General features: G+C 33.8%; 4 protein-coding genes across 8 annotated transcripts; 3 read left to right on the plus strand and 1 right to left on the minus strand.

Annotated features, from left to right (window-relative positions):
• The first annotated feature begins 5,376 nt into the window (after nt 1-5,376).
• On the plus strand, nt 5,377-8,799 carry LOC138130390 (cytochrome P450 6k1-like). Of its 2 annotated transcripts, none has more exons than XM_069046833.1 (5): nt 5,377-5,719; nt 6,449-7,316; nt 7,370-7,582; nt 7,638-7,886; nt 7,938-8,799. In XM_069046833.1, the coding sequence occupies exons 2-5, from the start codon at nt 6,449-6,451 to the stop codon at nt 8,099-8,101; spliced, it is 1,494 nt and encodes a 497-aa protein (XP_068902934.1). In that variant the 5' UTR covers nt 5,377-5,719; the 3' UTR covers nt 8,102-8,799. The 2 variants fall into 2 exon arrangements, with proteins under 2 accessions (XP_068902934.1, XP_068902933.1); XM_069046832.1 differs by having other exon boundaries at nt 5,643-5,719; nt 7,635-7,886; nt 7,938-8,781.
• Nucleotides 8,800-10,122: 1,323 nt separating this feature from the next.
• On the plus strand, nt 10,123-12,094 carry LOC138130294 (cytochrome P450 6j1-like). The gene is made up of 5 exons (XM_069046732.1): nt 10,123-10,266; nt 10,331-11,186; nt 11,238-11,450; nt 11,500-11,751; nt 11,808-12,094. Exons 2-5 carry the CDS (start codon nt 10,331-10,333, stop codon nt 11,969-11,971), a joined length of 1,485 nt encoding a protein of 494 aa, XP_068902833.1. The 5' UTR covers nt 10,123-10,266; the 3' UTR covers nt 11,972-12,094.
• Pde9 (phosphodiesterase 9) lies at nt 12,024-107,287 on the minus strand. Of its 4 annotated transcripts, none has more exons than XM_069046727.1 (10): nt 106,985-107,286; nt 51,881-51,910; nt 37,746-37,937; nt 22,214-22,537; nt 16,522-16,636; nt 16,232-16,469; nt 15,577-15,963; nt 15,270-15,521; nt 14,990-15,213; nt 12,024-14,729 (listed from the first exon to the last, which is right to left on the minus strand). In XM_069046727.1, the coding sequence occupies exons 3-10, from the start codon at nt 37,840-37,842 to the stop codon at nt 13,430-13,432; spliced, it is 2,937 nt and encodes a 978-aa protein (XP_068902828.1). In that variant the 5' UTR covers nt 37,843-37,937; nt 51,881-51,910; nt 106,985-107,286; the 3' UTR covers nt 12,024-13,429. The 4 variants fall into 4 exon arrangements, with proteins under 4 accessions (XP_068902828.1, XP_068902829.1, XP_068902831.1 ...); XM_069046728.1 differs by lacking the exon at nt 106,985-107,286 and adding an exon at nt 52,435-52,550; XM_069046730.1 differs by lacking the exon at nt 22,214-22,537 and having other exon boundaries at nt 106,985-107,287.
• On the plus strand, nt 95,533-100,761 carry LOC138130263 (uncharacterized). Its single transcript, XM_069046693.1, has one exon. It carries the CDS (start codon nt 95,533-95,535, stop codon nt 100,759-100,761), a length of 5,229 nt encoding a protein of 1,742 aa, XP_068902794.1.
• Nucleotides 107,288-112,273: the final 4,986 nt, after the last annotated feature.

The raw sequence follows: 112,273 nt of genomic DNA on the forward strand, positions 1-112,273 counted from the left end.
ACAAAACAACAAATATAGAACTGAAGAATTTACCAAGTGATAAAGTTTAAAGTTCCAACACATTTTCATAAAATTTTATTAGGTACATTCTTTGGTTTAATTCAAACTATAATTCCGCAATATTATAAAATACTAGTGATCCTTCAACTTGCAAAAAAGTGTATAATAAACCATTATAAACGTAAATATGGAACACCTAAAAGTTTGACGAAAATTCAAACATTAATTACCTATTTTTATGCTGCTGTATTTACGGTAGTAGAAAAACTACTAAGTAGCTTACTTATTGTTGATTTCCAGTTAATCAATTCAAAACAAACACAATAGAAGGTTACAGAATAGTAACTGATGCTGGAGTAATAGAGAACTTTGATTTTTTCACAAATGTTTTCTGAGCTATGGTGCTAAAAGGATTTATTTACAAGTCACTAATTTTGGGAGGTGCTATAATTTCGAAAGAGATCGAACATCAGAAGTGATAAACCTAATCTTACTCAATTTCTCTCAACCTGTAGTTGTTTTACAGAAAAATACGTAAGTACCATTTACATGTTTTGTAAGAATTAAAAGAAATTATTAGGTATCTCATTACACATTAGTCGAAGGAAGTGAAACAAAACTTGTATTTTTATTTATTGTGTTATTGTTTAATAAAGTATATGTAGTATGTTTTTAATAATTATTCATTTCTTAGGAAGTTTTGCATATTGAATAAAGATATGTACTTATACAAATGTTTCTAACATCTAGTTGGCGTAGAGGCGCACCTAAATAAAGCGCACAGTCACCTACGATGTTAGAAACATTTATAATAACCCTGTACTTACTATAGTTATAGTAAACTATAAAATCAAATTAATATAAATTATCCAGCTGGGGTATATTTGGTTGCCTAAGGTTTATTTATCCCCCTTGGGGGTGATTCGCGAAACTTTGCAAATTTGCAAATCGTTAAAGAAACGGCAAATAAAATGCTTCAACAATGTAGGTTGTCATGGTTTTGAATTTGCAACGCCTTATCGAGCCTTACCGAGTTTCATGAATGACCCCCTAAGTTAATTAGTTTTCTTACAAATCTCTAGAATAAAAATGTTCTTCTACAATGAAAATAATGAGTACCGATGAGTGAGAGATCAGAAAACAACAAATCTAGAACTTGTTTTACTGAAGAATTTACTGAGTGATAAAGTTTAAAGAATAAGAAAATTTTCATGGAATTTTGTTACATTCTATAATTCCGCAATATTTTTTGAGAAGTAGATTTTCAAAGGCTTCAATGAAAAATTATAATTAATAGTTAAATATCTAGTTTTAAATAAAAACAAATAAAAGAAATGGTTGCTAACAGTGACAATGTTCATTTACTTCACATAATATTTTGTTTGCATGTTGAAAAGGAGCGGTTATTAGCGAAAATATGTGAATCTGGGGATGAGCAATATTTTTAAAAGTGAATTAAAATAAAAAGATTTTACTTTTTAAAGTGCACCTTTACCCTTGTCGGCGACAAATAATTCAAACGAAACAAACAAAATTCTTTTAGCATTTGTTTAAATTACTTTTGAACTGTTTGGTTAGAGATTGTTGCAAAGACATGTCGGTAAATGAGGAGAAGATTCATTTTATTTGCATAACTATGAAATTAAACTAAGCACGCCAAAAATTTACTAATTTCCGCACAATTTGTGAATTAAAAAGATATTAACTGCAATACTCAATGTACCAATCAAAAAATATAGATTTATTGTTCGCAAATCCCCTACTATAGACGGAAAATTAGTCAAAATCTAATAAAGTGAGCAAGTTTTCTAATAAATGTTAGTGCAGAAAAAATTGTCCTCTACGAAATTTATATGTCAAAATGTAGCACAGTACCTTTAGATGAACAATCCAGCGTCGTAGACACAAAATCTTGTTAAAATTTCCCAAAATTGGCACGTTTTCTAAGAGCGATAAGTGAGACGATCATGTCAAATTAACTGTGAGCGACAAACTGAACTAATCACCTGCACTCAATGTAACCATCGCATAAGTTTTATTGTTGTACTCTTGATGTAATTAACAAATAATAGAACCGACACTTTTTCTAGATTTTCTTTTTCTCCTACAACTCGTTTATCTTTAATAAAAAAAAATAATATATTTTACGTTTCTTTAACTTTTTTGTTCAATGTTCTTTAAATTGTGTGACATTAATCATTAAGTGAATTAAAATAAAAAGATTTTACTTTTTAAAGTGCACCTTTACCCTTGTCGGCGATAAATAATTCAAAGGAAACAAACAAAATTCTTTTAGTATTTGTTTAAATTACTTTTTAACTGTTTGGTTTCATTAGAGTTTGTTGCAAAGACTTGTAGGTAAATGAGGAGAAGATTTATTTTATTTCCATAACTATGAAATTAAACTAAGCACGGCAAAAATTTACTAATTTCCACAGAATTTGTGAAATAAAAAGATATTAACTGCAGTACTCAATGTACCAATCAAAAAATATAGATATATTGTTCGCAAATCCCCTGCTCTAAACGGAAATTTCGTGAAAATCTAATACAATGAGCAAGTTTTCTAATAAATGTTAGTGCAGAAAAAATTATCCTCTACGAAATTTATATGTCGAAATGTAGCACAGTACCTTTAGATTAACAATCCAGCGTCGCAGACACAACACTTTGTTAAAATTTCCCGAAATTAGCACGTTTCCTAAGACACATGATGTCAAGTCAACTGTGAGCGAGAAACTACTAACCACCTGCACACAATATAAGTTTTTTTGTTGTACTCATCGACGTAATTAATAAGTAATATAACTGAAACTTTTTCTAGATTTTCTTTTTCTACCTGCCTCGTTTATCTTAAATAAAAAGAGATATATAAATATATATTTTACGTTGCTTTAATGTTTTTGTTCAATGTTCTTCAAATTGTGTGAATTATATACTCGTACGGGTGCAATATTTGCAAACGACATAATTTAAAATTTAAGACGCTAGATGCTAAAACCTGTTCACTTTGTATTGAACGTCAGTGGTGCAAATGACTGACCTGTTACTATGACAACTCGAATGAAAGTTAATGCCAAGTGTGTGCGATTTGCACCACTGACGGTCAATACAAAGTGAACAGGTATTATGTGGGGTTTTGACCTTCATTCCTAAAAAAATATTTTGACAAAACACAAAATATAATTTTCAAACTCACAGAATTACATGTTGCGGTTGAAATGGTTTGGTATCTTCTTCAATTCTAATGATACAATTATAGAATAATTTCAGATGCAAGATAAATTTGATTTTGTTGATCAAATGAATATTTCAGATTCACCGAACGATGCGTTAAATGTTAATTTATAATTTCCAGACAAATTTACTCAGAAAATGTGCCAATCTTGCCTTTAATGTTATAGCGATTTTAGGTTTTTCATTTCATATTGTGAGTTTAGTAGATGAGTTATCTTTATCTAACAAAAGGTTCATTTTAGTATAAAGCAATTCGTTTACAAAAAAAGTGATCACTAAGAGTGAATGATCTGAAATGATAGAAGTGTTTATTATACACACGAAAAACGATACTTATTTATAAACATTTTAGGCATGTTTTACGCATCGAACTAAGAGAAAAAAAATGTCGAGAACATCAAACAGCAAAAACAACATTTCGAACATAAATAAAAACGTGAAAGAAGAGAATGGAAAATGCTAATGATCACCTGAAATTGTACTACCCAACACTGCCACTAATTAAGAAGATGAGAGATTTCACTGTTCTAACAAATTCAGTCTTATTTATTAATTTCTTATAACAGATCAGTTTTCTCTTTAATTGTCTTAAAAGATATTGTGACATTTGCATTGAAATTCGACATTTTTGAATACTTTGCCCATTATTTATTCAAATCAGATATTTGGCGACAAATTCAGTAAAATTCTTACTCAAAAATTTGTGAATTTGGTATAATTCTTGTTCTCATAATTTGGTCCAATATGACGAATCCGTTTCTCTCTCAGCATAATTTAAACTAAAAAGTTGCCTATATTTTTAGTTATTTTCTCGAAAATAAAACTTAAAATATAAAATTGTGTCTTCAACAAATATGCATCTGTTAAAAGGTCATTGTATGGCTTGTTTGATGTAAATTTATGTTACTAGTGTTACTAGTTTCAAAAATTCAATTTTTTACATTAATAATAAAATAATTAAAAAGACAAAATATAGTAATAGGCAACCAGTTATTACTGTGGTAATTGAAAATCTTGTGGTACCAGAGGTAAATCGCAGCATATGAGGAAAAAGATTGTCACTCCTCTTTATTAAAATTTGCATTATTTCCAGCATTTCCAAATGGTAATTTTATGTCCGTTTTACCTCAAATAACGTACAGCAACATGGCTTTGATTTTTCTCTCTCATTTCCATGGATACAACAAAAATGTAATAATATGCATATATGCCGTTCACGATTATTTTAAACACGCAGGAGGCCGCGATATTTTTTTGTTAGATTGGCGTCAGGTCCTGTCATATGACGTTTCGTTTTTAAATATTCGCATTGTTGTCAATTCCGTCATTAATTTAGTCAATAAGAATTTACCCAGAACTGCCCTACAAATATGTATAGTTGACTCAAGTTGCAAAAAACCACTTGTCATTTGCAACAGCGTTTTTTCAATATTTTTAAACCAAATAAAGGCACAAAAAGGCCAGAAAATCATAGTTTGGATTGAATATTTTCCATATAAGTACAGTTTTAAAGTAATTTCAAATGACTAATGCCATAAAAACGCTGTTGCAAATGCAAAATGGTTTTTTGCAACTTGAGCCAACTTTATGTTTCATTTCAATTACAATTTTACGATTATTGTTCCTAATGCGTTCAATTATTTAAAAAATGTAACAACTTGGGAGCAGTGTTCGGTTGAATTATAACCTAAAATAGATTTATTAAGACAAATCACAATACTGCCAACTAAAATGTCAGATTTTCATAGATAGTCCGAATTTGAAATAATCGTGAATGGTTTATACCTATTATTGGGATACCTAGAATGTTTTTAAATGTTGCCACATTTAGTGTAACGAATAGGTCCATATCTTCTACAAAAAAGAAGATTGATTTTTTTTTACATTTTTACCTGATATTTTAATGACCCTACTTAACAACGTAGGTACTACTAAGCTGCTCCGCGAATTTTGGGGCATCCAGTATAAACAGTTATTTTACTTTATATTTTATTTACTGATGTAAAACCTCTGAGAACGATCTCACTTCTCATTCGCTGCTCTACCTTTTATACATTTTATGCAGGACATTCCCTTCACTTACATTCATTTTTTATGGTAAGTGAGATCTCATTTACTTAATTACTAATGTTAGGGCTGCTTGATTAAGGTCGTAACAACAGTAAATGTGCGCAGAAACATGGTCCTTTACAAAATTTACTGGTTGTGGTCTAATTTCTTTTTCTTTGGATTTTGACTTAAATTTTCCTGAAGATATACCTACAATTTTGTGCCAATGTATGCATTTGCAACTAAAAATGCGTCTTAAGTAATGTACAAAATACTCCATTTTCCATATTTGCATAAATCCTTACACTGAAAAAAACTTGATAGTGCATACTTGACATAGTTTTGCGTAATTTAAAGTTAACTTAAATTCATTGCGTTTATATTTCGCCGATCAAATCCAGTGCGTGTGTGCTTCGACAAAAACACAATTAAGGTAAGATTTTTTATGAAACATAATAAAAAGTCACACTGTAGTGATTGTATTATACAGGGTTATTCACGAGAGGGGTATTTCTGAATTTCTTTTTTTACCGCAACCCATTATACACATTGCAACAATATCTTGATTTCAAATTTTGAAAATAATGATAATGAATAACTGAATCTACGATGGCTCTAAGTCTTGTCTCTTTGATGTTAAAGCAAAAAATCTTTGTCAATTCGAAAAATTTGTTTTAAAATAACGACGAAAAGACTGACATGCTTCTCATTTATGGAGAGTGTGGAAAGAATTATGTCGCCGCTGCGGACGTTTACAAGCCGATTCGTTAATTTTTTTGTTGAATTTTGATTAAATACAGGTCATCTGCCAATCTGATATTTCTGACAAACCTATCCAATTTACTTTGATTTCTAAGAAATAACACATTTGATTTAGTAGTTACTGCCATTGGTATTGTTGGTTGCGGCAAAATAAAAATTCAGAAGTATCCCTGTCGTGAATAACCCTGTATGTATTTTGAAAAACTTTTGCAAAAGTAAAATATTTCGATCATATATTATGTAGTTTCGTTCACATTTTTTTTTCAATATTAAAAAGTACTTACGATAGTGCTTGCCGATAGTAAATTTACTTTTTAACATATTTGTAATTTTTTCTATTTCTTTAACGATCATATGAAATTAAATGATAATATTGTTTACAGATCTTTTTTTGTTCTAGATGGACATTCCTTATTATTTTTTACAAATGGGGATTTGTCTTTTAATAATGATTTTTATTTTTTTGTACATATATTTTACCAGAAATTTTAATCATTGGAAGAACAAAAATGTTTCATATATTAAACCGTTTCCATTTTTGGGTAGCATTTATAATGGTATTTTAATGCGTCACTGCATGGGGGAAATATTCAGTGACATATATTTCAAGACAGTGAGACCATTTATAGGATTTTTCGTTTTGGACAAACCTTGCTTGTTGTTAAGAAATCCACAAATAATCAAGAGGATTTTGATAAATGATTTTCAATATTTTTATGACAGAAATATTCTCAACAACAAAAGAGATGATCCCATCGCAACACATGTTCTGTTTATTCTGAAAAATCCCGAATGGAAAGAGGTTCGATCAAAAATTACCCCAATTTTCACTTCTTCTAAAATCAAAGTCATGTCTAAGTTAATGGAAAATGTTGCTGAAGAAATGGTGCATTATTTAAACAAAAAAATTCAACATAATGCAATAATTGAAATTAAAGATATTTGTCTAAAATTTATTGTAGATGTAATTAGTACAACAGCATTTGGTGTAAATGCCTATTCCTTTAAAAATGAAAATTCCGAGTTTAATACGATCGCCAAAACATTGCTTGATTGGGACAATATTTTAAATTCATTTCGAATAAGATGTTATATCTTGACACCTAAAATTGCGAAATTATTTAAAATGTGCTTTCTGAATCCGTACTGTACACGAGTTTTGAAAAAGCGATTTTTGGAGATTATGGACAGCAGAACTATTTCAAAGATTAACAGAAATGATTTAATCGATATTCTTTTGCGAATGAAAGAAAATAAACAATTTACAGGTAAGTTAGTAAACTTAAGTAACACCATGAACATGTTAACTTTTATATTGTAGACGAGGACGCGGTGGTTGCTCAAGCTGTAACATTTTTTGTTGCTGGTTCCGAAACAACTAGTTCAACAATGGGTTTCGCCTTATATGAAATAGCTCATCATCCAGATATTCAGCGCAGATTAAGAACTGAAATTGGTAACGCTGCTCAACAACATGAGGGCATTAATTTTGATTCTGTTAGAGAAATGCCATATTTGGATATGTGTGTCAAAGGTTAATATTTGGACTTTCGTTTCTTTATTATACTTACCAACTGTCATTCTAGAAGTGTTAAGAAAATATCCCGTTATCCCTTTTTTGGAAAGAAAATGTAATAACAATTACAAAATACCAGAAACTGATGTGGTTATTGAGAGAGGAACACCAGTCTTTATATCAGTCTTAGGGTTACATTATGATCCACAATATTTTCCTAATCCAGAAGTATTTGATCCGGAACGATTCTCGAAAAACAATGAGGATCAAATAGAAAAGTTTGTTTATTTGCCATTTGGAGATGGACCACGTAATTGTATAGGTATGTTTTTCAAAAAAATTTTGACACCATTTTATAATCGTTTTTACTTAGGTGCAAGATTTGGTATCGTAAGTGCAAAGTTAGGATTAGCTTATATTATAAGTAATTTTATTGTGGACATCTGCGAGGATACTCAAGATAAAATCAAGTTTAATCCTAACGGTTTAGTGCTTTCTTCTATTAAAGGAATCAGTTTGAAATTAAGAAAAATATAAATATTTTATACTTCTTGGACTACACATTAAAATGTTGTTTTGTTAGATAATTCGGTTAAGACAGTTAAATAGATATATTGTGCAGCCACATTAACAAAGTTTAGAAAGTAATAAGAATCTGTAAATAGTCATTTCATATATCAACAAAAATTATAAAATAAAATTTTACCTTAGGTACAGTTGTATTATTCAACAGTTCAGAATGCGCGGAAATGTTCTTTATTATAAGTTATAAGGGTATTTGAAATTTATTAGTTATTACTTATTAGGTACTTATTATGAATCGAAAAGGGGTACATTATTTATTGGTAAGTATTTGTATGCAGTATCAAGGAAACAACTTTAATACCTTGAAGTCTGTCACTGTGAAAAAATATAACAAGTACTAAAACCCAATAGTGTAATATATGGATGTATCTAGGCTAATTAGTAATTACATATGGAAAATATCTAAAAGTAATTGTAGGTAATAAATAAAACATACGAGCAAACTTGTTACATATTACCAAGTTAAAATAAAAAATAATTCGAAAGTTATACATAATAATCTGATAACCAACTAGTACAATTAATTACAAGGGAGCTTCCTGTGCAAACGTTTAGCAGCATTTACATCAGATGAAACACCAGGAAATAGTTCATTAATAATTCCGTGTTGTTTTGGTTTCATAGTAAATTCGTTCTATTCAATATAATAATAATCATCATAAAATATAAAAGTGCGGCCTGTGTACGAATTAAAAATTGTTTGATTTTTTTTCAATTTCAAATAAAAAAAAAACAACTTTAGAATAATTTCCCTTTGTACAGAATGTTACATTTTTATAATTTATACTGCCAGAACATTCATATTTTATATTTAAGTATAAAAGTACATATTTCCAAAATTCTTATACCTATGTACCTACTTACTGTTAATTAAAATTCGTCAAAGACCTGTACATTTTTTTTGTATTAATTTATTTTGTAATTGCGATAACCTGCATGAATAATAAACTTAAATTTACAATGACATGCATAATTAAAGAAAGAACTTTAATCTCATAATGAAACTGCTAAATAATGGTCACTCTTGTTTTTTCCGATTACAACATGAAAATCATGATGCGACGGCAGTAAAACTGTGGACCCGTCTTTTCATACTAATAAATAATCTTGTTTTATACAGTATACAGGGTTATTATAAATTATTGTCCCATCGCAGTTAGCGTTGAAAACCACACAACATGAGACAGACTAGTACCAGAGAATACACTAGTACACAGATTTCCGGCGGTAAAAGCTACCGCCAGTATCGCCACCTATCGGCAATGTTAGTCTAACTACATACAACTACGCCACCAACGCCAACTCCGATGGGACAATCATTTATAGTAACCTTGTATGTGCAATAACTGGAACTGATAAAGGCAATAAAAAATAATAACAACAAAAAACATCAATTAAAAGTGTGTCAGTAAATGCATTAGGATTGATACACTTTTAGCGTAATATACAGGGTGTTTCTGAAATACGTGTGTTAATTTTAACCAGTGGAAGAACGCGCCAAATCATGGAACTTTTCTCTGTAACATTTTTACGAAAAAGCAATACAAATTTATTTAAAATTTGGAATAAATTAACCATCAAAGTATATACCCGCCTATGGGTAAGGGCGAAAATTTTCTGTTGTCATAGAAACAGAGCTTTGTTAAAAAGTTCCATTGTTATAGAAAAAAAAATCAAAATTTAGATTCTCATGGTTACAAAAAATAGAAACTAGTTAAGCACACAAAACGACTCGTTTGGTAAAAATTGTGCGGCAAAAAAATCTTGGAATACTTTTACGAATTTTACAAAATGTTATAGAGAAAAGTTTCATAAATTGGCGAGTTCTTTCACTGGTTAAAATTAACACACGTATTTCAGAAACACCCTGTATTTTAAGACTTTTTATAATGATCGAGATTCTTATTATTCATACGTATCTTCATCCATTATTGTCCTTGTAATAAATATTGATTTACAGGACTTTGATGACTTAACATCAAATGAGGTCAAAGAGTATCTGCTGGTATAATTATATAATACTGCAATAACTGCAACTAAAGATTTAAATTTGATTTTAATACCTAAATTCCAAGTTGAAGGTGGCATTATTTTATATTTCGTAATATCAAGTCAAGGTAAGAAAAGAATTCATTATTTAATTATTATTTGTGTAATTGTCTGCATGCAACATTTTTCCAGATGTGGGGGTTTTCGTTTCTAATATTACTTGTGTTTACGTTTATAGTTATCTATATATACTTTATTAGACACTTCAACCATTGGAAAAACAAAGGCGTTCCATACGTCAAACCTTTACCCTTTTTCGGCAACATTTTTAATGGAATTTTAATGCGCCACTGTATGGGAGAAATTTTCAGTGATATTTACAGCAAGACGATGAACCCCTTTGTTGGATTTTTCATTTTGGATAAACCTTGTTTGTTAATACGAGATCCGAAAATTATCAAAAGAATATTGATAAATGACTTTCAATATTTTTACGACCGAAACATTTTAAACAACAAACGAGACGATCCCATCGCCACACATGTTTTATTTGTCTTAAAAAATCCAGAGTGGACAGAAATCAGGTCAAAAATAACACCGGTGTTCACCTCGTCTAAAATAAAAACTATGTCTAAATTAATGGAAGAAGTTGCTCAGGAAATGGTGAATTATCTACACAAATATACTGAAATACACCCTACCGTGGAAATGAAAGACGTTTGCGTAAAATTTACTGTAGATGTGATTGGTTCGACAATATTTGGAGTGACTGCAGACTCATTCGCAAAACAAAATTCCAAATTCAATGAAATTGCTAAAAAACTATTTGACTGGGACGACATAGTAAACTCGTTTCGTTTTAGATGTTATTTCTTAGCTCCCACGATTGTAAAACTATTTAGAATGAAATTACTTAACCCCTACTGTACAACTTTTTTGAAAAAGTCGGTTTTGGAAATTATGGACAACAGGATTGCTTCAAAAAGCAGTAGAAGCGATTTGATCGACATTCTGGTGCAAATGAAAAGTAACGACAAGCAGTTCATGGGTTCGTAAGTAAATTACATCGACACTTTACTCCTAAACTTTATAATTTAAGACGACGACATGCTTGTTGCTCAAGCTATAATGTTCTTCGCAGCTGGTTTCGAAACTACGAGCTCGACTATGGGATTTGCACTTTATGAATTAGCCCACAACAGGGCGATTCAAAACAAACTAAGATATGAAATTAATCAAGTTTTTGAAAAACATGGAGGCATCAATTTTGAGTCAATTAAAGAAATGGAGTACTTAGATATGTGTGTCAAAGGTCAATGACTATTATTTTATTGTTTTATGCTAACATAATGAGATTTTAGAAATACTAAGAAAATATCCCGTGCTCCCCTTTTTGGAAAGAAAAGCTAACATCAATTATAACATTCCAGAAACTGACGTAGTGATCGATAAGGACACTCCAGTTTTTGTACCTACCTTAGCTTTACAACATGATCCACAGTATTTTCCCAATCCAGAAGTATTTGATCCTGAACGATTTTCTAAAGCTAACATCGATCAAGTTGAAACTTTTGCTTACTTGCCCTTTGGAGAAGGACGACGTAATTGCATCGGTACGTCTTTTTGATATTGTGCAAAATGGATACAATTTTATACTTTCTCTGGATAGGGGCAAGATTTGGAAAACTGAACACAAAGCTCGGATTGGCTTATATTATCAAACATTTTGTTCTTAGTGCGTCGCATTTAACAGAGAACAAAATTAAATTTAATCCAAAAGCTGTTGTTCTTTCGTCTGTCGAAGGCATAAGATTAAACTTAACTAGGGTATAGAATATTAGGGACGTTTGTTATTTTGTTTATTGGTGAAATGACAAGCCAGACACTTACTGTAGACATTTAATCAATATCTTTTATTTTACATTGGCATATGGACATATTATAATCTAAGTAAAATATTTTAGTGTTATTTTCTAAATATATCACTTATTTATCTAGTAATAGGAAGAATATAGATTTTTCTCTTTAGAAGATAAAAAGGATTTTACAGGCTTCAGTGGTCCTCATATTTTAGAAGGAAAGAGAATTCACGGAAAGAAACTGCGAAATAAAATGATAAATAACCACAGAATTAACAATCTCCTGATCACAACATTTTGTCGCAATATTGAAAATAAAATTTCAATTTTTAGCACCAGATTGTCACTATGTCGTTTCCATTTTACAGTTCACGTTAAACTAGGATGAGGTAAAGATTACGCAACTGGCACTAAATTTTGAATTTTTGTTTAAAATAAAACTCAACAACTATCGTATTTGATACGAAAATACCGTGAGATCATTTAAATTTATAATTAAAGTTGGCTATGACTTTAAAATTAGATTGGCAACACCATTGACATCTTGATTTGGTTTGTCAAAGTGGCGCTTCAAAATTCAATACAGAATATGAAACTGCGAGTTAACAGTTGTACCAAACACCTGACTTAGATACAACTGTTAACTCGCAGTTTCATAATTTGAATTTTAAAGCGTCATTTTGATAATTTAAATCAAGGTGTCAGCGGTGTTGCCAATATAATTTTAAAGGCACAGACTCCTTTAATTATAAATTTAAATGATCTCACGGTATTATTCTACTGCTGTCCCTAATTCTAATAAATGCACACATAAAAAATAATATTGAACTAAATATCATTTTTATTAGACTAGAATCACATTGATAGAAATTTATAAATATCCTTTACAAACAATATCTTATAAAAAATTGTTACAAAAACTGTTTTATTATAAAACATAATTATTCGCTATTGTAATCAATAAATAATCGATAACATAATCAACTGGGAAAAATTTGACTTAATGAGAATATATAACGTATAATATCGAAGTTATTATCCAATAAAAAATATTGTGCTCATTTTTGATAGCTTCATTTGTACCTTGGTTTGATATTACAAGTTTTAGTTACAGTCACGTAAAAATAATAGTTTCTCTGTCCTCGTACCGACTGTAGGTAGTTACAGAAAGTATTGAGTGGAACACCACAGATTAGCATTTGATAATTCTATGAAAGGGATGAGATATGTTCGCAAACACGACGCACTAAACGGGTACACAATTATACTAAATTTCTGCCAGAAACAATATTTACAACGGAAAATAAATACAAATAAATAAACAAAACGAAAACATCTCCTACACATTATTCCTTACATTTGGTTTATATTTACAACAGCGACAGAAAATGTACCTAGCAAAACTCTCCCTCTCTGGAGGATTAATTTCTTGTCATATTAGACTACTCTCCCTTCCCTTCTCCACTAACAATTTTTCCTCTCTTTTCGCCTCCCCCAAGCCGCTTGCCGGAACCTCCACCTTGAACTCTTTCATGCTGACAATTTCCAATTTTTCGAAAGTAGTCTTGGGACTCGCGCAATTGCTCTGCAACTGTGAGGTAGACGGTAAGGATTGATTGTCGGTGTCACTGGTCGCCGCCGCCAGTTTATCCACGGCGGCGTCTGATGCCCAGCCCTCCAGCTTGTCTTTGTCTTTGCCCAGCACCAAAAATTTCCACGCCTTCTTATTTTTGGTCTTCGGAAGAGTACTCGCCTTGCGCTCGCCCACCTCCTCCAGACTTCGACAACACGGAGATTCTAACTTCTTATTACTTTTGCTCTTGTGAGGAAACGGATTGCGGGTGCTATTGTTGTTTTTCGAATGCTTCACTTTCGAGTCTTTGTCTACCGATAGGCCGAATCTATCCGTGAACTGGCGAAAACGTGAAAAAATCGATCGACTGTTCTTCGTCTCGCACGAAGGACTCTCACTCGCTTGCACTTTTTTTATTTCGTCTTTTTCCAAAGCAATACTGTTAATGTTATCACTGGTATTGTTCACACGCGACATATTTTGAATGCTGTTCTTCCTGTTGTTAACCGTTATCATCTTCTCTCCCGAGTCATCGTCCTGCGTCGAGGACTTGACGTTGTTCATCTTTAGTTTCTCCGCATTTGTAAAAGGTTTATTGTCAGAACACTTTAGAATACTTTTTTTCTCTTCAAGATTGGAAGGAATTTTAACTAAATGCTCCGAGTTGCGCTTGTTCAAATTCAAAGTTTCTTTGGAAATTACGCATTCGCCCTCCTTGCTCATCTTCTCCTCTTCGCCGTCCGACTGATCGCCGAACCCCTCAGTGAACCGCCTTTTCATCGTCAAAGCGTACTCGTCCAAGAACTCCGGAGTGTCAAATGATAATTTCTTGTTCCCCACCATGCAATGCTGATCGAAACTGAATCCCGCCGAGCGCAGTTTGCCCTTCTGGATCATCTTAGCAAGATCGGAACTGTTAAAATGTTGAACCCTCTCGCGGCTACCCTTTCTGGAACCGGGGTAGCTCTTGCGTCCGGTTCCGACCGTGCTCTCGGTGGATATTTTGAATTTTAGGGCCTTCTCAGACACTTCAACTTCGGTTGCTGTTTCAGAGTCGCCACTCTCTGGATCTTCGACGACGTCCTCCAAGCTTTGCTCCTCTCCGATAATGTTGCCGCTGCCGAAGCTCTGTTCCGTGTCCTCGTCCGTCGATCTGGACCTGCACATCAAGAACTACATCATCTATCATCTCCATTATTTGACAAAATGGTGTTCGAAAAGCTACACAATCTCAAATGTCACGAGAAGAAATAGAGTGCTCCTGATTCGTAAATTGAATGTTACAAATTTGCGTTAAAATTAAGTTGCAAATTGCGTTTCAATAAAAATGTACCGATTGTAAGGGAATAAGGGGGACATGTTTTTGCACATTCCAGGGCAAAGGATCAGATTTGCGGATTTGGGGGAAAGTTCCCTTACCGGGATCTATTTTGTTGGAAACTGAGGCTCTTCTTGAGCTTAACACTGGCATTGGAAAGCGATTTGGGAACAGTGGCGGTGCTGTCAGGGCTTTGGGTGGATGGTGTGTGCTGCTCCGTCAGTTCGGATACTATACTCTTCCTGTGAAGTCTCTCCTCTCTCGTGGCTTCATTTAATCTCCTATAATATTCTAACGCTTCCCTAACCGGCTGAACAATGAGATCCTGAAACAATCCAACTTTAAAATTGAACTAAAAATGGAACCGTTGTAAAAGCTAACTTGCAACTCTGTAAGTAATTCTCCCAACGCTTCGAACAAAGGGAGAAGGACGAAGCCGATAAATGAACACTGAGACGAGGGTTTTGTTATTTTCTCTCTGTCCATGAATGGGGTGACAGGTAACCCTTCGAGTTTCTCCGCGTCGCTTTGTTTGAAGAATTCTTGGAGGAGCTTATCGAGCCAAGGTTCCGCCACGTCCATCGGTCGCGCTTCGTTCGATATATCAGACACTTTGATAAGAACCATGCAAAGCTGGAACACATTTCGTTGTGAAAGCTTCCGAGACGAGCCACTAAAATTGACTTACTAAATTAACGTGAGCTTTGTCATTGTAATCGAAATTTGGCGTGATCTCCCTGAAGTTGGTGAGGATTTCGTTATGGCGCGCCATATCTGTCGCCAGAATGCTCCTGATGATGCCCTCGCGGACCGTCTTGTAATCCTCGCTCTTGAAAGACTTGAAAATGTTGCAGTCTTCGTTTTCGAGTATTCTGAAAGCTATGCTACAATGGTGGTTTTCCAGCGGCGAGATGTCGTTATAACGGATCGCTAATTCTGTCTTGGCGTTGATCTGGTAAATATTATTGTAACCGGGATGGTCTAAGTCGTGACAGATGCAAGACGTTAGCAAAATCAAGATTTCCAAATCGCCTATCTTGGATTGCAAATCGACGCTCCACGATATGGCGTACATCTGAAACGTGTTTTGCTTTATTATTTAGTCCGACGTTTGTACAAAAACGAGCTTTATTGTCTCTTCAACGTGTTCAATTTGCATGGTCGAGAGATTTGCCAGACGGGGACGGAATTGTCGTGTTTTCAAATGAATTGAGATATAATGGATTTAACGTCACGTGTTGTCTCGGAAATGACCGAGCACCGCGGGATTTAATGAAGGAAAAGGTTTTATCGTGGCGGAACGAATTTAATGAAAAACATACAGACGAGCCACGGTAACTCACCATTTGTGCGACGCAGAAGCAGTGCCTGAAATTGTGAAAGGGCACCTCGTTATAATTCTTGTAGACTTCGTACAGGAAATTTCTAAGCGTATTTATGTCTATAGCAAACTTCGAACAGAGATCATAATCGAGATACATTTGTTGCAGGAGAAGGAGCAGCTCCTCGTCGTCCCAAGATCGGGCGTCGAATATCGGAGTCCTCAGATCCCTTCGCACTGATTCTATTACTTGACCATCACTGCAATTAGCAATGTAGAAACGCGAACTGAAACATTGACCGATATACTCACCAGATTTTCCAGAAGTTCTCTTTCACCCTCTTTTTCACCGAATCGCTCTTCCTGCGGTACTGCAATCGTCGACATTCTTCGCTGGAAATCGGCTCCGGAAGCTGCTTGTAGAATCCTACAGAGAATATTTTTAAATGAAACAAACATACGGATGTGTTGAATAAAAGCAATTTTAAGAGAACGGGAAATCTTTATTTTGTTTAGACCTTTGGCCTAAGTCGAAAAGAAATAATTATAAAGTAAGCAAAAAGGACGAGCTGAGGCAAGAAAATAAATTAATGGTCTAACTGCTACGTTTCCTCTGTAAAATAAAGCCGCTTTTTCCTCGTCTGCTTTAGAATTAAATTGACGGCTTACGGTTGTATAATGTTGTCTCGGCAATATTTCGGAACGCATCCAACTTTTAATGAAGAATGCTGTACAGTATTACAACTATTTATCCAGCAAAACGCTTCTCTAAACTGTTGTTAAAAGTAATAAAAATGTTGCAGAAGTTGAGATGGTGTTAGGGATGTCTTGAGACATCCTAAATATTGGACGGTTTTACACAATCTGAAGGATAAAAAGCCTAACATTGGTCTTTGTTCATTCACACCGTGTTAAACAGTTTCAGCTGCTTGTTCGACACTTGAGAAAATATATTTTCTCAAATTTATTGTTTGAATATAACCAAAATATTATGTATAATTAAAGATTCAAAGTTCTTTTTAATCAATCAAGTTGAAGCATGTGGGTGGCAATTTATGAATGAAAAACAAATTACATTTCACATGCACAGTGAAAATATTTGTACAATAAACTTTTACAAGAGTAATCTAGTGAAAGTAAAATAATAATAACAAAATAACAAAAATCGTAGTGTACAATTAATGAAAGTGATTAATTAATTGATTAATACCTAAGACCAGAGAAATATTATAATATTAATGTTCACAAAGTTAGTTTTTAAAATTTTGACATTTAACTTAAGCACACACAACATTTTTGGTTTACAATACAAAAATTCCCGATAATAATGCAGAATCTGGAAAAGTGCCCCGAATGCTTGCAGCGTTTCCACGTTGAATAGCAAGGGAAATCCTCTTGAAAAGGAATTTCTTTGATTTTGAGTCACCTGATTCCGCAATAAGTCGCTCTCCGATGACATTAATGAAATCGATGGCTTCTTTGCACCAAGGGCCTAAGGTTTCAAAGGTTAAACCTTTAAATATGTAATTTGACGAAATTATTTTAGGTATTTTATTCCTTAGGAATAAGACGCTGGTCGAATCTGATTATCACTAACGAATTTAACTCCGCCAAGCATATTGAATTATGTATAGGTATAGTAATCCATCTAATAAATATCGGGTGTTTTTTTAATTTCATCTCGTAGTAGGCGTTGAAGAGTCGATTGTGAACGCAACACTCGTGTAAAACGTAAGATTTAAACAGCTGATCCGTGATCCGTAACCTGAATAGTGCGTTCACAATCGACTCTTCAACGCCTACTATGAGGTGAAATTTAAAAAAACACCCGATAAGTTAAATGTTCCATGTATTCATCACAAGTTAAACCCAATTCAAAGTTAGGTAACTGTAATTTGAACAATTGTTCTATAGTTGAACCAATATTCCTTCGTATCCATGCATTCCATGCACTATTAACTTCTACAAACTGAACAATTACATGGTCTGCTGTTTTCTTGGAGCCAGTTATTACACTTTCTCTCCCACAATAAATTGAATCGCGATGAAGTAAAGAATTTTCCTGTTGAATTGTCTATAAACAACACAAAAGGTACCTTTTTCGGTAATTGTTCACTTTAACTACTTCTGGAATTTTCGCGTTTTTTCTGGCTAGACAGCCTCAGGACGTCCTCCTACATCGTTTCCCACCAGTCAAACCTTGTGCAAATGAAAATTTTCCTTACCCTTTAGTTATACTAAGACTTGGCGCGACCTTGAAACAATAAGAGAGAAAAAAAAAGGCATTTGCACAAGGTTTGAATGGTGGGACACGATCTAGGAGGACGCCCTGAGGCTGTCTAGCCAGAAAAAACGCAAAAATTCCAGAAGTAGTTAAAGTGAACAATTACCCCTTTTTCAACGAATATTGTACCGCTGAGCATTATTTCCTCAATATATCGGGAGTGATTGTGTGAAGGGTAACTGCCAACTTTTCCGAGTTTATTTTGTTATCCAAAATTGAATGAAGATAAAAATAAATAAGAAATACAAAATTTACCAATTTTCTTTATAACATGATAAAGTGGCTCTTTAAGCGTTATACTTGAACATACATATATGTGTTTTTAAAGAATGGACTTTTAGTTTTCCTTAGTTTTAGACACACTTCGATGTAATAGATTCATTTTAGTGGAATTTTTCAATAATTTGCAACATTATACATCGTCAAGATAATTGCAAATACCTACCTCGACTATAATAATAACAACATGATCAAAGCATTAAATCCCGCAAAAATGTATCTGCCTACTGAATTCTGCAACGTGTGCTCAGTCTCTGTGTTAGCTTAAGGCAAGTAAGAAACACGTTAGTAACGGCTTACAAAGTGTTTATTTGAAATTAGAGCACAATTTTTATCTTGATTTGTTTGTTTCTTTATTGATTGTTAAAATGTAACAGAACACTAATTGTAACTAAAATAAATAATAATATGTACACCTGCAAAGTGCAAAGGTTTTTTTTTGCATTTCTTATATAATTTTAAAAGTATCTAAATAATAAAGCAATACATTTGCAAAATTCGTCAAAAAAATATGGATTTTCGCAAAGTAATTCTCTCACAATTTAGCTGATTATTCAACGTCATAATAAACAAACCAATGACATTCATCATTTTTCCAATAAACGTCAATCAAAGTCTAATAAAACTGAAACACATAATATCGCAGTGTTTTTATTCGATACGGAATGAATTTAACGAATTCAACTCGTAATAAATAAATAAATATCTTGTGATATAAACCTTGAAAATCGTACGCTTATAATAAAGATTCAATAGAAAGCTTACATTTGATACAACATACAAAAAAACTTCCGGAAATTTTTCACCATTTCGAAAGGCAAATTTTCGTGCATACATACCACACGTGCATGCGAATTAATTTCCATAAATTTTTTCTCGCTTTTCACTAGTGCTTACGAATATTTCCACGACAAAACATTTTCGGAAATAATAATTCATATAGTCCAGAAATTATAACTGGAAATCGTACCCTGCATTAAATATTGAGCAGAAAGTTTGCATTTGGTAGAATTGTCACGCCAACAGCAATAATTTCCGGAAATTATTGTCCACTTAAAAGATTAAGTAGAAATTATTTTTATGCACGCCATTACCCAAAATATTTTCAATTACGAGTACCATGAAAACTAGAACACTGCACGTTCGTTATTTAACATAAACATATCTCTTCTAGTAATTACTTATGCTGGCGTGTGATTATCTATCGAAGCTCCTAGGTGCACGTGAATTAGTTTCCGTAAATTTTCACTCGCTTTTCACTCGCGCTTTTGTTGATATTCGGAAATACGGCAATTGTATTTTATTCGTGCTTATTTACAGAACAATATAAAACAATTCCTAGCTTAGAATTTTTGTCGTAAATACTTCTACACAGGGAGATTATAATTTAGAACCCTTCAGTTAAATGAAAAAGTAATTTTTATAACAATTTAAATTTTGTAATTAAATTATGTACTTTTTAAAATTTGCCTACGAAGTTCTGAAAATAACTAGCTGATTATTCAAATTCGAATTTTAACCTTATATCCTATACTTACAATTTTCACCTAATCCGATAACGTAAAATTGTTTTCTTTTCAAGTTTTCACGTAAAAACAAAGCATCTAAATTCACAGGGGAGAAGATATATTGATTTTTGTGTACCGTCTTGTTCACCTTTGGAAATAGGACCTGTGTCATGATTTATCATATGTCATCATTAATGTAAAAATGGCTCCTCCTATCCCAGTGTTAGGAAATCAGTTGGGGATTTACAGGATTTTCGAAAATTGTCAGATACGTTGATGCAATTCTCTCAATTCCGTTCGGCTTATATTATAAACAGTTTTCTTTGAAACAACACTACAAAATAATACATACAAACATTGTTTTTGATTTTCAGACAACCAAAATTCTATTATTTTATGTTTAATATTAATCCATACTTCGGTAATTGTTCACTTTAACTACTTCTGGAATTTTCGCGTTTTTTCTGGCTAGACAGCCTCAGGACGTCCTCCTACATCGTTTCCCACCAGTCAAACCTTGTGCAAATGAAAATTTTCCTTACCCTTTAGTTATACTAAGACTTGGCACGACCTTGACGCGACCTTGAAACACAACAAGAGAGAAAAAAAAAAGGCATTTGCACAAGGTTTGAATGGTGGGACACGATCTAGGAGGACGCCCCGAGGCTGTTTATCCAGAAAAAAACGCGAAAATTCCAGAAGTAGTTAAAGTGAACAATTACCCATATTTCATTCATAGTCTATGAGTTTTTGAAGATCTAATAGGCGCCAATGAGTCAATACAATTTAACAAAATCTACTAGAATTAAAAAATTTAGAATACATATGTACAGATTTTGTGCAGATAAGTTCAACTGTACGTAGAAGTTTAATATTACGTAAATATTTCTTTGAAAAATCTTCACATGCAAAACATAATAAATGAACTTTACTAGATTGCTCGGTTGAAGTTATAAATGTAAGTTGGCAGATCAAGTTGCATTTAAATGAAATTGGGAAGAAAACAAACTCTGCTAGTATCAACACTATTAGGGTAGTTGCGCGTGAAACCCCGTGAAGAATTTAACGCCGACTTTTACTCTTATATGAAATTCTTCCGGAACGGATCTCGACGCAGCGATGATAATCCATCGCCAGACAAATATTTGTTTTTTGGATCGACATCAGATCGTCGCCGGTATTCAAAGTACCCGATGAAATTATAGACTCGGGGACTTTTTATACCGTGAAATGCGTCAAATCGTCTCTATAAATACGTAAGTCAATATTTACACGACCGGTTGAGCGGAGTCGCCTGAATTATGGGAATGTTTAAAAGGAGTTGCGGAACAGGACCGGGCATAGGTATATTTATTTCTAGGTCCTCAGCGTCTCGCACTACAAATGCAAGTGTAATTGTAACGATCAGCTCGAAAGCGCCCCAAAATCTTGTAACATTTGTGTTTACTTCGGCTGTCGTTCCGAGCCGATCCATAAATTTCTTGAAAATTAAATTTACTTAAAAACCGAGCAAACATCTGACCCTCAGGTACTTTACTGAACAAATGTTTATGGAGTTCTTGCACCAAATTACCGGAAGGTGACGGATCAGCTACACCTCGAGCCGGATCTGTGTTTGTTCCTTTGGGTGTGTTATTTCCAAGTTGTTTCCAATGTTGTTAAATTAATAGCGACATTTGGGGATCAAAGGGAGCGAGATTAATTAGAGCTACACCCCAGGCGAGAATACGCGACGGATGCCTTCGTCCTCTTTTTTAATCCCGACGAAAAAGGAGTTGGACGTGGCGCCACTGAAACTCCCTTCCGATAAGAGTAACCTTGCACGCTTATAAAACTAGCAACTGGCGCTTTTCTCTTAATTCTTAACCATGACCGCGGCATTTCCAAGTTTTCTAAATTTATAAGCTTAATAAATTATGTAAAACGTCTTTACCGAGCCAGCTCAGACTCTCCGTGGTTTCCAGCTTTTCCCGGAATTCCTCCACTTGTCTCTGAAGTTCTTCCACAGCAGGTGGCAGGGGCAGTTCTGATCTTAGTTGTCTCTCTATAGCGGATACGCGCGCTTCTAGAGCTTTCAGGCTGTTTCCTGTCGATTCCTGGAGCATAGCGAACCCGTTGGCGGCCACCACTTGCAGAGAATACCTGCTGTCTGGAGTATTCGATGGTAGATCACCGCTGATGTTCAACAATTGTCCTGCAGTGTTGTACAGTTTCAGAATGTCCCGAGGACCAGCCTCGGAGGCAGATCTGAACAAATCTGGAGACAAATAAAAACTCATTTGTTTCGGTCCATTCACATTAAACGTTAAAAAGCTCTTAACAGACAAAAAAAAACAATCCCAGATTGACGCTCGCTCAAATGATAAACAATCGCTCCAACCGACAACATAATCTCCACAAAACTTTTTATTTCCTCTCCTACCAAAAGTACTCTAAATGTACAAAAATGAAAAGTGAAAACCTAACAAAAATGAAAGCGCCAATTATTTAGTCATGATCATTGTCCATAGCCAAGGTCATCAAAGTCAGTCCTATTGGTACAACAGACTTAAATTTGCAGGATTTTCAATTATAAGTTTGGTTTTGCGATTAAATATTCTTTTGAGTTTAAAACCGAAAAAGAAACTGTAAGACGTGCTTTGAAAAAAAATCACTCTCCGAGGGCTTATTAGCAATGGCGGTTAGATTTTGACTCCTTTCCATTTTAATTTCGAATTCGATTTTAAAGTGGAATCTTGTTTTTGTTTAAAGCTCGACTATATCTCCAGTTTAATTTCAGGCTGAACTTAATGTTCTCGCGAAGTTAAATAACCTGAAGCTGAATAACTTCATCTTGTATTTGGAGATGAATTGAATTTAAATTTTAGTTCCAATTGCGAATAACAATAAACAAACATACGGTGTTTGAACAAAACAACGCTAATACCTTCGTAGGATTAAATTCCACCAATTAGGGATAAAAAATTGGTGAGTGAAGGTAACATTTCGTTTAAGATTACTAATTGTAGTATAACAGCAAAAAAATGTAAATGGATGAACTGCAGACATTAAAGTTTAGTGCCCGGAGTGTGTTTTGCATGGTGAGTTAAAGCATAAAAGTTACAAAGGATGCAGGAGTTATAAATATCCTTTGACAGGATGCCTCATATTTATTGCGTTTTCTTTTTAGATACGGACGGTCCTTACTGAGCGCCCATAAACGTCTTTATTATTTCATTGGAGTTGAATCCAATAAAAAAGATGGGTTTAACAAGATTTCGAGAAAATTTATTTGGTCTCAGGACAGGCCGTTATGAATTATTCTCGGAGTCACATTAATTTTTATAGCGAAAAATGTACGACAAAAAAACAAGATAAAAACCTTCATAATATTCGATAGGTTTTCCGATGCCAACGAGAATCTTTTATATAGACTTTAATATTTAATCACGACGAAAAGACCAAAAATGCCTGAGGTAATCTGCAACATGAAAGAACTCTATAGTTACCACAAGCCAAACAAAGAGTAGTGACAGCAAGGAATCGTTGTATCTTTGTTCAAGACAGAATTCGTCGAGGTTTTAAACGATGATTAAGAATTATGTTGTTGTGTTCGCATGAAAAGTAATTTGTTGCGACAAGCAAAAAATATAAAAGGACGACTCCTCGCTCGCATAAAACATAGCTTTGATTGAATTTGAAGGAGGCAAGAGCTACCTTTGATTTTGCTTCTTCAGAACTCAATAAAATCCACCTCCGTGTTTATTTAAAATGTATATTAGGTTACGGCCCGAAAGAAAAGATATCTGCTCTTGTATCGATAACCATCCAATTTAAATAATTGAACGCTGTTTATTGAGTTATAACTTTTGTTTATTTGGGGAATGCAACCAAATATCTATTCGGACGAGGTTGTCATAAATATTTAGTTTTGAAGTTGTTCAAATAATGGCACCAAGTGTCCAGATCACTAAAAATATCTAGCAAAGTTCCTACAGTTTTCCAAATGGAAATAGTTCGAGAAAGTGTGCAGGTTTGGAAACTTTAAAACTTTGTATTCACAAACTATGCATGTCAAGGAAAATCAAATAGCAAATTGTGAACTCGTTCTGCACTTTTGACTTTTGCATTATTCAGTAATCCGAAAGAAGCAAAAATATTTCTTCGTAATTCTGTCTGGTGTAAGTCTGTGTCTACAGAGTTCGGTATGTATTCATGTTTTAGCTTGTTTTGTATCCCTACATACGGCTACATTTACCGTCCATTGTCTTCATTGTATTTAAGCAAGATGTAGTGAGTGTTTCGAGTCCGCAGACGTAGGATGGAAATTAAACTCCAGTGTTAAACCGGAAAAAGAAGAGCAGGAGGTAATTTAAAATTTGAATTCTGCAGAGCATAATCAGAATTTGTAGAGAAAAGCGTTGAAACAAGGCAGCCGAGTTGAACCGTGTAAATTCCCTTATGAGCGTAAATGAGATGTGAATGCAAAGTGTTTGGAGAGGGTGTGCATGGGTCTTAAATGATTTATACCGAAACTTAGGCTGATGATTTTAGTTGTGATACTCTAAGTGCCGATAAATTAGGAAGACAGAGGCGGAATTTGGATGCCACCAAACGGCAATTCCAAGGTAAAACCATCAAAACGTTCGCAATGGATTAAGCAAGGAGACGTCCCTTAACAATTGGGGCATTATTTAGAGATGGGATTAAGTGGCGGCTTACCCTCGCTTTTATCGCCCGTTGACAACATAACTGTTCCGGTCAATCGATACGTCGAGGAAAGTTCGACGGTCAACCGGATAATTAAGGGACGAAAGTCCCCCGAGCGGCATAATAACCCCAGAAGACATTACATACGCACCCCCATTGTGCTAGGTGTGTGTAATATAGACGGGGTCTAATTAAATAGCCAACTTTATGTCAGGATGATGATGGTGCGATAATACGTCGCTAACTGGATTAACACTAACGCTGGCAGCATCAACATCCATCCTGGGCTTTATACACGACGACAGCCATTAACTTTTTATTAACCGCTTTATTGAGTTTCGTTATTATTCGTCAAAAGTTTGATTCGAAACTTAGTGCGCCTTTCAACGCGCTTTAGTGGGAATTATTCGGGAAGTTTTGGGTTTAGTTCGGTCTAATTGAAGCGAAAGAGACCAGAACAAGATGTAGATAACAGAAACTGTCAATTCCAATAACGAGCCCATTTTTTACGTTTCTCCTCTTTGTCTGCACACCAAACGTTATTCAAAATGCGCGCTCCAATTTTATCTTAACAACGGGGTTTTTTATTATTGGACGGATGAGACAGCAAAATCGAAATGTTTTCATAATCGATACAAAACTCTTCACTTGGTCTTTGTAACCAGCCAATGACATTCCTCGGTTGTGGACAAATAGAGGGCACGTCGCATCAATCTCAGACTTTTTATGACGTACCAACATAAAAGCCCCGCAGGAGATATGCCTTATTACTGAATTTCTTTTATAAAAACTGAAAAAAATATATCTCTCCACCAAAACACATTCTTTAAACGTGTAATCTGTTTAACACATTTTCCATAATCGCCTGATCTCTTATTTACCCCTAGATACTTTCGTACGTGTTGCTATAATGCTATAATATGTCTCTATACGTATATCTGAAACATTTTATTCTCTTTACTCATTAAAACTATTAATTTTTCGAAAATAATGCAATAATAAGGAAACATCTTAATTTAAGTGGGTTGAAGTGATAGACTATTGCGGAAAACGACTACCCAGAATCTCATTGAATATTTATAGTGTATTTTAGAAGACGCCTGAGGAACACTAAAGGTTATGCTTCTTTAAGTTAATCTAAATAAAATAACGTAAAAAATTCTAAAAAATCTTTGGCGATCTGTGTCCAGTGAACAAATCGGATTACAGTTTTAAAAATTTCTGAAAGATAATTCAGAAATTTCGTGCAGAATCTGTCGCCGCTATGGCGCCCTCGAGGCTGCAGCGGTCAGAAATTTTGGGGTCTTGTAGCGTTGTAGCGGGTAGGTAAGGGATTTGCGCTGCCGACAAGAATTATCGGGTCATTAGGAATTTATTGCCTTTCCTAAAATATTAAATTAAAGATTTCTTGATAAGAAGACAGATTTCTTGCGACAAATGATTAAAACCCTCTCTTATCTGGTGGGGTGCAGGAGTAAATTTTACTATAAATAAGCCCATTTCAAAGTAAAAACGGAAAAAACAGGATTCTCTACGTAATCTAATTGCACATTTTAAAAACTATCATATAAATAGATTACAATTTGTAAATGCCGCATTTACAGTTGTAAATATTTTAAATAAAATTGTTTCTTCTCTCATCAGTGTATTTATTGCCAATTCCAAGCAAAATAATTATAATCTAATCCGGCTACCACCAGTCGAGTACCTACCGCGGTAATCCCCGATAACCTTGGGAGGAACTCGTCTGTTGATAAGGGTTATGCAGGTAAAGAAGTGACCGCCGGGAGGAGCTCGGATACGCCCGCCCTCCATTGCAAAGGTTAATAGGAAAGTGCTTTTATTGTTTTTTAAATGTTTACCTGGTAAAACTATTAATTATACGTGCTCCTGGGAAAGGTAGATTGCATGAAATCAATTAAAACAGTGATTACACTCTTTCAGTGAAAATAATGTGAGTTGGCTTTCAATCTAAGTGTATTAACGATTGTTTCTTTGTGTTTAGGAGCCATTATCAAATTTTTATCATTTTCGGTAAAACATCCGCCGTCAGGCTTTGTTGCAAACTTTGACACCCACGTGATAAAAAGATCGTAATACAATAGAAAGAGCTTTTTAGAATAGAAAATATGCAGTTGTTCAATACATTATTATTCGGAACGGAACAAACTCGGCAATTTTGGAAAGTTTCATAATAAAGTTTAGATACACACAACTGGAGGTTATTTATGACGACGTCATTGTAAAATAACTGTTACGGTCTATAGTGAAAAGCAAACACTTCAGGGGATTTACGATCATAAATTGTTCGGAACGTATAATTCTTCATGCGTCGACTGTTTTAATAAAGCGTTGTCAAGTGCAAGATTGCTCCCGGATATCACATTTTAATCATTTTCAAATAAAATTAATAGACCGTGCTCTGATATCTTCATAAAGCCTTGTTGGGCTTACGAATATGATCTAAAAACTTTCCACTGAAAGGCGAATATGCTCACCATGACGCTGCTGAAACGACACTACCGTTGATATATAATGCCTTTTGAGGGAAAATTACATATTCCAAATTACATTATAATGGAGCATCGTGATAATGGTGTCGTACGGCATACTGCTATATTTCTTGTAGGAATATAGGTCAAAATGCATCTATATAATGTTAGTATCTTGTTTACATAATAAACCAACGAGAATACATTTTATAAGAAGCGAAGTAATCAAACCAAAAATGTTTTCACTTATCGTAAAACATCAATACTCTATCAGAAAAATGAAATTACTAAAAGGGGAACGATTAAACCAAACGAAAGATATTTATGTGAAAAGTTGAGATTTAGTAGAATTGGTTTGATGGGTGGAACAGGATTGCTTGTTACGGACATTAAGCTATTATAACAGTTACCACAAAATAATGAAAATAAACACTTTTGTGGTTCTGACAATTTTTGAAAATATGTAGATATGTTCGAATATGTATTTTATAATAATTGCCGTACTATTAAGAAGTTGGAATTATAATTATAATTTTATTTTTCGTATTTTTAACAGATGTGAATTAATTCTTTTATTAGTAGATGTGCAAATTCTAGCAAATTGAATTTGAACATTGGAAAAATAAACCTATCTATTTGTTAGGAGCGGGCTTATGAAATGGAATATTCAGAACTTCCTGAATTCGGAGGTCTGAACGCAATACATAATATCTTCTCAAAAATTTAACACTAAATTTTTGACCATTTTGATCTAACGAGCGTTTAAAAAATGTGTAATCAAGTTGGCTATGGTTTTCCCTACCATTTTCAGACAGACCCAGATGATTTAATTCTACATAACCTTACTTTCTTCATCATTTTAATGTAAATGAAACTATCATGTAAGTAACTCACATCATAAACTGTTTGTTGAATAAATAAATGATGTTCACCTCTATGGTTTTACAGCTGACGAAGTTACCCAATGTATTAACAGAAACAAAAGCCCACATATTTCTCTAAACGCTCTTTACATTTTCAGGATTGTAAAAATTACAACATTTCCAACTGTACCAAGAAAGCTTTGAGGATGTTTCATCGTCATACAAAACTACATTTTATTAACAATGTTGTTTAATTTGTTATGTTGCTTGTTTGATTTATTGGCGGTAATGAAGAGTTTTAATAGAAAGCTTCCGTTTTATACGATTGTCATGGGAACAACAAAAAATTCTGCAAATTTTTGACGTTTATAAAAAAATATTTTCGTGCGTTCGTGTAAAAACATTATATCATTATTCTTAACATGAAAACTCGAACATTGCAAGTTTGACATTTAAAATAAATAGATCTCCTCAAGTAATTACGTAGCGTTGGCGTGCGATTACTTCGTCGAATCTCCTACGTGCATGCGAATTAGTTTCCGTACATTTTTCCTCGCTTTTCATTAATTTATTTCTTGTTGTTCGGAAATAAAGCACTCATGTCTAACTCGTGCTTATTTCCAGAACAACAAAAGCATTCGTGAACTCGGAAGCATTTCCGAAGTAATTCATGCATTAAGGAGATTATAACCAATTTAACAATTAAAAAATGTATCATTTGCGGAAACTACATATGGTTTGATAGCCATAATCGTATTTCGATAAAACCCCAGCTGCTGTCATTGTATGTGTGTATAAAATAATCTCATCAAATACCATTCGAGCTTTGAATTATTTATGGTTAATTTAGTCAAACTTTCCGAACGGGGAGTAATTTCGTGCAAATTTGTTAAATTGTCCAATTTAATAGCCCTTTCATCGCTGTATACAAGTTATCGTAAATGAATCTATTAATTCAAAGCTCTGATGCTATTACTACAGATAAGCTTGTTGTCTATTTAAAAATTATATAGGTGTATTTATCACTCTTTTATTTTTTATATACATATTACAAAGAAATAAAATTATCTGTTACATATTTTTAGTATTGATTAACTTGATTATATATTTGTTCTTTTTTGTTATTACATAAGATAACATGGCATCACGTGGCAGCATATTATCCTTAAAACTTTGCTGATCATAAAAAGCTGTTCAAAGAAAGAGAAGAAAAATGTTCACGTCGTGTACAACAGGCACAGGACATTATCGGTTATCTTTATCCTGGTAAAAATATGGAAATAGAATTTAAGTTTTGTAATATATTTTGCGGTAAGAAACTTCTGCTGAATAGGACTGGCATACATAAACCATTGAGAATTTTCCAAGACCCAGAAAGAGCGTCTATAAAAACAAGTTTGCACACTAGAGGTGTCATTTAGTCGACGTGACCACGTAAGTGCGGCTTAATGGCTTTGGGTGGAAAGTTTGGAGACATCCCAACAGCATCACCATGCGGACCTAAGCGAGAGGATATCACTAGTTCTGCTACGTGGTGAAAAACTGACAGTAAAAAAGTCTGGATTCCCATAATAACCAGCCTAAACGGAGGCATCGTCAGATTGTATCCGGAGAAAACTTGGAGCCTCCCTCCGGGAGGTACGCCGACAATAAGCCTGCGAGGGCGTGAAGGTTCCGATCAGCTCCCAACAAATCAGCAACAATGCTCTCTTGAACACTCAAAGCGATACATTTCATCTCAGCCCATTTTCTCATCATTTATCTGAAAAGATCACATCTGAAAGTTGTACAATACGATCACCTCGGGCCTCGACTGGCTTTGCGCGATGCGGCATCGGAAAAGTAAGATCGGAAATGGGAGGAAAATAAAGTGGGAAAAAAGTAAGAGGCAGATGAGACGGGACAGAATGGCACTCGAGCGAAAAATCCTTCGGGACTCCGAATCGATATTTGTATGTCTAAGGCAGTGTGTGCGATGCCGACGCACTACGACGCCTCCAAAACTGCACTGGACCGAAAACAGAATCAATTGTTCCGTTTGTTTGCCCTGTCCTTGAATCCAGGACGTGTGTCGTTCTGGGACTGACGTACTTACGGCGTGTTACACAATAATTGATTCGAGAAACCCGAGCTTCCGCAAAAATTTTACCACCGACAAAAATTTTGCTCGAATCCGATACCTCCATCCGGACTTCAGCACGATCCAAACAGGATCTCTGATGTCCAGCGAGCTGCGTGGTATTTTTGGAGAACTCTTCTGAAGCTCGCAAACGCGTAATTGCACTTTGGGAGCCGTTCTAACGCAACTTCGTTAAATATTATTAAATTCGTAACGTGAAGGTTTAAAAATTTACAGGATTATGTCAAGTGCTCTCGTCGAGAACGACCGAACGATGATATTGATTGCCAAAGCTAATTAAACAGAGTAATAATTTCTGGAAACTTATTAAGATACTATTATTAATTTTAACAGGAGCAGACAAAGGATTAAGATTGTTTCCACCTTGAACAATTTCTCCACCCTCACTACACCCTAACAATGTTGTCTAAATCCTTAAAATTCGAAGCTGTGAAAACATTTTCATGTTTGGTGGCTATATGCAAATAGGACCTGGAAAAAGGCTTAGTATCTACGTTTTCTTTTCATCACTTCGTATTCCTCAAATTAATGTGGATAACTAAATGAATATTCAAAGGATCTCATTATTCAGTTCCCTTTAACATTATGATTCGGTTAGCGCATTAAACGTTTTTGTCATTTAAGTTATTGGTTTTCGTTATAAGTTGATAAAATTTCTTTTATTTATGAAGGCAATACCTAAATTGGGGCTTTCTAAATTTTTTTCCAACAGTTACCCCTCGCTTTAAGATGCTTTATTGAATAATTTGCGCTTTGGCGTTTTTATTAAACCAATCATAAAAAGTTTCACCACAGAAAGCGGCACTTTAAAATTCGTTTTAATTATACCATTAATCTCTTTATAGGCATTTTGTGAAGGTACAATATAAAACATAACAAATATTTACAATATTTTGCACGCTTTCTTTATGAGGGTTTAAGTTTAAATAAAAAGATCGTTCACTTAGAAAAATATCCGTAAACAACATAAGTAAGCTGTGTTGTTTACTGTCACAAACAAGTTTACAACTCGTCGTTCATATGACAGTTTAAAATAAGAAGTCATCATGTGCATTTCAGGAAGTCAACATGTCACACAATAATAAAATGTTGGAATGTAACTAGCCACTACACGTCCGTCAGAGATACTGTCACATCCTGTTGGTTCATAAATAATTTTTGCACTTTACTTCTGGAAGTGATCAGCAATATTGATTTTAGTTTATTTATTTCACCATTAGGGCGTGTTTTCGACGTAGGTTTTAAATAAATCAATACATTTAATAGCAAGTATAAATTATAAATTGATAGTACGTCAAAGTATCATATTATGTTGTAAAAAAGAACAGTATTCTCAACTTTTCCATTACAATTTAACATTATTTAGCAACTTCGCTCGAGGGTGGTAAGCGAAAGAAAAAAACCTGTTTTACCTAAGCACGTTACAGTTTCTTCCTATTTCTTTATTTTTGTTTGTATTCTTTTAATCAATGAAACAGCTGAAGAAAGCATTAATATCATGCTTTAATTACCTGCATTTCAGGTTTCTTTATGTCAGAATGTACAACATACATTTACGTTTTCAATGTAATGTGGTTTTAACTGGGAATGTCAATAAATAAATTATGATGGTAGGATTGGTAGGTTGAGATATACACGCACTTACCAACATGCCTTTGTACGTCGTATCTCTCTAACAAAGGCGGTTAAAGAGCAAGACTACTGACATCAATTTCAGCAACCGAAGATGTGGGTTCTAATTAATATGACTTCCACGTTAACAGCTCCAACGAAATATTTAATTTAACCTGAGTGTCAATATTACAATCGAGATATATCTCTTTGTTCCTTGAGACAGAAAAACGAAAACAGGGAGAAAATCAATATAGCAAGAACAACCTACTAATTTTTAAATAATTGTAAAAGTATTTTAAGGCAATACAGTGTGATGAAAAGTAAGTAATACGGGTGGGCAAAAGAATATACATACATATTTAAGGGCAAGTTAAATAAAACCGAACAGAACCTCCATGACAAATATTAATACCTGACCTGACCTGACCTGACGACCTGAATACTAATTAAGATTAAGTCAAGTGAGGTGGAAGTTTTTTAATTTAGAAATGTCAAATAAGTTATTACAACGATCAGAAATACATAATGAGGCATGTTTTATTATTATTGTCAACCAGATGTAAAGTGATCATAATAGAATCTTAAACTATTAATCTTATAAGTAGAAGTGTAAATTGAGAAACATTAGTCTGTTATTGAGACGTGTACTTCTTTAGTTTAGCAAATAACAATGTTGTTATGTAGCAAATAATTAGTGCCTGAGCTAGAAAATCGACGTTATTTCCATTGTACCTTCGGATGATAGCTTATACTCTGGTACAAGTAACGGTGGTTGTTGTAATTAATCACTCTCAAGTGAAGTTAGCTAATGAAATAATCCGATTACCGACAGAATTCCTGGTGATGTGTGATGATTAATTAATTGCTAATTTTGAAAGTGAGGGAAAAAGATCAAATTACGTCGGCACACAAAAGATTTGCAACGGTTAAATTCTTAATCAAATTTAATACTAAACCACTCGAAAATTTTCTCTGACACAAAACGCTTTTATTACGTAATAAAAGATGCAAAATAAAATGAGACGAAAATTTCCAGATTCCCTAATAAAATGTCTGTTCTTAATTAAAATTAAATATTAAAATAATCAACAAGAAGTGTTCCTCACAAAATTGAGAGCTATCCCAACGAAAATTTAATGAAACAACCAACGATTAGTGAAGGTGTGAGGATTTGTAACGTGGCGAAAACATAAACTAGCGATGTGAAACCGATAAATGAAAATGTGTATAAACTCGGCCGCGATAAATAAAGTGTTAAAAACTTTGTACCGAGTGCTTGGGGTTTTGTTTTCCGGGACTCCACGGTCCGGTTGAGCTTCGCCTTCATTAATTTCCAGCAGGCGTGTTTACACATATAGCTTGTCACGTTTATGTTGCAAAACCTGAAAGCTTTTTGCTTTCGAGCTGGCGCGGTTAATCACACGAAATTACCAATGACGTTTCATTCTTATCCCTCTGATCCTTGCTTTAGCGTATATATGTATACGACCGACACATTGTCAAACAGCTTTTGTGCTTTGTCGTGACGGTCGAATGAACGCTTTCACCGAGATTCTTGCTCTGTCTCGGCCATGTGCGAGCCTCCAAAGTATTTGGACGAGATTTCGAGCAAGCCTTCGGTCTCGTCCCATTGTGCCCGGCCACGAGAGATTTAATCCGTCATTTTACACCGGATTAAATTACGACAAGCCGCTCTTTAGCTCTATTGAATGCTTTCGACATTTTACCTTTACTTTTCCGGGATATCATCAAAATCTCGCAGGGGTTTCGATTTGCCAAGAAGCAATATAATTAAAATCACAACTTGGCTCTTCGAGAACAAGCGTGGGTGTCAGTAAATGAGGCGGTAATTACAAATTCATTAGAATTTATGCCAAGACGTTGTACAGAAAGCTTACAAGTTTACAACATAAAATACACGAGTAACACAAATTAAAGCGGAAATGCTGAAACTGTTCAATGGTTCATACAGGGAAATTTTCCAAGACGAGAATGGTGACGTAAGGTAATACTCAAAAAGAAGAAGAAATCGGGAAATTAAAAGGAATTTTTACCGTACTTGTAAAAAAAGAAATAAACAAATAAACTTATGTTTAATTAACTTAGCAACCAACAATACACCTGTAACACCGAAAGTGTTTCATATCTACTTTTTTTAATGTAGCTTCTTCGGTGGTGCCGTAAGAGATAGAAAAAAACTTCATATTGGAAGATGGGAAAATATTAGGGTAAATCTGATAACTTTCCAAAAATTCAAAGTGCTTTCGCTGAACAGAATGAGGTGCAATAAAACCTTCATCACTTGTGATTCCTGCAGTTCCGCTAAGCTCCCCCTAGTCCAACTTTTCCTTGGTAATTGGCGAAATAAGATAGCGGTCATCCTCCATAAACCGTCATTTCTGATATTGGACCGCTGATGTTTGACATACATTCACCCTTAGAGTCGAATATACGGATATTACTGTCGAAAAGTTTTGAAATATTGTCTAGTCTAGAGAAACTCCATCAAAACCCATCCTTGTCTGAAGTTCCGTTAGTTCAGGGGTGTCTTCGGTATCAAGCTAATCCGTAAATGGGTGTTGCTTTGACGAGTTCAAAGTTTAGGGTTAAAAAGCGAACAAGAGATCGTGGCTGAAACAATACAGCGCTTTCTCGACCTCCTCCAGACACGTCGAACTTCCATTTCCGGTGTGATATTTTCTAGGAGCATGGGTCAAGGCTGACACACAACGTAATAACCCTATTTTTAGGAACTTTATTCCAGGCTACGTAGTAGATAGATAATGACATTGGGAGACATTGTAATCCTTCATCAGGAAGAAAATTGGAGCTATATTCGATATGACTTGGGTTCACTTTTGAATCTCAGGATCAATTTAATTTGCCTACTGATTAAGCATTAATAAAACTTAATTTAAGGTTTTTTTTCGAATGAACGGTTTATGTATCTTATTACGTTGCTTTTGTTTGAATAAAGAACTAAATTTAACTTAATTCAAAACAGAAAAATTAGTGCGATTTTATACAGAGATATGAACAAAACAAAAACAGCTTTCTTTCGTAATTTAAACAAACTGACGCTGATATATACTGCTTACACTTTAATAAATTAAATGCGTCGTTAAACACAAATTGTAGACATTAACTAGTACTAGTATTCCTGCTGAATGCCTAAAAGTTATAATGTATGGTATCATCTGTTCAATTAAACTGAAGATAATCGGAGAACCCCTGATGTTATTGATAGTAGGCGTATAATTTCTCCCTTGTTAAAAATTTTAATTAGACCTTTTCGCCTTTTAAATTAATTCCACCGTTACTCCATTTTTGATATAATATAAACGAAATATAGATCTGGTAAATTGTAAATATAAAACTTTTTATACTAATGTGTAGTATGTAGTAAAGTTACAGAACAAAATTTGAAAACGTTATCATTAAATTCTTAACAGAGGACTGAAAAGGAAAGGAAAAATCCTTTCGAGATTGAGAGCACCTAATGTTGTTTGTGAGGAGTATTTCTCTTTGTATCCCACCATGAAAAGGCGAAAATCTAATAATCTTTTTATGGAGGGACTCCCTTGAAGACTAATTTAATTAATAAAATCCCATGGAAGTTGCGAAAAATTGTTGTCAGATTCGAACAATTTTTTACAAGCATATAGGAATTTTGCTGTGAAGAACATAAAAATGAGTGTAATATTTTGAGTAATATTTTATTTATTGTGTATTGTAGGTACTTACAATAATTCTAAAATAGAATTGTGGGATATAATATATATTAATATTTATGTTGTGTATCTGTAAATATGGAATAATACTAGTTTACCCCCTGGACATGTCATGTCATTATCTGAATACACATACCTTCCTCCATTTGAAATAGGCAAACTACAGCTATCTATAAAATACAAAGCAATGCTAATACGGTTTAAGCAAAATACGAAATAATGGTGTCGCGTCAATTAAAACAAAGCTTAAGCAAGCTTTATCACGTTCCGTCGAATGAATATGAATAAGCTCGTCAAGTGTTTCGAGATTTTGTTGTAGTTTGGTATAATTCGATCGGAATTAGATCGTCACACTTTGCTAACCCTTCAAGCTTGAAAATTTGTTGACACGGTAAAAGCTCGAGATTATCGAATAAATTATCCTGTTAAATTCAGCGGAATTTCGACGGGATAATTTTCGAGGGAAAATCACCCAATAAAAAACGTAATATATCCAGTTATTAATTTCGAATGTGGTAAATTTTTCTTTTTCAGGGAGTCAGGTTGCCTAAGGCCACCAATCATATACGGTCTCACTTCATAATGGAACGTCACACGATGCCCACAGTGACTTTGAGTGATGTCAGTCAGCTTCAGTTTCTGGTTTTATCGTGAAAAAGGAGCAGATGGAATATTTTTATAATTACTACATCGATTGAAAAAATTATGTGTGAAAGAAATGTTTTTACAGAATCACAAATGTCGTGCTTGTTAGCTAATTCAGTTGAAAAATGTACATATTACATAGTTTACCAAGAATTCGTGCGATTAATAAGAAAAATTTACTATACGTCAATTGTCACTGCTTGTTTAAAAATTAAAAATATGACTGGATAAATGTTATCACGTGACCTCTCTAGTATACGTCAAATTTGACATTTAACATGCAAGAATGAAGTTTGTGTTGAATATATCGAGTGTTCATTTAAATGTATTCTGAAAGTTGGCGTTAAAGAGTCGATTGTGAACGCAAAATTATTTTAATTGTTAGACAAGTATTTGTGAAGATTGGATAATAACTGTTTCAGTCATAGGACCAACAGATAAAAAATAAGAAAGATTTTTTATTAAAAACTCTTTTTTCACGCTTCTAATTCGCTGCAGAATTTTTGAATTAGTGATTACATTTGACATATTATCTAAATTATTATTAAATGATAATATGTGTATGCAAAAATACAGTTAGCTTGGAAAAAATTGTTAAGGAATCAACCATAACTAAGAATAATATTTAAAGAAAGATTTGGATGTAGCAACTTTAACCACAATAGAAGCAACAACATTGAAGGCATTATACTCGTAGTTAAAATTAGACCAGCATCGACAAGATATAGTCCAAACAAGAGACGAAGGTACAGGATATTAGTTTTCTCTCATTTAGAACCTTGTTCAAGCACCGAGTCCCTTTGCTGCAAATAAAATCAATACTGCTGATTAAGGGAGCGCAATTACCACTTTTATGGCAAAAAATTACACTAAAGTCCGTATCCACACGAGAATGATGCGATAATTTTCCAGGAGAACATCGCAAAAACATCATTTTATTACCCGCACCATCGCTTTGCTCCAATTTTCATTCATCACAGTCGCCGTTTATGAACATATTTTAACGAAATTACAGAATATAAAAAACCGAAGGGAAGAAGATTAAAAACTGCAAGCTACAGAGGAATCGAAGCGATCCTTTCCCGTCCCCTACGAATAAATTACCACCGCCCTCCTATCATCAGGAAAACCCTGTAAAAGCCACATCCAATCTGGTAAACACGGAGCGTTTGAAAGAGCACTTCTTTGTAAATTACACACGTATTAATAATAACATAGCTGAAATTGCTCGTCCCCGAGGGGTTCAAACTTTCTAATTATAATTGTGAAGGTGGAAATGGGTTTTTGTTACCTTTAATCTGTTCCGCGGGCGAGTCGGAGCGGAAAAGCGCTGCCTCGTGGCGCTGCCCCACGCTGAAATACACCTGCACCGTCGTGGGGAGGTCCATGAGCGACTCGGCCACCGGCTCATCGCTTAAGCGGCACCGACGTCGCTCTCCTCCAGCTCCTACTCAGGCATGCGGGGGCCCTCGGCACGACGTATCTGCAACAAATTGCTCTGCGTTAAATTTCGCCCGTTTTTGGGTAGGATATCGCCGAGAAGCCGCCTCCCGAGGGTTATTCTCCTAATCAATAAGGTGAGATTTTTTCTGATGGAGTTTGCTTTAATGGAAGTCGGAAACGAGACTCTCACGAAGGAAGATAAAACAAAGATCGACTAGTGATAAATTAATCGAAATGAACGGAAACATCTTTGTCAGTACGCTGTCGACACTACGCTAATATTTTCGAAGGATTCACTTTATTTCTGTTCTACAACGTGGACGTGGAATTTGGAAAAACAATTTTACATACACATCTTGGTTCGGCTCAATTACATATGATAAAATGTGAAATAATAATGATTATTACATACTTTTTTTAAATCAATACTTTGCGAAAAACTTTTTGTAAGAAAACTTCTTGGTAAGAAAGTTGTACGTCGCTCTACAACAGAATTCAAATTAAAAAAATCTTAGTTCACTAAACAACCGTCCTTTCACACTAGCAAATTCAGCAAAATAGATACAAAACTAAACGAAAAGAAAACATGTTAGATAAATGAAAAGATACAAATAGAGAAATAAAATTTCGGTGAACCAGATATGTGGTGTTTATCGAAGTTGTACAATATTCAGGTTTCGTAGAATTTAAAAAATTATTAGTTATCTGCCAACTGGCCAGGGATGAAATCCCTTAAATATTACATTTCCATAAACAAACTGGTAGTAATGCCCTCCCAAGTGACATTATTTAATAGATATGTGTTTGTTTAGATGTAAAATTTAAATTGCGTAATCTAGTATATTCAGACTTGGTACGTTTAACCCCCAAGAGAAACAGAACGCTCACAGCATTATTGTGTACCTGACTAAAATATATAGCTTTCTTAAAATTTTATTTCAATTTAATTTAAATGCCTGATTAAAATGTTTTCAATAATGTTTAATGTGAACCCTTCGCGTTAAAGTATCTTAAGTTCAACCAATCTTAGCGCAAAATATTCAATTCTAGTTTTCTTTTAATATGAAAATCAGTTTTCTTTTAATGAGACCCATAAAAATGATAACGTTTTGTAGGCCTGTTAAAAGAAAATAATAATAAAATTTAATGGCATTAAAAAGATTCAGATTAACCATGAATATAAGATTTTAGGGTGATTATGGCAAGGATACTTTGTTGAGGGTACATAGGATATATGTACGTATGTACATATAAGCTGCACGTGCAATAAAATAAAAATACAGAGACTATATTAACATACATAGTTGTTACAAATTATGCAATAGTATCATTGGAATAAAAATACAAAAAAAAAATGAAAGTGTTCAAATAACAGTATATTATATGTAGTATGTATTATAATATACTATCTACGGAGAGAAATACATGATTTTTCCTGTGACATAATATGCAGCCAGGGGGCGAAGACCGAGGGCTACAAAACGTCAAGGTAAAAATAGCATTCTTTGTTCAAACTGAAAAGTGTATTGATTATACACTGTGCTCTATTTGCTAATATTTTATTCAACGAGCGTGCAATGATGAGTAATAAATAACCATTACACGTGAGCAGAATACGATACTTTTTTACGACGTAACAATGTTCTCTATCAAAATTCATTTATTACTTCTTTTTAATAAAATGTACTCCAGAATTATAACATTTAAAAGTAATGATAACATATGAATGTTGATCTGTGTCATAGTATCTTTATGATGTATGCCATGATTTGCATGCAAATGTAATTTTGCAATTGGTCACCATTTGTGCGGTAACGGTTCATTATTCATGGCAGTATAATTACATATAATGATAGTTAGCGAATTTATAAAGAGTGCATTATTGTATCTTGTATCTACAATATGATGATTGATGAACATAAAAAGAATTAACGGATGGCTAAGGAAAACAAAAATTCTGAAAATACGTGACGTAGCTTCAATCATACCAAAAGCGACGATGAAGAGGTCTTTTACCATAACTCCAACAAACGAGGTTCGAATGGTAAACCTAGTCCCTATTTTTTCTTCCTCTTTCGAAAATAGGTTTCTGTTATGAACATTTTATGTACTTATGTAATTTCGTTTTTATGGTGGCCCCTTATCTTCTTTTTTTTGTGGCTCATATTGATTTTTTAATATAGATATGTGTGGGTTGTAACATATAAAGAAAGTAAACAATTGTAATATTCACACAGGGAGGGTTGAGATAGAACCTTTTCGTGGTTATTTTAGGAAACCATAATCTGCTTTTTTAATTTGCGGTTGTGTATTTTACACAAATTAAAAGTAAATTTGAATCGCCGATATTTAACAGGTAAAGAATATTTCTTTGCATAAAGTAAAAGTGGTAGTCCATAATTCACCCTTGCAAAACTTTATTTTTATTGAAAAACGAGATGTGCGACTGTCTAAATTGTCCTAAACGACTTTCGGATTACTGCAGTAGAAATTCGAAAACATAATTTTGTGTTTAATTTACGTTCTTCAATTTCGCTGTTTTAATAAACGAAATCGAAAGTTCTACATTATTCAAAATAATTACACTAAAATGTTATCGTCATTAACATCATGTTAATTATGATTATGTAATTATACAATGGGTTAAATTAATATATAATACATTGTGTTTACATTCAACATAAGTACCCAAATGAGGTTAACTATGATAACGTGATTATTAAGTTCAATAGACAATTAAATAATTTTAATTGAATTCAAAGCTTCACACGACAGGGAAATAAATAAATTATACATTTTCTTTCAGGTACCTGCATCCTGTAGATAAGTTGAATCTTGGTGATCAGTACTTAAAAATTCCATTTTCAACACTAGTGTCCTTAATGCGATTGAATAGTGCAGTTTTGACAGTCACCATCGTTTTCCCTGATGCTTCGTTTTTTTGTTTACCTAGACCACATAAATAACATTGTTTTTCCCATTTATATCGTTCCTCGATGTGTAAAACTAACGGAAGTTTTGTGCTTGAGCCATGAGCTTTTAACGTTGGTTTTGCAAGTGTCAGTTCCTATTTTTCTTTCGAACTGTAGCAGCAGTTCAGAGCACGGTCATCATCCCCCACAATTCAAATATCAGGGTGACAACACTGTACTCTGACATGGCGCTCTGGCAGCACATAACACAACACACTATTGAAAATTATTTTTTTTTAACTAATTACGGACGTTGTGACGATTAAACTAAAAATGAAGATAATGACAATTTTTCCATCACGGGTGGTAAAAGTTCAGTGGGGTGGACTATGAAAAACTACGTCTCTAAGTGGTGTTAATATAGCAGAGAAGCGATGCGGGAGCCACATGGAAAACAAAAATATACATAAAGAAAAAGATAATGAGAAAAAATCCGAACTGAAACCCAAAGTTCTGGCGAGCTTTATCGAAACTTGTGGGCTTGTGAAGTTTGAAGAAATAATTTTTAACGATTGAACCTTCCTACAAATCATCTCAAACTTCTATGGCTCGAAGGGCGTCATTTCGAACATTTAATTTAAAGGTTAGTGCCCTTGATCAAATGTGGTGCGTAACTTCAATGTCACTCTCACTTAACTACGAATTAAAAATTGGTTTTTGTTTGAGTATCTAAGTTTTTATCTTCTTTCACTTTTAATGTACGCACGGAGACATTGGGGGTACTAGAATTTAGGATCAAACTAATTAATATTTTATCTGGGTTTAGAGAGATTTTTCGAAAAAATGGTAAATGGTAATTTGTTTTGATGAGCTCTATCACTGTTAAAATTTTCTGAACGCATTTCAATAACTTGCTGTAGAAATAATTGATTTAATCTTCACAACTGATGCATCGAGCACTGCAATTCGTATACGCTGGTTCGAAAATGCAGAATAAACCCCCTTCATTTCGGAATCCGTGCCCAACAAATTAAATCTGAAACCGGTAATAAATTTAAAATTAAGATATTCCCCGTGGTCAGCAATTTATCAGGTAAGAAAACTTTCTTTGAAGCCAGTGGTCTGGGAATCAGCTGGTTGGGATCAGATTTATTGAAGGTAGAAGTCTCTGGGGTACTAGTTTCTGAGTGCAAGGGGATATCAATTGTCATAAAACTGTTCTTTATGTACTTGAAAAACACCGGGGATATATTAAATTTTTAACGAAGCAAAATTTTCAAATTACTATTCGACGAAAATGAAAGCTGCCATTCGAAATTAATCCTCTTATTCCCAGTCCACGCAGATGGCTATTTAATGAATTAGCAATTTCAACAAATAATTCTGTGGTATTACCACAAATTTATCAGTACCCAGAATATTATTGGGTATTACAGGAGCTTTAATACCACAATAAAATCATTACCGCTATATCATCGCTGCTGCAATACTTTATGGTGGCTATTGCTTTTGTTATTAATTAAAGCTACTATTTAACAGCTGGTGAAAGCACCAAATATACATAAATATATAAATTAATGATTTCTAAACAAATTTAACTGAAAGCAAATTATTTTAAATATGTTTCATGTTAATCCTGAGGTTGTCCGCGATAATGTGGTTGTTACAAACGGTTTCATTCCCTGAGATTGATAGCGTAAGAGGAGATTACAAAGTCGTGATGGGTCGGAGTTTACCACGAATTTAATAAATTCACCCGGTTAGAAGACAATCTTCATCGAAAGCACACAAAAACAGGCTTTTCCAGAATAAAATTAATAATTACAAATATCTAATTTTTGTGGCTATTCCATTCACCTGTCATTTGTTAAAAATGGATCAATAAAAAACAATTTTACACATTTGTTACCATGGTTTCAAAAAAATTGGACCGAATATTCCCACTCGTGGAAATTGTATCGGTAATACCACTAGCGATAATTTTTAACAAATGAATGCAGCCTTGAGAATTGCTTCCAAATGGACTCACGTGGTTTTTTTTGTGTTGTTGGAAACATTTTCTTCGATTTCTGCGTTAATTTCTTCTTCCGATTTGCTGCCAAATTGCCAAAGTTGGTTCATGGAATAGTCCTCCGAATACAACTCGTAGTCCAAATTATGTAGACTATTTTTCAAACTGGTTTCACTCATTCAATTGTGCTTGCGAATCTCACTCGTGCTGACACACTCGTGGATTCATTTCCAAGCACAATTGATAATTCGTGACCAGTTTGAAAAATAGTCGACATAATTTGGACTACTCGTGGTATTATAAATGATGAAAAGATACAAATTATCCATCATTAATTTATAGCTATTGTTACTCTCCCCAAATTAATTACCTTTTTGATTTAGTTATGCACACATTATTTGTGGAACGAACTTAATTTTAATTTTTTCTGTTATTCTTTACCTAACAAATCTTTGAAAACATATACACCAAGATGTGAACAATCCCTGTTTAAAGCTTAATGGCATAACCAAGAACCAACTAACTTGTAAACTGTATGTACTAACAATGGGAATAATACATGAAACAACCCTTATAATTCTAGATTAGCATTAATTAGAACAATAGACTGCAATATGCTTAATTCATTATTAACGGTCACATATTATATGATATTCTTGAGATGAAATCGCAACTTGAAACTAGGTATCTGTATTCATCTTGTTATACTTAACCAAACGTATTCTTTAGTTCTAAAATGAACAATTTTTGCTTGAAGACGATAATTCACACCACTATTTGTTCGCTAAGTAAATATGACATTATTTAGAGTTTAACAGCCGATGAGCTACATCATACGTTACCGGAAACAAAAGTAGGCACCACAATTTTTCGAAAACTCCTAACGAAATTAATATGAGCGTTCAAAAAATTTCTATTTGTTTAAAATCATATACTATCGCGAGCAATAAATTTTGGTCGTCAATGTCATTTCAAAATTTGGTTAGATTGTCACAGATTTAAAAAATCTCCCTGCCTAATTATGCCCATGTCAACAAAGTGTCAAAAAAATTAGAAAAAAATGACAATTAATGCCATACAACATAATGATTATGGTTATGGTATTTACGACTGTTTTACAATGGAGTATTTTAGATTGCGTCAAAGAATGACCTTGACGACTTTACTTTGATTATCATTTTAATGTATCTACATTGAATTGTTAATTTAAATGAAAAATCATGCCGCACTAAAAATGGGAGAAAAACTAGAAATTATTTTTAATTGTTCACTCAATAAATGACTTTTGACATATACTTACGCCATAATTATGTTGGCGGAACAAAAGCAAACACCAGACACTTGCCCGCATTTTTTTGTTTTTGTTTTGAACCCACGTTATTCATTCTTTCGTAGTTGCAACCTGACAACCGTAAACTTCAGTAAAACTCAAATTTATTTTATCAATCCTTTCATTCTCATTAATAATCTCAAAGTTATCTGTTTACTGAAATATAGTGCTCAAAAAGTTGTTGTCAATTACATTATGTTATCAGCTGCAGTTTTGAAACATGTCACTGAGGTAAGTGTCGGTTGCAGATGTACGGTGTGTTTACCGCCTAAATGGAATCAGTAATGCGTCAGTCGATCAGAACTTGCAAAATATAGAAAGCAGGTGGCAGAGGCGCCGGAGACACCCCCATACGCAAGCGCTGCATATTTATTAGGAATATATATGCAGAGCATACCAATTACGGCCCTGTATTGCCAACGTAATTCCCCTATAAACAGCTTTCAGCCGCAAAAATCGACTTCTCTTTATAAACATTTTCCCGGAATTTATAACGACGATGGCGGAATAGAACGAAAAGGAACCCATTACAGTACCTGCATCTAATTTGAGTCATTTGTCGGTCTCTTACGCGATGTTTTTTCTGGAAATCTTCAGCGTGTGGAAGGACAGAAAAGGATACTTTATACAATCTCTCCCTTCACAGGAAGCTTCGAATAAATGTGATTTATGCCCCAGAAAATTTACATATGGGCTCAACACGATATTTTTCAAAGCGGATCAAATTCGCTTTTTACCACCTTGGCGATTTATGGCGGTCACAAGCAGCGTCACGTTTCGAGATGAACGTCTTAATTAAACGTTTTTAAAATGTCTTCCATACTTCACAGCGAGTCTATTTATATCACGGCATATTTTTGCATTCTGTTCAGATAATTTGCCCTAAAACATGAAGACACTTTATTCCCTGCTCCGCTCTATACAACTCTTCCTTTGAACGTTTACAAATTTCGCTAACGAATCACTTTACACAGGTATTCGCTTTGAAAGCCAGAAAAAGGCAGTCTGAATGGTGTGTCGCAATCAGACAACTTAAGAGGCAACCAATGTAAGGGGTGGCATAATTAATTTTGGGGAGACTGAGCATTATTAGAAACACACCGAAATCGATGCTTACAATAAATTATAACTATCGCACTACCACTACCCGGGTTCCAATTTAGCGTTGATTCGAATTCCGTCCAAAATTGCTTGAAAACCCCTTCAACGGCACCTACAATCATTTCGATGCTACAGCCGAAATAGAATATTTAAGGTCGGAATCCCCTTTAAAGAACATATTTTGTACCACACGGAACGGCATCAAAGAGAGTTAAAAATTCAGAAGGAATTTTTCTGCGGAATTTAGAGATAGCTCTGATGCTATTGCATTCTTCCACTTACCGAGAACGCTTCGAAGTGATCTAGCAATCAGCAAAAGACTCTCTCCCTTTGTGCAGAAACAATAGGCAGCAGTATGATTGCGAGAATGAGGTTATGATTTATTAAAACACTCTGGTATTTCCACAACGTAGGTATGCCAAATCTGCAATATACCAAGACAAACGGAATAAATTGCTGAAATTTCGAACAAATTTTATCGTTTTTGCAAGAATTTATGAATATCGTTTTGAATTTTATACCTCCCTAGTCATCATTAATTTACCCGCCACTATATCGATCCATCAAATTTATCCTTGCGATTTCGTTTGGATTTATGAATTTTCACACCCCTGGGATCGCACCGTTTTATTTTGTTTGCGGCTATCGCACCGACGTACCCCAATTCGTGACACCTTAAATAAAGAACTCCTTCAATGAATTTTTTTCCCGTTTCCATATAATGTTTTCGCCTCAAGGTAATGAGTTAGAATTTCGTTAATTTTATAATTCCACAGGATCTGTTGACACTGAATGTTATATTTTTGTTGATGTGTGAAATGTCAATATAAAAATATAAAACGAGCCAAAAATAAACGCCTTGCTAATAATGGAAACCGCCATTATTTCAATTCACTAAAATGGTGTACTTGCACTTAATTTGTACGATATCGCGTGAAACGGAAACATATTTCCGACTTAAAGTTAATAATTAATTGAAGAAAATAGTAGGTACATATTATTTTAATACCGGGTGTTATGGAAGTAAAATTTTATAAATGTTTTTCACATTTTATCATGGTTGCTCATTTGTACGAGTACATACTTTTCGTTCTCACTTCAAAACTTGAAATAAATATAACACGAGTGAACATTTTATTATTTCTAATTATGTATTTGCTTAAATTGTAAAATTATCTTAATTAGGAGATTTACAATCGTTGTAGAAAAAGATGTAAGTGAGTTGTTACAAAATTATAAGAGGGCGTTGGGTCACAGAATATATAAAAATTTATTGAACAGTTTGTCACTCCTGAACGGACTAATAAAGAAGTGTTTTTAATTTATTTTGGGCCCTATTGGGTAATTTAGATGTTAATTTTCTCAAGGCGCTCTTGGTGCTCGCGGCAATTAATAGTATAGGAAATGGCCTAAATTAAGTCTCATTTATTCTAAACGCGATACTTTTAAAAGGTAAAGCGCCATTACTGAAGTACACAATTCGACGCAGATGCCAAAACGCTGACACAAATAAATTCACAATTAATTTTAACTTTTCTCTAAGAGTTAAACATTTCCAACCAACAAACACGAACTACCTATGAAATCGATTTTTGTCAGCATCGATGTTCCAGATTTTAAACAACCCCCGTCAAACCTCCTTTTCATTAAAGCGTCAAGAAATTTAATGCAATCACTAACAGGGCTGAAGTGGAAATAATGCCGGAGTAACACCTAATACACCATTAAGCTAACTCCGCAACAAAATGCCTTAGGCCATTATATAAATATTCATCAAACATAAGCAATCAACATGACAATAATGAATCCGAAAACTTTCCCAAAGATTTTCTTGAAGTTTTTTCCAAACACTCAAGTTGCGGACCCAACTTAATTCGAGCGAAATTTCGAGGTCAATTGCTTAAGTAAAATGAGAAAATTTAATCCTGGGACACAAGAATTTCAGACTGATCCGAAACTTTCTTTCTACTAGACTGAAATATTTATCCCACTTAATCTCTTGAATGCGGCGACTAAGAAAATTGGAATAACGATGGTAATACGGCGGAATGTAAAAAAAGGGACTAACAAACTGCTACATGTTCGAGCTTAATAAAGTGGGTGGAAATTATTGCCTCGTCTAAAAACTCCTGAAATGTTTGTGTAATGAACATACCATTGTCCCTAGAAATGTGTACTACCGAAAGCGCATCTGTAATAATAAAAGCAAAAATTAAATTCTCTATTTGTTGCTAACATTGATCGAGTGCATTATACATTAATGCGCCGTTTAGAGATGCGCTGTGCAAAGTAGAGTAAATGTGTTGTGCATAAATTAGTATCTGGTTCAATTAACTTGTTGTGTTACAATGAAATATGTACATAGCGATGCCAGAGGAGAGTATTTTGTAATTCATGCAAAATCTCTCTCCGCATTAGACGTCGCAGTTCTCATCAACAAAGCATAATAATGCGTAACACGACACTCAAGAACTCAAGTAAAAACTTGCAAATTAAAAAAAAAGTTCCCATGTGAGACACGCAAGTAATAGGGGCCATGTTATTTGAACACAACTAGGTGTCACACGATTTGAATATTTAATTAATAGTGTTCATTAGGTTTTCTAGAGTTGTATTGTAGGTAGATATATGCTAGAAAAAGTAACAGATTGAAATTAAAACTATTTGTTTTTGAGTAAATGTTATGGTATGGGGAATAAGATATAAATACATACATACATAAAAAAATATACATCTGCTCATATGTATAATATATAAAAAAACGTTAATTTTGACATTATTTTTTTTACATTTTCCTTGTCCCTTGTCACGGGCTGTTTGAAAGCAATAATAAAATGTTTGTTAAAAAGGGGCATAACCCCACCTGTAGTCAAACCTGATATGGCAGTGAGAAACCCTCACAATGTCTCTAAGTCTGTAAGATAGTATAATACTTTATTAATTTCCTTTCAATAATACACATACACAAACAATTTTTGTATCGTATTCTGGTGATGACAGTTTTGCTGCCGAAACGTGCGTCAGCGTTAATTTAATAATAAAGTGTGTTTGGTATGAGGAAATTAATAAAGTTTTATAATTGTAAACACCAAGTGGTTCATTAAACTTCATCTGGAGTATGGTGTTATCGGCAAATGCGAAATCTGTTACTCGAAATCTGCAAAATGCCGTCTACCTCAAACAATCTGCAGAAGAAAAATATAATTAAAATTTGAAATTCACAAAATAATACTCAGCCTACGTCTTAGTAGTAAATTATATTTTTTTAATTTGACGTAGCCAATTTAAGGGGTTTTCAGTAAGTAAATATATGATTGCTGGAATTTAGCAAGGGGACATTCTTCCACAATGTGTTGGATAGTTTCTTTTTCTGCACCACATTCACAAGAGGGGTTTTCACGAATGTTCCAGTGAAACAGCATATTATTGCATTTGCCATGGCCGGTTCTACAACGATTTCATTTGCACCATATTTTCCTGGGTAGGTCAAATCCCGGAACTTTTTTTGTAGGATCCTCAATTAAATTTTTATTGAAAATATCTATGTCTTGCCAGAGTGCTTTTCAATAATCGCAAATGGAGAATGATTGCATGAGAAATTCTTCTTTCCAAAGTGGTTTACGTAATTTTAATCTATAGGGTGGTAAATTTGCCATGTCTTGTGCGAACAATTCAACAACATGACACAACTTCGTCAACTTTGATAAGAATGTGACCTCTTAAACCTAAATCCTAAATTAAAACAAAATAGGAATACATGACGGGGGGATTTTTTGCATATGGTAGGTCTAGAATCTAAGGAGGATAACTTCATCATTTTGTCCCCAATTATTATTTAATTAAGTCACATACCATGTATGATAATTTTTTTGATAGAGACTAATGTCGTCTTTTCGAAGTTGAGACATACTTTGTTCAAAATTTTATTCGGATATTTTATACATGTGCACATACTCGTACATCGAATAAAATTCGTTATTTGAGAGACATACGGGGTTTGACAGCGATAATATTTAATAATACCCCTTCTGTTCAACCAATCACATGCCAACTGCGTTCAAATAACCATAGCAACATATAAACAAAGGCCAGATTTCTGAAATAATATTGATTATATTGGACTTGTATTGGAGGGTCTGTCTGTTGTATGAAATAATCTAATCAAATACCATTCAAGATTTTAATTATTAACCATTAGTTCACTCAAATATTCTGTATAGCAATTCAAATTATATAATAAAAATCCTCCAGCACTGTAATTTTAGTAGTTATTTTTACTACGTCCAATTTTTCACTCTTCTCGTCGTTATGCAACACTTGTTGCATATATCGAAAATTAATCGATAAACTCAAACCCTTATGACACCGCTACAGAATAAATTGTCGTATACCAATTTAAAGTAACTTTGATAGTCTTCAGGCGAAACTCTTGCAAGAAAGCAACGTTCATTTTCCCATTTAAAGTTTCGATTTTTTTTTCTTTTATCTTTTATCACTTTACCATAAATTTGATTTGATTTTTCTTATTTAAATTGTTTTTAATATTCCTTTGTGGCATACCACAGGAACCTTTTTAAGCATATCTATACGTATATGGCCGCTCCTAGAGGGCCCAGACATCACGAGGCACCAAAGTCTTTAAAGCCTGAAGCGCGGCTTCAAGGTTATTATGCGACACTTCTTGAGCAAAAATAATGTGTTCTTACCAATAAAATATCGTACAAAATGTACGCTCCAAGATTACAACCCTGACATACAATACTTTTAGCTCGCCCCATGATTAAACAAAACCCTTTTGTTTGAATAATCTATTACCTTGTTGTCAGTAGACTATTAATTGCTACGTTACAAATAGCCTTCGATTTTAGGAAATATGGAACGCTTGTTGCTATTCCTTGTTAACGAAAATTGGAACTGTAGTTGTCGACAACACCGCACAGAATTATTAACACATAGTTGTGTTCATTTCCGTGTTAATTAATATAACTAATTAATTTAGTTTACAGCGAGAATCCTCGCAGACCAATGACTAGACAACATTCGAAGATTCTATAATTCTTCTGTGAAATAAATTCTGTATGTTAACCGTAATTGCTTGGCGGTTATTGATTACGATACTGTTGCCCATAGTTTGACGGACGTGGAGTTCAATTAGATTTCGCTAAGAAAGAAATTAGTGAAGACATTAATCATTTGTGACAATAATTGCTACTTCTAGGCTTTTAAGAATTGATTGCTTAATCCGGAGGGGTTATGGTCTCCATCAGACCGTTTCTAGGAGTCTGTTTTTTAATAAATGAAGAGATCACTCCTCCAGTCCTAAAAGTAGCCTGGAAGTGGCCATCCAAGACGTGTCCTTTATTTTTAACGCGTAGAATGTAAGATACCTTTGGGAAATTGGGATGCATGTCCGCCATTTCCTTTTCCGCCTCCTTGTCCTTATCTCACAACTCGACCCGCAAAATGGCTGGAAACATGCCGACTGTGTATTTACTTTGTTGTGTTTTGCAATTTAGTAGGTTAAGACACGCTCGGGACACCATACTTATGAGCCGGTGTTTATGTGCTTTTCCGGCGGAACAACCAACTACCGAACCATAAATTCCTGTCAAATGGGAAAAGAGCTTCGGTTCCTTCATTTCGAATGCATTTTTAATTGTCTGTGCGAGTCCTGCGACCCCTTTCTTCTCCCGTTCCCGATTGCAAGTTCCCTCCGGACGTTCTCGGTAGAAGGACGAGATTGGCGTTTTTAGATTAAACGAGAATTATCCTCCGGGATCCATACGTCAAAAGGCCACAAAAATAAGCCGATCGTTGTGCGACTAAATTACAAGACTTGGACGCAACATTGATACAAACTTATTGCCAAAGGGAGGATTACACGTCACGGGAATGTTTGTAATTATTACCAAATCCGTCAAATATGGATTCCTCGATTCAATTACGTGGAACGGGTATTGATTAAGACTAAACATGTATAAGCTTTGGACCCTTTCAACTCAATTATCGCGATGTGATTTCGGGATTATTTAACGGTTTAATAAGGAGTTGAATCGGGGAAACAAAATCGAAAACATCGTCATAGTAACTCGAGTCGAAACGTTAAATCCTCATTAAGGGGCGCATAAATAAATTTTGTTATATAAAGGACAATAAACCACACATAACATAACATTTTCAATAACAACCTCCATGGCGGCGATATTCTCTTTTACTGCTGGACAAATAACATGTAATGAAACGACTTTTGTGGCGTTATTGTTATATAGGACATAAACCGCATAAATGTTACCATTATGATCTCGGTACTAAATTACATTCATCATGTTTCGACAAAATTGTCTCGATCATGGTCGTATGGTTTATCAATAATTCGCCAGTCTGAGACTCACCCCATTGCCTCTAATTATTATCGCGCCAAAGTGTTGGGGATAATCCTTGAGGATTACCCAGAAAAATTAAGGCGAGATTAATGAGAGTCCTATGAATATTGTAATTGGAAACACGAGGTAGCCTGTTTGCTTTTCATTACCACACCGAAATACTTACATACGTAACTTTTTTGCATTATGAATATGCAAGCGGATCAGATAAGACTATCACACTTTTTACACAACAGATGCACTTACCTGTTCATCGTTGGCATCCTAAACTTCGATCTGAAACCAAAAATCCACGATCAGATTTATAATCACAAAATTATCTGTTATCGATTATAATGATATCGCTCCAGCTTTTTAACGCTATTCTAGAGAATTGGAGCTCGCTTTAGATAATGGCGATTTTGCCATCAAACCTAACGACAGTCTTATAAAATCTGGAGCACCGCTTTCCTGAAGATTGCAGTTTATGCCAATATAAAAGAGTGTCATATATTGTTCCGTTTATGCCACGTAAAAGGGTATGTCTAACCTTGAGTTTGCTTAAAGTGCAGAGTAATAATTCATCTCAAAAAATAACATAAAATAACATTATATTAAATAGTTATCTTATTTATATTTGTCAAGTGGCAAAATAAATAATTGCATATTTGATACAACGATAAAAGTTTACATGACTTTGAAATGAAAAAGTCCTTTGGACCTATTGTGCATATTGCAATTTAATTCTTTGCTCGCAAGATTTGCAATTTGAAAAGCAAAAATTAAACTGAAAAGTCCCGTAGTGCCTAATTTTACCGTACCTTTCTGATAAATTAATTATTAACGAGACAAACTGCACGACTACTTATTTAACTGCAAGTGTAATTGTCAGTAACTACACAAAACATTAGTCGTTGGTATCGTAAAAAGCAGCTGACTACTTCAGTTTTATCAGATAAAACTTTAAACATTCACTTATCAATTTATTGCAACATGTCATTATATTCAATTAAAATCAAAAATTAAATTCTTCATAAAAAAATAAAATTATCCGGCGTTTTTGAAATTAGCAAACAAAAAAAATAAAAGCCTTTTCGTTTTAGAAATTGAATTAACGAAAATATCTAAATATCCTGCACGCTACTGAGTTTAATGCTTAAAAGTAATCCTGGTTGTTAGCTTGATAAGTAATTTTGACGTCAATTGTCACTTTATGGTCGCTAATTAATTACACTTTTTTACCAGTGGGGTGAAAAGTGGGTGCGTTAATTTCCCCTTATCAATTTTGATAATTGAAAAAGGGTTTGCTCGACTTCTTAGGATGAGCTCACATTTTTTTACATGTATATCGGCAATACAGCGACTGACTTTTTTGAACACGGTTAATGTGTTGTGTTTTGAGTTGCCAAAGATTGCTTTACATTTTCGCAACAGTTTTGACATAATTTAACTTTCTTTTGGTACCTTTTGTGTTTCTAAATTCGTTTTGCTACCAAAAATCGGTCTTATACGGGGTCATTATAAATGATTGTCTCATCGCAGTAGGTGTTGGTGACGTAGTTGAATGTGCCGCAAGCTTTATAACATGAGTGAGACGAGCATCGCCGATAGGTAGCACTGCTGGCGGTAGTGTAAATTTGTCTACTAGTTTATCTAACGTTGCGAAGCTAGCGGCACATCCCAAATTTGTGTGGGTTTTCAACGCTAACTGCGATGGGACAATCATTTATAATGATCCTGTATTAGACTACACTTTTGATTGTGATTGAACCAAACTTGCCTGGGTGTTTTTTCAATTCGAACAAAATTTTTATTTGTGCCAAAATGAGGCTCACCGAAGTTATTGGCCAATGAATGTACGAAGCTCTACCATATTTTCACTTAGTTATGTAGCAGACCAACGAAACGAACCCTTGGTAGAAAGAACTGATAACTACAAAATACAGGTGTTCGAAGAACAAGATAAAGAATCAACGAACAACGATCTTCTAGATTTATCCTTCTTCAAGTACGAAGCTTGGTGAATTTTATGACGATCATTTGATTAGCACACAGACTACATCTATCCACCTCGCTCATCTGATTTGACACCACTACATTTTTTCTTATTCGGACTTTAACAAGCACTATCCTTAAACAAAGAATACACACAATTGGCGACTTACAGCTGAAAATTACGTAAAAGTAAGAATGTACAGAGGTGGAAGGTCAACAAATCAATGATTGCAAATTTTACAAAAAAATTGTATTAGTGTAAATTGTTATAAATAAATCAATCCTTTTAGTAGTTGCATGAAGTTTGAAATGAAAAATTGAATTGCAATCGTTTTTACTTTTTAAATAAATTAACGTTATGGTTACATAAAGGGGGTGTTTTTTTTTAAATCTGACGTCGAAGTTGGCGTTGGAGAATCGATTTACACCACCCGTGGAAAAACGTAAGATTTCAACAGCTGATCCGAGATCCGTAACCCGTTATAGTGCATTCACAATCGACTCTTCAATGCCAACTTCGAATTAAAAAACGCACCAGTTACTTTATAAGTAATTAAGTTGCTCCCTTGGATTTGTCTGAATTATTTCGCCAGATGCGAAATTAAATAATCATCAGGTATAATATTAACCCAAGTCTGATAAAAACGTAATTTTAATATCGCATTTCACCAATTCCGTTTTTCGCTTCTGCACCAAAATATAATACCTACACAGTCATATATCCTTTTTAATTTCAGTCGGAGATGTGTTCGTGTTCTCATCAAAATTGAAAAATCTTTCAGCAGTCCTTTTACAACCTTTCAAATGAATTTTGATTATTCAACATTTAATTAAAAGTTTTCAAAACAGTGAGTAAATCATAATGTCGGAAATAATGTATTTGTCTAATTAAAAAAAAACTGTGTGTTTAGTAAATGTTGAGGATTTTTTATACATTTTATTAAATAAATTCATTTTCACAAGTAATGTAATGTAGGTAGGAGTAGGAGATCCAGTCAATTCTATTGTGGATAATCATTCTCATCATCTGGGTTAACCATCAGTTAGTTTCCTAGTACATATAGTGTTCAGATAAATTTGTCCACGTTCGTTTCGAAGTTAGCTGTTCAGCCGACGTTAATTTTCCACAAGTATGCTCAAACATTTCCTTCGGGTTTTTATCAGATTTATATTGTGCCACTGTTTAGAAAAGTCACTAGAATGTTTCGGATCATTGTCTCCTAATTACACAATTTTCTCAAGCAAATTTTCGATATTCCTGAAGGTGTGTCAGACCTTTATACACAAATTACTCATTTTTACACTGTCGATTAAGAATCCTGGTAAACATTACAATTTTTACTCCTACGGGTGAAACAACCACACACATGCATTTGATCTGTATGTCCGTTCATACTCGTATAACGTGCTAAAATCAAGCTTCATGAGTAAACATTACGTTGAACCATTCGCCGTCGTGCTTGCTGTCTTCTTTCTTTGTTACTGTCATTTTGTGACTGATAACTGGATGACTCCTTTAAAACTACTTCTATTGGTTTTTATGGTTTTATGTTAATTTGGCTTAATCTTAACATAATTTAAAGGTGGACAACTAAATAATTTGCAGTCTTCTCTTTCGCAATTTGTCCTGTTTTAAAAATTATTAGCCAGTACTTTTTTACCAAGTTCGATACGTAAGAAGCGGCATATTTAATGTATCCCCATGGACATTGCAGATCCATATTGGTAATAAATCAAGAAAACTGTTTCATGACGTTTATAGTATTTCTTACTCATCCTATGTTATGTTTTCCTGCTAATTTTCAAGAGAGCAATCTTTGAACCTTTTGACGGTAACTTCCTAACACCTGCTCACATGGATGGATCAACACGGTTTCACTGAACAAATTATAAATACTGACATCCATGTAGATGCTTCAATAAGTATAAAAATAAATCATTTATTCATACATCACATCACATTCATATATCATTAAGCGATACATCATCTAGAATAGTCTAGATGTATCGCTTGCTTTTAGTGATTGGCGTTTATGTTTATTAGTTAGTTAATCAATTAATTTTATACAAAGACAAGTACGAATTGGTATTGAAGGCTCTACATTGACGATACTATATTTTCGGATGTGCACCGTGTTAAGTCTGAGGACGGAAGGTGAAGATTTAACGTTTCTCTTTTCTGCTTCGCTTCTGACACGTTCGGTCACCGTGTTTTTTTCTCTTTCTGAACAAGCTGGTCATACAAGTGAAACATCGAATTTTATCTTCCATTCCACAGTTCACGCTCAAAAATATAGTATCGTTTACAAGACAAATGGTTACAACTGGAGCAAGATTACAGACAAGTTTATTAAGTAAATTTTCTCTTTCTGTGACATCTTAATTCCTGTGGCTCCGGAAAATTATAAATAGGTATTGCTATTGTAACCTACAGTTTCAAATTAATTGCTTTAATTTAAAAAAACAATCAAAAACAGGGCTACGTTAAAACGAACAAAACAGTTGCTGCATAATTAAATTCAGCTGCACAAATGTAGAAAATAAAACAACATTTGCCGCGTATTGATTAATTCAACAAATAAAATACGTTTACGAAAACACAAGTTTAACTTAACTGCGACATAATCAGTGTTTGTTAAAGTTGTTGAAATGCGATGCCACTTCAGCGAAACCCTTTTGTCTAATACCGAACTCAAGAATCTTCCAGAATCAAATCATCAATCAATGTTCGGTGGAAATAATTGAACAAATTGAAGCATTCTTCCACTTTTGTACATTATAACATCTAAAAGTCATTTAAAATGTTTTAAATTGTCAGTTATGTTGATTATGCTCTGCTTACGCTTTCTCTCATTAACCAGTTAAATATTTATGTTAAGCTGGAAAAGGGATATTAGGAGTAACACATTTTTTTAAATATTTTCGTATATTTAGTATTGTTAGAAGAAAATTAAAATAAAGTCATTATTTTAAAGTGTTAATTTTGCCCTATTTCCCTGAAATTATTCACCGCTACATTTTTGGGGTCTATCATGAAATATGCAAATAAAACCCAAATGTTTTACTGTACCGCCTGCTCGTGCAAATCAGGTGCTAAGTAATACTAAACGTTCTCCGTGAAAATGTTATAATTTTGCTTCATGAATTCCCGCTGGGTCAAATTACGTTGAAAACAATGCAAACATCGGTAAGAATTTAATTTGTAATTAAATCGACATTTCGAATTATGGCTCACTGTGGTCATAAATCTAAAATAGATAAATTGAATTATAGACTAAACAGTGTGGAATTTTCAGCTATAACAAGTGGAATGATTACCATCAACGAAATCTACGAGTGAAACGGAGCTGCAAATTTCTGCGACTCCGTAGAAACTGTTGAATGTGTTTCTCCGGTTTGACGAGACATATCACCGATTACTAATCATATCAGGAATTTATGATTGATAAAATATAAGAAATGAGCAACATTTAAATCCATAAATAGATACTGCATTTTTTGGTGCTCCCTTACTGATTGCTTCCTTATATCATCGACATCGACACATGAATTATATTCTCAGTCAACTAACTTCGGGGAGGTAGTAATAAAATTTTTGCACATTCTACGTTTCGTTTCCAAAATTTATCCAAAAGCTTTGGAAATTGGATGGAATTAGATAACTGGAAAAGGCATCCGCTGTGATTTGTCAGATGGCATTATTGGAAATAAAATACATACTCGTATGTGACGTGAATGGAAGTAATTGATGTTTTAAAATGAAAATATGGATAGCAAATCGAGAACGAAAGGCGATTAATTCTATCGGATGAGGGAAAATTGCGTACCGCGGTTATTGCTTTTAATATGTTATTGTCGAGTAAATTTTCTGCTTAAACAGAAAATCGTGTTAAAAACATGACAACTGTAGAGCTAAATTAATACAGTGATAGTAAATTTGTTAGAATACAAGGTAGTACAAATAGTCACATATTATATCCCAAGTGCAAAATTTTTTATCGGAAATTTTTTTGCTAACGAACGAGAAAACATCCATAAATGAGGTCAGAAGACCAATTATTAGCAAATAAGAGCACGAGATGAAGTCGAGGGCTTTTGTTTGATAAAAATTGGTCTTCTGACCGAATAATTTATGGATGTTTGAGTTCATTAGCAAAAAAATTTCCGATATTAAAATTTTGCACGAGGGGTATACGGCTGATTATTTCCTGAATAGAATGAAACCAAACGCATTATTTTCAATCCTTTTTATTCAAAATATGTAATAATAAAAAAAAATCAGGTACCAACATTTTTTATCAGATTATTGCACATGTGCATTTTAGAGAAATTTTATGGAGTTATTTTTTGTTTTCTTGTTTTGATTGGTCAATATTTGTCACGCAATTGGTTGCTAAACACATGAAGGAAAAAATAATCACTGTTAATTAAACGTATAAAATTTCAGATCATGGAAATTCGAGTCAGCTGGCAGTTTTTCTCGATGTTCAATTCAAACTCAAAATAATGAAAGCATTTTAAATTTTTTTTCCGTAATGAATGTTTGTTTCTGGAAAAAACAAATCTGTCTCTGAAGCCGCATCGTTATTTCAAAAATAACAGACTTGTTTGTCGAGATGTTTGATTTTAATTTGCCATTACAGCATCATACGTTTTACCTTCATAATAATCCGGCTTTTATCAAATCTGTATAAGCATATTCGAATAAAACTCCACAGAGCAAACATCAAATCCTGCGGAGAGAACACGAATTGAATAATTTTCCTCCCGATGTGGCAGTGACGTGTCTAGGATGAAATTTAAATTGCGATCTTATCTGGGAACATTAATAAAATTCCGATTTGAAACGTCGCCGATGAATAACAAGAACTTTTTGCTTGGCAGAATTGTGTTATCGAAGCCTACAAAAGTTATCGATTTGGTGATATTAGTTAGCTTTATTGGGTTTCTCAATCTTATTTCAAAAAAGTAAGGGGGAAACTCGATTTTAAGATAGAAATTGTATTTCCAGAGATTTTTTACCGTTCCAGTTATTCTACTGTATTATCTTTGTCGAGCTTTCCTGCATTGCTCGGTTTCATTTAATTTAATGGCTGCTTTTAGCGAAATACCAAAATACGCTCGTCGCGATTTTTCAAAATGGGTATTCGGATAGGTGTACATTTCGCTCGTTCGTGTCGATCACTCGCTTCAAAACAAACCGGTCCGGTCTTATCGAATATTCATTCAATAAACGCGGAATTTTCGCAGATTTGCAATTCATTCGTACCGGGAAATGTCGCAATATGAGTTTTAAATTTAATAGCTGCTACCTACAACTTCCATAATTAAACCGGTCCGAAACTTTGGGCAAAGCGTGAGCAGGGCGAAATTAGCTCCAAAGGGATGATCATTTCACGGCCTATTAACACATCCACGTTCTTCAGGATATGTGTGAACGCGTAAATCATCGTCCTTGCAGGTCTAGGATCCAATTAGGTGCACGGTTTAATTTTAATGTCCCGGAATCCGGAGAAAATGCAGGCTTGCCGCGATTCCAAACATTTACCACTGCGTCAAGCTTGCGAAATTTCCTTCCGCATTCACGTCACCAATCCACATTTTAATTAGGTCGTGTCATAGCAGTCCGTTATTTCGCCGATTTGTTTAATTCAACCACCCCTAATGCACTCGACGTGGATTTACAGCCTCCTGCAGCCGGATTGACGCAAATGGAAAATCCGATTCCAGCCCAAATACGGCCCAAATCGACCTGAAAAATGTACGTGCCAAGTCCATTTATCACTTGGGCGGCGTAATTTTTTAACAGGTAAACAACGAAAATTTGGGGGTGGCGGCTGGTTGGAGAGCTCTCATTGGCACGTCGTCTATATGTCTATTTTAAGAACGGGGTAAAATTGGTTAAAGTGGAATTTATGGGGGCGCAAAGTCTCGCAGTCGATACCAATTTCAGTTATAGTGATCGTTGTAAGGCAGCCACTGGATGCCGACTTGTAGACAAATATAAAGACAAACGACCGCAGGGGAACGTTCAAGGATTCAAAGTAACGTAATCATGATATAAGGAACTGAGTCACGTCGCGGTATCACTTTAAAAAGAAAGGACATCGGAATCTCTCCACTCTCGTTAAAGGAATTTATGCTGAGGACTCTTGGACTTTAACACCCCTAATCTCACACACCGACCCGTTAAAGTCGAGGGTGCAAAAATTTTACCCTCACGAAAATTAACTTTTCACCTTTACAGTCGCGGAATAACTTTTAAGCGTCGTTCGCTGTTGCCAAAAGAAAATTTGCCACCCGGCTCGCTCATTGTGATATAAAATTCTACCTCTTACGTCAGCGAATATCTGAAGTTCTAAAATTTCACTTTATAATTGCCACTTTTAGGGGTGAAACTGTATTATTACAAAGAGTGGTAAAAGACTTATAAATAAATATTGAAATAATCAATTCATTTCTTTGTTAATACAAAAAATGGCACTAGATCTTCTTACTCGAAAGTTGTGAAAGGCTAATAACATCAATATAGCGCAACATTTCTTTGAAGTATTGACTAGAATCATTCATCGATTGAATTTAATTTGAAAGGTCTTTCATAAATTGAGGACAAATATCAAAAGACACAGTGATTCATAAAGTTTTCTCCAAAGCTTTTAAAAAATATTGCAGCTTTCTAAAGAGAATCAACTAGAATCAACTGTCAATTCAATATATATATAATATAATATAGCTATATTTGAAGTAACTATGCCAAAGTGCTTTGTCCTTTGAAAAATAAATTGTTTGTTTCTGGACACAATCATTTTCTTCATTACTACTTCATTGTTCACAAAATGAATACCACACTGGTGTTGGGAATAAAGAGTAGTTATGAGGTGTTAGATCTGCAGAACAGGGGGTTGCTCACAGGTCTGAAAGCGACATCGTGGGTAGCAGCCACGAAAATGCAGCTCTTGTGAACCGAAGCGTTGCCCTAAAGGCACAACATCCTTTCAATTTTCCACTTTTTTTTTCGTTGACAACTTTTAGTTTAGAGCAATACACTTACACGACAGATAATTATTCAAAAGGACTCCATTAGAAACCTGTTGCCATAACTTCCATAACTTCTGCTACTGAGATGGTTACGAGAAATTTTCGATGAGGAGGTAAATTCCCAGATCTTCACTCCTTACATTGACGTTTTGACTCTGGATTAAAGTGATGAACCCAAGTTTCGTCCAGGGTAATAAATCTAATAAGACTCTATTAAATCTGACTAGGAGTCAGTTATCTGATGAGCTTCTGATTGTATTTATGAACCAGTTCATTTTCAATACCAATTCACCAGTGACTTTTTGAGCATGACTATTAAACAAAATTGTATTTAGCTACCTACAAAACTACAACTCTCTCTCATTCTTCTCATTTTGAAAATTTTCTAGTGTTAAATCAGAACTATTTAATTTTTTTAATCAATCATTAAAAACTTTAAGTTCAAATATCTCAAAAACTTTCCATTGTAAGCTATCACTTTTTCTGCACAAACGTTCTGAGAACGATAACCTCTTTCGTAACCCGTCATTAAAAACATACAATGTCATTTAAAACGTAAGGGTGAGTGGGGACGGCCGCCGCCGGGAGCAAAGTAATAATATTAAAACTATACTAAATTACGTTTCCCTATGTGCCGCCAAACATCCTAAAACTCTCAAGACCCCGAAACTAAATTCATTCGAACTTTTCACGCGAACACCCAATACAGTGGAAATATTGAAAAATTCACTTTGAAGAATGTGCAATTTATAATATCTGAGTTTCTTAATCATTTCGAACAGACAGTGGCCACTTGCTCTTTAAAATTTCAAGATTTATACTGATTTATAAATCAATACGTAATGTCAAACTAATGCGTTACATACTAGTGTGATAAAGTTGAGATAAAGATAATTAAAAAATTTAATTAAAATAAATGTTCGTATTTTTGACGTGATTTGGCTAATATCGAGGTTGCAGTACCCACATTCGTACTATTTCTCATTTACTAATTATTTCTTACGATAATAAGTAATAACTGATAGTAGATAATGTTGGACGATATTTGTATCGTAACTTCATATTACGATACTCTATGGGTTATCCAATTTGGCCTACGGCCTCGTTGTGCAATGTTCCCACCTCCTATCAAAATATTGTACGTTACGAACTCATATCGTAAATAACTACGAATTGCCTAATTGCGTTCCTTTTCTTTGCTATTTTTTTTTTGTTTTACGAATAGAAACAGTTTAGTAATTATTTTGTAGTTATTTTGTTCCAAATTAAATCAGATAATATGGTTAATAAAATCTGGAACAAACTTGATAATATCCTTTACTACCAATATTCAATTCAGTTTCAGTTCAAATATGAGCTTTAGCAAACAAGATTAAAAAGAAAACAATTAAATATCGATTACATTGTTAGCAAATAAGCAAAATTATCTTCGTAATAATTCAATATTGTGAAAACAAGACAAGTATTGAATTTTATTTTTTTAAAATACTGGATTTCCAGTAAAATTATTCTTTCTACAAACTCCTTTGTGCGTTATTTTTTGCATCTTCATTTCATTTCAACAAATACCCCCATATAGAGTTTTGTCATTTGACCAAAAATAGGACTTCGTGGGAGGTAAGATCCGCCACAGCCAATCTGCGGTTTTCTGCATAAATTTCGACAGTGGCTTAAAATAGCGAATTTGGGAGAAAAGAATAAAGCAAAAGATCCCCGCAGCTGACTTGATTGCGAGTTTGCAGGTGACAGCTCGTTAGGTTAAAACAAATTGAAAGAGATTTTTATAAAATTAGTTTCGTGTTTATCCAAATAAAACAGACCAAAACAACACGAATAATTTCCACATCTTCATAATTAAAGAAAGAACAGTCTTTTTTGTCGAGGAATATTCTTCTTGGGGTTCCGCAGGAAAATCGGGATCGATAGAGAACGTTGCAAGAATACAAACGGCCTGAAATCAGTCCTCTAGATGAAAAATGTGGCGAACGAGAAACGGTAACTTTGACATGTTGTAACGAACGGAAATACACTGTAATACTGAATTTCGAACCTCGTAAAGTTATAAAGGTCTCGTCGTGCCATATGAATATTAAACATCTATCCCAGAGAATCCATTGATGGTGACACGAGACATTTCCTCCGAAAATTTTTCTTTTATTTATTGATCTTGCGTGTAGGTCTCGGTTGAATTATTCACAAAACGCTCCGCATCAAAACTCCAGGTGGGTTTTGCAAATGTGCAATCGATGGGAATTAACGAATTTAGCGAAGACTCGTCCCGAGCGAGTCATTTAAACTTTAATATATCACCAAAATGTCGATTAATAATGAATGACGAGTCTTAAACTGAAAGTATCTGGTGAAAAATTCACCCGATCGTTCATACAAAATTCATAGCGAAGAGCAAACAACCACCGGTACACGTTAGATAATATTCTCCCGGCGCATCCACCATTAGTGGATGCACCGGACGAAGGGTTCGCTGCTTCAAACAACAACTGTGAATCGAATCTAATATTCCAGATCGATCATACTATCTATATTATTAATCGGATTTTAATTTTTAACCCTGAAACAAAACACGCTTTTCCACCTGATCCATTTTTAATTTCTTGTCCTTTCACTTCTTCCAAAGTGAATTCCAAGCGTGTTCAAAAGAATTCGGTATTTAGCAAAGTCAAAGACGAGCCAGGGTGGTTAATATTTGACTAATGCCATCAGTAACTACCGCAAGCGTATTTTAGAATTCTCTCAATTTTTGAAGGACAATTTCTAAATAGATAGAAATTTTAATTTGGCATAAGCTGCACTACAAATATCGGCATTCATATTTAGAATCAATCAATCAAATGACCTTGACTATTAAAATTCAATGACATATTATTTTTTCATTTTGACATACTCGTGTGAAATACTCAACAATTATTTAGATCAAAGAAGCCTTTGGAATTTGGAACGTGTGACGAAATCTAGACAATCAGATAGTCTGGATGCACGGAAGTATTTTGGTTGCATATACCTACCTCTTTCAATTACTGTAGGAGTTACTAATAAGTGACAAATAGATAAGCAAGGAGATATTGTAAATACAAAAAAACTAAAACACGTTTTATCTTTCATTTTCCAATACATATTTGTAATATGTCAATTTATTATTATTGTTTATCTATTAATATCCAATTCATGTTGTATATTAATTGGTTTTTAATAAATTGCTGTGCAATATTATTAGTGTTTATTTATTGTTGCAACACTGTAGAAGTTAAAAAAGAGCCTCTAAAACAAAGTTCCGCATAAAATGTATTTAAACATTTAAATGTTTACCCACTATTAAACAGTTAATGCGATAGGATGCTGGATACAATATTGCACACTGAAAACACTCACCCAGTGCACGTGCAATAATCTCCCGGCGCATCCACCATTAGTAAAAGCACCATTCCCAAGGCTTACTGGTTTATTTAAATAACATCTGTTGATTCAAGCCAAATCAAATATTCTAAATCGAACATGGCACACTGTTAATCAGATTTTAATTTTTAACCCTACAACAAAACGCACCTTCCAACTGATCCATCTTTCATTATTTTCAACGTGTCTTCAAAAGTGTTAAATTAGCTTCGGTATTTAGCAAAATCAAAGAGGAGCCAGGACGGTTAATATTTAAGTAATTCCATTAGCAACTACCCTAAACTTGTTATAGTTTTAAAACGAATTAATTGGATCCCGGCTGAGGTTTCTAAGTTTCCACAACTCAAAATTGACGCAAATTGAGGTTTGATATTGTAGGAAAATTGCGTTAAAGCAGTCGGCGGTTATTATTAGACTCAAACTAAACTCTAAAGTCACGTGTTTTTTTTATTTCAGATAAGTGGATTTTCGTTACATTAGCTGGATGTTAAGTGGAGACGCTCCTTAAGAGCAACATCTGATTTAATGGAGTGCTCGCTGATAAGGAAGTGTCCATTATCATCATGATTGCTCGGCTAGACTTACTTATTCAGACAATTCCACGTTACGAATGAGCGATCGTTTTAATGAGGGCATTCTGGTGTATTATTTTAATGAATGGACTGGGCCAAAAAAGCAGAATTTTTCCCGTAAGAAAGCAATTATTTTTAATTAATCAAAGGAAAAATTTGAGCCCGACGAACCAATGTTTCCTCTTAGCAATAAGATCAAACTGAAGAAAGTGCACGCATCGACTGCGGCAATAAAGATTTTACTTTGCATTCCTCTACTGACGTTTAATTTGCTGCGTACCTATCATTAAAACTGTACAATAATTCGAAGAGCAACAGCATAATAACAGTTTGTAATTGCAGCACGCATTCGTTCCACGTTCGCTGCCTATTAAGCACTAACCTTACTAAAAATGCACTGCATTCGTGAATACCAAACAGGATCCTCGCGGAACGTAAACATATCTCGTTATTATTAAATATCGATTGGCGATCCACAGGTGAATACTTCTGAGGAACGATCCCCTCAAAATAAAAAATAATCGACTGATTAAAACAATAGTTGCGTGTCTGGGCTCGACTACAAACCTCAACTAGACAATCACGCAACATTTTATTGACTCGGTTTACTTTGCAATTAATTCCAACCCTAATTTCCATTAAACGCAATTATTGGAAGTTTCTGGTGATACGGATTAAGGTAAGGGAGATGTCGGAAAATTTCCGGCCTCTTGCAAGACAGATCCGAGGAAAAATTTATCACGCAGGGGAAAGCGTTAGGAGGCATAACGGTGTAAAGTAGGATTTTAAACAAATTGTAAATGGCCGCATTATTTATAGATGAAAATCGTATTGATTAAAATTACAAAAAGGGGACCCATGGTTACGCGGAAGTTCCCTAGGTTCCATGTCGGGCAGGTATATTGATTACCAAAAACATACATCCGTTTAGCATTCATTAATGCGTTGTCAGATATGTTAAAACATGCGATCAAATTAATTTCACTTTCCAAGCGAAATAAAAATTATTAAAAGCACATTCCGCTATCAAAATATGTATATGCTACAGTTTTAATACTAATTGACTTGCAAATATTATATACGTATTTATTTAACCATTTTGAATTTATAATAATATTGCTATTGTTACTGTTGCACAATTCTGTATTCGAATGTATAGAACGTAAAAACAAAAATTACAGTACATTATCCACTGCATGACCTTCACAAAAAGGTACAACTTAACGTATACTTTAAGAGTCAACTACGCATTCGTAATTTTAATTCTTAAAATTACACGTTGATTCATTAAAAAATCTTCTCTTCGTAATCATGTATGTTTAAAATTGTATAAAAGAAGTTAGTTAACATTAAGCATTCCCCTTTTTTACATTGAAGTTATTTAATTTAGCACAACAACAAGTAACATTTACATTTGTTATAAAACCATCATTTACTAGTAAAATTGTAACCGTTTCATACAGTTGCGTTCCTGACGCTTTTCAACTTTATTTTTTGGAATGGAGGGGCAGATCAAACGACTTTAAAACTCTTCTTCATTACTAAAGAAACTAAGTAGTTTACTTTTTATGTAAAAGTGAGACCGTTTCAACTTGACAAATGAAATTTAAAAAAGTTTAAAACGAGGTACCATTCAATCTATCTTGGTAATAATAAAGTTGATAGGCGTGGCGATGTTACTCGAAAAAGTTCATTTGTTTCTTGACAAAAGTTTTGTTTGCATAATAATTGAAAATACAGTCTTAAAATTTTGAAAGACTGAATTTTATGTTCTTTACCCATCGCACAACGCTACTGAAGTAAAAGACGCCATCAACAATAAATGATATAACGTTATTTTACTTTAATTACTTCGAGAATTAATAGAGGTTTCGATTTTCACTCTATAAATTAAATAATGTGGTAACGAAAATTTTATTTTTGTACATTTTATGTCGAATCAATATCTAATTATTTTCAACGACTCTTTTACAACTAAATGTGTAGTGAAGTTTTCTACAAGGTAACAATAACAAAAACAAAAAAAATGAAGCGATATTTACTAGAATTTCAAAATAATTAAGTAACCAATTTTAATCAAATTAACTATTCAAAATGTCAGTCCAATTTTTTAAAATAAATTAAAGTGAAATCTCTCAAAAAGTTTTCTTTATTATAACCAATCACTTTTTTACAGAGATGAACGAAGAAAGTTACCCTCTTTCATAATCCGCCATTAAAACATTAATTTGTATGGGCAATTCATAATCCTTGTCCTCCCATAGGAGAAATTTTATGTTTGCCTCTCTCACACCTGTTTCATTTGAAGTAATGATAAAAATAGTTTCGGTTTTTGTACCGATTTTATAAAACCCGGCTTCTTTTATTTGAATACGAGGGGTGATGTGTATTGGATATATTTAAAGACTTGCCCAAAAGTCGCAAGCTCTTGGGCTTTTGTCCATAACATATAAAAGTAGATAACATTGCAATAAATAACCTCCTAGGAGATGACTATCTAATTTTTTACTAAGAAAGAAAGTCTGCAGAAGCGAAGAACTGTTACATAAAAATTTAAATACATATAAAAATATATTTATTAATGGCAGAAATGTTAAAAATCTTTATTGATTACCTATCCATTAATAACAAAAATAATAACAAAACATGTTTTGAAAAATATGTTTTAAAAATAAACCCACCCCCTCAGTAACTGGATTACATTAATGAAAATACCTATCTCAATATTGCAGTATGTACTCCGAATAAAATTGAAATGATTCATCGAATTAAAGATTTCATTCTATTTCCTTATTTTGCTATGCAGAATTAAATTAATAAAACCAATATTTTATTGCAGAAGAATTAACGATAACTGAACCTAAAAGTGAAAACGGACATTAAAAATCTTGTCTTTCAATAGAAAACAAAAGGAAACGTTCCGAATTATCGAACAATGGCAGCTTCTGACGACGAAATGAACGCAGTTTTAATTCCAATTTTCTAGATTCCCGCGTAATAACAATGAATTGCGCTAGTGCTTCATAAAAAATAATGTACCTGCACAGTAAAAAATCTCTCTGCTATTGTCGCTTCCCCTTGAGCGTACAAAACGCTTTACCACGATTGGAATGTACTCGTATTATTGCAACGATATAAAATTCTGTATGACGATGATCCTGAATGCAAAGTTTTCCATTTTTACAATTGAGACTCTGTAATTTATACGACGTAAAATCAATGCGAACAATAGATGTAAAAATCCCCGAGCTCCTGTTCAATTGTCACGATAGGGGAATTCATGGCTGGTTTTTACGCAACCACCCTTTAGTGCGATTCATTGACTCCCAATCTGGCCTCGATTCTCAATCAATTTAACAGCAGTCTATATTTTTTAAATCGACTTACCACAAAAACAACCCCCAAACACGAGGCAACTTGCAAAACAGGAGGATTATGTAATGATCGTCTACAACTTCTTATTTCACCATGACCTGTAAATGTAATTTACTTCTGAATATCTTATAATTTATTAAGCACATCTTTGATCTACTCTCCTGTCAGAAAGATGGTTATGACGAGAAACGAGAAATTACAAAGTACATGGCTTTATTACAATTTTGATATTCTAAATTATGCTGAACGTGAAATTAATCTCACACAGACTCGATGCTGATTAACAGTGTGTTTACAAAGCAGTCTTTAATTTAGTGCAACGGATGCACCGGACGCCTTTCGGCGGTCTCGCGAATTTCTGTTCCAGACGGCACGATTTTAATTTTGCACTTGATCGCCTCGGGGGTAATTAAATTAACAATGGTGTAATTTTTATCGATACAATTTCCAATTTGCTGCTTCGATACCCAATTAAAGCGCTAATTAGATGTTTTATTAAGTATTAAAAACAAATTTGCGATGGAACACCAGCACAATTGGTGATACCCAAATAACACTTAAAATATTTAGATTAATTTCACTCGCTCCGCTTCGCCCCAATGATAACTTAACTCGATGCAACGCCGGATAATTCAATAAGATCTAATTGTATTTTCGCTGATCAAATCAAGTATCAATCATTCAATTTGTTGTGTCTTGTTTACGGGATGATTCCCTAACGGAAACATAAAACGTGGTTTTTCCTTTTTTATTCATTTTCTCGCCTTAACGTTTTCAACGCGACAATGACTTGACGATTTTTCTGCCCGTTTATTAAACCCCTGACAAAAAAAAAATATTTTCAGATTTTTTATATTAATTGAAATTTAAAAATATGTACGAGTACTTAGTTAAATGAGGGAGTGAATCAAAATTATAAATTCTTACACATGCACATGGAAATGTCGTAGGCTAATATATACCGAGTGTTTGCGTAAAAGTGCGAATGACTAGCCCAGGTGTTTTTAGCAAATGGAGCAATTCGTTCATGACTTTGTTGTTTTCACCACTGGTGAAACAAACTCTGAAATATGTTTTGCAACAAAAAAAATCTTTACGCTTTAAGGGAGTAATCATTAATGTCTCCTAAACGATAAGATTATTCTAGACGCATAATAAAAAGAAATACTGCTTCACCATGTGGAGTATTACTTTGTGTTTATTTTAGCTATCCTGTAGATCGATTTATTCTAAAAGATAATACTGCTAAGTAAGTATTAAGTAAGTGCAACACCCAGTAGATGTAAGGGTGTTTTAATTCATTTTAATTGAATCACATCTTCACGATGGTAACACGGAATCAAAAGGCATCGTCCCGAGAGAGAAAATTGTCCCTTTCGATGGAAAGACATGTAACCGGTATTGTGGCCATTACGGTTTGTGCTGCCATTTGTTACGTTAGCAGATCAGTCAGATCACCTCTGATCTTTATTCAAAACAGTATGACCGCAGTCGGCTAAGTTAATGAAATTCTGGAAACCGTTGCTGTCCCTGTGTTCGTAGAATTAATGACGCTGTTTTTTCAACAGGATAGCGCGCATCCACACATTGCCTGTGTCATTATTTCAGCTCTGCAAAAAAGTTAAAAAAAGTTCATTATTTTGCTTTCTTGATGTTATAAAAATGTTAAATCTGACAAGTAACATATTGTCATAATCCTTTACGAGTAAGGGTTTTAAAAAAAAGTCCATATGGTTCTATTTAAAAAATTATGATACTATCATTACTATCATAGTCGTTTCTTCATCCCCAGCCTAGATAATTATTGTTCCCTATCACTATTAATTCTCAGTCAAAGATAGCTGACACAATATCAAAAGAAGAAAGAAGATACGAGTATGTTTTTAAATGATTAAAATTCTCACGGATTTGAAAGAACCTATGACCACTGTCACCATTGATTATAATATTTCTCTAGCAGATGCATAGAAATTGTTTTCAAGAAAAACACGTCAATTGTGGTTTAAGGAACCCCATCATTCGCATTGGATTCCCAACCTAGCCCCAAAGAACTATCACCTGTTATCGAAATAAATGGAATTGGTTGAAAAATTCATAGAAAAAGAAAACTATCCATGTTTAGTTTTTTAGAAAATCAACGTTAGTTCAAATTATTGAAATTTATTTATAAATAAACGTTTTAACAATAACAATAAAATTTCTATTGTTAAACTGAATATTCACCTGCTTATTAATTACTTAATAAAATTAAGATGTGTTAATTAAGATATGGTGATAAAATGTTAATAATCTTTTCATCCATATATGCATATACTCGTATCAATACGTTTTTTTTTTTTTTGGATATCTATTTATTAAACTAGGCAAAAATTAATAGGGAATTCCACAATTTTTCTTGGAGAGGAAAATAATTGTCCCAATCCTCCTACGTATTCTTAAACACTAGATATATTTTAAACGTTACAGGTACTTGAAACATTACTTTTAATGTGTATATAATTTATATTTTTAACACATTTCGTTACAAATTTTAAACTGTACAATTCAAAAATGGAAAAATTCCCTATTCATTTTTGCATAGTTTATTATTATGGTTTATGGTATTTGGATAGCACATGCTAATAAAGTATTAGGTAATTGTTCACTTTAACTACTTCTGGAATTTTCGCGTTTTTTCTGGCTAGACAGCCTCAGGACGTCCTCCTACATCGTTTCCCACCAGTCAAACCTTGTGCAAATGAAAATTTTCCTTACCCTTTAGTTATACTAAGACTTGGCGCGACCTTGACGTGACCTTGAAACACAACAAGAGAGAAAAAAAAGGCATTTGCACAAGGTTTGAATGGTGCGACACGATCTAGGAGGACGCCCTGAGGGTGTCTAGCTAGAAAAAGCGCGAAAATTCCAGAAGTAGTTAAAGTGAACAATTAGTCAATTACCAAGTATTATATAAAGTATTATATATATATATTAAGAATTAGGATCTTCTCACCTCACGTGATCAAAATGAGCTAAATATCGGAGTTGGAGCTTAATATTTCGAAGCTGATATATACGGTAAGTGAATTTTTAAAGTTATCCTTCAGAAGTTCCATACTTAAGTGTATACTACTTCATACATTTATGTCATTTGATACCTCAACAATATTAATTTTGTGAATGAATTATAGGTACTGAATTAGAAATAAGTTTTCTTAATTTTTAATAATATTATTCTCACGAGTATTGAACGTTCACTTACATATTTTGAGGTAAATAGTATTTCATTTTCACCTTAATTAAAAGGTGTTTTAAGTTTGAAAGCATTTAAAAGTGGATTTCACCGTATTCACGCTTTTGCTTTATTTTTAACACTCCAGAAGATGAATAAAATAAATTCACGCTGGACGGAAAATAACATGCAATGTTTAAAAGAACTTACTATCCGCTTTGTTCGTTTTCCGTCATTTCCTTAAAAAGCGAAGAAAACTATTCGCCTGTTCTCGTTTGGAGCGATTCGCTCCTGTAAACCGGAGCCACGCTTAATTCCTTGTAGCGCCATTTCCAGTTTATGCCAAAAATGTAAATATTTAGTTTCGAAAATGTGAGATTTTTCTTAAGTAACACCGTGACGCCGTTGGGAATAAAATATGAAGCTTCCCTAGTTATATAAAATTCTTCGAGCATCCTGTTTCACATTCTCAACGTTCTCTATTCCTTCCTGCATTAAAGTTCCATTATTTCTCACGCTTTGGTAAGTAACACGTATCCCAGGCATTAGCGCTTTCAAAATAATTCGCTGGCTTTGGATTATTAAAAAATAAATTTGGGAAATCAAACCCGTACAGCTTTCGATAAATCACGCTGATAACAAAAGCTCAGATGTTTTCATTCCAATTTAAATTTTGTTTAGATACAATTTCCCGGGGAAAATGAAAATGTTGTTTTATTTGTTCAGTAGTTGTATTCGATAAAAATAGAAACAAGTCGGAATTTTCCTGAGCAGCTTGGAATCTCTGTGTAGGTTTCATTTGAAGACCAGACAGCGGAGTTTTTTCCTTAATAATAACCAACTCGACTGATAAAGATAAAAACTCGAGCGTCCTAAAGGCGACAAGCGTCGGTCGGAATTCTTAATTCAATGTCGAGATGTCGGAATTGAGTTGTTTTGAATTGTTCATCATCAGATAAGTGCGATTTCCATTCGATCCCTCAAGGTGCATGTCATAAAGACGACCTTCAATTACTGACCGACGGCTAGAACAGACGCGTCGAAATTCAGCGTCACACTGCTTGACGTCAAAGGCGTCTCCCTGGATACCGAACAGTTCCTAGTTTACCATCGCACCGGAGTAATCCGGACTTTAATTCTTTTAACTTCTGTCAACACTGGATTTTTCAGGATTCACCCTCTTTGTTTTTGTTTTCCGAAGTAATTCTAATTTTCAGCGGTACGAATTCAGGTGTGATAAATACACTGTGACACCGAACAAGGATCAAGACCTGGATCTAGACCTACTTTCCGTGATAAAGACAATACACAGTTCTTCAGATAATAAGTAAATAAAAAACAGGCCGGAATACGTTGACATTTTAATTTTTTTTTCTGATAATATTTTTGTATACGTACAATATGGCTACCACTTTCGGTTGTGAAAAAATTAAATTAAGTGTAATAAAAGCACCGCAATAAACAATAGTAAGTTAAAAAAAATCGCAAATGAAACAATTAGTTATCATTATCAACCTATATTTTTTCCACATCAATGTTGAAACAAAAATTTAACATGTCTAAATATAAATATTCTCAGATATAGCACGAAATCAAACATTTACTGTGACAGATTTTTTATAAATAAACTCATTCATTGAAGCTCTGTATTATTGACCACGGAAAGCTCTCTAAGCTATGATGTTCATTCTAAAGTAAAGAAAATTATTCTTACATTTTGGGAAGATAAAATAAAAACATTAGTTACATTGTCAGATAAAGCTGACAAGTAGCAATTTTTCAAATTATATCCTGCATCAATTTTTTATTCCGCTTTTCCAATTTCCCCAACAAAAACACTTTTGTTTAGAAAAACTAATAGATGGAAAAATTATTTTGCCATGAATTCGTGAATCCATCAAACTCATGGATTCCACAGGCGGAACCCATTTGTTGAAGAGCATTAATTATAAGAATTACTATAGACAATAATAGTTTCAACATTCAATTATAAAAGAAAATTTAGAAAAGCAATTTTATTTAAGAATTAAATCTATTTTAAAATCAAAATTAAACGGTAATAATTTAATTAAAGCAGTTAATACATATGCTGTTCCATTACTGACCTATTCTTTCGGTGTTATAAAATGGTCCAAAACTAATTTACAGAACATAAACATTAAAACTAGAGTTCTTTTTACCAAATTTAGTAAACACCATCCTAAATCTGCTATTGAAAGATTTAATTTACCACGCGAAAACGGTGGTAGGGGTTTTTCAAATCTAGAAATACTGCTAAAAAATCAAATTGCTTCACTAAAAAATTATTTCCTCAATAGAGCTCGTGATAACACCTTTTTCAATGCTTTGGTTTCAGCCGATAAAGGCTACACACCTTTAAATTTAAGTGATAATATAATTTCAGACATTGTTAAGCCAAATATACCTGACACAATAGCAAATATAAAACAGAAGTCTTTACATGGGAGATACTTTAAAGAACTGGAACAACCAGAAGTTAATATTCAGGCATCTCATGCATGGCTTAAGAAATCAAATATTCACCCAGAGACGGAGGGTTTTATATTTGCAATACAAGATCGTGTTATAAATACAAGAAATTATAAAAAACACATATGCGGTTTACAATCGATAATTGATAAATGTAGGATTTGCGGAACTGAAGGGGAAACAATTGAACACATTATTTCTTCTTGCACCGTTTTGGCTCAAAGCGAATATAAAAAACGACACGATATATTCGCTAAAATTATACACATGAATTTAGCTGTTAAATTCAATTTATTAAAGAATACACAACCACATTATAGTTATACACCAGAAAGTTGTTTGGAAAATGACAGTTACAAGTTATATTTTGATAGAACAATTTTAACTGACATTCATATTAAGCATAACAGACCAGACATTATTATTTTAAATAAACAACAAAAGCAAGCATATCTTTTAGATATAGCTGTTCCAAATTCACATAATATAACACAGACATATAACACAAAAATTAATAAATATTTAGAGCTGTCCGTTGCTATGAGAAATCTTTGGTGTTTAGAAAAAATTTCGATTTTACCACTTGTAATTTCAGCAACGGGAATAGTACCGCAATCTCTTTTTAAAAATTTAAAAATTCTGGATTTAGATAACACATTGGTAGTTGAAATTCAAAAAGGTATATTATTATACTCATGTCATATGGTGAGGAAGTTCCTTAACATTGACACAGAACATAATACACAACAAAGTCAAAATGCGGAGGCAAGACGCCGGTAATTATGTTGATAAGCACTGCACTATTACTTGATAGTAATATCCGTAATAGTGTATGTACTCCGGCAAAATTGCCGTGCCGCCGGGTGGAGGTGGGATAGTTGTGAATAATAAAAAAGTGAAACCTATAATAATAAAAAGTCAAAATGCGGAGGCGAGACGCCGGTAATTATGTTGATAAGCACTGCACTATTACTTGATAGTATTATCCGTAATAGTGTATGTACTCCGGCAAAATTGCCGTGCCGCCGGGTGGAGGTGGGATAGGAGAATAACTAAAATTTAGAAAAATGTTTCCACTCAGTTTCATAGATGAACCTTTAACCCGGCTAAAAGTGATATGATAAATAACAAAACGTGACCAGTTGAGATGTACTAGGGTGGTTCATTATTTAACATTCAACATTAATCGATAAATAGAAATCTACTTATCCATAAGTAGAGTGCAGATCTCTGGCATTTTGCTTATTTGTCTGTAATGTATTTAGCTACTTTTGAGGCACATTTTATTTTGCTTTTTTTGCTTAAAATGCTCTTTTTATCCATAAAAGATAATTTTAGCTTTGTTTGCTTAATTGGGCGCTTTAATGCTTTTTATTTGCTTTTTTTACGAGATTTTCAAATTTTTATCACAACACTGGCGACAGTGCCTAGGGTTGAGCTTTACTGGTTTGGCGATAGTTGGCGTTGGTGACTCCTGAGAATCTGGAGCAATACTTAGTAGTAAACTGTTTCCATCAAGTAGAATCGATGCCCTCAGAAAACATGGCCTCTGGTTTTTAAATATTTTTTTATTTTATTATATTTTTTCTTAGGGCGTTTTTGTTTTGTTCCTATATTTTATTTAGATAGTTATTTGGATTATTAAAAACTCTATTGCAATAATAATGTTACGTTCCTTTTTAGACCTCTGATGATAACTATTTATACTAATAAGTTAGTATGTAATAATAATTGCACCACAAGCAAGGATTATGTTTGAATTTTTGTTTTACATATAAATTCTTTTTTAAAGTGTGTTTTGTAGATAGTTGTATGATGGCTGTTTCGTTTTAGGAAATAATAATTTTCAATATGGAAGGGTGTTTTATTATGTTTACATGTTTTTTTTTCCTGCTTTTTTGCCTCTAATTGGTGCTTTTTGCCTCTTTTTGGTACTTTTTTGCTTATTTTTAATGCTTATTATAGGCGCTTTTTTTGAAAATTAAATGCTTTTTTTATCCGCGCTGTATCCATAAGTGATTATTTATGGACAGTAACATATGTGAAATTTGATTGGTACTTCTTATATCTGTCAATGTTATTTCTCATTTTATTTTTTTTCTAAAAATGAATAAAATCAAGATGTGATTGTATGCAGTAATAATAATACGTAATGATAATACTTAATAACACTTTATTAAAGGAGATAAAAATTTCTTACATAATTTAAAAATTAAGAAAACAAAATTAAAAATTAATAACAATGTTTTCCTATGCTTTTAAAATTCTATTCACATGTAAGTATGTATATTTAGTACGTAATATGAAGACAATATTACGTACGAACATTCTAATATAATATAAATCTTACAAATACACGTAATTAGGAATCTTAAACTTAAAAATTCACCGCCATGTTTAATTTCGCAGCTCAACATTTTATCGGCTTTGGTTAAAATTTCATCAATATAACAGAGGAGAATTAATTCCTCATCAAAACGCGGATGCCAGAAAACCACTCAAAATATTATAATTCCACATTCATGACTGAATAGTTATAAAAAATACAATGTTGTTTTTCCTTTAGGTATATTAATTTAAAGACCATAGGTCATTTCGTAAACCCACCCGCAAAAATTGTCATTCTGCAGTAGATCAGTCTCATCTTGTACAGAATTAGTTCTAAATATTGAGGCAAATGTTGCCATCATCAACCAGGAGCTTCTTGAAAGATTTGTTACGATGGTTAGTTAGGTTCTTCACTTTCACTGCCAAAATATGGAGATCCACCTCAGCCAAAGAAGTTGTAACAGTTTTTTGGGATTTCGACGGAGTGTATTACGCTAAATTAATTTCCAAAGTAGATCTTGCAATCAAGAAAAAATAAGGAAAAGGGAAGTGAAGTGTGCTGCTCCGTCAGGACTACGCTTCGGCTAACGAGAATTGCATTTCCATAGCTTGTATCCACCACAACGGCGATTTCAAAACATTGGGGTAACTTCCTATTCACCAGATTCAAAATCTAACGAAAATTGAAAGTGGTTTCGTGGTATTTGTATTTCTGACGATAAAGCAAGGATGATGGAGGTAAATCAGTGATTCAAAGGACAAGGAAGTTTTTTCTAAGTGCTGTACAACACACCGGCGTCTTTGCATCAAATGAATTAGTATCATCAGTAACAATGTTAAAAATACAGTTATTTCAATTTTCCTAGTATTTTGTGCCTGTTAAGAACCATATTGAAAAACTACCCTATGATTCACAATATTTATAATTAAGAAAATATTTAAATGTAATTATTCCTAAGTAGAATACACGTTAAAATTGACATTGTTCTCTTTGAGTGGACAATTTCTAGTTTCACCTAGTGTATAAACACCGTGTTAACTTTAATAAATGAGACGTATGCAAAGGGCCGCTTCTGCAAACATCCCTGTACAAAGCGATACGACAAACACATAGGAATAACTCAACAGATCAAACGGTCGGTTAAATGTTAACGACAGCAACGGATATTAATTAATGGTGTGCGTAATTATGACAATGTTCTGTTAAAGTTCCATATGCTAAGCTCACACTAAACAGGCTTTGCTGATGCCGAATATCTTCAGCTTCTTTAATCCACTATACCTAAAGATCATTTACATTTTGCAAGCAAGCACGCTCGGCGTCTTTCATTTCGTAATGCCATGTCTTTTCATCATCGCTTTTAATAGAGTAAGTTAGTAGTTGAATTTAAATTTCGCTGGAAAAATGGATTAAGAGAGTGTTAACACATACAAGTATCAACCGACGAGTTTATTATTACGTTGTTCGTCATGTACTTATCTATGCATCACATTGTAAATTCAGAATGATCAATAATCAAATGATGCGCCACCCTATAACACTTTTTTCAAGCGTGTAATTTGTTTACTTGTTTCAACAGTGGAATAAAATCAACTGAGTGGGAATTTATTGTATCAACCACCTTAATACCTGTCAATTACTGAAATTGCTTCACCCACGCTTAGAAAATTCCGTTGAATATTCACCTTTATATTCCTAATGAATCTTTCTTTGTGAGAAACGTAAGACGTACGTAACGTTAGACATCTTTTTGACATCAAAATCATGTTCTGGCAAATTTCCATGTGTATGTAATATGCGAATAAACAACATAAAACAGCTTTTAGCAAAGTTGTATAGGTGGTTGCATCAAAAGAAGTCACAAATTAATAAGCTTGCTTGGAAGTCTGGACTCTGCCTAATTCGACGATCAATTAGGTACCTACTGCTTTCAAATCAGTAGTCGATACGTAAAGTGATATCTTAATAAATTTCGCAACTGAATATTGAGAGACATCTAATTAGTAGATAAATATTACATTTGCCATTTGATAATCAGATTAGTTACAGTTTAAAGTGTACAATTTGTTCAACATATGTTAACAATAAACGATCTTGAACAAACAGTTTCAATGACTGAGTCTCACAAATGGCTAGTGACAATATTTTACGTAAATGAATGTAAGTTCACCGTTGATGCTTACTTTAAAAACTGTATTCATTACTTTAATACATACTGCAAACATGTTCCTTGTTTATATTCTTACTGCTAAATTGACAATTAACGAATGGCTAACTCAAAAACATTTCTTCATTTCATTTAAGATTTAGGACTGTTCGTACTAAAATAAATCCAGCATATTTCAAGAATTAACGCTTAATATTTAGTCGCCCAAACATGAATAAATAATAAAATTTGGTATTTTTAAAAATTATTTGTTTTCTAGGAGTCTTAAAGAATTAATAAATGACTCTAGGAGGCTCATTCATTGGTCTAAATCGTGATTTTTGTTTATGCTAAATTTTAATACGTATGAACGTAGAAAGATGATCTTGTTTATAAATTTTAATACATCTTATAAAATAGATAGTGTCATATTGAATAAAAATTGACGTCGATGGTAATGTTTTATGTAACAAAACTGAAAATTTGTTGTTGCTAGCCAAATTGCTAGAGAATGTTTCAAAATAATTATGACAGATAAATATTACGCTGTATCGTAGCAGCTTGATAATCTATTCTATATCGTTATTTTCATTTCCACACTAGTTGTGAAACTAGTATGGAACAACCAAAAATAGTAGACAATTTACTACATTTTATGTTTGTTTAAATGGGCACATTTAAGATTAGGAACAGAAAAAATATATTAACGATTTACAATAATTATAAAATCAAGTGACATATTTGTTAATGAATCTATAAATATTTTTTTTCACTACTAGTCTCAGAAGGCGTCATTATTGACTCTCGAACCGACCTCAGAAGTAGAATTTCTCTCCCAAGGTTAATAATAATTTTCATTATTAACCAAGGTCAATAATGAACAGCCGTCACCTAGCAACGAAAGATTTTCTTTGATTTTATTGGTTAACGTAGACAGACGATTTTCAATTTTCATAGCAACCGTTGAAAAATGAGAACTCGGATCGTCGCATCGGACAAACAAATTTAATTAATAATTATTATTAGAAAGAGTTTTAACGGATCTAGTAGTGAAAAAAAAAAATATATACACCACGCTAGAGAAGACAATTTTAAGCCTCGCTTCTTTATTCCCCTCGAAGCTTCGCTTCTCGGCTTAAAAAAATGTCTTCTCTACCTTGGCGTATAACATACTATTGTATGAATTAATGCGTCTCTAAATTTTAGTGCACACATTGCTGTTAATCATAAAATAAGATAAACGAATCTGCGAAATCTGGCAAACAATTCTAGATGATTTAAATATGAAAATTGTTATTGCAAGTATGAAGAAATAACAAATTAATAAATCATTAAATTTTTTAGCAACGTTCAGACACCAAACGGTTGACCTACACCGCATGTCATCTCTCATATTTTGTTTAAACAATCCACATTTATTATCTAATTTAAATTTAGTAGATAAATGTGCGATGTCTCCCTGTTCTGGTCGTTACCACCGAGCAACGAGCGGGGCAACGACTGAGTATGGTCTAGCTAGCCAGACTACCTTGAGATCGTAACATTCCATCTAAAGGCCGCATAATAACAAAATCAAAAAACGTGTACTACAACGTGAAGGTGTGTTTACTCTGCAACGTTATAAACAAACTAATTTAACTTTATACCAATTTATGTAAATTAGGATAGTGGCGAAGGCGTGTCTACCCGCCGACCGGCGGTCTAGAAAAATTTTTGAATGCAGTAGTTTTGAGATAGTTGCAAGATGAGTTGTTTTTTAGTTGTTCATTCTATAGTAACGTATTCATATCAATAACCGGCTCCTAAAGATCATTCCTCGATGGCACACCTTGTGCGTAATTTGAGTCATCTAATTAAAATGTCACGCCAGAAAATAACACTTGGAACAGAAAATTTTCCTATAGTAAACAATAAATATCTCATTAGCATAAATAGGAACTTCTAAAAGTTCAGCGAAAAGATCCAATAATGCAAATTTACGCTGAACGTCTAAAAAGCTGTGGTATAATATCATTGTCGACATTGGCGGGTTGCGAATTGGACACCCCTGAAACGCGAACGATTGGAATAGCTCTGCGGGTTCTTCGACACTCTGGAGCCCATTTTCCTGTAAACCTTGAAGAACCAGCAACCGGGCACGAGTAACGGAAGTTTAGGCATTTATGATACTCCTTTCGAAGGTGTAATAAAGAAGGCATTAAGTCAGGACGACTGCCTTCGTCGGTGAAATTTGTCAAGGACACTCCTTAATCCTGTTAATCTGAAGAACATGTAGGCGCCACTTGTTCCGCGACTTTTACTGCAAATTACTCTGCTTGAAATTACACTGCCATTACGAGACGAACCTTAATTAGAAAATGTATACCTAAACACCAACCGCGAAGCTTTTAACCCGTTATGATGAATGCCAAACTGAAGTATCCTGTTTACTTCTTGCAAACATGTGAGGGATATCTACTTTGTCTAATTGTGGCCTCTTATTGCTCGAAAGTCAACAAACGAGCTCTTCGAATCCTGTCTTCAAACTGGACCGCCGGAAATCGCAAAGAGAAAACCAGACGCAAACACTTCAAACAACGACGGTCCCGTGGGCACTATTCATAAAAAATAAACGAAACAAACGACTCAAGTTAAAATATTCATTTTATTTAAATGTCTCGTCAGTTCTTCGCCAAAAACTCGAGAATAAATGTTTTCAAAAGTTTTAAGAGAGAACATTCATTCGTTGAAAATGAAAGTTGTTTGCAGTGGGATTTCGACCAGTGTTCTAAAAATTTCCAGTTGGAAACCTAAAGAGGCTCCAACATTGGGATTACTCCCAGAAGGGCCGACTTTGAAGCTTGTCCAACAAAGCTGCATATATTCCATTTATTTTCTCCTCTTTTGTCGAATTCGAATTTACTTAAAATATAAACCAAACAACGCACCCGCCGTATTTACTCATTTATGCAAGAATTTAATGCGTACGTTGGCTGTCTGGACCCTCGAGAAAAGGCGACTGAAAATGCAATTACAATTAGTTAGCTCAGGTGAAATTCCTATGGAAAATTTACCGTCACACTACATTATTGCAAATTAAAAATGGAAAAAATACCTAAATTGCATCATTACGCTAAAAGTATATTCACGGAAATCACCCAAAACGGCAATCAATACCTGTTGGCGATAAAAATCGAATTAATCAATTTTTACATGTATTATTGTTTTATTCATTATGAATTTATTATTGCCTGTTTTAAATTACAGCGGTAAGATTTCAGATTTATCAGTCTGACCACAATTAAACATGAGCGATATGTCATTTTGTTTGGTTTATTAATTAATTTTTCATTCGTTCGGTTATTATAGAGATAACGGTGTTCAAAAAAAAATGTGGTCAAGTGGTCTGGTGCTTACTTTTGTTTCCGTTAACGCACGGTGTGGTTTCATCAGGTGTCAAATATTTCACCAAATAAAGTGGAAGTGGACGACCATCAATACGTATTTCAGAAACCAATGAAAGAGTTGGGGAAATAATATTATATGTACTGAAAAAAAACATCGATTTGTCGGTTATCACAACAAATGAAGGTATGATCGAAATTAGGGTCGGTATTTGAAGGATTTGTCAACTAAAACGACCACCTACGTTTGGAAAAAAAAAAGATAAAATTATGGTCTGCTCTAGACTAGATTGGAGAAATGGATTCAAACTATTTTAATAAGTTTGAAAAATGTTAATTAAATGTTTTAATGTTATTTAACTTCTTTAGATAAGTCGATTACACCGAAAACTTTTGACTTAATAATATGAAACAAGTAAAATTCTAAATCAAGTAACAGGGGTTAAACAAATAAATTTAAAATTAAATGCTTGTAAATCACCTTGTTTAAACGTTTTTACTGCCAAATGTACATACTATTTATATTTTTATAAAGTAGAAAGTTGATTTTACAACTAGGTTTTAAACGTTTTACTACTGTTACGTTATTTTGCCAAAAATTAATTCTGATTTTTTATTTGTTGATCTTTTATGATATCTTTTTGCAAATTTAATATAATTTTGGATAATATAAACATTTGTTTTTAACAGGTAGGGCAGATTATTCATTTTACTGATATTGAATATCGGAATATACTTAAAAATATCATGAAAAACAAAATAAATCTGTTGTAGCAATTAAATGTTTTTTTGTAACAGGGAATCGAGTGATGCATGTTTTGTTTTTTTCAATGAAGAATATTAATACATATTCCCAGGTAGAAAAATAAAAATAATTCATTAAATTTCCGGTATCCAAAAATATTGTCGAAAAGAAAAAATAAGGCCATAATTTTGTCTCTAAAACAAGTAAAACTTGCAACTGGTTTAACAAAGTTTGACAAAATCCTTCGAGTTGTGAAAACCTCACAATACAAAGCCCTCTGAGAATACCAAGAAAAATAAATTGGGCTCGCGTATTTAAGTAGACTGTGTCACTTTATGTATATACTTGAATAGGAACAAGTGGCATAACACAATTAAGGTAAGAAAATCGTGTTCCCTTCCACTAAGTCATTCAAAACCCAGGGGGAGCAATCCCGCGTTAAAAGTAACTAAAACTAATTTAATAAGGCAGCCAAATTGATTAAAGCAGATAAATATCGAATATGTCTAGAACCCTTCGCATGTTCCGATTTCATAATCGTATCTTCCATTTCACAAGTGGCTATATCTAAATCTAATTGAATTAGATTAGTCGCGTTTAAACGAATAAAGCAAACGTATATCGCAACAAAATAACGAAATTATTTAATGCGAGAGCGAATTTGACGAGCTTAATAAGGAGACCAACGCACGAGGGTACTCCTCTCACTGTAAGTTGATTTATACCGAATCCTCGGGGAAGCCGTTACCGGCCTAATTTAGAGCAGGTACGAACAAGAATAGGTGGTAACTGAGACCCATGTCGGTTAATGGCCACCTACGGCTATTTGCATATACGAAAATTCGTCAATAATGGACGAATAAAGCCTCTTAGAGAGGTGAGAGTCCGTTCTGACGTAGCCAAACTATTAAATCAAGCGAGTTGTCTGTAACACGAGCCCCAAATTAAATCAGAACCAACCACCGAACAAGACTTAACGTTTCGGCCATTGTTTGAGCTCGGCCAGTCATAATTATTAATTTATTTCGAAGCAACATGGAATTACACTTCGGATTTAAAAAGGGACCCACCCAGGAACCGGACGCAATGCATTTATATCAATAATCACGTCAAGGTGGAACGGAGTTCGTTCTAACTGGAACATTGTTACTTGACAACTCCTGGGGAAAATTTGTGGGATTCGGGACAACGGTCATGTGAGGAAATCGTGTTTTATCAAAATCGTTTTTCTCAATTAAATCTGCCGATTAGCAAAGTAGAATAAATTCCGGGAGTTTACGATGTAATTCCGGATGTGCAGCGCCAAGAACAGCAACCGAAGTTAAACTCGTTACGTTAACTTGTGAATACAAAGTGAACTTTTCCTTTGCACTGAGATTAAACTATTCAAAGCAAAAACTAACATTTTATAAACCCCCCTAACCACCCGCTAAAAATTCAAAGAAAACAGTTTTTGCAAGAACAAAAAACACACTATAATACTTGATTATTATAATAAAAGCACAACTTTCTCTTAAATATGTATATAATAAATTATGGAGCAAACATCGTAAATTATTTATATCTATATGTTCTTTAAGGAAAAACTTAACACACGATCCACACCTACTTGAAATCGTGGAATTATTTGACAATTACAGTAAATTCTATTTTTTCAGAAGCATTTGGGACAAACATCTGTTACCTGGAGAGTCATTTTATCTTTTCAAATATGCTTTTATACAAATAAATCAGATTTCAAAGAACACATTCAAGTGGAGCAAAGAGATTGCAACACATGGAAAAGTTTCTCTATTGATCGCCAAGAAAATGTTATCCATGATGAAAATTGTCTCTATAGGTACAAAAGCAGAAAAAACAGGATGTGGCTACAAACATTACATAAAGTTATCTGGGAGTTTCTCCACCAGAAACAGCAGGGCAATTTAGAGACCCTCGAAGATCTTTGTGTTTTTATTATAATCGTTCTATAAACTTATATAAATAAATTTTAACATAAATCCCTTTTTTATCCATTTACTTATTGGATTTTAAATTGACTCCCTTCAAAGAGAGATGCCTTATCATTCTATGGTGTCTCAGGAAAGACTAAATAGATTGGCTAAATATCAACGATGATATGGAGCGGAAAGTCGACTGGTCAGAAATTATACAAGGATATGAAGAAATGTTCCACTGTCTTTAGAAGGACCTCCGATATGTAAATGGCTCTGGCTCTAGTTCACCCCTGCTAAACCCTCCTGAAACAATTCTCCGCAAACATGTTGAGAAATTTAATCAGAAAATTAAAACCAAACAGAGTGTTATCCAAAGAATTACTTCGGGTTTTAAAAATAAGACAACAAGAATTTTTTCCGTCGAGTTCATTTGGGTAATTGTTTAAGTCACCAGGTTACAAAAGAAGCGAGAGCAAACAAAGTACCGAAAACTTGGTTGAGTTTTTTACAAAGTAAATATTCCTTCTGTCATCTAGTTGATTTAATAACTTTATCCTCCTTCCTTAAAGTACATATTTGCCGTCGACTCTAATTCCGTTCTACTAAATTACGCTACAGTACTAATTTTTTTATGAGTCCTTGACGCGAGGTCGATCTTTTGCAGTTCCCTCCTGGAGTAGATTCTGGTAATTGTTTTCGTGCGTGGGAGTTATAAGGTTCATAGAACAATATATCCAACAAGACAAAAGCGCGTGCAGAGTAATTGATCATATAAACACGCAAATGGAATTAACCACAACAAATACTTAATGTAATAATTACCATTCATCAGAAATCAACTCTAAAAATATGTTACGTTCTCGTTCGCAAAAATGTTGTGATCTTCCCACGCGAGCTTCGTTTCAGTTATTAAAAATAAAATGGAGCATTTTCCTAATAAAGAGAACTGGAGAAAGGCAGGTATTGCTAAACAAATTATTGTTTTCCCTAAAAAAACGTCTGCAGTTTTGTGTAAAAACTAGACGCTTTGTCGACGTTGAATTTTTAGTGCATTTCAGCTTGGCTGCTAAGATCGGAGCAATAAAACATTGAAAGATAAAATAGTGGTCCCACTGCTATACAAAAGCGTAGAGCAAAACGCCATATTCAGTAAAACACGTACGTTTAATTGCACTACAAATCTTTAGCGGTTCTTCTTTGCTTCCTTCCAATTTATTCAGCTTTGAACCTCTAGTATCCTACATTACGATAAATCTTATTTGTGTGGAAACCAGTCCTCACGTGCTCCACAACTTCTTTTGGTACAATTTGTATTTTGATTGTCTTTGCATGTTATCGAAGTAAGGTCCACATGTGTGTGGACAGCGTTTTTATTGTGACGGGCGAAATGATGACGTGCTGAAACACGATACGCCACCTGCATTCGTAATTGCTAAGAAATTTGTGATAAAACAAAAATGCAACGACTCTTTGGGAACTCTCGAATTAAATTCGTAACAAAAGAAAATTGCAATGAAAGAGCGATGTCAAAGAAACTGTCCAACAATTGCTAATCCTTTTACGTTAATCAAAAACATTGAAATAAATTTTGCTCGCTGCAACATTCGAGAGGTCCAATTTAAAACGTAAAATGAAGGCCAAGGCAAAAGTAAAACAACTTTATTTAATTCTGAGCATATTGAGGCGTACCTTTACTTGAGTTCACAATGAAATGGACGTTGTGCTTTATGTTATATGTTGTATAACGCCGATAGAGGTAAGTCCTATTGTCCAAACGTCAACACATTTCACATTCACCGTTATCTCTTTTCAATAATAGTTTACTGTTAGAACAAAAATTATCAAACAATATTGGCCGATGCTGTTTCGAAGCAAAACAACGCACATCATCTCAACTCTGACTCATAGTTTGCCGAATGAATAATAATTTTTGTGGTAATGTATCTCGTCTATTTGATTAAATAATTCTATATATTTCAGACAGGTGTAGATAATAACGTTTAGAGATACTTACAGAAAATACTGAATAAAGTGTATATGTAAACAATAAAAATATTCAAAGATCTGTCTAATAATAGATTATTTACACTAAAAATTTTCGAGGAATGTTGTCAGTTCAATTCCTGCATGAAACGTATGAAAAATGTTTTTTTTTTTAAGTAACGTATGAACACTTTAATTGTAAAGTAACTGTAAAAAGAGTAAATTAACCGTGCGTACTACCGCACTCCCCCAGAAATTTACAACATCCGTCGGTAAATCACAGCTACCTTAACCTAAATTGAAAGGTAAAGGTGTGTTTTACAGGGAAGCCGAAAATTTCATTTGTTAAACAGCCCTGCCCCAGAGAACCCTTTATGCTGGCTTATCATCAACTTCCCAATTAAGATATTCACGTCAAAAGTCATACTTTGAACAAACATGTTTTTGTTGTAAAAAAATTTCATAAAACTAGACCAATTTTCAAACAACGCTATTAAGTAATTTTTAATGTACATTTTGATCTAATTATTACATATTATACACAACGGCTTCCTGAAATTTGTTTATTAAGAAAATTATCCGTCAAATTTGTTTAGTTTCTCCTTGATTTTAAAACGTTGCATTGCATCGTCTATTTCCTTCCACAATAAACATTTTCTCTACTAGAAAATTGCATTCAACATTTTCAACGAACCTTCTAGTATGTGTGGCATAAATCGTTATTCTATTTAGAACAAGTTTCGTTGTTCACTAATTGACACTCGAAAGAGTCTGCACTACTAATTTAACGTCACTCCATATCACAGGGATTTTCGATTTATTTTCTCCAGTTAGGAAACGTCAACACTATACAAACACGATGTAAATTAATTCAAGACTCGATCATGGTCTATTAATTTGGAGTATCATTCACAGAACTTGATAGCTTACAAATTATTTGCAAACGTCGATGGACTCGTAGCTTTACCAGTTACTATTCCAATTATTAGAACTTTGTCAAGTCAGGACCCCGAAGCACTTTCAGATACTAAGAACCATATGTTCTGATAAGTAGATAAATGAAAAATCTTTACAAAAGCTTTCACGAATGTAATTAATGATAACCGAGCAATTTCAGTTTTCCTTTGACAAAAGAACAAATTCCTTGTGATTCCTCCCACATAGACATTTCTATTAATTATGACATTTGTTGTTTTTCCATCATTTCTCAAAAAAGTCTGCGTGTGCGGATATCTTTGTAGTTATTATTTTCATTATTTGAACTATTTTTGCGATTTATCGATTCAACGAAGAAGTAATTTATTATAGAAATTGCCAATCTAATTCGGGAGAGCTGTATATTGCATAATTTTGCATTAATTTGAATGTGAATGCAGGTGATTGACAAAAAAGGAAAGAATAAGTTTGTCGATTTTTTTTTACCTTTTGTAAATTGAATATTGCACAAGTGTAAAGTTTTTTAAATTGTAATCTGAATTTTTTGAAGGAGCAGATGTCGTAGATGGTTATTTAAAAATCCAAATTAAGTCAGGGCCTGGCACAAGGTCGATCAAATCTAGATCTGAATCCGATAATCGCTGCCAAAATCAGAGATCGTTACACTCATTTGGCTGTAGCTTTAGATCCCATTGTCCCGGCGACAAACTCGCGCCGCATAAATCGAAAACGGTCCGAGATAGTTTCGGGATGATGACGATGATCAAAATAGAATAGAATCACTTTTGCTCAAGCCGAAAATGAAATTTCTCAGTCGAGGTCAAGAGTTGCTGTCTCCTGGATAACAGCGTCGAATTTCCTCTTTTGCATGTGCTTTTCCGCCAGGAAGCTGACCTAATTTCTTCGAGTGAAAAAGACAGAGATGGAAGGTGGAAAATGCTTGAGTGTACGCGGTCCTGGCTCTAACCCATTAAATCAGGTGCCCTTCATTACCGCAAACGCCGACGGTTTGCGGTCCTCATTGCGGCCCCTTCCATCACCCTGCTCTAATTTTTACCACCTAACCCTTCATTTCCACAAATTAATTTGGGCAAGTCATTTTCAGTTAGACAAACTGACCAGATTTTCCGTAATGAACGCTTCCTATTATTCCAATGGAGCGTCTCGTTCTAGGAAACTACGCAAACATCTCTGGTTTCTCTCCTGTATAATCGTTTTCATAATAAGCCATATTTTTTAAACACTCGCAAATTGGAACTCGTCAGTAATTGCTAGATATTGGAGGGCATAATCTAAAATATAAATGTCAAGAGAAAGTTCAAATGAACTTGATTATTGATTATTACTCTCATCAATAACAACAAGAAAAAGGGAACTAAAAAATAGAACCATGCAAAATCGCTAATTAAAATATTAAATTCTGCATTTGAGTGAATTGAGTTAAGGATTTCAGAAGTTGAGAATTTGCGCGATGCACTTTAAACATGTAAATATTTATTTTCGGGAAGAATTAATATTTGTCTTCACTTTCAGGAATATTTTCTGCGAGGGTGTCCCATTTATTCAAAATTATTCGGCTTATTCATAATTCTGGTGGGGGGGCAAACCCATCAATATATTTACATCCGCCTTCTTTATTGCAAAAGCACCCTCAACATTTTTTTTACCGAACTTTAAGAGCCAGTAGGATAATTTAATTTCTCAGAAAACGGTGAACCCATTACTCGTTGATGTACGCATTGGAAAATAAATTAAATAAAAATTTGAATGATTAATGAATTTGAAAAAGTGCTTCATTTTTCATCAAAACTTGGAATATGAAATATGCTTGCAACTTAAATCTTTAATCACAAATCAGTAATGTAATACATCTCCGTTATTTATGACTGATATTCTAGGAAAGCAAGTCCAGAAGTGCAACTGATATCAATTTATTTTATGGCAGATAATACTGGCAGTACTCTTTACTAAGTTCAGGGATCAAAAGATAACTAATTACTGGTTGGTCTCTCGGTTTGTTTCAACTACAATTCTTTTCTTGTTGGTAATTAAGTGGAAATCTTGTATCTTGAAGAGTCTCCAGTGCAGCATAAAACTATGTAAAGCAAACGGGGTTCGTTTGGTGTATTAATTAGGACGTCATAAAGTGTCCAGTGAAAGAAATCTTAATCGAGACGAGAAATTCGGATAATTATGGGAATTGACAAAAGATCAGATAATTCTTTCACCCAAATGCAAATTTGAATTTTTTGCAAGGTCGCTTTGAACGACAAAAAGAGAGGTCTAATTAAACCCTTAAATTACATTAGAGACCAACGACAGGCAGAATCTGTCAGGAATGAATTAGATAAGTCGTAAATAACATCCCTTGTTAGCGTACACAACCAAGATTGCAACTAATTAAATTTTTCTCTGACACCCCCACAACAAACTTTCACTACATGAAGTGACAGAATTTTATTTTGATAACTAATTAAACCCGGTGGTGGGTAAAAACGCAACCCTAGTTATTTTACTTTTACTGGCCACGTTTATTTTAACGACGTGAGCTCGTAGATGAGATAAAACGAGGATCTCTATGTGTTCATCTCTCGCAAACACTCTGCAAACAAAGTTAAATGAATATGAAAATAATTACGCAGCCAGTTTATTGCACGTTGTTTTTCGGAAACCCTCGCAATGCTCGATCAACAATGGGATGTGATAATCAGTACGTACAAAATCCAGGGATATAAGTTGGATTTGCAACACATGGGGCGGGATTTGATGGGAAAAGTTGCTGCAAAACTCTTTCTAATTTCCCTCATATACGTTTCGCTGGACATAGAAAATACAATAGTCTACCCCAAAATTTGTCAATTAAACGCAACTTAAACTGTTGCCATTAAATAAACGGGAGCTTTAATTGCATTCTGAGCCACTTTTATGTGCTCTCACACACTGTTCTTAATGCCAAAACGGCAAGTACGAGTAATGTTTTGATTAGCTCTGCCAGTAAGAACTTTGCGTCAATAAACGATTGAATTAAGTGCAATGCTGGCAGCACATCAACTGTGATGGCGTTTAGTTGTATTACTAGGTTTTCATCACATGTCAAAGGCTATAAACATAATGCGACTCTTACTATCTTTAAACATGAGAAAAATACCAAAAACTTGATAAAGAAAAAAGAAAAAACTGTATACTTTAATAAACATTTGGAACCCAAACACTAATTTTAATGGTACCTCTACATTGTGTGGATTATATGTATGCTGACCAAGTTATATAATTTTGAGGAAGAAAAATGTGAAACCAAGCCTCATCAGAAAAAGGTGATGTCTTGCATATCATGTCAAAATTGGATTCATTGGATTCTTAAGCCAAAGAATATTTGTAACGGTGTAAATGTGAATTTTCTTAGAGTTTTTCTTCAGAACTAAAGTCCTAAAATAAAGGATATTAATTGTGAAGAAGGAAGGAAAAAGATTAGTTGTTAATTCAGATCTCATACTTATTTATTGGGATTAACGACGCACGAAAATGTGTGCATTTCGTTGAACAATTTGTTTAAAATTTCCATCTGGTGTAGCACATCCAGTAGATTTGCCTATAGCTACATTACCAGTATTTAAAAAGCTTGTCTTCCTCAATGCTGTGAAAAAACACAATATTTCTTCTTCTACATACAAAACTGATGATAAATATAATGTTGTCATGAATATTTCCAGTAACCAATTTTATTAATACAACCACTTCGAAAATTGGCCATTGTAATCAATACGTTGTGCTCATCAGTGAAAACAATTTTAGAGAAAATTAATTAACAATAAATGTCAAAATGACTTTATACACGCCAGTGTGTTGATTTAAACATCAACTTGGCGAAAGCAATATTTCAACACTATTAAACAACCTTTTACAGTCACCTCTACTAGGTACATACTTTGTGTAATGTGTGCAAAAAAGTAACAATTTCTCACGAGTGTGAAGAAGTGGTGGCAAGAGAGGAACTTGAATGTCATAATTACACTAGTGAAGAATAGCCCTTTTCGCAAGTGTTAGACACTGCATATACATTCCTACGACCATGTAAATGACTGATGAAGTACAGAGTTATTAAAAATGATTATCCCATCGCAGTTGGCGTTGAATGTGCCACAAGCTTCATAACATGAGTGAGACTAGTATCGCCGATAGGTGGCGATATTGGCGATAGTGGAAACCTGTCTACTAGTTTGTCTAACGTTGCGAGGCTGCGAGCACATCCAAAATTTCTGTGGTTTTCAACGCCAACTGCGACGTGACAATCATTTATAATGAATAACCCTATACAAGAGTTTTTAAATCAATACAGTTTAGGTTAACTTGTCACTTTTCCACGGATATTTCTACACGCTGCGAGCAATTGTCAAATTTGTCATTAAAATCATAATAAATAATAATACGCTCGTTGTTACGTGTGAATTTTAATTGTATTGAAAACATTAAAGTATCCAAAGGAAAAGGATAATTGCTCGAACATAACTCAACAAATTAAATTAGCCATAAATCCCTCTCCTACCGTCAACTACATTATTAATTCTTGTCGTGTGAAGTCACGCATTATCTTGTTGTTATAATAGTATTACAAACTGTTTTACAACAATTAATCTGTTAGGTAAGTAACAACATTGAATTTGTAGAAATAAAGCTAAAAGTCACTTGCAGTTTTGCACAAGAGATTATTAAGCCTTGCGAAAGGGTAGTGTGGGATTTTCCACATCAGTGGCTCCTCTTAGTTTAAATTCACTTAACTGGTGATAATTTAACCGAAATACTTTCATCCATTTTAACGACAAAACTTTTAACAAGTTTATTTTTCAGGTTTTAAAACAGATTCTTATTTTTATTTTGGTAGACCAGCAACGCCAGTAAAATGGAATCAAACGAACAACAACTAAGTACGATTAAGAGAATTCCGCACAAATATGACAACTAATTTGCTTATATTTCGTGAAATAAAAAATACTCTCGAGGCGCCACGTAATAATTAATTAGAATCGATTCTGGGCAGTAAAAAGAGTTGTTTGTGTCTGAGCTTTGCCATTGAATTTTTCAGGTCATTGTGTTTTATTATAATAAAACGTGCAGCTTTTTCGCTTGGTCCCTCATTAACTAAATGAAATTTTCCATTTCATTGCCTAACTATGAGCAATTTTGCGTACGATAGCCATTTATTATTAACATAAAATGGATTTATATTCCACTCAACGTTTCCTGTCTGAGAGTCGAGCTTTAATATTTATTTGACACACTGGTAAACTATAAGGCCAAGTAATCTTTCCCCCATTAATGACTCTAAATTCTTCCTTAAAGATTAATGATCTTTTGTTGTATCTAAACAAGTCTGCATTATGTCCAATAATTAAGTTTGAATGATATATTAATACGCTGGTATCGTTTCCGGTTGGCCATTTTTTTAGGTCATTGATTATGGTATCGCAATGGTGTTATCGATAATTAGAGGATAGCTGTGGCGTTTCGGGTTAATTCAACGATTTGTAATCCTCACTTGTAGCTTTATTGCCAAAATCGAGTGGAATTAACGGGTTAATGTCTTTCTGAACAGGCAGTTAAATTATTTGATCAAGAGGAACTCATTCTACACCATGTAATATGCATTGTCTCACTGCCTGTGGACGCTGCGAATACATAACTCCGTTACCTCATATGAAAAATTGATTATCATTACATTGCACGTGTTCGTCAGCTTAATAACACTCAAATATGACTTCCTAAATATTTTTATTGACGCCCATTACGAAACTAGTACAGTTGACGTGTGTCGCTATCGATTAATTTTCATTGTAGACATCAGGACAACTTGACCTACTACTTTCACCAAGAACCACAATTATTTACAAATTACAAAATAGAAGAACATACTCTCAAAAATAAATAATCGACCTGCAGGACACAATTCTTAACCTAAAAACAGACAATGCTGTCTTACACTTGCTTCTCATCCATTTCAAGCCTAAGGAGATTCAAAAAAGTAGCAACCAGTAATTCAAATTAACATCCTCTTACATGTCGAATAATCGAAGAAGAGAAAGAGTTTACCACATTGTGGTATTTCAGGGAGATATTTAAAAAAATCCATGCAATTTCCGTAAAATTGAAAATTGGAACATTTTTATGTATATATTTTTGGCTTGATTTACCTTTGTTTAATTTATAACTAGCACACTCAATTTAATTTTTTTAAGTCTTTTATTTAGCAATGAATTTTAACCCATTTCTTAATTCAGAACTTAAACAAACATCAGGTTCTATAAATAAGTAATAATAATAAATTATTGTGAGGTTTAATGCTAAGATTACACCAAATTCCTGACTTTCACTTATTTGTATATTTTGACAACTTATTTAATCAACCCACTTTTAAGGATTTTGAACAACTTTGTAACTTAGTAGCAGGAAGGATTACATATCTGCTTCAACTTTGCATTAATTGGTGGAACAAATGGTGACAAGTTAAAAAAGAAAAGATTTCTTTTTTTTATAATTCCACAAACGAATCATTCGTGCAATGCTTTTTAATCTCATTTTTACCATATGTATTATATGTATTAAGCTTTGCAAATTACGAATTCTTATTCTAATTTCATAAACCTCAATAGAGCAATTTTTTTTTAATAGTAGCCAGTGAAACAATCTGCAACTAGTGTCGAATTTGGTCTAACATCCTAGGCCTGCAAGTTTGGGGAGTATCCTTCGACAGCACTACCAATAACTCAATTAAAATGTTAACTTCTTGCTGAGTAGAAATTAGATGTAAAGATTCTGTCTTGTCCAACTATCGTTTTTAAATTTATTACATAAGTATTAAAAACCTCACTTTAAAAATAAACAAAAATATAAAATACGTTTTTTTTTATAGAATACAAGCATGAAAATCAATGAAATTGTGTTGGTAATGAAATTATTGTAAAACATTTAGGGCCAGTTTACAGAAGCGAAATTAAATTAGTCGTAATCAAATGCGAGATTAACTGATTACTGAACACGTGGATCCGATTGAACCAATCGAAGTTTCGGATTCATGGGTTAATCGCGCATTAGAATTTAATTCGAATGAAATATTTATTCTCTTTCTATAAACTGGCCTTTAGCATATTAACAGTTAATGACAGTTAAATTAGGAATTTTTAGTTTAATTCGTCTTTTAGTAAGATAATTATTTTAGACAAAGTAAGTTATTGCACTGTAAACTCAATCTCATGCGAACTTAATAAACTTTACATTAACTGAAGTTTAAGGTAAGATGGGGAATGTAGCTTTATTGTCTCCTGCATAAATAATTTCTCCGCAGTGTATCCACATTTGGCGAACCTACAGATTCCTTTTAAACTTATTTCTTAAAGTATAAATCAATAAATGCAACTGATCAGTTTAATAAATACTACTATTGTGTGCAGTAATAATAGTGTTGCGTCACTGTATTTTAATATTAACACTATTAAATTTATTTATTTCCGAAAATGTTCTTTACAAACAAAGTGTCACGTTTATTTTTGAATATCATATTGTCTAGATCCAACGATGAGTTATAAAAAAATTGTTTTGATTGAATGTATGTCCAATAAACACGGAAAGGCAAAATTGACTAGAATGATTTCCAAACTACGTACAATTCTACAATAGCTTAAAAATAGAATTCAATACGAATCTCTAAATTAATGAAAGAAAGAAAAATCTTTCAAACGGTTTCCATGAAAGTAAAAATTTTCTACAAATAAATGGTGTACAAAATAATGTAATTTTGAATGTTATTGTTAGAAAGAGGTACTGTAGCAGGTAGTCCTGCCTACTTTCTTTGTGAGAGGGGTGAAATCACCCACCCTTATTTAAGTCGAGATATAGCGGTAAAAACAGGAGTCTACCACTATCCTTGGTACTTAACACTTGTACATCAACATTTTGTCATACAATAAAGTTTTTAAGTAGTTATACAAAGACGACTATATCATTTGAACGGCTAATATCACCACCCAACAGTGATTAATCGTTCATAATTTTGGTCCTTCGAGCCGGATGATTAAATCCATATCACACGACGGTCGTCTAGTGTAATAACAAGTGTAATACAACAACAATTCAAGAAACAGTTTCGACACCCAGAGGGCAGCAACGATTTCGTCACCTTCAGCAAGGGCAAAAGGGCAGCACGAATAGTCACCGAATTGGGTAGCAGCGAAGCGATCATCACTCAAGACATCAACAAAGGTTAGTGGCTCTCAATCCTTTCAATTTCCCTTCCAAACTGCATTACTACGTACGACTTTTTCTATTGTTCCTAATTTCGCAAATTTTCATCTCGACCACGTAAATCAAATCAATCATTATGCCCGAGACATCCTTATTAGATGAATCAATTGCCAAATTAGAGGCTCTAAAAAGGAAAAGAACCTCATTAAAAGCTAGAATTACGCGTATTCAGAACTTTGTGTCTAATTTTCAATCAAATGATAATGATGTGTCTCCACTAGAAACTAGAAAAACATTCATCGAACAAATATTCAAAGAATATGACGAGGTACAGACTGAAATTGAATCACTCGATCTTTCATCAGAGGCGATTGAGACACAGACTCAGGACCGCGACGAAATTGATTTAAAGTATCTCGATGTATTATCATCAATTCAAACAAAAATTAGACAAACGACGCCTCCACCGCACACTGCGGCCACAGCGAATCCTAACGGTAGTTGTTCCAGCGCTAATTCACATTGCTCTAATCGTGATCAATCAATCAAATTGAATCTGCCAACTTTAAATTTAAAATCTTTCACTGGTTGCTATAAGGAATGGTTGTCATTTCAAAATTCATTTAAATCCATTATTGAAGACGAAAACAACATGCTAAACAACTGTCAACGTTTCCAATATTTGCGATCATGTTTATCTGGTGAAGCTTTGCGAGCAGTCGAGTCATTAACGGTGTCACCAGAAAATTATAATGTAGCGTGGGATATCTTAAAGAAACGGTTCTGCAACAAACGGCTGATCGTTCACGATCACATAATAGCCATCACAAAGGCACCCCAAGTAATTAAAGCCTCGCATTCGTCACTTAGGTGTTTTTTAGATACGTTGAATTCAAATGTTGCCGCGTTAAGACAGCTAGAAGTACCAATTGATACTTGGCACGCTCTTCTAGTCGTAATAATTGTGGACAAATTAGACGACAATCTTGCAAGAGAATGGCAGGCTACATTAACCGACGAGGTTCCAACTTACGGTCAAACGATCGAATTTTTAGAAAAGAAATGTCAGTTGTTGGAATCCTTAAATCTATTGCACCCCAAATCGAACGTCAATCCGAATCACAATAATGCAAAAAACAATATGTCACAAAAACGAAGCACTACATCTTATGTTGCCACAAACAAACTACATTGTACATTTTGTAAAAATGACGATCATACAATCTTTCAGTGCAATGAATTTACAAAATTAAATGTAGAGGAAAGAAACGCTCAAGCTCGAAACCTGAAGTTATGTCTTAATTGTCTAAGAACCAATCATTTTGTTAACAACTGTCAGTCCAAATTCAAATGCCGTAAATGCAATCAAAGCCACAATACGCTGCTTCACAAAGAAAGACAAATCACGCAAACCAATGAAACACCAGCACAGGTAGAAAGTTTAAACGCTCATTCTATGAGGTCCCAATCATCAATTATTTTGTTATCAACCGCGATCGTTCTCATAGAAGATCGTAATAATAAGTCACATAAATGTAGAGCTCTCCTGGATGCAGGGTCCATGAACAGTTATATTACGTCATCATTTTCCAAAAAATTACGTCTACAGCAGAAAGCCGTAAATATAACCGTTGGCGGAATTGGTCAAATTTCGACGAACATCAAACAGGCCGTCCAGGTAAACATCAAGTCTCAGTACAATAAGTTTTCGGCGAACTTAAGTTGTTTTGTTCTGGAAAAAATAACCGAAAATCTTCCCCTGGTGACCATAAACATGTCTGCAATAAATATTCCAAAGGAATTACAGCTAGCCGATCCGAAATTCTTAGAAACTGCACCAGTAGACTTACTTATCGGGGCTGATTTGTTTTGGAACCTTTTATGTCAAGACCGCAAGGAAATAACACTGAAGAACCATAACAAACTAATGCTGCAAAATACCCATTTAGGTTTCATTGCGGGTGGGTCACTAAATATGAACAATAACAATAGCTCAAGCACCTGCTCGCTTTCTCTAACGTCGGTAACCGACATTTTAGAGAACCAGGTGCAGAAATTCTTCGAACTAGAACAATGCAGCAACCCTTCCGAACAAAAATGCTTTTCAAATGAAGAGATTATGTGCGAGCAACATTTTATTCAAAATACGTGCAGACAAACAAACGGAAAGTTTCTTGTTAAACTGCCATTAAAAAATGATCCTCCAATTCTCAAGTCAAACCGCGATAGTGCTGTAAAGTTTTTTAACAATCTGGAACGAAACCTAAACAAAAGGCCTACACTAAAATCAGATTATGTGCAATTCATGCGGGATTACATCTCTTTGGGTCACATGGAGGAAGTTCCGGGTTGCGAATTAAATAAACCGAACTGTACATATTTGCCCCATCACGCGGTACTCAAGGATTCTACATCGACCAAGTTAAGAGTTGTTTTTAACGCGTCATTTCGCTCAGCTGATGCATTAAGTCTAAATGACAATCTTATGGCAGGACCTACAATCCAGCCAGAGCTTTTTGCAATTTTGTTGAGATTCAGAACTTTTAAATACGTCGTAAACGGGGACATAGCTAAAATGTACCGTATGATAGAAATACATCCCGATCACAGTGACTATCAACGAATTGTTTGGCGCGAGAACACCGAAGATCCGCTAAAAACGTATAGATTAACCACTCTAACCTACGGTACAAAACCGGCCAGTTTTCTAGCAACAAGATGTCTTAAAGAACTAGCTCTTCAAAACGTAAATCAGTACCCGGAAGCCGCTAAAGCAATTCAACAGGATTTTTACGTAGACGATCTTCTGACGGGAGGAGACTCACTTGAAAACCTAATCACTTTACGAGATCAAATAATTCAAATTTTAGCTCATGGTGGTTTCTTATTACGTAAATGGGCCGCCAATCATCCTGCATTAATTCCAGATAGTCACGAGCCTAATCTCAACGTCAGTTTCGATAAGGATGCTTACACTAAAACGTTAGGGCTTTTTTGGAATCCTAATCACGATTCGTTACGCTATCAGGTAAAACAGCGCGACATTCCGAAAAGACTAACAAAACGCGAAATCCTGTCTAAAACTGCCCAGGTATTCGATCCATTGGGTCTTGTGGCGCCAGTAGTAGTAAAAGCAAAAATAATCCTTCAACGGTGCTGGAGTTTGAAAATTGGATGGGACGATCTATTACCTGAAACTATTTATTGTGCATGGGTTAAGATCTTGCAAGAACTCGCTCACTTAAACGAAATCGAAATTCCCAGAAACATAATAAAATCAAGCCCCGTACAGGTGCAACTACATGGTTTTGGTGACGCATCACAAATCGCATATGGCGCTGCTGTCTATCTAAGAACAACTGATCATAGTGGCAATCATCAAGTTCACTTAATTTGCGCTAAATCTCGTGTGGCTCCTCTTCGCGCTGTTACGTTACCACGCTTGGAGCTGTGTGCCGCCTTAACGTTGTCGCAATTATTTAATACAGTTTTACGAACGATAAATGTCAAAATTGATCAGCAATTTCTCTGGACAGATTCCACAGTCGTTCTGGCATGGATAAACGCTACATCTTCAAACTTACAAACATTTGTAGGAAATCGAGTTTCCGAAATTCAAACGCTAACGGATGCGAAAGATTGGTATCATGTCAAAAGCGAAAGTAACCCTGCGGATGTACTAAGCCGAGGTGCTTTACCTGGTCAACTCAAAACTAATAAACTGTGGTGGAACGGTCCTGATTGGCTGTCAGAAAACAACGACACTTGGCCCGTATCTAACGTAAATCTTTCGGATATTGAAATTCCAGAACGGCGAACTGTCACTCTGACCAATATTCATTCTCGCGAAAGACAACTACCGCTTCTTACAAAATTTTCAAATTACAAAAAAACTGAACGCGTAATGTCATGGGTATTACGGTTCATCAACAATTGTAGGAAGCCAAACCAAAGGCAAATCTCTAGTTCTTTAACATGTGAAGAATTAAAAGATTCCATGAAGGCCATCATGCGTTTAATTCAAGAAGTTGCATTCAACGATGAATTAGCTTGCCTTAAACAAAACAAACCGATTAACAAGAAATCACGTTTACTGTGCTTAAATATTTTTCTCGACAAGAATGATAATTTAATTCGCGCGGGAGGTAGGTTGCAAAACTCATCCTTAACTTACGATGTCAAACATCCCATCGTGCTACCAAACGATCACCATTTGATTAAGGCATTAGTCAAACACGTGCACATTGAGCAACTGCACGCTGGTGTTCAGGGAACTTTAGCCGCGTTACGTCAAAATTTTTGGATAATTTCTCCACGCAGTGTGGTACGCAAGATTTTGCACCAGTGTTTGCAATGTTTTAAAGTCAAACCAAGCGTTATGTATCCTATTATGGGTAATTTGCCCAAATCCCGTGTCGAACCAACCAGACCATTTTCAATCAGTGGCGTAGATTATGCCGGGCCTATTTACATCAAGGAATGTCGTGGTCGCAGTAAGCGTACTGTGAAGGCATATATTTGCGTCTTTGTCTGTTTTTCAACTAAAGCCGTTCATTTAGAACTAGTTGGTGACTTAACGACTCAAACCTTTTTGAATGCGCTAAAACGCTTCATATCAAGACGTGGTCATGTGTACCATCTTTATTCGGACAATGCTACAAATTTCGTTGGCGCCAATAGAGAATTACTGGAACTAAGAACATTTCTAAAGTCAGCTTCATTTAGTCAAATTACAGAAAATCTGGCTAATAAGGGTATCTCGTGGCATTTCATTCCCCCCAGATCCCCGCACATGGGCGGTATTTGGGAAATAAACGTAAAATCCATTAAAGGTCATTTAAAGAGAACAATTGGAGAAGTCGTGCTTTCCTACGAAGAATTGTATACCCTGTTAACAAGAATTGAAGCAGTCCTAAACTCCAGACCTTTGTGTCCCTTGAGTAACGATCCTAATGACCTTAATCCCATAACCCCTGGTCACTTCCTCATCGGAGAGCCATTAACTTCTATAAGCGAAAGAGATCTTACGACGACGAGGATCAACCGATTGACGCAATGGCAAAGAGTGGAACAGATGAGGCAGCACTTTTGGCACCGCTGGCAAAGGGAGTACCTTGTTCAAAACATCAATCGTTCCAAGCAGCTCCGTGGTTCCGGTTCCAGACCGTCCACCCCCGCCTTGGAAGTTGGTTCCATGGTGATTCTAGTTGAGGACAACACGCCGCCACTACAATGGAAATTGGGACGCATCGTAGAACTTCATCCCGGAAGTGACGGTGTTGTGCGCGTAGTGTCCGTAAAGACTGTCAAAGGCATCTTCAAAAGAGCCACGCGAAAGGTGTGCGTTCTGCCAGCGAATGAATAGACTATGTTTGTATCGTGTAAATATTTGTTATAATTATGCATTAACCCTTTTTTTACAATTAACTTCAATGTTTGTATTTTTTAATGTTTTTTGTCATGTTTATTATGTAACAATCCTTTTTCTAATAACCATGTTCGATCTTTGCTAATTCCAATATTTTTGAAGTCCGTGCCTTCAAGGGGGGCGGTATATGTACAAAATAATGTAATTTTGAATGTTATTGTTAGAAAGAGGTACTGTAGCAGGTAGTCCTGCCTACTTTCTTTGTGAGAGGGGTGAAATCACCCACCCTTATTTAAGTCGAGATATAGCGGTAAAAACAGGAGTCTACCACTATCCTTGGTACTTAACACTTGTACATCAACATTTTGTCATACAATAAAGTTTTTAAGTAGTTATACAAAGACGACTATATCATTTGAACGGCTAATATCACCACCCAACAGTGATTAATCGTTCAAATGGTAATAGCAAGTGTTTGGAGAACGGGAATTTTATTACGATCTTAGAAACGTATTGGGATTTCTCTAAAATTCAAGTTTCAAACGGAGGCAAAGTGTAGTTAGGAAATTGTCTATCTATATAACATGAGATCATCGTATAGACGAAGAAGGGGAGTGGGATAATCAAAACCCTCTGAAGAGGTTGTAAAGGAATCCTTGGGCGAAAATGAGCAAAGGACTTAGTAATTAATTAGTGCTGACAAGTAATTTGACAAAAATCTTAGAAGAATCAGAATAGCAAACAGATCTGCCTGAAACAGTTGATTGATTAAATTCGCTAATAAACAAATTTAATTTATGTAAATTACTTAAATTGTTAAATATACACCAGGATAAATCCTAAAAAAATAAATGAATTCAAATTTGAAATCAGTACAAACTTTATTCACCTTTAATTTTGGTCAATATTAATGGAGAAATGTAAACGTTTTGTAAGCTCAAAAATAAAATAAAAAAACGAATCGACAATATAAAATGTACTGCGTTACATGTGTTATTTTTTCCACGTTCAGCAAAAAGGCTGAACATTTTATTAAAAGAGTATATCATGTTACTAGGAGCAAATATGAAGCTTTATGTGGTGAGGCTGATAAATTGCGACAAAAGTAACGATATTATAAAACAACGATGTATGTAGTCTGTTGTGTCACTTTTGAACTAAAAACAACATAATTGTGACAAATAGGTATATCGAGTGTTTCATTGAAAAGTTCATCAAGTAGCCTTGGAATTTTTTACAACATTGTGAAGTATGTCTTAGAAAACCAATGACAAATGTCATGTTAGGACCACGTTGAGAAGTGACATTTTTGACTAAAAAAAAAAAACAGAAAAATTAATTTGCTAACTTAATTGTCGGATAGATGTTTTTAATGCATTAATTAAATTGAAATTAAATTTAATTAAAGTTCAATTCTACAGAAAACGAAATTCAACTCAAAAAAGACCTTACACTCGCAAAACACAAGTGACATGTGTCAAAGAAGACATCATCCCTTTTTCGCTCTTTTTTCATCAAAAAATCATAGCCAACAAGACGAACTTACATGACGAAATAATATGAAAAAGTAGTGGCAATAAAACAAAACTTAAAAATAAAAGATTAAGACAAGTGTACCTAGTGTTTATAAGATAACTAACGTAAACTAGCAGAGTCGCAGCAGCAGATATTACAAAAAAATATAAAGTCATTTAAAACATCTCATTTTCGCTTACTGTAATCATTAATTAGTTGTAATAATTAGTATTATTTGTGATAGTGATAACAATTTTAATTTGAAAATCAAAGAGAAGTGTGGTTTACTTTTTTATTGTTTTATTATTCTCACAACCACTCCAACAGGTACAACGTACTCACGGTTCCCGCGTCCTATCTTATCAGCGAAAATATATGTAAATATTATTTATTTATGAAAAAAATAATATATCGCTTTGGCGGTCGTGTTTGACACATTGAACCGGAATTATTTATTATTATTAAAGCGACAAGCTCTCACTATTGAACGCCAATCTGCTCATCTATTTTCGATAACGTTAAACACACTTATTAATTAAAAACTTCCCTCGTGTTTAATCTTGTCGAAGGATGTTTAAATTGGACAAGGATTACACACAGAACAGTTCCTTCGTAAACAACCCATGACCTGCCTTCAACTGTCTCAGATTTCTGCTATAATTGAAGCTGTAACAGATTTTGTAAACATCGCACAGATAAAACTGGTATACTTTTTGATAGTTCCCTATTTAATATGTACAGTTATTGACTTTGTCATTTCATCGAAACCAGTATTTACCAATTATTCTCACCGAAATCCCACCAAAATAAAAAAGATAAATCTACGCGCACACAATACAAAACAATTTACAAATCAATAGTAGCAGATCCATAATTATTTCTAATTTGCCTACAGCAACAGTGCAGATAATGCGCTACACGGAACTCGGTGTTAAAATGCCAAACATTCACATCATAACTAGCACGTTAATTACCGAATGTACAGCAGACTGATTTGTGAATGTTAATTTTATACCATCATGCACCAAGTTCACCTGCGGCACACCCCCGCCCCCATTCATCCGACATATGGGTATCATTATTTCACAATCTCACTAATTGATACTATTACTCATTTGGAGCGAATTCAAAATTCAGATTGGAAAGAACTGTGGTTATTATCCCCAGCCGCAGGAGGTGACGTCGCTCGACCATTTTGTCTGCGAAGAAAAAATTGTGTCTGTAAACAGACTAATCATCTGTTGGAAATTTTGTATATTTACACACATTTCACTTAGTGTACGTTCATCCAAAATAAATTCAATGATAAGTCGCTTAATCGTTTCTGTTTCACTGCTTTTGATGGTGTAACAAACAACAAATATTAAACTTGAGAGAAGGTTCAATTCGTGTTCAACTGATAAGATTTGTTCTATATTTTAATCGAAGATTATGAGGGAGCACCACAACCTGACCCAGCCTAGCCTAGCTTTGATCTATCCCCTCGGAGGCTCCAAAGCTGGAACTTCATCGACGGACGCGACCTAAAATTTGCATTTATTATCAATAACGAGTTCCAGAGTTGAGAAAACGTAAAAGTTTGATGATTGGAAGTTGAGGGCGTCCTCTTCGCGGTAATTATTTGGTTTTGCGCCTCTTAAACAGGAAGAGGTGGAAATAATTTTGTAGGTAGAAAGTATCCCACCATATTTATGTAGATTAATGTAAATCCAAGTCAAAATTCAAAACACGCTCGAAGATAAGAGTCGGTTAAGTTCATTTGGCTCGGCTTCAACTCCATTACACTGTTTTTTTTATTATTCTGTTGCCCTACTTGAGAAATTCTAAACTGTTTTTAAATATGAATAGACTTATGAAAACATAAATAAGGTTGGAAATTTAACATCGTAAAGAGAAACATTCGCACAAACACTCGCGAAATCCGGCTTCAAACAAATATTAAATCTGTTCGAGAAAGAAGCAATTTTTTAACGTAATATCTCGAAATGTATGAGTGGCGGGGCTTCGGGTTCGGCTTGTTTTACATTTCTACTCCAATTTGTATTTTCAATTAGGTTTTTAAGACTGATTTTATAACGATGCCAAGGCTTCAACATCTATCGCTTTGCGGTGTGAACGTCGCGGTTTCTTCGGCTGCATCCTATTTTACAGGAAACTGCCAGAAGAAATTGCGCCTAAAGATTTTTGGAATCGTTTCAAGTAGACATTCCCTTCCAATCGTCACTGGAAGTCTAAAAATCCAGATTTATTCTCATGCTAATTTAAGCAAAACGTCATTAAGGCAATTCAGGAAAAATCACGGCTTCAGATTTGATTGGACGTTCGGAATTTTGTTATAGCTGAAACTGCTCCAAAGTGAGTGAAATCTAACATAAAGGTTTCATATTTTATTGGATACATTTTCCACAGCAGACTGATCACAGGTAAATAAATAAGTGAGTTGTTTAAAGGAACACAACAAAAAATACTTCCAAAAAATTTTTATTTCAGGTTTCTGTCATAGTAAATTATGTTCAAAAATTAGGATTACAGATATAGTGAAAGAGTCAAATTCACCAACAGCGCAATCGCCAATTTTATATAAAATTTTAATAGCCTTAAAAAGCAATACTTGTTATTTTGATTTGTTACCTTTAAAATCATTAGTTTTATATTTGTCCAGACAAAAATTACTATATGTATGTTGTATCTTTACCTAAACATATTTTGAATACAAAATCACTATAATCGCTTCCACGTATGTCCTGACTTAATATTTTAAACGGTCTTGTTTGATTTAAGGAAATTGTGTTACCCCAAAATTAGACCTAATTCAGTTATCGACAACTCTGAAATTATCTACGAAATGTTATTTTCGTCACATTCGTAAATAAAATATTAGCAGGATAACACGAAATGTCATCCTTTGCACCAAACGAATAGTCTTGGTCTTGTGAAAAATGATCGTTGTTCATCAACCCTTTCTGTCAGGATATCTGCACGATTTCTTATTATGGCATAAATAATCTCCATGGAGAAAATTAAATTCAAATATGTCTGCACTGCTGCATTAAATATTTCTCGATCATTGGAATGTTTTCCAATTAAAAAAAAAACACAACAAAATTAATTAGAATTGAAACTACATATAAGATGAGGTCGAGAGTCAGAGAGTGATCAATGAAATTTTAACTAATATATTACTTCGGTATCGGAAAAGTGAAGTTTATCAATCCTAACTGAGAAAATCTTTCCAAAGTGGTCAGTAGTATTAGCACTAAGAGTCTCGCAGGATGTAAATACGTAATTAATCACCTAATGCAATGACTTTAATGGACCATCCATCCACTACTTGTACAGTTTCTAGGTGCTAATTGATTAAATTCACAACTAAAACATCATCAAGGTAACGAAACTAGTTAGCAATTAATAGATGGTAGACTTGAGGAGCGGGGCTAAAAAGCACAAATGGAACACTAAGCTAAAGTTTATTTTTTGTGTCTAGAAATAACAGTTGAGAAGTTTTACGAGTGGCATTGAGGATTTTCTAAAATCCAATTCTTGTGTCACTATAGAAACAACCGTCATGGAACTTTCTGTATTTAGAAAGATTTTCCGACTCATAAAAAAAATCTCAAAACCCACACGATTACTTAAATAAAAGTCTAGCCGAAAACACAGAGATAATAACGTGGTTATTATTGTTGTTAACAAAAATCATCAAGGTTTCGTCTATTTGATGCATTTAATTATTAACTCTGTTTAGCTCCTTATCTTATTTAATTATGGAAAAACGCCAAACAGATCTTAAATTACTTCTCAAGTCGCCAAGACATTTTTTTTCTCCGGCGTAGCCTCTTGTACTCTCTACGATAATAAGATTAATTAAAATTACCTGTTCCGGAGTAAAACGAAATTAATTTAAACAGTCTGATTAGCGGCGTTTTGTTACAGGTCGATTTTTCACAATGGGTCAGTGCCTCTTTGAATTTTAATTGTTGATAACCGACCTAACAAAGAAACATTTTACTTGAGCAGATGAATATAATCAGTTTTCAAAGAAACGCAAAAGACTCCTTTATTATTTGAATCGAATGAGTCGATTTATTTCAGCGGAATTAATTGAAATTTAATTAATTCCGCAAATTTGCATGAACGAAAATCTAATGAAATTATCTTTTATAAGTATTCACATAATTACATTTCTCCACTGTGGTGGATTGTTGCAATTTTAATTAACGGATTTTTATTTTTTGACGGCATGTGCTGAATAAAATGTCAATGTAAATCGATACCAGCTGCACCTTCTTCGCTAATTAAGGGCTATTCGAGAAGGGCGCAGTGTTTTGAAGACTTCTGCCGGTCAAACTGCCCACTTTTTTTACCACGATGGTGCTAATTTCTTCTTAGATGCTCTCCAGTTCAGGTTTACCTGTTAGTTAACACGTGCATAACAAAAAGAAAAACTTCGTGTAGCTAATTAGGAACTGAAATAAAATGAAGATTATGGGCCGGAGCCTAATCGTGTAAATCAGTTTAAACAATAGTTTAATTCATTTTAACAAGCTTTATAAGGCCATTGGTCATCATGTCATATCAACAAAGCCGGAAACGACAGATTAACAAAGCAGATCTTGCAGTTCGTCCGTTGGGTTCGAACAAATCGACTGAATAAAACAAAAATAAACCACAACAAAACAAAATAATAAAAATGTAAAGCGCTTACCAGCTGCGACGTTGTTTACAATCCACGTGTTTAAATATTTAATCAGAGTCCACTTGAATAAAGTGTAATTCACACAAATTTAATTCCGCCGATTGATTATTTATCACTACACAATTAATACGAGGGACACATGACAACAAGGTGCGCTAGGAGTGTCCGCCCAGCGGTGGATTTTTTTTTTCTGAATTTTTTTTCGAAATTAGCACGAAGGGCTGACGGTGTGGATGAAATGTTGCCGGTTCCGAACGCGCCTCTTTCGAAATTATCGGTACATCCTCTCAACAAAGTAGCGGCAACAAAACTGGAATATTGGCGCCGACGTCAAAGCGTCGATGTTCGTGCTTTTCCGCCCCTTTCCGTCGAAGACGTCACACGCAAAAATCAAAACAAACGACGGAGGATTCGCCATCGCCCTCTTGCATCCTATTTTCGAGTGACTTATCAAATTTGGTCACAGGACCTTGAACGCGGCGATGGGCTGTGCGGGATAGGATGTTAAAATAAAATGCCGGACTTAAATAAATTCAAAATTATTCCGAGGTTTTGCTTTGACAAGTGGTGTTTGTTTGCGCTATCTGCTCGAGTTATAGTTTATTTGATGATTTCTCGAATTGATTTATATTTTGGGATCGCAATAATATTTTGGTTAGAGTGATTCCGAATTGTGAATTGGATTTATTGAAAAATATTATAGCAAAATTGTGCTAGCGAGAGGTTTTTCATTATGGAATGTCGATAAAGTCGAAATGATTTATGCATATGCAACAATAAATATTATAAATTTTCGTGATTGTTTATACAGCTACGTAAACACCTACACATATTTTATTTCGCGCCCCAATAAATCATTCCAAAGCCGATTTTAAATTGACGAACCGCCGACATTTTTTAAATTTCTAAACCGGAGTAAATAAACTTTTCGCGATAAACAAGCAGGTGCAGGGACAGTAAAGAAAAAGTTACCTTCAAAATCGAATAAATCGAAATAATGTCTGCAAGTTAAAATATACAGGGTTACTACTGCGTATGGAACCAGTTCCGTTATGTTAAAACAGATCTTTTTCTTTAATTTTTGTCTCTAAGTTTTTAAAATAGATTTTTTTATTGCAAAATGAACCGAATTAGGTATCATTAAAAAACATATTGATGTAACATGTTCGAATCCATCTTCGGGACTGATGTCTCTCGAGATGCAGGTCGTTTCTAAGAAAAGCATCGTCTTTTTTTGTCCAGCTCGCTTTTGTCTTTCTTATAGAGGGAGAGACAGGAGTGAAGGAAACCAATACGTTTAACGCGTGAACGAAAGTGGGCCGAGTTTATCGGAAAGTTGGGACTAAACGCGACACGAACGAAGCGCACTCAATGATCGTCCAATGAGCGGGCAGAGTACTCCAGACAAGACCGGGACACAACGCTGGGCGGTATCAACACAAAACTAAAAATCTTATGTAATCAATTGGATGTCATATTGTACTGTAATTGTAATGTTGATTATATCTGATTAAAACGGTTTAAATGAGGAAATTAAAAATGTTTAACTCTAGAATTCTGAACAAATCAAAGTGATGATTCCAAGTTTCATCCATTTAAGTCCTAGTTAATCATGGTTAAATTTGCCTTGGATGTTAATTGTGGAATGTGATCCTCATTGGACTTGACACTTGCGTTACGTATCAGACAGTTATCTTTTTGAATCTCTGCTGCAAATTTCTTTACGACTCGTCTGTTATGGATAAGCATATCATTTGTTTATTGTATCACAACAGCTTGAAATCTTTGAATCAATTTAAGAATTTCTACCCGCGACAGATCCTTTTTACAGAGATATTTTGTTACTACCTACTGAAAAATAAACGCGAAAAGAAGCACCAACCACATTTATATCACTCTTAAAAATGACCATTCATTGACAACTAGTTTTTCACTTGCAATATCTTCTACGTCAAGTGGCAACAAATGATGAACCATCCTCGTATACGTTATTAAAAATATACCTATTTGCTGGTGTTTCAAACACAGATCATACAAAATGAATTACGGCTTAAAAAGGAGTGACACTAATGTAATTACATATTTAAAAACGTTGCGTTTTTAAATAATTAATATATTTTTTTAATAATAAAATTAAATCAGTTAGGACACAATTTTATAGACATTTAAATCCTAAATTCTATCCCAACTCTTCTACAATACTTAAAAAATTTAATTCGAATTAATTTTGAAAATAAAATGTTCTTGTCAGTGACATAAAATGCTTAGGGCCAGAACACGTGATTAGATTGAACCAATCGAATTTTCGGATTCATGGGTTAATTGTGTAGTAAAATTTAATCGAACTATGTGCAGTCAGTTCTATTTTCGAGTGTTTTTTGTTTCCTAAAACATATGTTTATTAAACATTGCTTTTGGTTTCTTCATCTTTCAAGAAATATATTTTTAATAATTTGTGATATATTCTATAATTTCTATAACATACTTAGGTGTTATTTGTTATAATCTTAAGTAGATACTCAAGTTTTAAAAACTAACTGAACAAAACCAGATATGATATTTAATTAAAATTTTACAATTCATTGCAGACTATTCAAATATCAAATTATCTTTTGGAAAATACCGAGCGATCATTTAAAAAATAAATCGAGTTTGCTTTGGAGCCTATGCTATAGCATGGGTTGCCATAGGTAACACGCCGACTCGATTTATTTTTTAATTGATCGCACCGTACTTTACACATTAATACAATCAGCGCTCATAATTTTTACACAGTAAAAATAGGTATACATATTTTATAAAAATTATATAAAAAGGAAATACTATTCAAACCAAATTATTCTTTTGATCTCACAGACAAAATTCAGAGATGATTAAAACACCAATTACTTTAGAATGCTGGTATGGACAAATCTCTGAACATATAATTAAAACGTTAACAATATAGATTATTATTGTTTTGAAGATTATCGCATTATCACATTTAAGCACATTTTCAGTTTTTGACAGTAAAACATTTAAATCCGTTTAAAAGAGTTAACACTTCGTGGTTCAATTTTTGCAGTGTATAAATCCTTTTTTTTCACTTTGTTAGTTTGTGTCCAATTTATCTACAGAAAGAAGAACGCACCAATCTAAACGAACATTTTTATTCGTTTTCTGAATATAAAGAGCAACATTGTTTGATATTCAGCTACCGTATTTTCACATAGAATTGTTATTTTTCCTTGGGAAAGCTCCACAAAACATTCTTGGACCCTTACTAAATCAATTACAGTTGCTCGTACGTTTGCCTCCAGGCTCCACATAATCTACGGTAAGTTTAACTGAGTGAGTTTGATTTTATAACTGATTATCTTGATCAACTATTTAAACTAATTACAGTTCAAGTTTCAGGTATGTTTGAAGATTATTTCAAATTAATGGATTTCTAAAATGCAGTAATAAATAAATGATCTATTTTTGTGTGATCTATAAGTTTATAATTATATAACATTATATAACTCATAATAAATATATCAATAATGCTCTTATTATTAATTCTACATGAAAAAATTATATAAAACCCATCAGTTCTTTGTGGTATTTTAAAATATGCCTAAACTTTTTGCATATTTCAGCATTTTCAGCTTAAGCTATCAGTAATAGTATATTATTTAACAAGTTTCGTGTGTAAATTGGGTAAACGAGCGTTTTAAAAGCCCACGAGTGCCATAAAGAGTCCAATTTACACACGAACGAGGTGAATACGACGGTTTTTTTTTGTTCGACGAGCCCCTTAAAGGCTCCAAATTGCTTGAAATATTTAAAATTAGCTTGACGTTTGGTTTTGACAAGTTGTGACATTTATCAAAATCCGTTCACACAGGAGAAAATTCTCAAATTCTGACAGTGTCGAACGAAAAATAAATAAACAAATAAATACATATTTGCTTTGTATCAAGTCACTAATTAAATGCATTCATGAATTTTATTAATAAAGCAAAAACTAAAATCTCACATACCTTTACAAAAAAAAAAATCGAATGCATTAATCTTTAATTTATGTAATTAAAAAATAAATTTTCAGTAAATTAAGGACTTTGACTATTTAGGAAAATTATGAAGATAACTCAATTAAATAAAATATAGTAGGTACGAGTAGGATTTTCACAAAGAAAAAACCGCAATATATTTTAATCGATAGACTCCTCTCCGATCAGTTTATTGAACTGTACACTTTACCTATTGGCATTTAAACAGAAGTACACAAAGTAATCAATAAATTTTAAATCATTGATGAAGCTAGAAATGTAGTGTGGAAAATCCATAATATAATCTCACATAATATCATAATTAGCAAAAATTCTTTACAATCTGTTTAAAACAGGGTGAAAGTATTTTTTTTATTTGGATAATTCTGTAATATTTTTGCAAACCAGTAGCGACTAGTAAATAAGTGTTTCAGGCACATGCAAGAATATTTTGAAACTGTTCAAGTTTAATGTAGACTCCTATTGTCATATTTACTAAGAAAATTAAGAAAAAATCAATTTGTGTACAACTGAAGTACGTATGTATGTACATATTACGATTACTAATTCTAAGTTATTTTTCTTTATAACAAAACAAAATAACTAAAACTTCCAATTTGAAGAACTTAATAAAAAGACTTTCTGTAACAAACTATAATTTACAAATATTTCAAAAGTTTAATATAAATACCTGCCACAGTCGAGAAAGGACATAATATGAACACGTAAATATGTATTTTTATTTTAAATCATCTTATATCAATTTCAGAAATTAAATTATGTATTTATTTTTTTTACAAGGTGATTCACGAATAGTGTCTGATTTAGCGCCTTTATTCCTTTGCTGATTTTCAATTTGAATAAAATTTTGTGATTATAGTAATCCGATTTCAGAAAAATGAATGAATAGTGACAATCAAATGTGTCAAAATAATTATATTTTTGTAAATAAATCAGACACTATTCGCGAATCACCCTGTATAACATAAATTATTCTCTGTTGACCTAAATATTTCAATCTCTTAGTATGTATTTTAAATACTATTTAGATTGAAATACACATTGGTTTAAATGTTTAATTTCAAATCCACAGTAAAAAATTGTTCGTGAAAGCTGAAGTATTACGTAGAGGACCAACAATACACAATGTAACGGTTTGTTCAATATTCTTTCATTTTCGTTTTTTTAGATTAAGTATCTATATGTAAAATACAATACAATTATTGTAATGTTCTTAATGCATGTTCGTATGAAATGGTGTTTATTTGGACAAAAATATAGTGTT

This window comes from Tenebrio molitor, chromosome 5, assembly GCF_963966145.1.
Source record: "Tenebrio molitor chromosome 5, icTenMoli1.1, whole genome shotgun sequence".
NCBI classification, from domain to species: Eukaryota; Metazoa; Arthropoda; class Insecta; order Coleoptera; family Tenebrionidae; genus Tenebrio; species Tenebrio molitor.

Bases quoted from the DNA above. Each gene is read 5' to 3' on its own strand.
- Pde9 (XM_069046729.1), bottom strand. From the start codon at position 37,842: ATGGACCTCCCCACGACGGTGCAGGTGTATTTCAGCGTGGGGCAGCGC. The intron at 22,538-37,745 runs GTAACAAAAACC...ATTTGTCTCCAG, and splicing joins GCCCGCGGAACAGATTAAAG to ATTTGTTCAGATCTGCCTCC. The intron at 16,637-22,213 runs GTAAAGACGTTT...TATTCTCTGTAG, and splicing joins GGAGAGTCTGAGCTGGCTCG to GATTCTACAAGCAGCTTCCG.
- LOC138130263 (XM_069046693.1), top strand. From the start codon at position 95,533: ATGCCCGAGACATCCTTATTAGATGAATCAATTGCCAAATTAGAGGCT.
- LOC138130294 (XM_069046732.1), top strand. From the start codon at position 10,331: ATGTGGGGGTTTTCGTTTCTAATATTACTTGTGTTTACGTTTATAGTT. The intron at 11,187-11,237 runs GTTCGTAAGTAA...TTATAATTTAAG, and splicing joins TAACGACAAGCAGTTCATGG to ACGACGACATGCTTGTTGCT. The intron at 11,451-11,499 runs GTCAATGACTAT...ATGAGATTTTAG, and splicing joins CTTAGATATGTGTGTCAAAG to AAATACTAAGAAAATATCCC.
- LOC138130390 (XM_069046832.1), top strand. From the start codon at position 6,449: ATGGACATTCCTTATTATTTTTTACAAATGGGGATTTGTCTTTTAATA. The intron at 7,583-7,634 runs GTTAATATTTGG...CTGTCATTCTAG, and splicing joins TTTGGATATGTGTGTCAAAG to AAGTGTTAAGAAAATATCCC. The intron at 7,887-7,937 runs GTATGTTTTTCA...GTTTTTACTTAG, and splicing joins TGGACCACGTAATTGTATAG to GTGCAAGATTTGGTATCGTA.